General features: G+C 31.1%; 6 protein-coding genes, 1 long non-coding RNA gene and 2 other non-coding genes across 18 annotated transcripts; 6 read left to right on the forward strand and 3 right to left on the reverse strand.

Annotated features, from left to right (window-relative positions):
• Window positions 1-17,091: 17,091 nt before the first annotated feature.
• Window positions 17,092-18,085, forward strand: LOC107398751 (uncharacterized). 2 transcript variants are annotated; one of them, XR_010334929.1, is made up of 3 exons: window positions 17,163-17,440; window positions 17,500-17,614; window positions 17,674-18,085. It is a non-coding gene; the product is annotated as an uncharacterized LOC107398751 (transcript). The 2 variants fall into 2 exon arrangements; XR_010334928.1 differs by having other exon boundaries at window positions 17,092-17,614.
• A 641-nt stretch (window positions 18,086-18,726) lies between these two features.
• Hem (HEM-protein) lies at window positions 18,727-22,495 on the forward strand. The gene is made up of 2 exons (XM_966026.4): window positions 18,727-18,892; window positions 18,942-22,495. Exon 2 carries the CDS (start codon window positions 18,956-18,958, stop codon window positions 22,322-22,324), a length of 3,369 nt encoding a protein of 1,122 aa, XP_971119.1. The 5' UTR covers window positions 18,727-18,892; window positions 18,942-18,955; the 3' UTR covers window positions 22,325-22,495.
• Mir11645 (microRNA mir-11645) lies at window positions 21,128-21,192 on the forward strand. Its single transcript, NR_161903.1, has one exon. It is a non-coding gene; the product is annotated as a microRNA mir-11645 (primary transcript).
• A 2,138-nt stretch (window positions 22,496-24,633) lies between the features above and the next one.
• On the reverse strand, window positions 24,634-86,791 carry kuz (kuzbanian). 5 transcript variants are annotated; one of them, XR_010334927.1, is made up of 13 exons: window positions 84,266-84,350; window positions 71,401-71,448; window positions 50,816-51,073; window positions 50,276-50,470; window positions 45,173-45,495; window positions 41,391-41,555; window positions 37,717-38,097; window positions 34,779-35,131; window positions 34,326-34,731; window positions 28,975-29,256; window positions 28,776-28,923; window positions 24,749-24,837; window positions 24,634-24,702 (listed from the first exon to the last, which is right to left on the reverse strand). XR_010334927.1 is itself a non-coding variant. In XM_008199908.3 (12 exons), exons 1-12 carry the CDS (start codon window positions 86,508-86,510, stop codon window positions 25,996-25,998), a joined length of 2,727 nt encoding a protein of 908 aa, XP_008198130.1. In that variant the 5' UTR covers window positions 86,511-86,789; the 3' UTR covers window positions 24,943-25,995. The 5 variants fall into 5 exon arrangements, 4 of the variants coding, with proteins under 4 accessions (XP_008198130.1, XP_064214113.1, XP_064214112.1 ...); XM_008199908.3 differs by lacking the exons at window positions 24,634-24,702; window positions 24,749-24,837; window positions 84,266-84,350 and adding exons at window positions 24,943-26,102; window positions 86,450-86,789; XM_064358043.1 differs by lacking the exons at window positions 24,634-24,702; window positions 24,749-24,837 and adding an exon at window positions 24,943-26,087.
• Window positions 85,968-86,629, forward strand: LOC135266780 (uncharacterized). Its single transcript, XR_010334930.1, has 2 exons — window positions 85,968-86,272; window positions 86,332-86,629. It is a non-coding gene; the product is annotated as an uncharacterized LOC135266780 (long non-coding RNA).
• Window positions 86,792-87,046: 255 nt separating the features above from the next.
• On the reverse strand, window positions 87,047-95,397 carry LOC659888 (rab-like protein 6). Of its 2 annotated transcripts, XM_064358044.1 has the most exons (6): window positions 95,080-95,397; window positions 94,559-95,027; window positions 93,782-94,429; window positions 89,518-89,832; window positions 89,319-89,463; window positions 87,047-87,603 (listed from the first exon to the last, which is right to left on the reverse strand). In XM_064358044.1, the coding sequence occupies exons 1-6, from the start codon at window positions 95,216-95,218 to the stop codon at window positions 87,427-87,429; spliced, it is 1,893 nt and encodes a 630-aa protein (XP_064214114.1). In that variant the 5' UTR covers window positions 95,219-95,397; the 3' UTR covers window positions 87,047-87,426. The 2 variants fall into 2 exon arrangements, with proteins under 2 accessions (XP_064214114.1, XP_015839447.1); XM_015983961.2 differs by having other exon boundaries at window positions 89,319-89,832; window positions 95,080-95,396.
• A 143-nt stretch (window positions 95,398-95,540) lies between these two features.
• On the forward strand, window positions 95,541-99,436 carry LOC659950 (adenomatous polyposis coli homolog). Its single transcript, XM_008199912.3, has 7 exons — window positions 95,541-96,524; window positions 96,711-97,055; window positions 97,104-97,322; window positions 97,373-97,425; window positions 97,897-98,158; window positions 98,210-98,449; window positions 98,496-99,436. Exons 1-7 carry the CDS (start codon window positions 95,677-95,679, stop codon window positions 99,088-99,090), a joined length of 2,562 nt encoding a protein of 853 aa, XP_008198134.1. The 5' UTR covers window positions 95,541-95,676; the 3' UTR covers window positions 99,091-99,436.
• Window positions 99,303-99,974, forward strand: LSm1 (Like Sm 1). Its single transcript, XM_966277.4, has 3 exons — window positions 99,303-99,436; window positions 99,482-99,666; window positions 99,709-99,974. The coding sequence occupies exons 1-3, from the start codon at window positions 99,385-99,387 to the stop codon at window positions 99,880-99,882; spliced, it is 411 nt and encodes a 136-aa protein (XP_971370.1). The 5' UTR covers window positions 99,303-99,384; the 3' UTR covers window positions 99,883-99,974.
• On the reverse strand, window positions 99,907-104,199 carry LOC660076 (rho GTPase-activating protein 19). Of its 4 annotated transcripts, none has more exons than XM_008199913.3 (6): window positions 103,841-104,199; window positions 103,639-103,793; window positions 103,381-103,590; window positions 102,657-103,330; window positions 100,479-100,751; window positions 99,907-100,376 (listed from the first exon to the last, which is right to left on the reverse strand). In XM_008199913.3, exons 1-6 carry the CDS (start codon window positions 103,960-103,962, stop codon window positions 99,999-100,001), a joined length of 1,812 nt encoding a protein of 603 aa, XP_008198135.1. In that variant the 5' UTR covers window positions 103,963-104,199; the 3' UTR covers window positions 99,907-99,998. The 4 variants fall into 4 exon arrangements, with proteins under 4 accessions (XP_008198135.1, XP_971431.2, XP_015839448.1 ...); XM_966338.5 differs by having other exon boundaries at window positions 102,633-103,330; window positions 103,841-104,198; XM_015983962.2 differs by lacking the exon at window positions 100,479-100,751 and having other exon boundaries at window positions 103,841-104,198.
• Between the last annotated feature and the right edge of the window lie 31,740 nt (window positions 104,200-135,939).

Genomic DNA, 135,939 nt, shown 5'->3' on the forward strand with positions numbered 1-135,939 from the left:
CCTCTAAATCATTCGGTTCCGTTCAAAAATTTCTCTGACAAATTCGGCAATAAATTTCTATTTACTTTGATCCTCCCCTAATTTGATAATGCTTGAAATTTCTCGCACAATCACGTAATTTCAGTAGTGATTTCAGCACGGACCTGCGGTGACACACTGGAATAGTAGCAGAATACATGCGGCGTGGGGCGCGTAACTCTATCGGGGATATGAAAGCCATTTGTATTACTTAGCCCAACGATAAAGCTGCGGCTCGGGATAGCTTCACAATTTTCACCAGTATTAAACATGATTTGTGACAGCGCTCTGCAGTTACAGCGGCCTTTACTACTCATCTTATACGACCAAAGAAATGCGCGTTATGGTGATGACCCCCTGACTGCTAAACCAAACAAAATATACAGGGTGTGCCTTTGAAACCCTAGATTAGAAATATTGGTACTTCTAATAACCATAGTCACCTGAAATATTTTAAAATGGTGACACTTCCGGTTATACCGGAAGTCGCTATTAACTTTCTTATTTTAACAGAAAACTATATTTTTAATGCGTTTTTGGATTACTGGAGTTATTTTAAGGTAGTTTCCATAAACTTTCCCCACACCTACATTTAGCAGTTTACGAACTATTTAAGATTTTTAATTTATTTTTTTTGAATTTGCACCTTTTATTTCAAAAATCGATAACTCTGCCATTTTTAAAAATTTGGAAATATTTGTTAGCTCACTTGAAAAGTGTCTAGATCTTTCCCTTGGTGTTTTAAAATTTAATTTTTAATTTATTACGCTAAAACTATTAAAAGAACGAAAAAAAATCAGAAAAAATTTGACCCAAAAAACAGTAATTTTAGGATTTTAAGCCTTAGATTATCTTGTTGACTAGTATTTAACAGAGACCTGAGTGCAGATGTACACTCACGATCAAAATGAATGAAACGGGTTGGTAACAAAAATCTTTTAGGTCATAAATTTTAACAAATAGGTTAGTTTAGAAACTGATCTTCCAGTTAATTTGTAAACTAGTTAAACGTCCACATTAACTGCATCACATCGAAAAAATTTGTGGCGCCTGTTTTAGGAGTGTCATTCTTTTTGAACGTAACTGTATTATCGTTGGGTATCAAAGTTGCTACGTTTTTCTTTTGGACTTGTGCAGTCTTCAGTTTAAATTAAAGTAACTTTTAAACAAAACTTTTTAGCAGCCAAGGTTTAATTTTTAATTGATTACGCTATCAATTTGAGCAAAAAAACAGTAGTGTTAAAACTATTAAAAGAACGAAAAAAAAACAGAAAAAATTTGACCCAAAAAACATTAATTTTAAGATTTTGAGCCTTAAATTATCCTGTTAACTTGTATTTAACAGAAACCTGAGTGCAGATGTACAGTCACGATCAAAATGAATGAAACGGGTTGGTAGCAAAAGTTCGACTAAAATTTTTTAGGTCATAAATTTTAACAAATGGGTTAGTTTAGAAACTGTTCTGCTAGTTAATTTATAAACTAGTCAAACGTCCACATTAACTGTATCACATCGAAAAAATTTGTCGCTACTGTTTTAGGAGTGTCATTCTTTTTGAACGTGACTGAATTTTTGTTGGATATCAAAGTTGCGACGTTTTTCTTTTGGACTTGTGCAGTCGCCAGTTTGAATTAAAGTAACTTTTAAACAAAACTTTTCAGCAGCCAAGGTTTAATTTTTAATTGATTACGCTATCAATTTGAGCAAAAAAACAGTAGTGTTAAAACTATTAAAAGAACGAAAAAAAAACAGAAAAAATTTGACCCAAAAAACATTAATTTTAAGATTTTGAGCCTTAAATTATCCTGTTAACTTGTATTTAACAGAGACCTGAGTGCAGATGTACAGTCACGATCAAAACGAATGAAACGGGTTGGTAGCAAAAGTTCGACTAAAATTTTTTTGGTCATAAATTTTAACAAATAGGTTAGTTTAGAAACTGTTTTGCTAGTTTATTTATAAATTAGTCAAACGTCCACATTAACTGTATCACATCGAAAAAATTTGTGGCTGCTGTTTTAGGAGTGTCATTCTTTTTGAACGTGACTGTATTTATGTTGGGTATCAAAGTTGCAATGTTTTTCTTTTGGACTTGTGCAGTCGCCAGTTTGAATTAAAGTAACTTTTAAACAAAACTTTTCAGCAGCCAAGGTTTAATTTTTAATTGATTACGCTATCAATTTGAGCAAAAAAACAGTAGTGTTAAAACTACTAAAAAAAGGAAAAAAAATCAGAAAAAATTTGACCCAAAAAACATTAATTTTAAGATTTAGTGCCTTAAATTATCTTGTTGACTAGTATTTAACAGAGACCTGAGTGACGATCTACAGTCACGATCAAAATGAATGAATCGGGTTGGTAGCAAAAGTTCGACTAAAATTTTTTCGGTCATAAATTTCAACAAATAGGTTAGTTTAGAAACTGTTTTGCTAGTTTATTTATAAATTAGTCAAACGTCCATTAACTGTATCACATCGAAAAAATTTGTGGCTGCTGTTTTAGGAGTGTCATTCTTTTTGAACGTGACTGTATTTTTGTTGGGTAGCAAAGTTGCGACGTTTTTCTTTTGGACTTGTGCAGTCGCCAGTTTAAATTAAAATAACTTTTAGACAAAACTTTTCAGCAGCCAATTGGAGCAAAAAAACAGTAGTGTTAAAACTACTAAAAGAACGAAAAAAAAATTGACCCAAAAAACATTAATTTTAATATATGTGCCTAAAAATAGAACATGAGTTATTGAAATAACATAATTTTTAGCCATGTACGTGTAAGAAAACATATTATAAATTAAAAATTGGGGCTTCAAAACGCGAATACAGTTGAAGAAAAATGTAGGAAAAAGCAATAAACTTTTTTTATTAGGCAATTTTTATTTACCGTGCTGATTTTTCCACACTTGTGTGTTGTTTTATCTCCCGTGACACATATTAATAGCCCACCTCTCACCCCCGTAAATATAATTTAGGTAATCAACCCTCGGCTTCGTCGCAATTAACTTAGAGTTAGCGTATAATTTTCGGGTCGTTTTGGAATTAGGGATTATGCTAATTGCGTTTCGCATTGCCTGTTGTAATACTTATTTATAATTATTGCTTTAAATGGCTCTCTTTATGAACCCGCACTAGTTTGCGTTCCATCAATCGATGTTTTGCAAACACACAACATTGAATCATTTTTGTGGTTTGAAACTTTTTTTGTTTGGAATAAATCAGGACAATGTGGATCCATCCTCCCGAGGCCGTGTATCTAATACAGCGGTACACAAATGAACAATAAAGCACAATCCGGTCGAACAATGTTGATAGAAGCCGGTTCAGTAGTGGAGAGCTTCTGCATCGTTGCTTTACAATAAATGATTTAGTCGAGTCCTGAAAATATGGAAAGTGGGTTGCCGTGTATCGGCTGGGGACCCAAAAAAATATACGACGGAGCCAAATGCTGGCGACACACTTGATGTGGGCCAACAATGTATTCCACGAAGACGGAACTTTTATTATTGATTTTGCCTGCGTCTCATTATACCCTCTTCTCTGGCACTAGACAGGGAAAATCTGCTTAAAGGTGAAATCCGACATTGACAGGACAAACAGGAGGCACACAACTTCCAGCGCACGATAATTTTCGTTTGGTTGTTTCACTTTTCTGCGGCCGATAAATCAGGCGACACTTTTTATTCAAATCATACGAATGTTTCCATTGTGTTCGAAATAACAGCCGATAGAAGCTGAATATCGGGCTAGTATCTGTAAGGGCTGGTTGAGCGCTCGATAGGTGGATATGGTGAATGCCTCTCGATTTGTGATTCGCTGAACACAGAATAAAATTGATGTGAGAGGTGAATTACATTAAGAGGAGAACGCATAAATATTTAACAGGTTTTTTGTGCCTCATGAACGAGATAGATTCAAGCTTTGGATTTTTTTTTCGACGATGTAAATTTCGAAGGACCCTTCATAAATTCCAAAATTTGACTACCGAAATAAACCAAATGAAATTTTGCGATTCCATCGCACAAAAAATTCACGTTTAAATAATTCGCAACCTTCCTTCAATAATTTTTTCATTCTCAAGCTGTATCTGTAGAACTGTTATACTGATTCTTTTAAAGCCTACGTACAACCATATCTAAGAAAAGCGATCCTAAATTCAACTAAATTATTTTTTATTTAATTTTTTTAATTTTTAATTATGTTATTATTAATTATGTTATTTAAATAACTCATGTTCTATTTGTAGGTACATATCTTAAAATTAATGTTTTTTGAGTTAAATTTTTTCTGTTTTTTTTTCGTTCTTTTAATAGTTTTAACACTACTGTTTTTTTGCTCAAATTGATAGCGTAATCAATTAAAAATTAAACCTTGGCTGCTGAAAAGTATTGTTTAAAAGTTACTTTAATTTAAACTGGAGACTGCACAAGTCCAAAAGAAAAACGTAGCAACTTTGATATCCAACAAAAATACAGTCACGTTCAAAAAGAATGACACTCCTAAAACAGCAGCCACAAATTTTTTCGATGTGTTACAGTTAATGTGAACGTTTGACTAGTTTGTAAATTAACTAGCAGAACAGTTTTTAAACTAACCTATTTGTTGAAACTTATGACCTAGAAGATTTTAGTCGAACCTTTGCTACCAACCCGTTTTATTCATTTTTATCGTCACTTCATCTACACACAGATTTCTGCCAGATACTAGTCAACAAGATAATTGATGGCTCAAAATTGGAAATAATTAATAAGAGAGTTTACTTCAGTCTTGGAACATAATCGAAAAAAATACATACAATAAAACTTACTTACTTTATTTTTAATTTTTGAGTATTATTTTGACTCAATCGAAAATCAAATTGCTTTTTTTTAAATATGGGTCAGACGATAATGTCAGAAGGATTTTTCAATAATTGTTGCACATTTTTGCACTTTTATAACAAAATTATAGTTTGCGGAATATCTTGTGACTATTACAAAACAAAACTGTAAGTAAGTACAATATTTTCATTAGATACGGAATTGTTTTAAACAATATTCCAACAAAGTACAAAATTGGTGGATGCGCCGGATATATTTGGTATTGTTACATGTTATTTTAGCTGTTGCTTACCCTTAATGGTATTAAAGATTGAGCTGATAACTATGGCAAAAATTACACGTACTAGCAAAGTAAAAAATTGCTGAATACGCTTATCATTTTGTTTAGAAATCATTGTTAGCGATTCTTTTAAAGCAATTTTATTTCATCAGATGTTATTTTTACTGTTTTCTTTATGGCACTTTGCAATATTTAATAAAAAATCCAGGTGATAAAAATAATAATAAAACCTATTTTCAAAATTAAAAATTGGTGGATGCGCCGGGAATTTTTTTAAGAATTATTGTTAGCGATTTTTTTAAAGTAATATAATATTGTCAGATGTTGTTTTTACTGTTAATAAAACACACTAGCAAATTTAAAAATGGTGGATGCGCCAAAAACAATTTTTTAGATAATCATTGTTAGCAATTCTCAAAGCAATTTGACTTTATCAGATGTTTTTTTACTATTATTTACTCCTTATGGCACTTTGTATTATTTAATAAAAAATACACTTGATAAAAAATGTAAAAATTAAATTTATTAAAAAGTAATAAACTGGTGGATTTTTTTTTAATTTAAATTTTGTTGGCGATTTTCTTTAAGCAATTTAATATCGTCAGATAATATTTTTACGGTTGTTTTTTCTTTATAGTACTTTGTATTACTTTATACAAAAACTAGTTCATAAAAATTACAAAAATAAAACACACTAGCAAAGTTAAAAATAATGGTGGATGCGAAGGACATTTTTTTTCCATAATCATTGTTAACAATTCTCTTAAAGCAACTCGATTTTGTAAGATGTTTTTTTACTGTTATTTACTCTTTATGACCCTTCGTATTATTTTATAAAATTATTGGCGATTTTCTTAAGACAATTTAATATCCTCAGTTGTTATTTTTGTTGTTGTTTACCCTTTATGGTACTTTGTATAACTTGACACAAAAACTAGTTGATCAAAATGACAAAAACAAAATACCACCAAATTTAAAAATGGTGGATGCGCCGAAAACAATTTTTTTAGTTAATCATTGTTAGCGATTCACTTAAAGAAATTTGATTTCATCAGATGTTTTGTTACTATTATATACTCTTTATGGTAGTTTGTATTATTTAATAAAAAAATCCACCTGATAAAAATTGCAAAATATAAACCTATTACCAAATTTATAAATTGGTGGATGTGCGAAGCATTTTTTTTAATTTAAATTTTGTTGGAGATTTTCTTCAAGCAATTTAATATCGTCATATGTTATTTTTACTGTTGTTTGCCCTTTATCTTAATTTGTATTACTTTACACAGAAACTAATTGATAAAAATGACAAAAATAAAATACACTAGCAAAGTTAAAAACAATGGTGGATGCGTCGGGCATTTTTTTCCATAATCATTGTTAGCAATTCTCATAAAGCAATTTAATTTTGTAAGATGTTTTTTTACTGTTATTTGCTCTATATAACCCTTCGTATTATTTTATAAAATTATTGGCGATTTTCTTAAGACAATTTAATATCGTCAGATGTTATTTTTACTGTTGTTTACCCTTTATAGTACTCTGTATAATAACTTCATACAAAAACAAGTTGATAAAAATGACAAAAATAAAACAATATCAAATTTAAAAATGGTGGATGCGACGAAAACAATTTTTTTAGTTAATCATTGTTAGCGATTCTCTTAAAGAAATTTGATTTCATCAGATGTTTTGTTACTATTATATACTCTTTATGGTACTTTGTATTATTTAGTAAAAAAATCCACCTGATAAAAATTGCAAAATATAAACCTATAGCAAAGTTATAAATTGGTGGATGCGCCGGGCAATTTTTTTCCAAAATCATTGTTAACGATTCTCTTAAAAAAATTTGATTTTGTAAAACGTTTTTTTACTTTTATTTGCTCTTTATGACCCTTTGTATTATTTTATAAAATTATTAACGATTTTCTTAAGACAATTTAATATCGTCATATGTTATTTTTACTGTTGTTTACCCTTTATGATACTTTGTATTATTTAATAAACAAATCCACTTGATAAAAATTGCAAAATATACACCTATTAGCACAGTTATAAATTGGTGGATGCACGGAGCATTTTTTTTTAATTTAAATTTTGTTGGCGATTTTCTTTAAACAATTTAATATCGTCAAATGTTATTTTTACTGTTGTTTGCCCTTTATCGTACTTTGCATTACTTTACACAAAAACTAATTGATAAAAATGACAAAAATAAAACACACTAGCAAAGTTAAAAATAATGGTGGATGCGCCGGGCATTTTTTTTCCATAATCATTGTTAGCAATTTTCATAAAGCAATTTAATTTTGTAAGATGTTTTTTTACTGTTATTTACTTTTTATGACCCTTTGTATTATTTTATAAAATTATTGGCGACTTTCTTAAGACAATTTAATATCCTCAGTTGTTATTTTTGTTATTGTTTACCCTCTATGGTACTTTGTATAACTTCACATAAAAACTAGTCGATAAAATTGACAAAAATAAAACACCACAAAATTTAAAAATGGTGAATGCGCCAAGAACATTTTTTTTAGTTAATCATTGTTAGCGATTCTCTTAAAAAAATTTGATTTCATCAGATGTTTTGTTACTATTATATACTATTTATGGTACTTTGTATTATTTAATAAAAAAATCTACCTGATAAAAATTGCAAAATATAAACCTATTACCAAATTTATAAATTGGTGGATGCGCGGAGCTTTTGCTTTTGATTTAAATTTTTTTGGCGATTTTCTTTAACCAATTTAATATCGTCAAATGTTATTTTTACTGTTGTTTGCCCTTTATAGTATTTTGTATTAATTTATACAAAAACTAATTGATAAAAATGACAAAAATAAAACACACTAGCAAAGTTAACAACAATGGTGAATGCGCCGGGCATTTTATTCCATAATCATTGTTAGCGATTCTCTTAAAGCAATTTGATTTTGTGAGATGTTTTTTTACTGTTATTTACACTTTATGACTTTTTGTATTATTTTATAAGTAATCCAGCTCTTAAAAATGTCAAAAATTATACCAACTGGCTAGTAAATTATAATTGGTGATTGTACCAAACATTATTTAAAATAATTATTATTCGCGGTTCTCTACAGTTTACTCTTTGTAGTACTTATTTTATACGAGATCAAGCTCATAAAACAAACCAAAGTTAAATTTACTACAAAAATTAAAAAATTGGTGGATGCGTCACGAATATTTTTCTAATAATAATTAGATATTATTATTATGATTATGGTAATTTGTGTTACTTTATGCAAGATCTAGTAATAAATAAGGCAAAAATTAAAGTAACTAATAAAGTCAAAATTTGGTGGATGCGCCGGGATAAAATATACTTATTCTAATTATTATTATCGATAATTTCCTAGCAATTTATTTGTTTTTAAATTATTGTACAAGTACTTTTTAACAATTAACTTAATCTAAACTTGGTCTCGACTTAAAAAATAAACGTAAATTTAAATAAAACAAAAAACTGATCTTGTTTCGATGTACTTAGTTACAAAATCACTTTTTCGAAAACTAATTCATAGATATCTCAATGTTGGTAAGTAGTTTTGAATGCAACTAATACATGTGTATGTTGAAGAGGGAGCATAAAGCCGGCGACAAATTGAATCGACTTAACGACTCGGTGGCATTGTTCTTCTTTAACCCTTAATCCTGTAGTAAATTCAGCGGCGTTTCTTCAGCGGACGGAAGTCCTCATACAATTTGAAATCCAATTAACTGTTGGTGGGACTTGGATGCATTGCGCAGCTCAATTGAGCCTGAGATTCTAGGATAACAATTGCGGACACGATCGGAAAGTTTCATTAATGAAATGTACTCCCTTCTAGACCATTACCGGAATATAAAGTTTGCAATTTATTACAGACATCGGATTATGATACTGTAAGAGAAGAATTCCAATTTCCGAATTAATTGCTGATTTATATTTTGCCAAAATCGATTCTAATGCTCCGTTTGGAAATACAGACGAAAGAAAACGCTATTTGATTATTAAGTACCGTCTGGGTGCGTTGTTAACACAGTTGTTTGTGACAGTACACACAGTCTAGTTAATTTCCATTACAAAACAATGTTACACAACTTAACAATGACTTTAATGTACTGAAAATACGCCGCTGGTTTATTTCAAGGCCCTGCTGTCGAACGCATGCCACAATTTATGCATTCAAAAATTTTTATATTTGAAGTTTGTTTGGCTTTATTGTTCAAAATCGCAATAAAAGCGCGATGCTTTCGCAGAATAATATTTCGGGTTATTTAATGCAACTGGGGCGTTGTTTATTGCTGTTCTTAAGACGACAGCATCAACTAAACTTAATGTTTTAAACTCGAATATACGCGCTCTCAAAAACTTGGGCTGTATTTATGTCGCTGCACATTCATTGTAATTACCAAGAGTAAAGCTCTTCTGGCGACTGTCCACACGTTCTTGTGAAACTGCTGTCTCCATTACAGAACACATGCAATAAATTAGATATACTGCCACCGGAATATTTTACAACTTTATTTTTCTTCAAGGTATTAACTTGTCAAAGCCAGATTTATTGCGACGAAATATTAAAACGATAATTTAATACAAGCGATTCAAAAATGGTGGATGCGCCGGGCTGGCAACTGATAAAAGCCACTATTATGCAACCTGTAACAATAGTACCTCATTGTTTGAAGTATTTTTTACTGTAAATCGCTAAAATTGTTTGCGCTCGTAAACCTTGTAATTAGATAAACTATTGTTGTAAATGCTGTAGAGAAAAGTGTAATTCTTTTTACGGTCGATGAAATTATACAATGTTTCAGCAACCGAATATTTAATAAAATTTATCATAAAACTGGTAGAACAAAATCAACAACAGTGAACGTCACTTCTGCTCCACGTTCAAATATCAGCATTCAGCACAAACGATAAAACTCATTACTGTTATCGCCATAACGCAACATAAATAATTTTGATGGTTTTATTCGAAAATGGATGCAGGATGCAGCAATCCACTGTCGCTGATTATATCTGCATAAATTATTATTTTAGGGCAAATTTCTGGAGCACCTGGATTGAAATTACCTTTCTTGATAATCTCAAGTCCATCCAGGTTTTAATTTTTAAATAACTTTTATTTTTACAGCTGATAATATATTATACTCGTATAAACAAAAAGACGTTTTTAGTGTGAGAAAGTGTTAAAAATAACCAATTCAATATTATTGACTTTCCATTTTTTTCAAAAATTTAATTTTAGAATAGGTATATTGATGATATATTATTAATCGAGGAAGGAGAATGAGCGAACTAAAAGATTACTTTAGAAATAGAAAAAAATAACAATATTAACTTTCTAAATTTAACATAAAAAAAAGAAAATAAAACAGAATTCAAAATCATTCACACTTCTCACATCATACCGATAGATTCTAGTCATTATAATAGACATAAACTTGCAAGTATTTACAGTTATATAATTAAATATCATTAAAAAATAGCCAGAGAGAATGAATTTTCAAACAGTTGATAAAAACTACTATTAAAAAAATGTGAACAAAAAATGTTACATATAATAGAAAACACAACAGAAATTAGTAATAAAATAACAAATAAATCTATCATTTTTACAGGTAAAAAAACATATGCAATAAAAAATATATTAACTAATCATGTTAAAAACTAATTTCAAACCATATAATAAAAAACTTAGAAAATCAGTTAATAAACACCAAAGTTAAAAAAAAATTATTTGATTAATCAGGAAATTATAAAATATGGTGTAGTGATTATAATGTAGTAAATGTGTGACAAAGTGACAGAAAACACAAATCACAAGTTTAATAAAGATACTTATTCAAAATTGATACACCAATGTTCATCAGGACCAAAATTAACAGCATTAGAAAACCTGGAAATTTACATTCTGAAACATTTTCAATGAGCGAACATAAAAAACAACTCCATTTTATACGATTTTTTGTCATTATATTATATCATATTTTTATATAGTTTTAGTATCAACAATTTATTATATTTTTTATTATAAGTATATCATAACTATAATAATGCTTCAATTAGTTTCAATAAATTTGTTATAATTCGATCATAATTTAATTTTTCAAAAAAGAAAAATCACAATTTGTAATTAATATAATAAATCCATATTGTACGTTTTATGATATAATTGTTAATTAATTAATAATAACTATATATTTTATTTATTATATATTTTCTAATATGTAAAATTTAGGTATATATAGGGTGATTCTTTTAGGGCCAACATTAGAAACTTTTCAACTTCTAATACAGCTAGAGCTTTAAAATTTTGTATACGATCCAAGTCGACCATTTTAAATTCAACTAACTTATTTTCAAAATGGCTGACCTTCCGAAACTAGAAAAAATTTGGCGCCAAGTTTGAAATTTTAAATAGTAACCACACATTTTTATTGCACATTTGAATCTATCTTCTTAAGCTGAGTAAAATTTACCAAAGTTGTTGATATTGCCTGTTATAGTTTTTGACATATGTCAATTTTTTTGTAAAAACTTTCATTAGCAAGAGTTCATCTAAGATATCACAGCCCTTGAACCCTTTGTGATAAATGAATATTTTTTATGCGTTCGGTAACCGAAAGTTTGAAAAGTCTTCTAAAATTTTCAAAATTGTGATCTGTCAAAATTCATGGCTACTATGATTTTTTGAAAATGGTAATCAAAGAACTCCTATAACTCACTTTTTTCGAACTTAATTCGTTGTTAAAAGATAACAATGCAAATGGACCAATCAAATTTGTTCAATTTGATCATGTGATCACTTAGTTCGCATTTAATTGCAGATTAAACTAACGACGCCTCAATAAACTGGTCCTAAGTTAATTAAGTTAATATTTATATTTAATTATCCATTTTTTTACTATTTAGCAAAGAAGTTGTAAACCAGTGGTAGAGGTGGTTCCATATCTGGTGGCGAACTGACAGTGATATAAAAGTCTCTTGAAGTGCACTCATAATGAAATACATGGGCGTGCATTTTTTTTGTTAAAATTTATTTTGTTGTCATTTTAACATTCATAAATTTTGCGAACGAAGATACATAGAAAAAATTACAATTATTGTTAATAATTTCTTCATTATTCTTCATCTTACGTATCTCATTATAATTTTTTAAAGGCTATCAGTGGATTCAAAAATCATTTTATTACGACAGCTATAAGCAATTTTTTTTTTCAATAGTAAACATGTGTTTAATGCCAAATTCAGTCATTCTTGACAATGTCAGTTCGCCACCAGATTTGGAATTCGGAAGCAACATTACCGTTGGGGGCGCCACTGTGATAGGTTGAAAACAGTAACCATAAATGGCGGGAAAATGTTTATTCGGATATTTTGAGCGTTGTACGAATTTTGGGGCTTCACAATTATTGCATTGCCTATGAGGAATGATTATTGTATCTTTGATGCAAGAAACTTATGTTGACAAATGAGAGATGACGAGGAAAACACGAATAACGAATGACTGTTTGGTTCACTTTCTTTATTGGAAAATTATTACAAAGACACTGAAAAGCCTACCTTTTGGCATAATTTACGTTTAAATGTATCAGCAGTTGTTAATTTTTATTGTAGTTTTGTAGATTTACCGCAGCATTTCATGATTTTTTCAGTGGAAAATTCTAACCTAAAATTCATAACACTTCACTAATTTATTGGTTTCTTGAGCCCAACCTTATGTTCGCTGTGATCCATTACTTATAGTCTTTAATCAGACAACTGTTTGATAACACTTTGTAATGAAAATAAATCTTTTTCACTTTTTATCCACTTTCAAGTTCCAACAACAAACACTTTATACCACGAAAAACTACAGAACCAAAGTCAACGCTAGTATTTACCACCATGTACTTTTAAAGTAATTCTTTCTATTGTAAGTAATTAACACTATACACGCAAAATTGTTGAACAATTCATTAAATGTCAGTTAAATGTGGCATTACGAAAATTTCTTTACTGTTTTCGACATAGTTCAAAAGTCATCACCAGAGGGCGTCTAGTTAATTTTATTTCCGAATAAGCTCTATCTCCTTGACATTTCGTAGTAATCCAAATATTTTTTTAATGTTCAAATGTAATTATAAAAATACTGGGTGATAAAAAAAAACCTGACTTGGTTTGATTTGTGGTGTTATAGGTCACGTAATTAAGACATGGGTTTAAAGTTTTGTGTGACTCAGCCTGTATGGCGTTATTTGGTCGTTATTCTGTGTGTTTTTGCACCGTAATCGCTTAAAACCGCCATAAAGAAACCTAAAACTTGCGAAATTCGAGTCGTAGCTTTTCCCCTCGAACAATTTTGATTGAAATTGTCCCTCCGGACTCATATTCCGTTGATGTAAGTTTAAAGTATCCACTAACACTCCGCTGGATGCAAAAGTATTTGAAAAAACTGAATAAACATCTTGGTAGGAAACTAATCAAGACTGGAGTCCGGGCAAATTACTTTCGTTAATGGGCGCGTTGTAAAATATATGTCAGAAAATGCGCCGTGTTTCCGTAATGACTGAAGCGTTGGTATTAAAAACGTGCTTAGGCTCGCTTCGCCTACTCCAAAGACCGTATTAGCCAAATCTGCACGTCGTCGTGTATCCTGGCCAATAGCCTTGTATGCTCCTTAAATCTGAGGATTTACCCGACGAAAACGTGAGTCGAGAACAAGGTAACACAAATGAAAGCGCTTCTGCAGGTGTTTTAAACTTTAAACATCACTGCACACATATTCGGTTTCCTTGTCAGAGACGGGTTTCAGGCGTGATTCTCAACCCAACGAAAAAAGTAAATAGAGAGGGTTTATGGCTTTCGAAATTGCGATGAATGACGGGCTGACTCGGGAAACACAGCCAGAGCTCACGACCAGGAAGAAAAATAATCAGATTTGACTAAACTACCACTAAAACATTTGTACTAAGCATTATCATTAATTGGTTGATATCATTTACTAGAGCTGCAAAAAATGAATTGTTTTTAAAGTAGTGCAAATGTAATCAAATCAAAGTGTTTTATATTTTTGTTTCAATAAAACTTTCTCGATCGATATTTTAAAATACAATCAAATATACCAAGTATCTATGGAGCAATCACGTTATCTATTAATTGTAATGTTGGTTGCTTAAAAAATTATTTCAGGCTTATTATTACTCGTGGACCATCCTCTATAGTTTGAAATGTCGATTTATTTAAAAAGTTTGTGTTAAAATATCTGCAAAAGACGGTCAGTACCTGGGGCCTGGTAGCTCAGTGGTATAAGCGCCACTTACGACGGGGGAGGTCGGGTGTTCGAACCCGGATCAGGGTACACAATTTTTCTATGAAAAAAAGTGTAGAAAAGGTAAGGAAACAACACGTAAGCAAAAATAAGGAAATGAAAGAACACATAGACGTATAGAAATAGAATTAGAAATAAGAAAATAATACGGCAAAAAGTAAAAGTACATAAAGGCGCCAAATTGTAAACGTAAGAGCACATCCTAATAAAGGGAAAATACCTTTTGTTTTGAGAGAAAAAGAGATGAACGTAAAGGTGAAACATAACTTCAAACTTTAGTTGAATCCTTAGATGACTTACTTCTTAAATTATAAAAAAATTAAACGAATATATTTAATTTATCTCTAGAAACTTTTAGTTAACTGAGTTTGTTTAGTTATGTCCCAAAAAACATTGTTAATAAAAATCATGGCCACTACGAATCCAGTAGGATTTGTGCACGTCCACTATTTTTGACTAGAAAATACACAAATTTGGTGATTTTAAGAGAAATTATGTCCATTTTCGGTCAATAACGTGCTGAAAGTCACAAAAAAAATAAAAACAATTTTAAAATTATAGAATCAACTTATACACCCGGTATCTTTTGATGAAATCTGGTGAAAAATTAGAGAATTAAATTGAAACAAAGTGGAAGAAAATGTTTTCTCGAGCTAATTCGCCGACTTTTGAACTGAATGTATTTGCGTTTTAGGTGAATTATTGCAATTATATAGTATGTAAAGTTGATTTATTTAAAAAGTTTGTGTTAAAATATCTGTAAAAGACGGTCAGCACCTGGGCCCTGGTGGCTCAGTGGTATAAGCGCCACTTACGACGGGGGAGGTCAGGTGTTCGAACCCGGATCAGGGTAACAATTTTTCTATGAAAAAAAGTGTAGAAAAGGTAAGGAAACAACACGTAAACAAAAATAAGAGATTGAGAGAACACATAGACGTATAAATGTATAGTGAAGCATAAAACTGACAGAAATAAGAAAATAATGCGGCAAAAGGTAAAAGTAAGTAAAGGCGCCAAATTGTAAACGTAAGAGCACATCCTAATATAGGAAAAATACCTTTTGTTTTGAGAGAAAAAGAGATGAACGTAAAGGTGAAGCATGACTTCAAATTTTAGTTGAATCCTTAGATGACTTACTTCTTAAATTATAAAAAAAATAAACGAAAACATTTAATTTATCTCAAAAAATTTTTAGTTAACTGAGTTTGTTTACTAAAGTCCCGAAAAACATTGTTAATAAAAATCATGACCACTGCGAATACAGTAGGATTTGTGTACGTCCACTATTTTTGACTAGAAATACACAAATTTGGTGATTTTTTGGGAAATTATGTCCACTTTCGGTCAAAAACGTGCTGAAAGCCACTAAAGAGGTAATAATAATTTTAAAATTGTAGAATCAACTTGAACGCCTGTATTTTTTGATGCAATTTGGTGAAAAATTAGAGAATTAGATTTAAAAAAGTGGAACAAAATGTTTTCTCGATCCAATTCGCCGACTTTACTACACTTTTCTTTCAAAGTTTTGTATTTTTGTTTTATATTTTTTTGTTTTTTAAAATCACAGCAAATCACAGTGACTAAAAAAATTGCTGCCTGCCTTAATACGGCATTAATAACGTTTTGTGTTTCAAACATGGACGTGGCTAAACGTTTACAGAGTGATTGAACATTTCAGATTATAATTAATCCATTTGCTGTTGTTTTTAATTTCGTCTAACTCAGTCCGAGTTAGTGAATTTATTGACGTATTCAAATTGCGTCGAAATTCAAATTTCCAATTCAGCGAAATTTATAGTAATTAAATGTGATCGCGACATGACAGATTGAGGTAAATGTGAGCTAGCAATATACACATAAATGTACATACATTGTCCAATCAATATTGTTATCTCTTCGTGTGTACACTGGGCCCTGCCATTAATAAATTATGCAACATTTACTAGCACTGCTTGTCGGAAAATGTCATTTTCCCCTCCGAGAAAGACTCCCTGTCAACATGTTTTAATTTTAAATGCGGCGCCGCCAACTCACGATAATGACCGTTCCGGTGGAAAAGTGATTACTAAGCTTCCGGATGCAACAGTCGCTGTTTAAAAATTAAGCTCTTGGCAAGATGCACAAACATAACGAATTCTAAAATCTTGCCAAGGGATCTGTTTCATAGCTCCAGCGGTAAGTGAATGTAACGGCGGAGTTTAATGATTGAATTCGCAAAGTTGAATGAAAAATTCGCAGAGCTTTTAAGTAGACAATAATTACACAAAGTTGGATAAAACTCTCTTCGAAATTATAATTATTTCTCCGGCTTTATCCCGCTGCAATTAGAATATTAGGTGAAAAGGAGTGATGAATGGCTTTAATTCTATAAGAGTTGCAGAAATACTTTAAGGTGGCGCCACCGCTCGAAATTCAACCAACTCTATGCGATATATAAAACAATGTTATATTTGTGAACCCGCAATAAAATTTTCAACGGTTCGCGTCTTGCCAACGTTGTAAAATTTTTATTTCTGCGTCATTATAATTCTCGAGATTTTTTCTTGTAGATTTATAACACAATATACCAGCGAAATCTTTTAATCGTGGCCTACTTTACCCGCAACTGATAAGAAAAATAATGCATACGTTACTTATTATTCACTTATTGCAACAAAGCCGGAGCTTAAACATTATTTATCTTGTTGTGTAGTTATTAAAGTGTCAAGAGACAACTTATTTTTCCTTTCCGTCGGTGTTTTATGATTTCTATAAAATGATTTATAAGGCTACTAGATTTGCATAATACATTGCAACGCCAACGTTTAAATTCTTTTTTTATTTCGCCGAATCAATCTTTATTTGTTTTCGGAGCAAGAAAACAGCACTCACACCTCCATTATAAAAGTTTACGGCGCCACTTGGGTTACTCCATTGGCCATCATTTATACGTTCCTTAGCAACACCTTTGAAAACAAACACGACTGTCAATTATTGCACAAAGTTTCCTCACACGGTGGGCTGTAGGTAAACAAAACGTTAAACTTTCAAAGTTATTTATTTTCCAAGGTAAATATTTAAGAATTAAGCTTTTCCATGAAGGACAACGAAGCCGCTATTATTATACAGAAATGTGTCAGGAGATATTTATCGAAGAACAAGGCGGCTACGAAAACAAAAACAGATAAGAACCAAAAGTAAGTCAACAATTCCAAGTGACGCATCTTTTTTTATATATTTTTTTTAATTAAAACAGTGTTACCCATGACGAAATAAAACAAGTCCTAGAGGAAATTCATTTATTTCAGAAGAAATTACAATCAAATATGAAGAAAAAAGACGAAATCAAGAAACTGTGTTTAAGCATTGATGAGATTTCCACGGAACTAAAATCGATAACTAAATTAGAACACTGTAAGCAATTAGAGACGTCGTTTTCCAATGAAACGTACGAAAAAATTCAGCAAAAACACCGGGAACAAATCGGGCAAATAAATTCAAAATGGTGGGAAAAATTAGATATTTTCGAGGATCAATAATTTTTATGACCGATTGAGTTACCAAATTTTTTTTAACAAGTGTGTGATAATTATGTATACAATGTTACCCAGTTGAGTTTCAGATGTTTTGAAATTATAAACTTTATTTAATAAATGTTTAACAATGTTTTACCGAATTTCATTTTTTGTCTGTTGCCATAAATTTAACTGTTTGTTCATTTATATTCTAACTGTCTTGTACGTTTCTGTGAATGTACTTTTCTAGCCTTGGAAAGCTCCCCAAAAAACTCGCAGTATGCTCTGATATTTTCACGGATGTTATAGAACAATTTTTATCATTGTATTCAAAGGCGATGTGTTATGTGTGTTGAACAACAAGGAAGACATTTCCAACAGTTTTTAAATGATAATAAATAAATATTTTAATAAAAATTTGTTCTTTTTAATTGTCAAAAAGTATGAGAGTTATGAGAGAACGAATTTATCACAAACATAAAAAATAATTGTTTTTTAACTTCGCAGCACACTATTTTTTTTAAGTAATTATTTGTTATTTCTGGAGTGTAAATTTTAAATTTAACGTCCATCAAAGGTCAATATCTCTAATAAGTAATAATAAACCAGTTATGAAGCGTTTTCGGATCGTTGACAGCCTGTACATTTCAAAAACTAGAGCCCTTAAAATCTGTTTGCAGTTTTGAAATCAGCGTCCAACAATTTCTTAACAACAACAAAAAATATTCAGTAAACTTTCGCCATTTATTTTGGTGAACTCGATGAGCTCGCGCAATCTACATTTTACACTTCAATGGCTCCAAACTGCCATCACAACCGGGCTGAAATCCCTAGCGTCACCGCCTTGTTTCTGACGTTTATCTGACATTTCGTTAACCAACAAATCAAAATATCTCATTTTACCAAAAAAACGATGAAATAACACAATTCATCACTTAAAAACTCACGTCCGGGTCGAAGGTACGCCCAACACTTTTTTTACAGTTTCATAACATTAAATAATTAACAGGAAACTAAATCAAAATGGCCCGTCCTCTCGCCCCCAGCGAGCGGAAAATCGCCGAAAAACTCATCATCCTCAACGACAGGGGCATCGGCATGCTCACACGCATCTACAACATTAAAAAAGCCTGCGGAGACGCCAAATCCAAGCCGGGGTTTCTCTCCGACAAGAACTTGGAGTCTTCGATCAAGAGCATTGTGCGGCGGTTTCCGAACGTCGACAGCAAGAACTTGACTGCGATTCAAGGGCTCAGGAACGAGATAATCAAATCTTTGTCGCTGTATTACTACACGTTCGTCGATTTGCTTGATTTCAAAGACCACGTTTGCGAGTTGTTGACTAGCATGGGGGCGTTTCAAATCGAGCTTGATATTTCGCTCAATTTCGAACTCACTAAGCATTATCTTGACTTGGTGACGACCTACGTGTCTCTGATGGTGTTGCTGTCGCGGGTTGAGGACCGCAAGGCCGTTCTGGGGCTTTTTAACGCCGCTTATGAAATCGTGCATTCCTCGCCCGATTCAAGCTTCCCGCGGTTGGGCAACATGATCATGGAGTATGAGATTCCGTTTAAAAAGTTATGCGAGGAGTTTGTGCCCCACACTAAGCTGCTTCTAAGCGCCTTGAACTCGCTTCTACCCATTTATATCGCCCGGAATGTCTCGGCTGATAAATGGCGCTCTGAATTGAAGTTGAGTCTAGTAGGCAACCCAGCTTCGCTCCTCAAGCCGGTGATAGCCGACCGGATGTCGTGCGAGTACGTCTCGCTTGATACCATGGAACGCTGGATTGTCTTCGGTTTGTTGCTAATTCACCCGCACTTGCAGCAAGATCATTTGAATAAATTATGGATCAATGCGCTTGAGTCGTCTTGGGTCTTGCCCCTGTTCCGGGACGAGGTTATCTACACCCATCAGTACATCTGTGGGTACTTTGATACCATCAAGGGCTATAGTAAAAGGGCGTCCGAGGTTAAGGATTGCCACAGTCAAGCGATACAAAAGGCTGGGTACAAACACCGCGAACGCCGAAAATTCCTAAGGACGGCCCTCAAAGAATTAGGCTTGATTTTGATGGACCAGCCGGGGCTTTTGGGGCCGAAGGCCCTCATGGTCTTCATGGGTTTGTGCTACGCACGGGACGAGGTCTTATGGTTGTTGCGTCACAACGACAACCCACCCCAACAAAAAAACAAGGGTAAATCGACCGAGGATTTAGTCGATAGACACCTGCCAGAACTCCTCTTCCACATGGAAGACTTACGGGTGTTGGTCCGAAAGTACAGTCAAGTCATGCAAAGGTACTACGTCCAGTACCTCTCACACTTCGACGCCTTGGTCCTCAAAGACATGATCCAGAAAAACTTGGGTTCGGTGGGCGAAGACGAGTGCATAATTCTCTCCTCTTTGTGCAACACCATCTCGGGCCTTTCGGTCAAACAAGTCGAAGACAACGAAACGTTCAACTTCTTCGCCTTCCGCTTGGACTGGTTCCGCTTGCAGGCGTACATGTCCACAGGCAACGCCCTCTTGCGCATCATGGACAACAAAGACCTGGCCCAGTTTTTGGACACCGTGCAATTCCACACGAAAATGGTCGACAATCTGGACGAAATGCTAGTCGAGACTTCGGATTTATCAATCTTCTGCTTCTACAACCGCATTTTCGAGGACCAGTTCCACATGTGTCTGGAGTTCCCGGCCCAGAACCGCTTCATCGTGGCCTTCCCGTCGATCTGCTCCCACTTCCAGCACTGCACGCACGAGCTGTGCCCCGAGGAGCGCCACCACATCCGCGAACGCAGCCTGTCGGTGGTCAACGTCTTCCTGGACGAGATGGCCAAGGAAGCCAAGAACATTATCACGGCGATTTGCGACGCCCAGTGCAAGATGAGCGACAAGCTCCTGCCCAAAAACTGCGCCCACTTGATCTCGCAGCAAATGAACCGCAAGAAGAAGGAGAAGAATAAGAAGAACACCCTCGAGATCGAGAAACCGGGCAAGGAGAGTTACAGGAAAACGAGGGAGAATTTGACGACTATGGATAAGTTGCACATGGCTTTGACCGAGCTCTGCTATGCTATTAACTACTTCTCGAATATAAACGTCTGGGAGTATACGTTCGCTCCTAGGGAATACTTGCACCAGCACTTGGAGAATCGCTTTGCGCGGGCTTTGGTCGGCATGGTCATGTATAGCCCGGACACTAACGAAATCGCCAAACCGTCCGAGCTTTTGGTTAGCGTCCGCGCCTACATGAACGTGCTCCAAACGGTGGAGAACTACGTCCATATTGACATAACCCGGGTTTTTAACAACTGTCTCCTGCAACAAACCCAGCCTGTGGACAGCCATGGGGAGAAAACCATAGCTGCGATTTACACCCAGTGGTATTCCGAAGTGTTACTGCGACGTGTTAGCGCCGGCAATATAATCTTCTCGATGAACCAACGCTCGTTTGTTTGCCTCACCGCCGAGGCGGCGATTCCGTTCAACCCCGAGGAGTATTCAGACGTGAACGAGCTGCGCGCCCTGGCGGAGCTGATCGGTCCCTACGGTATGAAGCAGTTGAGCGAGACGCTGATGTGGCACATCGCCAGTCAAGTCATCGAGTTGAAGAAACTAGCCGAGGCCAACAAGGACGTCCTTTTGCTGCTCCGCACCAACTTCGACAAGCCCGAAGTGATGAAAGAACAGTTCAAGAAGCTGACCAGCGTCGAGAACGTGCTCCAGCGCATGACGATCGTCGGCGTGATTCTGAGCTTCCGCCAGTTGGCGCAGTCGTGCCTCACTGATGTCCTGGAGCAGAGGATCCCGTTCCTCCTGAGCTCGATCCTGGATTTCCGCCACCATTTGCCGAGCGGTGACCCGCTGAAGGTCGTGAGTGAGATGTGCTCAGCGGCGGGGATTCCCTGCAAGGTGGATCCGACGCTGGTCAATGCGCTCAAGTTGCAGAAGCCGGAGGTGGACAGTGACGAGCACTTGATCACCTGTTTGCTGATGGTGTTTGTGGCGGTGTCGATTCCCAAGCTGGCCAAGCAAGAGCAGTCGTTTTATAGGGCGTCGCTTGAGGGGCATACGAATAATATTCATTGTATGGCCTTGGCGGTTAATCATATCTTCGGGGCGTTGTTCACGATTTGTAATCAGGGGGATATGGAGGACCGGATGAAGGAGTTTCTGGCGTTGGCGTCCTCGAGTTTGCTCAGGTTGGGACAGGAGGCTGATAAGGAGGCCACGAAAAATAGGGAGAGTGTGTATTTGTTGTTGGATCAGATCGTGCAAGAGTCGCCATTTTTGACGATGGATTTGTTGGAGTCGTGCTTTCCATATGCGCTGATCAGGAATGCCTATCACGCGGTGTATAAGCAGGAGCAGTTGTTGGCGTAAATTAAGTATTTATTTCCCGTACAAATTTTATTCATCATTTAGTACTATCAAGTACAACACAATTGTATCACAATTCCTATTTAATTAGTTTAAATACATTATGTTAAGTAACGAGCATTTATATCATGATATTGTAGTGTTACAACATGTATTGTAAATTTTTTTATATTCTGTACGTCTTTTATTTTTACTAAACCATTAACACGCTTATTTCATCTTTCGTTGTTTCCAATTATGAAACTAGGAAGAATAGTGTAACAAAAAAATGAATACGAAGATGAAACAAATCTTAGGAACTAAAACTTTCTTTCTGGCGTTTTCCATGTACAGGGTGCTCAAAAACTGGCGCACCAACTCAGTGGTGCGTTATTGAGAAGCAAGTGCAGATTACGGTAAAAGTGTTGAAAAAATTCCTAGTCATATTTAAACAATCTAGAGCTACAAACTTATTGTGTTAACTTCTTTAGTTTTCATTATTTTTTTATATTTTTATGTTTCATGCCAGGTAATCGTTCCGTAACAAAACGATGAATAATCAGATTTTAGCAGTTTTTTTAATAAAAAAAAATAAAATTCATGCAAAAAATCACAATGTGTAGATGTGCCAACACTTGGAATTAATTCCTAGGAAACCGTTTCAAAAACAATTTATTTTTATTGTTGCTTAACTATTGCGATCATGACTATTAGACAACGTTGCCACATATCATTTATCTAATATGTTCGAATTTTTGATGTTTGATTTTTTCAATTTTTGTCGCGAATTTTGTCGATTTCTGGTACCCTGATAATTTATCAAGGAATAATTCCGGAACTATTAGAGATAACCCCCTGATGTGTCCTATCTTTGGAAAGCTCTTTTAATGATCTATCATTTGCAAAAAAGATTATTGTTGTCCGACTTATAGTTTTCGAGAAAATGCAAATAAAAGCAAAAATTAGATCATATACTCAAAAGTTCATAACTAAAAAACTATTGGGAATTTAGCGCTTTTCTTGATTCCAATCGATTCCCCGGATCATTTTGCATAGGTATGAATCAAAATAGTTCCACTTTTTAGAATAGTTTAGCCGTAAATGAGAAAATAAAAAAAATTGAAAAAAAGTTAACACCCCCCCCTTAGAAATCGGTCAATTTTTAAAGTGTCTCAAAATCAAATAAAACCGATTCTATCTTATAGATTTTGATGTGCTCTTTCCGATCTAAAAAAGCGTTTTCTCCTAGCTCTTTTAGTTTGGCCGTAATCGGCGTTTGAAAATTGAAAATTTTTGGGAGATATCGCCTTGAGTCCTATGCCATTTTGTAGAGTTTTTTATTCCGGTTATTCTCCATTTTTCCGTTTCTCGATAACTCTAATAGTTTCGTCGTAATTGGCGATTGAAAATTGAAAAAAAGTGAAAATGGAAACCTTTTTTTGCGTTTTTCTCGGAAACTGTAAGACTTAGAGCAACGAACAAAAAACCATCTGATAGCGTTTAATTTTAGCTATTTTTTCGTCTAAACCCGGAGCCGCTCCGGGCAACGGTTCCGGCTACAGAGGCGATCAAAGTTTTTCACTAAAAAAATTCATAAAAAAAACTAAAAGTCGTAGAGCAATGCGGTTTGTTCGATTAAATTTTACGGCTCATTTTACATAATATATCAATAATAAAAAATTTAAAATTTTTTGCCTAAATTTAGCGTAGCGGTATTTATGGTGAACAGTTTTATTCAACAAAAAAATTCATAACTCGAAAACTAAAAGTCGTAGAGCAATGCGGTTTGTTCCATTGAATTCAGCGGCTCATTTTCTGTACCAACTTTTCACGAGATTTAAAATTTTCAATTTTTTTGCTAAAATTTCCTGAGTAAAACACTTACCTTCAAAGAGGTGAAAAAAAATATTTTTTTTAAACTCACTCTAGTAAATTTTTATGGACTTCTACACGTCTTAACAACCCACAAAAGTTGTTAAAAGTCCACAAAAAGTCCATATGTTCGATTTTTTGATGTTTGATTTTTTCAATTTTCGTCGCAGTTTTTGTCGATTTAAACTAGTAATTTATCAATAACTTTACTACAAAGAATTTTTTACTATTTTTACCTTAACCAGTTCTCTTCTACACACCATTGAATTGGTGCGCCAGTTTTTAAGCACGCTGTATAAAATATATGCATTTTTTCTTTTTTTTTTTTGGTTAAATGGCAATGTACTACGTGTACATTTAGACAAACTTTCCCTTCTATATCTATCTTTATCTTCTATATCTTTAATAGTTGTGTTGTGGAAATTTGGATCGAAGAGATAGAAACTTTTAAACAACAAAAATCGGAAAAAACGTAACTGTAATTACAAACACTAGTTTTACATATTTTAAAGTGAAAAAAATTGCTTGGGCTAAAAAATTGTTAGTAGATTTTGGATTAATTAGTATGGTACTTACCCATTTTTTCACTTATGCCCTCTGGTGGTCAATGAGAATGTTTCTTTACATATTTTCAAAGAAAGTTTGCATTCAAAAATAATGTTAACCTAAAAAACGACAAATTTAGTTGAATCGCTCGATAGCACACAGGCCAACGTATTTTTTCAGGAGTGATCAGGATTGGAGAGTTCATGGTAAATAAGTATCGTGCGTGTGAAAAATGTATGACTTTGTTTTTATTTTACATTTGACAATAACACATTTATTATTCACAGTATTATAAAAAGTCATCCAATGACTTTGGTACATGTATTAAGCGACATGCACAACAATTATTGGTCATCGAGGTTGGATTGTACCTACTAGCATAATAAAAAAATTTGATACAATTACTTTTACGTCGTCAAAAAATCAAACAAATGCTAGACATAGGTAAAATCCACTACTCTAAAACAAAAGTGAAGAATATGATACATACTTCATATAAAAACAACTATGTTTTTCCAATATTTACATAATATATCAATATTTTACAATTCATTAATACAGATTTTCAGCATCAAATATAGATTTCTCCATTGAGACATTACAAAACAGCAAATTAGATTTGTATCACAATTTCCTGAAATTCAACAATGTACCAAATGTAAAATTGCGTCCCTCAATTATATAAAAATAGCAACTTTCAGGACAAATCATTCAAAATGAGATCTCTGCACGAAATTTCCACAATTTTACTAAAAAACGCAGCTGTGATGTAACCACTTGGAATTATGGACAAACCGAATCCACAATCAAAATCCAATTCAATTCCCCCATAATCAAAAACTTTGATCGACAAATTTGTTCGGATATGTACGTGAACCTAAAACCTAATCATTTGGTGCAGAAATGGCAAATAAATAAATTAAAAAATCGAGTTGGCAGATAAAACCGCAAATCCGTTCAGCCTTTCGTCGGAAGCCAACTAATATCATAAAAACTCATCCCTAAAACCTAGGTGACTATACATAAATGCACCCGTTTTCAATCAATCATTTCGAGTTTCGTAATATCACACGCACTTTTTATTGGTTCGTGGTTCGAATCGATCACAGAGCACAACAATCGTTTCGAGTTTGTTAAGTTGAGCCACTCTGTACACTAGTGTTCTTTTGCTGGTTTGACGATTGTGCCATGGGACCCTCGAAATGTATGTTGGCCATTGGTGTGCCGGGGTAATCGGGCGGCGGAGACACCCGAATTGCCCCGACTTGACCGTTCTGTCAAACTTTGTGACGCATCTCGTAGGCGTTACGGTCGTACGCCCCTGCGTATGGGTGGTTTTGGCGGTTGAAACCGGAAGGCGGCGCTGTCGCTAGTGGGGAATACTCTATTAATCCAAGGGGGGGAAATATCATGCAGTTAGTCGAGGGGTTGCAAAAATTAGTATTCTACTACTAGTAGTGGATGGCTCGTCAGAAAACATAAATTTTTCGTTTCAACCTTATTTTTAATAAAGCCCCAAAGCCATTTTTTTGCCATTTTTTACGGAAATTTTATAAAATACGTGTTTCTCGCTCAAAAAAAAAAAACTAAATCACTCCTAATAGGCGAGAAAAACATCAATTGTGATCTGTTTTGGTCATTTTTGAATAAAATTTTGCAAACAAATAAGTTTTGTTGGAAAAATAAAATAAATCTAACAAAAGACCAAAGTAATGGAATTTTCATTTCCATTAGAGATTATTAATTAGGCCTTTTTCAGCACAATTATGAAATAAATGAGTTTTTGGTTAAAAAACGTGCTAAAACGCCCAAAAAGAAAACTTTGAGAAAACTTTTCAAAAAAAATTGAATTTTTAACTCATTAAAAGGGTCAAGTTAAGCACGTATTAATGTTTGACAAACCGGCAGTAACAAAATAGATTAAATCATTGGAAATTTCTAGCTTTATTAGAGGAAAAATCCCTGAAGGAAAAAAAATTTACAACGTAATTATTAGGAAATTTCGATCTTATTTAGTGAAAAGGGACAAAGTAAAGTAATGTCAAACAAGTTTCCACTTTCTCAGATAATTTATCTATTTTTGAGCAAGATGGTTTTTTTAGAAAAGTGAGTTATTAGTAAAAAACATGCTTAGGTATTTAAAAAAGGTAAAAATAATAATTTTGAGCACATTACTTCCGTGATTTTTCGTCCTTTCTAGAAAACTGGGTAAACAAATAATTTCTCACTTTGAAAATAAGCTAAATGTAGCAAAATAGATCAATATAACATAATTTTCGACCTCAGAATAAGAAATTTGTCATTTTATTAGGAAAAAAATAAAGAAATACGTGTCCATAGCTCACAATAACGTAATAGATAATTTATCAACGTATTTCTTATTAAAAAAGGCGAACAGAACTTCACTTTCGATATACTTTGGTACTTTGATAATGTTATGTATTTTTTACCGCAGATGGGATTTTATTTTGGTGTTTGGATTGACATTTTTTGTATTATAAAATTTTATTGACAGGCAATCATACAATTAATATAATGTTTCTTTTTCCGACATTTCATGTTTAATTATTGATAATAATTTAATTGATAATATAAGCTGGCCATTTTAAATCTAAAAACAAATTATTTTTTATTATATTATTTCAATATAACATCATTTTCGACCTCAAAATTAAAAATTTGTTATTTTATTATAAAAAAAATCTGAAAATATGTCCATAGCTCACAATAACGTAATTAGATAATTTACCAAAGTATTTCTTATTAAAAAAAGGCGAACAGAACTTTATTTTCGATATACTTTGGTCCTTTTTGGAGAAAATTTTACGAAAAAATGAGTTTGTAAACCAAAATAATGTCATGTTCGAACCTTCATTTGTGATTTTTGGATTTTTGCCCCATTCTGGCAAAATTATGTGAAATAAATGAGTTTTTGGCTGAAAAAGTGCTAAAATTATTCTTGGTATTCAACCTTCAAACCTGCTAAAATGTTCGAAAAAAATAAATGAAACATGTCGGCTTCATTGGCAATCTAAGGTCAATTTGACTAAAATTTCTCAACAGAAGATAGTTTTTAACTAATAAAACAGATTAAAATAATAAGATTTTGTTTCATTGGAAACTTCTCGCCTTCTAAAAAAAAATTTTAACTCAGAATCACATAATTTACCACATAATTAGGTGTATTTTTTATGTATTCGAAGGCAATCTATTTAAAGTGTCCGAGAAACTTTTTTTGACAAAATTGTGCTAAGTAGTCAGCAAGCTTCTCAGTCAAAAAACATTTACTTGTGATTTTTTTGGTTTGTTTGGGCAAGATTATGCGAGAAAAATGAGTTTTTAGCGTAAAATTGTATTTAGTTATTTGAAACAGGCAATAAATAACAATTTCGAACCACTAATTTACGCGGTTTTTCAACTTCCTTACAGAAATTTCGAAAAAAATATTAGTTTTTCACTTAGAAAACAAGCTAAATGTACAAGTACAGCCAACATTTTCGAACTCAGTTAAAAAAATTTGCAACATTGAAAGAAAATTTTACAAAATGGGTGAACTTTCATTTCAAAATAATGTAATTAGATGATTTGTGAATATATTTCATGTTCAAAAAAATCCTAAACTCTCTAAACAGACAAAAGAAATTTAGTGATTAATTTTCACACAGTTAAGCAAAATCAGTGATCTTTTATCCGAAGAACAGATAAAATGTTAGAAAAGGGTTAACATAATGTCATTTTGTTTTAGCGAATAAGTGAGTGAAATTTGGGATGAAAGACTAAAGAGCGCAAAAATCACAAAAACGCACAAATAACAAGTTTGAATCAATTGTGTTTCGTAATTTTTAAAGAAATTCTGCAAAAAGTTACATAATTTTTGACGTAATTGTGTGTGTTTTGGAACATTTTAAGGAAATTTCTTTCTTATACTCTTTGCTAACGAGCCGCCACTGGTTATCCTAGCGCAAAAATCAATAGCCTTACTTCAAAACCAACCAAAAACGGCAAAATCCCTTTAAAAGCCATCCCTTGCCCTTGACCCAAAACTTTTAGCCCTTACCTTTCGGCGCATGATAGTGTCCCCTTCCCTCCCCGTAGCCCGGCCTGGGCCCTTGACTAGCGCTCGGTCTCGTGGACCTTTCACTGCGATTTCGACTATTTACAGCCCCATGGGGCGCCGCATGTTGCGCCCCGTTTTGGTGGTGTCGCTGTAAAAACCACAATTCACACACCCATGACCCATCATGGTACATTCTTACCATTCGCCGGAGCGTGTTCATGGGTCTGCGGAGCGTATCGCTGATACGTCTCGCCGGCCGTTTCTTCGGATTGGAAGACGGCGTATGTACGGCGCAACATTTGATAAACAAACCCATGAAAATGATAAACGCGATGCCCATCAACAGCACCGCCCACCAGTAATTCGTTATCCATTGGGCGACGCTGAGCAGCGTCTCTTTGTTCAATAGAAGATTCATCAATCTGACTAGGGGGCCGTCAGCGTCGACGGCTCGGCATTTGAGGAATACGTCACAGTAACCCTGGAATTAACAAAAATTAACCGTAAAAAGTGTTAAAAATTGAATAATCACAACTTTTATGCAACATTTTTATGGAAAAACGTACCTAACCAGCAAAACACAAACGTTGCTGCAAAAACAACAAATAAACAAAATTGGTTGCTATGGTGACCAGGTGTGTTACCAACTTTGTCACCGGAATTTTTATGGACAAAAAACATTTAAATTATTAGTCCAGTTCAAATATTGTTAACAAATCGACAAATAATAAATTATTACCATTTATTTAAAAAAATAAAAAATATGTACAGGGTGCATTATGGATGTCCTAATAGGAGATTTCCGAAACTAAGAGGTTTAGAAAAAAAACGATACATTCTGGGGTCCGTTTTTTGAGAAATTAATTTTGATCAAAGACGCATCCCGCTATCGTCTTTTGTTTTCCCGTTATAAACAAAAATTGACATTTCAGCGAAATCTTCAAAAATCCATATCTTTTCTATTATAAAAGATAACATTTGAAACAAAAACATTCTAGAGGCACTTTTTTACAGAGAATTTAAGAATGTTATCAGCGTTTTTTTTTAATCATACCTTTAGCTGTTATAATATAAAGTTGTATTTTTTTTAAATAGGAATAATAGTTGGCTATGACATTTTCGAAAAGCTTATTTTTTTCTGAACTGAAAACAATATAAATACAGTTTGATGTTTTTATATACTTTTGATAAAAAATATATTTAAAATATTTGAAAGTAGTTGGCCATGGAAAAATTTTTTCACATAAAAGGTGTGAACAATTTAGAAATTTTTTGAACGGTTATTAAAGTAAAAAATGTGAAATTATCAAAATAAGCTATATTAAAGTTATTTTCAATTGAACAAATATACGATGGTCGCAGATTTTAATTACATAAACAATGTGCAGAAAATTAAAAACAATGTGTCACTACCATTTGATGACTTAGTGAAGAGTAATGGAGGTGACGTTGATAATGTTATGTATTTTTTACCGCAGATGGGATTTTATTTTGGTGTTTATATTAACATTTTTTTGTAATATGAAATTTTATTGACAGGCAATCATACAATTAATATAATTTTTCTTTTTCCGACATTTCATCGTAAAAAAACGTAAAAATTTGATCTAATAATAATTTATTATGCTGCTTTTGGATTAATTAGTGTTTAAAAATCATTAAATTATAAATATTTGTTAGGTAATATATTTTTCATAGTTTTAATTGAAAATCCAAAATTTTTCCATGGCCTACTATAAAGAAAAAACGAAATGTAATGTTTTTGGTTAATATTTAAAAATAAAGTATTACACAAATAAATATCAGAAAAAATAATGTTTTTAAAAATATCACAGCCGCCTATGATTCCTATTTAAAAAAATAAAACTTTGTTATTACAGCTAAACGAAAGGTTAAAAAAAACGCGATAACATTATTAAATTCTCTGTAAAAAAGTGCCTGGATAATGTTTTTGTTTCAAATGTGTATCTTTTATAATAAGAAAGATATGATTTTTTTAAAATTCCGCTAAAATGTCAACTTTTGTTTATAAGTCGAAAACAATAGACGATAGCGGGATGCGGTTTTGACCAAAATTATTTTCTCAAAAAACGGACCTGAGAATGTTTCAATCGTTTTTCTCGAATCCTCTTAGTTTCGAACATATAAAATGCAGCACCCTGTACATGTAAATGGAAAAAAATGTCTTGGTTCTTCTAAACAAGACGTGCGATTTCAATTAAAAAAATGAACTTTGATAAATATTTTTTTAGCAGTAAATATGTATAATAATGTATAATAAAATACAATAAACTCGTGCCTTTTTTATAAAATGTGTTAATGGTCGGTTGTGTCATTTAATCAAACGAAAACAAAGCGCTCATATTTCGATTGAAATATTGGGAAATTTATGAAAAGTTTATCAAACAAAATGGTTTTTCAATATGAGGCTTTTGTTCTAAACTCAAATATAAAATTAATAATTGTAAAATGGTATTTATAATATTGTATCCATTAATTATTTCACAAGAACAATTTGTGTTCAAAAAACTTAAATTCAAGCATCCTGAACTGAATTAATTGAATGTATAGCGACTTATGTACAATTTTTGCGTGTTTTAGCCAATTTAAATAGCACACACACATGTGGGGTAATGAAATTAAAGTCACTTAAAAGTATCCATTGTCAAATCTCGTCGCCAAATCGTATTAATCGGCCTTCGAATTAACTCCAACTACAATTACATTACCGCCAATACAAAATCGTTTATTCATTTAAAGAGAATTTAGCACGAATGAAATTAATTAAATTCCAGCGAGTAGTTTAAAATTAAATTACAACAGTAATATCTCACTACAGAAAAAATCCAATTAAAACACCCCAACTGTATGCATTTGTAAATCTCGGCGATAAGAACAAATCCTAATCGAATCTCGCCACAAAGCTTCACAAAGTAGTTTATGGAAATTATCATTAATGAAGTGATCCAATCCACCCCGAGTTAAATCGTATTTGGAAAGTTGTACGAAATTGGGTAATTTCAGCCCTCGATATACATCCGAATATAAGCCATTAAACTGTGTGAAACGTCTATAGCACTAGTTTAGTTTTTTTTTTTTAGTTGCGACAAGCATCCGAGGTTTGTTTACAGCACGACGTTACGTTACGTGATTAAAGTTACAAACTAGATTAGAATTTTGTTGAAAACAAACGGATATCAACTGCAAAAACACAAGTCAGGCACGGAACAAAGTTTATTTGCTCTCTGATGTGATAGTTGAGTCTGTGTTTGCGGACTATCAACGCAAATGCAACCGCATTTTACCATAAAAAGCGACCAATTTTTATTCAAACTGGTCGTCACAGTATTTTTTAATCTATTTTGCAACTTAGTCAAAATCCAGAATGCGTTGAAAATGTATCACAAAAAATCTTACAATTACACACGATTTTAACACCGACTGTTTTTGTATTAATTTTTGAAAATAAAATACTGTAATTTATTTAAAAACATGTTGCAAAAAAATCATTCATTCAAGCCATAGTTTAATGTCATTTTTTGTAATTTTCTGCCCATTTAATGCTTTAATATGCATATTAAAGCACGCGACGTCATGAAGTGCGATGTCTTAATAGTCATTATTTGACTATTAACAATTCTTTACGATTGTCAACTGTCAAATTGCAAGGCTACTATGATATTTTGAAAATGATAATTAAAAAATGATTATAACAGTTTTTTCAAATGGAATGACCCTGTTTTTACAATGGCAATCAAAAAAACATGAATTTTTATGCAGACTTTTATTAACATCTTCATCTATCTCTTACAGTTTTTGTAACAATCACAAAAAAACAAAATTTTAGCTCATTATTTTCATTTTTAATCGCGTAAACTTACGAAAAATACGATAAAATTGTGCCACTGATTAAAAGAAATGTTGGATTTGTCCACCATTTTCACTAAAGAAGTTCCAAATTCGATGGCAGGCTGAGTTACTTAACATAATTCATTAAGTTAGCATAAACCATAATTAAATATTATTGTTTTACTGCTTATTCGATAATGAACCAGCTAAAAACTAAATAAAATGTTGAAGTTTGACAATTGTTGACCATTTTGCAAAGCCTACTTGATTGACTATAATAATTACTAAAAAAAGTAAAAACCGTTTTTTGTGATTTTTTTCAAAAACTGGAGATAGGTATAAAACATGTTGATAAAAATCACCATAAATATTATTGTTCTTTCGATTGCCATTAAGAAAATAGAGTCAATCCATTTGAAAAAACTGAGTTATAGCCGATTTTTGAATACCATTTTGAAAAAATCATACTAGCCTTGAATTTTGACAGTTGACAATTTTTCACCATTTTTCAATTTAATATATTAAAAAAAAAATAAGTTCTCGGATAAGTTACTGTTTTTGAGTTACGGCGCCTTTTATAGAATGACCAGGCGCATCCACCATTTTTGAAGTTAATAATACATCTTTAAAAAAATAAGTTCTCGGGTAAGGCAGAGTTGTAAAAAAGATGTTGTAAGACGTAAAATGAGCTGTAGAATTCAATGGAATAAACCGATTTGCTCTACGACGTTTAGTTTTTGAGTTACAAATTTTTTTAGAGAATGACCCGGCGCATCCACCATTTTTCAATTGACAATTCTGAAAATTCTGGAAGGCTCATCAAAACTTATCGTTATCGAATGCAAAAAAAACATTTACTTATCGCAAACGGTTCAAGGGCTGTAACATGTCAAAACTATGACAAATAAGTACCAACAACTTAGGTAAATTTTTCTCAGTTCTAGAAGGTGAATTCAAAAATGCAATAAAAATGATTGGTTACTATTTAAAATGTCATAGTTGGCGCTGATTTCTCGTAGTTCCGGAAGATCAGTCATTTTGAAAATAAATTAATTGAACTCGGAATGGTCGATTAAAATTGTATACAAAAATTTTAAAGCTCTAGTTTTATTAGAAATTAAAAAGTTTCTAATATAGGTCCTAAGAGAATCCCTGTATACTATTTTTTTTATGACATCAGACACTTTTATTTACTGTTATATGAAAACACACAAATTAATAAATCTCTTTATGTGCGTAACTTTTGGTAATTTTCCTAATATGAAAAAAAAAACAAGATAATTGTTTATTTTCAACTAAGGCTTTCAACAGATTTTAATTTAAGTTACACAGCTGTTTAGGTAATTTTAATGAGCTTACATAAAGTTTCGTTTATTGTTTCAAACAGAACTTTGCTCATTTCGCGTTCACATTTAAATTCCGGTGACATCTTTTTTCTGTTTTATTCATCTATGTTTAATTAAAGTCATAGTTATTATTTTACTTAACGGGGAGATATTATTTTCGTACTCAAACATAATATGGTCCTTCGTGCCGGATTTGGACCAACAAACTATTAGGAAAAAAAAAATGTTCAAAAATGCTTAAACACTTGAACATCATTTAATTCCAACTGCACCCTCGCCCTCAATTAACTCATCTTTGTGGAAATCCCCTAAACCAGCCAACCAAGAGCACCTAATCCCCCAGTTACCAACTCACCTGAAAATTATCGCACGGCGCTCCCGGCCTTAGGCTGATCCCACCTGGTGGAAGCCCGACTTTCTCAGCGAATTCGCTCGTACTTCGACACATGTCCGTTCCGTTCTGACAAGCCAACTCGCACAGTTTTCTCTTATCGATGTTTGGATTACCTTGCGAGGTAATCGAACAAGCTTGTAGGTTCCATTCCAGACAAATGGACCCCGTGCACTCCCCCTTAATACACAACTGTGTCCCATTATTGCACCTAGTCTTATCCGGCCGTGGTTGGGGCTGTGGGCACTCAGCCGATTTCCCGTCGCATTTCGACGACATCGAACAATCCGACTCGGTTTTGCAAACCTCGCCGTAGTAGGCTGGGACGAAGCGGCAGGTGTCGCCACTGCAGCACGGGCCTTGACTAGGACTGAGCGCAAATTGAGAAAAATTACAGAAACCTGTAATTGGACTTACCTGCATTGGGTGCCTCTTCGCCTCTGACAGCCTTTCGCTGAAGCGTTTTCTTGCTTGTCTTGAGTGCTGACAAGACGAGGGTAGCAACACTTATCTTGACACTCGTTGTCGTCGTAACCACAATCACACTCTTCGCCGGCTTCGACGATTTTATTGCCACAGAAAGCACCAGCCGATGCGGTGAAACAATTGCGCTTTTTATTGTCTTCGATGGCGTCGAGCACATTGGAGATGTTGCCGACGCTACAACTTGAAAATTTGCTGTTGTTGGGGCGGTCGCCGCTTGTTGCCGACGCGAACATTATGAAGTTGCCGTTAAGGCCACCCGGACGGCATTCGGGCGGATAGTCGTGCTAATAAATGCAAAAATTTATAATTACTTAACTAGATTGGAAAAAATATAGTGTTAAATTTGAGAGAATTGTCCTTTTCTACTTGGAAGAATTGATACACTCGCCTTCGGCTCGTGTCGCGAAAGCCCGTTACCACTTGTTGAACAATACGGGATGATTATTTTAGAGCCAGAAATTCGAAATTTTGTATGCCATCCAAATCAACCACTCAAAATTGTGTTCAAGTAGATTATTTTCAAAATATGTGAACATCTGGAACTACGAGAAATTGACGCCAATTTGAAATTTTTTTTTTGAAATTGTAATTTTAAATGGTAACCACCTATTTTTATTGTAATTTTTAAAATCGCCTTTTCAAAGTAAGTAAAATGTTCTCTAGTTGTTGGTGTATACAGATAAGTATTTATCTGTAATAGTTTTTGACACATGTCAATTTTTTTGGCGAAATTTTCACTTGCAAAAGTTCAATCAAAACAGCACATCTCTTGAACCTTTTGTGATAAGTATTTTTTTGCAAAACCTTCCAAAATCCCCAGGATTTTCAATTGCAAAGGTAGTATGATTTTTGAAAAAAATGGTTATAACAGTTTTTTTTCATTGAATAATGACCCTGTTTTTTCAATGGCAATCAAAAGAACATCGATTTTTATGGAGATTTTTATCAACATTTTATCTTACGGTTTTTGAAATAATTTCAAAAGACGGATTTTAGCTCATTATTTTTAATCAAGTTTGAACTAGCCGGTGGTCAATATTTTGAAAAATTTATACAATTTGACAATTGATAATTTTGAAAATTCTAAAAGACTCTTTGAACCTTTGGTTACCAAATGCAAAAAAATTTGCAACCCTTGCAAATAAAATTCTGTCAAGAAATTTTCAAAATAATTTTTGGTATGTAAAGTTTCTTTCAAAATAAACGATTCGGTTTATAGTTAAGATATTTTGTGATTTTTTGCTGTGGATTTAAAATGGGGGAGGATAATCATTTAAATTGTAGTAATTTATTGGGTTCTAAAATTTACAAACACTGTCTTATAGGTGATAACAAAATTCTGATGACAAACTGTTGAACAATTTTTTTAGAATGTTTTTCTAGTTTCTGTTAAATTAGAAAATGGAAATCGGTAAGTAAATTAATTATTAATTGCATACAAGGTGCTCGAAAACCAGCACAACAACTCAGCGGTACGTTTTTAACAAGAATATGTAGAATATGAGAAAAAAATTTGAAAATCCCTACAGCCATATTTTAAACAATTAAAATTTTCAGTTTTAACAATTTTTTAGGTTAATGTAAGTAATCGCTAACACAATTATGAATAATTATTATTTTTAAATTTACTATCAGGCTTTAGTAGTTTTTGAAAATTAAAAAAAATAAAATTCATCAAAAAATCAAAATTTGTAAATGTGCCAACACTGGGAATTATTCCTAGGAAACCGTCTCAAAAATAATTTATTTTTATTTTTTTTATTACTATTTTTATCTTTATACAGGGTGTTCCATCGATGTAAAAAAGTCCATTATTGACCTTTAAATGTTATAAAATTTGTATTTTTTTACGAAAGCCATTCATACTAACCCCCTGACTCACTTAAAATTATTTTCAAGTACACAGAATGTTTATAAAAGTGAGTACAACACAAACATGTTTTTTTAAGGAAAATCCTATAATTATTTTCATTTTTTGATGTAGGTTTTAACACAGATGTTATCGGTTGATTTTGTTTTGTTTTTGGAATAACTTGATTTTTTCACAAAAACATACATTTTTAAAAAAAAATTATTACATAAAAACTAAGAATCTCAGAAAAGTAGAACTTTCACCACTTTAAAGAAGAAATTTCAAACTCCAGGGATGTATTATTTTTATTAGCTTACTATAATCAAGAAGATAAAAATAAAGAGGTTTGTTGCAAGTTGAATAACTTAAAATTTTTAAATAAAACACCCAATTTTTTATTTTTGCATCTAAAAGACCTTTAAATTGTCTCTCCAAAAACATTAACAAAAGTGTCTTTTGCTGACTACTAACATTAAAAAAAAACTATTGTTTTATTAGTCAAAAAAAAAAAATAAATTCTGCTAATAATTACTTTTGTGTTACTTTTAGGCCATTATTTGTCATTTATTACAGTAAAATAACTAAAATGTTAATTAATGGCGAATTTTTAAATTCCCGTATAAACTCCAACAAATGGTCTATGGTGGAGTTGCTATGGTTATGATATGGTTTACTATGATAACAACAATGTTCATGAATAGTGTGCATTGTTGTTGAAATTAAGTTTTAAAGTGAAATATCTTTTTAGTTATTAACTTAAAGCATTTGAAACTTTATGTTTTTCGATAGACAATTTAATAATCTTTGAGAAGCAAGAACAAAAAATAGGGTGTTCAATTTAAGTTTTTCAAGTTAATCAACTTTTAACAAACTTCTTAATTTTTCTATGTTTCTAATTATAATACGCTAAACAATTGGAACAGATTTAAGTTTGAACTTTTCCCTTTAAAGTAGTAGATGAATTATTTTTCGCAATTCACAATCAAAAATTAAAAAAAAAATAGAAGTTTTGCTTACGGGAGAGCCGAAATTGTGTCCGATTTCGTGCGCTAGTGTGAGCTGGGAGACCTTAGGAGGCACCCTGCTGTTGTAGTTGACGAAAGTGATGATCCCTGTGTTTAAGGAGCGCTTCGTCGACTGATACATGCCTCCTATTGTTTCCGTGTAAGTCTTGTATCTCTCGCAGATACCGCCGGAAGCCCCGGACGCACTAGCGACCCAAGCTAGCCCCAGAGTACCACCCGTAAAATCCCGATACGTGAAAACATAAGCCAGACAAAAGTCCTCGTGATTGCCCAACGAATGGATATTCAAGAAATTACTAACGTCGATATTTTCTAAACAAAACTGGTTCATTTCGGGGCATCGCTTGCAGCTGCAGGAGGAATAGTCGTCGATCTGAAAACGTTAATTGAAACTTGTAGGTTTTAAGACACCGTCTTGGATCCCTTGCAAAAAAACTACTCCCTCCAATTAGTTTCAAGAGGGAAAATACAATACAATATCGTGATATACGAGTCACAATTCCGTGTTTAACCTTCAGCTTGTAGTGGAAATTTATTTGATAAGTTTTTTTGCTATAAAATCTTGAGTGGCGCGCTACAGTAAAAATTTCCTTTCAACCGACTTCGATTCGAGCGAGATTGTGTACACAACAAATACGCTAAGCGAGAAACTCCAATCCGATGCTTGTGAAGATTAATACAGTGACAATATTGCGTCTAAAATGGTCGAATTCGAGATATGTTTTATAAAAAATATACTTCTAGTACTAATTTTATTAGTTTTAAATGCACTTCCATTTGAAGCTTTACTTTTGTTCGAAATAAGTTGGAAAAATATTTTCAAGTAATTCCACTTGCTCTTACAAGAAAAATTTCCTTCTAAAGAACTGGGAAATTAAAGTAGTAAAAACACTGCGAGGGTTTAAAAAACTGAAACCGTCATATACACTTCATAGGTACTATATTATTGTCATTCAATCCCTTGTTGCAAGTTTTTGTGAATATTACGAATTTTTAAATATTTCACTAAAATGTGAACATTTTGAATCGCAGGATGCGGTTTCGACCAAAATTATTTCCTCACAAAATAAAATAAAAAATAATTTAGGCAAACCACATTTGCAGTAATTAATTACCTATTTAGACACTTAATTTTTTTGTTAATGACGATTTATTGATATTTTTACGCAATTGTGGATGTTTAGACATTCAATTTTTTTGCTAGTGACGATTTATCGATATTTTTACGCAATTATAGATGTGCCGTTTAATTTTATTCAGTTTGTTATTTGCTGCAGTTGCGAACGGACGCCGGATGCCTCAAAATTATTAAATAAAATAAAATTCGGCATTTTATTAAACTTTTTAAAACGCGAGTCTAATTCAGTCTACTGAATTTTTGAGTGCCTAATAATAATAATAATAGGTTCCGACTTTTTAAATTTTAAGTGGTTAGTGTTTGCCAATGGAATAGATTAAAGGGTAAGTAATTAACACCATTTTTAGAAAAATTATACTGGTATTAATTTTAAAATATTTTCAACTAATTTATTGTCACATTGTCCTTTTTCGGTTTCTATTTTTAATTTTCAAATTCGTTTTATCAAGATGAGAGAACTCGCTTAGTCTATTTTAATTTTTTCCCTCTTATTGCCAAGTTATGAAATTTTTGAATAGGATCAGACAATTTCAAAGACAAATGAAGCTGACTTTCGTTGATACCTAAATAATTTAAATAATTAAATTATTAATTATTTATATAATCATTTATATAAATAAATATATATCATATTTATATTTATATATTACATTATATTATATATATATTTATATAAATATATATTATATTATAATATATATTTATATAAATAAATATATATTATTTTATAAATAAAATTAGTTGAAGCTGCTGATATCTAAAGCTAAAAACTAAGGATTAATTCAAATTTCGGAGTAAGCATTTTTATCATAAGTAATGGAATAATTTTAAAACTTATTTAACAAAGTTGATTTTTCTAAACTCTGGAGAACTATTTTTATTTTAACAGCTATTTATAACTACTTCAAAATTATAGCTCTTTTTTAGTTTAATATTTTTATTTCAGTTTAAAATATTTCTTACGAAAATACAGACTTTTAGGGCCTACAATAGAAACTTTTTAACTTTTAATACAGCTAGAGGTTTAAGATTTTGTATCTAAATTGACCATTCTAAGTTCAACCAAATTATTTTCAAGATGGCTGAAATTTCGGAATTACAAGTCTACTATGATTTTTTGAAAATGATGATAATAAAATAATCATAAAATAGTTTTTTCAATAACAATCAAATAAACATCAATTTTTGTGCACACTTTTATTAACCTCTTCTATCTCTATCTCTTACTGTTTTCAAAATAAACGCAAAAAAAAAGAATTTTAGTTCATTATTTTCATTTTTAATCAAGTAAACCTTCAAAAAAATACGATAAAATTGTGCTATTAATTAAAAGAAATGTTCGATTTGTTCAACATTTTCATTCAAAAAGTTCAAAATTCGATGGCAAACTGACTGAGTTACTTTACATAATTCACTAAGTTATAATAAACCATAATTAGATATTATTATTTTACAGCTTATTCAATAATAAAACAGCTAAAAACTAAATAAAATGTTGAAGTTTGACAATTGTTGACCATTTTTCTAGGTCTACTTGATTAACTATCAAAATTACGAAGTAAAATCCGTTTTTTGTGATTTTTTTCAAAAACCGTAAGCGATAGATATAGGACGTATTGATAAAAGTTACCATAAACATTGATGTTCTTTCGATTGCCATAAGAAAATAGGGTCGTTCCATTTAAAAAAACTGAGTTATAGCGGTTTTTTGATAACCATTTTGAAAAAATCATATTAGCCGTGAATTTTGACAGTTGATAATTTTAAAAAATTTAGAAGACTCCTCAAACCTTCGGTTATCGATACAAAAAAAAATTAATCACTTATGGCAAAGGGTTCAAGGGCTGTGATATCTTAGATTAACCCTTGCAAATAAAAATTTCAACAAAAAATTGACATACGTCAAAAACTATGACAGATAAGTACCAACAACTTGGGTAAATTTTACTCAGCTTGAGAAAGTGAATTCAAATATGCAATAAAAATGTGTGGTTACTATTTAAAATTTCAAACTTGGCGCCAATTTGTTGTAGTTCCGGAAGCTTAGCCATTTGGAAAATAATTTAAATGAACTCAGAATGGTCGACTTGAATCGTATATAAAATTTTAAAGCTCTAGCTATATTAGCAATTGAAAAGTTTTTAATATAGGCCGTAAAAGAATCACCCTGTATAAAACAAAAGCACAAATTAATGTTTTTTTAACGTAAAATTTGAAGCTTTAAGTAATGTGTTTACTTATACAACACAGGACGACTCAGCGAAACCTTGTGAGTAAAATTCCCGATTATTTTACTGCAAAAAATAATTCTGTATCTCAGAAAACTAAAAATTGCCACTATAATCATCCGAACTAATCTCAGCTTCAAATTTAGCTCTCGAGTGTCTCCGAAGCGTCATCAAGCGACATTTACTGTGCGTCTGAAACACTCAAAACTCGAAAGCCTATTTAGTGACAAAAGCTTCTTCCTCCTCCATCCCGGAACCCCTAGCAAATTCGTTCCAAAAATAACAATACCAACTCCTTACCTTAATCCTTTGAACTTCAAATTTGATATTGCGATGTTCGCTTCTCCCATCAAATTTCGTATCACGATAAATATAATTAACGGCAGTGACGTGATGTGCGATTAATGACAGGATTTCTTCGCGTGTCTTTTCGTTGACTTCGTTTTCCTTCCTCGGGTCAGAGTGCTGCAAATAATGTTTTTTGATACAGTGGGCAATAAATACTGCGGTTAATTAATTTCAAGCGCAACGTCGTTGAAATGTGATAAGCTGACAGATCCAAAACGGAAATTTATTGCTTTAATAAATTCAATTCGGGGTGTACCAACATGGATGGATAATGTGTGTTGGGGGTACACCTACGAAATTAATTCCAATGGTAATCCACTAATTAGTTTACAACCTAACCCAATTGAATGTAATCATCTTATTACTTACACATTACATGTATGCCGCGCGATGAGGATTTTCGGGTTCAAAAAATTTCTTATGAATATTCAAAGAGGGTGTAGTGGCTATTGTTTGTACATAGGATTAGACAGGTTGGATTATTCATCGGTGCATAGCGGTGATAATAATTTATGCAGTCAAATGCGATTCCAGATACGTTCGACAAGGATTTCCTGACGCCTCTTGTTAATAAAATTGTTATTGTAATAATCTAATAATACAGGGTGGTCCAGCCCAGCTCCCGTCTTCTGTAACTCAGTTATTATTAAAGTTGGAGCCTTGAAATTTTGTAGATGTTAATTATACTCTAGGACACACTTCAGGAAAATATTTTTTATTATACATAGTGTCTCAAAAAAGTATGACGTCATAATAATCAATTTTTTGAATGTTATGCTATTATTTTTTGTGCTCATTATGATACCTTTTTAGCTTCTTACATGTCCCTAGTTTTTTTTCAAATCGGTTCAGGGATTACAGTTAAAAAAATTGTTTTAAAAATTATTAAAAAATAAAAACAGTGCTTTTTTGACGACATTATTACTAAGTAAGTAAATGTTAAACAAGGTTTAACAGACTTATTACGTAAGTATGATTGATTTGGATTACCACAGGGTGTTTACAATTTATTTCCAAACTTTTTGAACTTAAGAACTTTTTATTTCGCTTATTTGAAACAGAAACCCCTGTGTATTTTATATCAATCAATGCAGAATTAAATAAGGAACATTTTCTCTTATTACAACCCTAACGTAAATTCTATCACATTCGGAGTTATTTACAAAAAACTTTGTTTTTGTCTGTTATTTTATTAACACATTTAATGAGTAAAAGTCGAAGATGGCTCCAATCCTTCTTATTTTTATATCATTCGATGAGGAAATAAAAAAGCAACATTTTTTGTTATCACAACCATATTGCAAATCCTAACACTTTCAGAGAGAAACGGTATTGAAACAAGTTTTTATCAAATAACTCCGAATCATTTAGGATTTACGTTAGGGTTGCAATATAAAAAGATGTTCGTATTTTAATTCTGCATCGAATGATATAAAATAAATAGGAGTTGCCATTTAAAGTAAGGAAAATAAAAAGCTCTAAAATATTAAAAGTTTGGAAATAAATTGTAAACACCCTGTAGTAATTCAAATCAATCAAACTTAATAAATAAGTGTTGTTCAACACGTACCAGACAATAATCTCATGAAAAAACCTCTGTTTCTATTTTTTAGTAATATCTAAAACTAAAGGTGTAAAATATTTTTTTTTGGTTTTTATTTTTTTTTTTAACAATAATCACTGAACCAATTTGAAAAAACTTCAGAATCACGTAAAAAGCTAAAATGATATCATAAAAAGCACAAAAAATAATAGCATGCCATTAAAAAAATTTATTATGATGTCATACTTTTTTTGGTACACTCTGAATAGTCAAAAATATTTTCTTGAAATGTGTTATAATAAAAAAATGTTCGTTTTTTAATTCTACATCGAATGATATAAAAATAAACAAGGATTGCCATTGTACCTGGTAATCATCTCATCAAAAAAACACTGTTTCTATTTTTTAGTAATCTCTAAGACTAAAGGTGTAAAATGATTTTTTTGGTTTATATTTTTTTTAACAGTAATCACTGAACCAATTTGAAAAAAACTTCAGGAACACGTAAAAAGCTAAAATGATATCATAAGGAGCACAAAAAATAATAGCATGCCATTAAAAAAATTTATTATGTTATACTTTTTTTGGTACACTCTGAATAGTCAAAAATATTTTCTTGAAATGTGTTCTAATAAAAAGATATTCGTTTTTTAATTCCGCATCGAATTATATAAAAATAAACAAGGATTGCCATTGTACCTGGAAATAATCTCATCAAAAAAACACTGTTTCTATTTTTTAGTAATCTCTAAAATTAAAGGTGTAAAATAATTTTTTTGTTTTTATTTTTTTTAACAGTAATCACTGAACCAATTTGTAAAAACTTCAGGAACACGTAAAAAGCTAAAATGATATCATAAGGAGCACAAAAAATAATAGCATGCCATTAAAAAAAAATTGTTATGATGTCATACTTTTTTTGGTACACTCTGAATAGTCAAAAATATTTTCTTGAAATGAGTTATAATAAAAAAAATGTTCGTTTATTAATTCCACATCGAAAGATATAAAAATAAACAAGAATTGCCATTGTACCTGGTAATAATCTCATGAAAAAAAAAACACTTTCTATTTTTTTTTAATTTCTAAAATTAAAGGTGTAAAATATTTCTTTTGATTTCTATTTTTTTTAACAGTAATCACTGAACCAATTTGAAAAAACTTCAGGAACACGTAAAAAGCTAAAATAATATCATAAGGAGCACAAAAAATAATAGCATGCCATTAAAAAAAATATTATGTCATACTTTTTTTGGTAAGCTCTGAATAGACGAAAATATTTTCTTTAAATGTGTTGTAATAAAAAAATGTTTGTTTTTTAATTCTACATCGAATGATATAAAAATAAACAAGGATTGCCACTTAAAATAAGCAAAATAAAAAGCTCTAAAGTTTAAAAAGTTTGGAAATAAATTGTAAACACCCTGTAGTAATTCAAATCAATCAAACTTACTTAATAAGTTGGTTAAACCTTGTTTAACACTCACGTAATAATAATGTCAAAAAAACACTATTTATATTTTTGAATTTTTTAAACTGAAAGCGTAAACCGATTTTTTTTGTTTTTATTTTTTTAACACGAAAAAAACTTTACAAACATGTAAGAAGCTAAAAAGGTATGATAATGAGCACAAAAAATAATTGCATGCCGTTCAAAAAATTGATTATTATGACGTCACACCTTTTTTGAGACACTGTTAATCAAAAAATTTTCCTGAAATGTGTGCTACAGTATAAATAACATCTGAAAAATATCAAAACGCCAACTTTAATAATAACTGAGCTACAGAAGACGGGAGTTGGGTTGGACCACCTGTATTTAATGAATAATGAGGGAACAGCCAGTAATTGTGTATGTATTAATAATTATAAACAATGCTAAATAATTTGTGAAATGATTGTTTTATTTTACATTTTAATTAGGCAGTGTAGCACTAAATGCAAAAACAGATAATGAAACCCCAGCAAATCGATAGTTTTAAACACGTAATTGACACAAACATAGCAAACCCTTCAACCCATTTATTCCAAACCTCGAAAAACTATTAAAAAATTAGAAACTGATGATTTAGTTAAAACGAACGTGAATTTCCCCGAATTCACAAGCACTATGAAACAATTTGTCTCCTCACATTACCTCAAACATCATTAAAACTTCCTCAATCTCTGCACGCGATTGATTTTTACCTACCTCTGGAAAGCCCTCCCTGATGTGTCTCCAGATGAGTGGATCCGTCTGGATATACAACGAACAAGTGTTCTTGTTTTCGTCCCTTCGTGTTGCCCTTTTATGTCTTGCGTGATCTTCATTCGCCTCTTTCGAATACTTGCTGATCTGGTCTTCGTGATTTTCGACGGACTTGAATTGAACTTTATCACCATTGGTGGCTTTTTTACGTTTTCGGAATGTTTCTTTGGGCGGCGGCGGCGGCGGCTCGTCGTCCACCCCCGAATTCTGGACGCGGTCCATCCACTGGATCACCTCGTCGGTGATTCCGCATCCAGCTGAATGACCTGTGGAACAATTTTTGACCCAATTCCATTTATGAATATGCATAAACTAGACAAAGAACTTTTTCTGGGTCGCCGAATGACTCATTCGAGATGTGTCTAAAACACGTAAAATATTTCATGTCGTGTCTCTTAATTAATTACGGTGGGATTAATTTACATACAAAAAGTATGTATGGAAATATGTCGCAGATTGTGGATGAAAATGGGTTCAATAGCTTGGAAATGACACGGAAACAATTTTATCAGCGCGAAATTATCACAGGAACGCCTTCCGACAAGTAGCGGGGAATATTTCGATTTCATTAAATTTTCAACAAGTGAAAATGATTTTGTTAAGTTTCAGTCTTGAGACGACTGTATTATGTTGTTCCATGTATGGACAGAAATGTCACAAATTACACAAAAATGTACTTTCCGGTCTTTATTTATTCAAACAACTATAATAAAACTTCAATTTCCAAGTTCGAAAGAAAATAACTTGGGTTTTCAACAAAGTAAAGTGTACACTATTTACTAAATTATGATAGTAAGCACTAAAAAGCGATTTTTTCGCTTTCAACATTACTAATACTAGTGGAATATTTCTCTACAAACTTTTATTGTATTAATCATTTTTTCAAGAACTTGATTCCAATAATGGTGTCCCAACTAAAATTTGCACCCCCTAAAGTATGCGATTTCGTCCAAGATTGGAAAAAATGCTAAAACACGTCAATTTTAGTTTAAATTTAGTTTAAAGTTTTAAATTTTGTTTTTTTTTGTTTGACATATTGAAAATAATCTACTTTTATTAATATACAGGATGTCCCAGCGATGTGAAAAAGTCCACTATTGACCTTCAAATATTAGAAAATTAATCTTTTTTTTACGAAAACCGTACACACTAACCCCCTAACTCACTTAAAATTATTTTCAAGTATACAGCATGTTTCTAAAATTTGGTACAACACACTTTTTTTTTAATAAAAACCTATATTTTTTGCATATTTTTAACACAGATGTTATTGGTCGATTTTGTTTAGTTTTTGAAATAACTTGATTCTTTTGACAAAAACACACTTTTTTAAAAAATTATTACATAAAAACTAAGAATCTCAGAAAAGTAAAACTTTCACCACCTTAAAGAAGAAAGTTTAAGCTTCAAGGATGTATTATTTTATTAGCTTGACAAGAAGATAAAAAATGAAGAAGTTTGTTAGAAGTTTGTTAGTTTGTTAGAACTCAAAAATTTTAAATAAAACACGCAATTTTTTATTTTTGCATTTAAAAACCTTTAAATTGTCTCTCTAAAAACATTAACAGTTAAGTGTCTTTTACTTATTATTCGAAAGGTATTTAACATTAAACATTAAAAAAAATGACTAACTATTGTTTCAGTAGTCAAAAAGTGAAATTTTCTGCTAATAATAACTTTAATGTTACCTTTACGCGATTATTTGTCATTTATTACAGTAAAATAACTAAAATTTTAATTATTTTCGAATTTTTAAATTCCCGTATAAAGTCCATCAAATGGTCTGGGGTGGAGTTGCTATGGTTACTGCGTGGTTTACTATGATAACAACAATGCTCATGAATAGTGAGCACTGTTGTGTTGAAACTAACTTTTAAAGTGAAATATCTTTTTAGTTATTACCTTTAGGCATTTAAAATATTATATTTTCAGGAAGACAATTTAATAATCTTTGAAAAGCATGAACAAAAAATAAGGTGTTCCATTTAAGTTTTTCAAGTTATTCAACTTTTAACAAACTTCTTAATTTTTCTATGTTTCTAATTCTAATATGCTACACAATTGGAACAGATTTAAGTTTAAACTTTTTTCCCATTTTTCCACGATTCTCCGTTTTTGTGTAATAAATTTTTAAATGAAACGTGTTTATGTCAAAAAAAAAACAAATTATTTCAAAAACTAAGCAGAATCGACCAATACAAGTTGAGATTAAAATCATCAGTATTAAAAGCTACGCCCAAAAATGAAACAAAATCTAGGGTGTTCTATTTGATAAAACATAACTTTAGTGTTTTTTATTTAATATTGCAACACCCTGTAGATATTATAGCAGAAACGCAGCTATGATCTAAAAAAAAGAAAAAGTCAATATTCTTAATAATAAGCAAGTTATGGAGCTTTTTCGGATCGTTGGGACAGCCTGTATATTCTTTTCATTTGAATGTTCTATTTTCATAAAAAATTAAACTACTGAATTTTTCAAAGTTATGAAGAGCTTACAAAAATAGAAAAATAGTCGATATGAAATGTTCATTTATTCTGTTTATCGTTTTTTTAATTCCGGCACCGTACACAGAATTGAAAAAATTCATTTCGCACGTCAGGTATGTAAACAACAAAATTAATTAATACCAACAGGTGAATAGAAAAGTTTTGATATTCAATTAATCCATTTCGGAACCTAGGCGTAAACATGTGTTAGTGTTTGTTAATTTAATTGAATCTTTATTTAAAAGTTTCTGGATAAGTTGGAGTTCTAGAGCTTGAATGCATCTGATGCCAACTTTTCCCGAGTATAATAATGACTAAAAAGGCTCACAGTTTGTTGCAAATTAATTTTCAATTCGCTCAATTATCTGAATAAGAACCTCAAAGTATTTTCCTGTAATACGTTGTATGAAGTGCCTCGTACCTACTCCTCAACAAAATTCAACCGGCGTACGTATAGCTGTTGCATTATTAATGTCTACTTACTGCAATTCCCTAAGCTTTGAAGTTAAATTCGTTATTTACTCAAAAGCTGCAGACACATGTAAAACAATCCCTTGCATGCTATTAATAAATCAAAAGCTCGCCTAAGGAAAACGAAAAACTCGCCTCCAACAATACCAAGAGAAAATTTCATTAATTATAACGAAACAATTAATAATTTTCTGAAACGAGGAAAATTTACATTAAAATAAGATTTTCACTCGCTACACTTCCGAGCCGACTTAATTGGCTATTTGCCGGGTCCGGATCTCAATTAAGAATTTTTGCGACGGATTCGGATAATCTTAAGCTCGTGCTGGGGAATTGACGGAGACAAAGGCTTCCGGAGGCTGACCATACCCCCATAATTAATAAAATCGGCACAACTTTAGCAATATACCCTGCTCTCAAGAGCGGAACACTCGTCTAATGGAGGGACCACTTTATGCCGTAAAGCTAAATTGGAGAGCTATTATGTGATTGATATTGGTACAGTCGAACAATGTGAAAATGACGCCTAAATAAATCAGTCCCTGTTCTAAATTGTCGGAGTGCAAAGTAGACGTAATTTCAAGATGAATTTTTTTAAGAATGTAACTTTATATAAACTGTTATGGGTCTACCTTTTTCAGAAAAATCATCAGAATTATCAAATGGAACACACTGTATTTTTTGTCATTTTTTGCATAACAAATTTAGAAAAATTAACAGATTTTTCAAAAAAATTATTTTATTACAAGAAAATTTGTTATCCTAGTATCTGATAAGTCAAATGGTAATTTATTTTTTGATATGTACTAATGTGACTAATTAAATTAGTAACTTAACTATTACTTGATACATAAATGAATTTTACTTATCAACAAGTAATAATAAAACAAATAAAAAAGAAAAAAAAACTTAAATACTTAAGAAATATTTCAAATTTGCTATAAAAACCGCATATCATAAAAAAGCTTCTAAAAATGCAATCGATACGTGTAAAAAAATACAGGTGTTCCATTTGAAAAAAAAATTAGTTATTCAACTTTTTGAGTTTTGGCTCACCCTGTACATTATCTGCGTGTTTCGAGTAACAGTCGACTAGTGCTAAAACTACAGGGTATTCAGAGTTTTTCTCCTTTTCTTTGCAGTTTTCTTTGCAACTTTGCAGTGACTTTTTAAAAATTGGTCATTTTTATAACGAAAAGTTGAATAATTTCGAAATGAAAAGAAATAGACACATAATAGTTTATATAAAGTTACATTATTTTTTTTGCGTAGATTCCACTTATGCAAAAATATATAAGGTGTTCCATTTAAAAAAATTTAACTTTGGTTCACCACCCAGTATACAACACCCTGTGTACAATAAAAATATTTTTAGTTTGTGGTACCCCTGGGGTACCCTTTATAAATAGTAGTTTATTATACTTTTCTTTACGTGTATAATACAACGTTTTCTCTTATAGGTACATTGAGAAATTTTTGTTTTTCACAGATAGAATAAAAAAATCACCAAATAGAATAAAAAACATCAAATGGCCACTTTATTCTATTAGTAAGAAAAAAAATTACGAAATCAAATAATGTACCATAGAAACTACTATCTACTACTATCTCTATAAGTAAAAATTATTTTTTTTAATTCTTTAATTAATTAATTTAAAAAAAAATTAAAAAATGTTAATGCATAATTTTCTTTAAGAAAAGGTTTGATAAATTTTTCGTAAAAAGAAACTCTATTTGACGTCTATTAATGGTAAATGAGTGGTAACGTCATTCGAATTAGTTTTATTTCTGAATTAAATTTTCAATTAGCTTTGTTAAAACTACGACAATTTTACAATCCGATAATTTACACAGAGGCTGGTTTATTGAAGCGTCATTTTCACTTTGTTCGCCTGTACTTCAGACGCAACACAAAACAAAAATTCCCGTCAAAAAATTCCAACATTTATCAGTGATAAAAACTTTTCCCCGAGTATAAATTAGATCCGTAGTCTCCGAACCTGTCGTTTTCAGTCTCGCCCGATCGATCCCGCGTCCCAAATCATATTATTTGTGACAAACAAAATCCGAGTAAGCAAAACTTACCCTCTCTAACATGTTCGTATGGATCCTCTACGTGATCCTCGTGGTAAATGACCGAATGGAATGTTCTGTTTGGATGTGTGGTATGGGGAAAATAATGACGAGCCTTCTCAACGTAAAAAGAGCCTTTAGGTGATACGATCTTCCCTTCAAAGACTCCATCAATTAACGAGCCAAAGACCGAACTCTCGGGCTCACCTGCACAAGCAAAACTTAAATTATTGTTTCCATCTCGAAAATAAATAATGAGTTTTATTCCCAAACCGAATTAATAAATTGTCCAATTCGGGAAACACATTAATCAATTGTAGATAAAGGAAAAACCGGACCAGAAGCTGCTATCAATCATCCGACAAACTCTGTGTCTGTTGCAAAAAAGTTTCAAGTGGCACCAAATCCGGCCATTAACGAGTCTGATTAATTAAAACGCGACACATCAAAGGCCGTATTGCACAATTTACATTAGCCAACAATAATTGCGGTAATTTCCTATCGACCTGGATACCCGCATACAAACGAGATAACCTGGGGATGAGCACCCACCTAAAAGGTGGCCTTTGTAGACGTGCGACGTATCGACGTCTATCCGGCCTTCGGGACCGTGAACCTCCATCGAATCGCTGAACACATCAAGGTCTCTTTTCAGTCTTAGATGGAAATCACGGTTGTGAGCTCGGAACGACACGTGGACGAGATTATCGCGACTGACAGAACGACGAGCACGGTTGTGGGCTCGATGCACTTCGGAGGTGTCGTACGATAGAGGCTCGTAGTGGCGGATGAACTCGTTGAGGCGGTTTTCTGAAACAGAATAGTTATTTAATAAACTAGTTTGCTAGTTTGAAGTTTAAAGCACGAACAAGCGATAGCGAGTGACAAAATTAGAACTTAATGAGGAGACCTTATAAAATATATATTTAAATTTTTCAACACTTTCCATTCACTTTTCCACAAAAACATAGTTACCATTGAAATGTATGATGTTAGTCGTTATTGTTTTTTTATTTGTATGAGTATAACTGGTTGTTTATATCAAAATATCATCAAAACGTCAAAATCCCAAAAACATTTACTTAATAAAAAAGAGTATTACCAACGTCTATTATAATACATTATTTTTTAAATAAAATAATTCATTAATATCGAAATTAATAAACGGTCAACAAAAACATGTATTAAGGCAAAAGGGGACGACAGAGTTAAACTAAGTGTTCGACAAAGACAAGTATAATGAATATTATTTTTCTATTTTTTTGTTTTTGATCAAATCTTGTAAAATAAGTAAGTACTTGATTCAAAAATGCGCGGTACGCCTGTTTTTCATATTGTGTGACTGTACATCTGCTGGTATTCATGTACAGAATTATCGTATTAATTCTTTGAACTGAATTAGTGATGCATCAAGCATCAGTGATGTTTTTTTCTTTTTGAAGTAATGGGTAATTATTACTTTTGTTAGTAATTTTTATGTATTCCTTTTTCACTTCTCAAAAACGGAAAATGGATAAATTATCAAAAGGATACGTAAATATCTACTTTTTACTTTGGAAGACAATAGGTTAGAATTTAATTTGATTATTTTCGGTAAAAAAGCAATTTGTAATGAAGATTTCTAATAATGGAGATTGAGAAAGCTGAGCAGAGAGCAAGTAATGTTACATAAAGTGTTAAATAAAGTTGAATTCGTATTTTAGTGCAATTAAATTCTCTGAATACATAAAATTCTCTCGGAAGATGTTGGAACTATAAGCGAAGCCCAAGTACAGTCACCCAAAATGAAAATGACGCGTCCATAACGTGTAACCTATAGTTTTGAGTGAAGTTCGATATTTCGTTAATCATCCTTTGAAATAATTGAGGATTTTTTTGAAAATGGTTGGTTGGAACAAATGCCAAAAAAATAAATATGTTGTTTGAAAATTTAATTAATTATCAGTTTGTCGTCTAACTAACAGGTAGGCGTGTTTTTTATGGACGCGTCATTTTCATATTGTGTGACTGTACCCCTGCTTCCCATTCCAAGAAAAAACTACTCGTATAATAATCCAGAATACAGAGTTTGCTATTAAATGCTTTTTTTTTCTGTATGCAGGTACTCGTACGTGAATTTTTTTGCACAAAATATCATTTAAGCATCGTTTGTTTTGGAACGACAGTTTGGTTAATTAAAGTATTTATATTTTTACTTTTATTAATATACTTTCAATTTTTCAATTCATTATGTAAAAAGACATACAAAACAAATATTTTACTAAATAACTTCTAGGCATTAGAGTTAATTTTTTATCTAATAATACAAAATCTAAAGTAGGTACTAAGGACTTTTTTTTTGTAATATTTATTAATACGTAAAACACAGGCAAATGCTTCTCTGTCCAAATAACGAGACCACAATTTTTTTGTTGATTACTTGAAAGTGAATTTCTATATCACTGAAAATATCTTGCCGATGGCTAATAAGTACACAACTGCATCCAAGCCCAACCCCAAGATGATTGAGACAGAACAAAAAAATTTACAAAATTCGCTTTTTGATAACTTTCCCGTAATAGAATTTTGAAAACCAAAAATATATTTATGATCAGCAAGAATTGGAGATTCGTCGCACTATCTTGCTTTTTCAAAATATTTTTTATTTTAAAAAATTTCAAATTTTTTTTCAAAAATAAGTCAAAAAACAAAAAAGTGTTACCTTGGCGCAAATTTAATTACGCTTCTATGACCAAAACTTTTTTCGTTTTCGGAAAAAAGTAAATGGATGAAAAGATAATAGAAAAATAAAATCCGCCCCATCTGACGGCTTACGAACACACTGAAACCTTTTGAAGCGCCAAATAGCCATAAAAGCTCAATTATTCGCCCATATGTTCTCAGTTTTGAGTTTCTCGTAGAATAAACACGTGAACGTTTAATTTAATTTCAACATCTCTATTCAAAGCAAACAATCTCTCATTACGCAATGAAAATTAGTCCAACCTGTATCATATCCCAGCTTTGATCGGGGAATTTCAGTGTTATTGGACCCTCATTTCGTTTAAAATTCCGACATTGACAAGCGGTCAGGGCGAAAAACCTTTCAGAGTCCATTGTCGAGTAAAATTTTAATTAATATTTATTTTAAGAGGAACGCGCCACTGAGGCAACACAATTACTAAAAACCTTCAAGAAAAGTGTTTACGGTAATGGACGTCCTTATTTCTTTTTAATGTAATCTACAAAATGAAAACCGACGACTTACCTACATTTGTAAACTCTTTACACTCGCTTTCACGAACAATTATCGTTCTCACTTAATTTGTTTTTATTTTCATGGCAGATGTGAACAGGCAATTTCCTTCAGCGAACGACAATAATTGCCATGCTTCCAATTAAGCAGGCTTAGTAATCGATTTTAAGTAGGCCTCGGAGATACATTCACGTTTCTTCCGGAAGAAAATTGACGAAAATGTTGAGGGCGTAATTGCTGTTTTTCCAGAACAGCGTAAACAGAAACGATGTGAACATTTCGAATTTTTCTCAAACTGCTTTGCTAGAGTTTTTTATAAAGCGTGTAAAGTGGGTGGATGTAGTAACGGATCATTATTTGTGATAGACTGAACTTAAATTCGGTCAAATTAATTAACTAACCAAACCCAAAACACGAAATTATTACTTTTTTTAAATAATCAAACGTGAATTTGAAAAAAAAATTCATGGAACACCCTGTATAGCAAACAAGAAAAATACAGGCATTATTAAATTCTCAATAGCCAGACATAAACATAATTAAGAGATAAACTATAGCGCAAATTACTGCTAGTTTTTTTCTCATCTTCATTATAAAAATTTTAGTCTGGTAAGAGTGCAAAGCTCAACATTTCTGTATTTTTTTCCAAGTAATTAGTAAATTGGTCAGACGATATGTCACTCAAATGCTGAACTGTTTTTTTGGGTTTTTTCGTCTCCTAACTTATAGTGCTCCGTAGTCTTGTAGTTTCAGTAATATTAAGTCGAAATCGACAAAATGACATCGTCTTACTTCAGACATTCAAATAGATTCATGATAGATTGATAGAATTGAAATGGGCACTATTCTGTCTGGTATAGATACCAGATGATTCCGTTGATGTCGAAATAAAATGCAACTTCATCTAAATCCAACGTCTGAATTTTGTAAATCAAATGGTAGGTATTTTAGTTTTAAGCAGTCTAATCTAAAAGGAATTTTATTTCTCTTAATTCGCTGCAAATCCCTAAACATCACAAAGGACTAAACAATGAAGGATCCCCTTATCCTTGAACAAAACCGAGATGCGTTGATTACTACCATTATTAAAATTCTTTGTTTTCTTTAATTTTAATAGGAAATTTTTAATTAAACTTCCCGTTTTATTCATCCGAGTCCAGCGAAAAAGCTCAGTTCTTTACGGATAAACTCAATCAGGGCATTCGGCTCAATTAGCTCGAAATTCAGTTTATGGCGGTAATAAAATTAGTGTTGAATGTTGTCGATTCTTCCTTTGAAGATAGCACCCGTGAACACATGAATGAACGTACACAAAGAACGGTCATCGTTCAAACCGTCCTGAAAAGATCGCCCTTTGACCCTTTATGCTTGCATTGATTTCGTGAAAAATATGCTGATTTTGTACTTTTTACCACATCTTTCGCTGGTTATTTCCAACGCATCCACTTGTACTTTCCACCCGATACGATTTCTCTCATATTCTATTAATTCAGCGACACGAAACATCTGTCATATCGTCCATTTACATTCATTAGCATCACTGCAGACGGTTTGTCTCGCTTGTCTGTTTCCAACGTCCTAATTTGTCGAGATATATTTCATAAAACGGCTACAAAGTGGCCATTTTCAAATCGACACCCAGATGTAATTACTCATCACAGTGAAATTAGTCCACCATTTATCACTGTTTTTATTCATACAGGGTGTCCCAGCGATGTGAAAAAGTCCCTTATTGACCTCTAAATGTTAGAAAATTAATCTTCTTCTAACCCCCTGACTCACTTAAAATTATGTTATTTGGAACAACCTATAATTTTTTGCATTTTTTGATGTAGCTTTTAACACAGATATTTTTAAGATAAATTGTTATTGGTCGATTTTGCTTTGTTTTCGAAATAACTTGATTTGTTTGATCAAAACACGACTGTTTAAATCATTACCTAAGAACAAAGAATATCAGAAAAGTAGAACTTTCACAACTCTAAGGAAAAAAATTCAAACTTCAAAAATGTTTTATTTTTATTAGCTTAGTGCAATCAGAAAGTAAAAAAATAAAGAGGTTTGTTGCAACTTAAATAACTTCAAAATTTTAAACGAAACACCCAATTTTTTATTTTTGCATCTACAAAACCCTTAAATTGTCTCTCTAAAAACATTAACAGTTAAATGTATTTTGCTAATTACTCAAAAGACATTTAACATTAAACATTAAAGTATTAACTATTGTTTCAGTAGTCGAAAAGTGAAATTTTCAGCAATAATAACTTTAATGTTACCTTTACACCATTATTTGTCATTTATTAGCAGTAAAATAACTAAAATTTTAATTATTTTCGAATTTCTAAATTCCCGTATAAACTCCATCAAATGGTCTGTGGTGGAGTTGCTATGGTTATATGGTTTACTATGGTAAGAATAATGGTCATGAATGGTGTGCATTGTTGTTAAAATAAAGTTAAAGTAAAATATCTTTCTAGTTATTAACTTTAGGCATTTAAAACTTTATGTTTTTAGATAGGCAATTTAATAATCTTTGAGAAACAAAAACAAAAAATAGGGTGTTCCATTTAACTTTTTCAAGTTATTCAACTTTTAACAAACTTCTCAATTTTTCAATTTTTCAATGTTTCTAATTATAATACTCTAAACAATTGAAACAGATTTAAGTTTGAACTTTTCCCTTTAAAGTGGTGAAAGTCCTACTTTTCTACGATTCTCCGTTTTTGTGTAATTTTTTAAATGAAACGTGTTCATGTCAAAAAAAAATATTTCAAAAACTAAGCAGAATCGACCAATACAAGTTGAGATTAAAATCATCAGTATTAAAAGCTACACCCAAAAATAAAATAAAATTTAGGGGTTCTATTTGAAAAAACATAACTTTAGTGTTTTTTTAATATTGCAACACCCTGTATACATATCGCAGCAGAAACGCAGCTATAATCTAAAAATAAGAAAAAGTCAATATTTTTAGTAATAAACAAGTTATGGAGCTTTTTCGGATCGTTGGGACAGTCTGTATATTCTTTTCATTTGAATGTTGTTTTTTCATAAAAAATTAAACTACTGAATTTTTCAAAATTATGAAGATCTTACAAAAATAGAAAAATAGTCGATATGAAATATTCATTTATTCTGTTTAATCGTTTTTTTAATTTCGGCACCGTACACAGAATTGAAAAAATCATTTCGCACGTCAGGTATGTAAACAACAAAATTAATTAATACCAACAAGTGAATAGAAAAGTTTTGATATTCAATTAATCCATTTCGGAACCTAGGCGTAAACATGTGTTCGTGTTTGTTAATTTAATTGAATCTTTATTTAAAAGTTTCTGAATAAGTTGGAGTTCTAGAGCTTGAATGCATCTGATGCCCACTTTTCCCGAGTATAATAATGACTAAAAAGGCTCACAGTTTGTTGCAAATTAATTTTCAATTCGCTCAATTATCTGAATAAGAACCTCAAAGTATTTTCCTGTAATACGTTGTATGAAGTGCCTCGTGCCTACTCTTGAACAAAGTTCAAGTTTTTTTTATAATTTTTTATAATTGGAACACCTGTATATACACCGCAATATTTTTGAAACATGCAACAGAAACGCAGCTATAATAAAAAAAGAAAAAGTCTATATCTTTAATAATAAACAAGTTATGGAGCTTTTTCAGATAGTTGGGACTAGGAAAGACTAGGAACGTAGTTAAAGTCTGTCCCGAAATGCGCGCTTTTTCAAGGACGTTCGCGTCACAAGCGCCCTCTAGATTTAGGGTGCCGCAACCGAACCCTAATCCAACTTATCTGCAATCGAGTCGATTTCCCGCAATGAAAATGCATTAGATTTCCGTTTTAGATTTATCGTCCACAATACGGCTTGCAAGCATAACTCCGCCAAAACGTAATTTATTTAGAGTTGAAACGTGTAAACCCTCCCCGGTTTATGATTGATGAGAGCGTTCCTCCGGATCCGCCTTTTTACCAAGTAAAAATTTCAATTAACCATCGAAACCTGTTGCTACAGCTGACCACATTATTAAAAGTTTTAAATCCTCGTCCGCGAGTGATAAATTTTTCAATGGCTGCTTTATCCGGACTAATTTGTCAGTGGAAGCTTCCGGGAAATTAATCACTAAGTCATCCGAGTGTAGAGTTCGGTTGCTTGACCAATACATCAGGATACGGTTTCCCGAAGGAGCGCTTGAAATATTTACGAGCCGGACGAGGTGCTCCCTTATTTATCCCGGTTTTGCATCGCTTCCTGCAACGTTGCAACAATCATCCGGCGAAAGCCAACTCATTAATTATAAAACTGGACCAGCAAGGGCGGCAGAATTGGGGGCGGCGTGTTTTTCTTGACTCCATCTTTTACTGTGTCAGTAGTTCACAGTTTACATTTGTAACCCATGTCACAATATATCACACGAAGACTTTGTTTGATTTTGTATAACGCAAACATCGATAAGGAACCGTTCTGCATGCAAGTTATACAGAAATAATGTGTTTACATTGTAGAAAAATGACTTCTGATGTATAGTCACGATTATTCAAAATTCTAGTGAAAGAAGTGTTTTTGATGTTTGGAAAATTGGAAGTAATTTGCGAATTTATGTAAATAAAATTTTCCTTTACGCTTTAGGGAGTACGCAATAAAGTTAAATCGGATGTAAAGGTTTAACAAGTCCATGTCGATCGAGTAAATGGAAATATTTCTTGTTTATAAATAATTTCGTGCAGCTTGTTTTACTTGCCAGAGAGGAAATAATTGAATCTTTACTCAATTTGACGAATCTGGCAGAAATTTGTTGCCAACTCTCGAATATTATTTCCTCGTTTATGTCAAAAGGACTAAATGACTAAAAAAACTTGCTAAAAAACTGAACATTTCATTTTAACGTCTGGCACAATTTAATTATTTAATAAACAATAAAATACACTTTAACTTATAAGCACAAACTTAGGAAATTTTCCAAACAATAACGAATGATAAAAACATCTAACAAAAATTATGTAGATGTCGCGTCATAAAGACAATATTACACTATCACTATTACTTTAACATTCGATAGTTAAATGCGGAATAAGACTTAAAAAAACAATTTTTCAAAAAAAAAGAAGTAAACGAACTGAAATTTGTGAAAACAACTTTGAGCAGTTCCTTTAAAAATTTTGACGTAGAGAAAAAAGTTTCATTACACTATTTTTTATTTTTTTATTGTCAGTTATATCGAAGTGCAGTGATTGATAAAAGTTTACGATAAATTTTTTGCGATAGTTTATGTTTTACTATTGAGAATTTAATGCCCTATCTGTCTGTTTATTGTGTTTGCTATGTGTTAATTGTTATACAAACACAATAATTGTTTCAAATTCATTTCTCTGAAAACTTAGACGGTAAAGGAACAACTGCGCTCTCTGGCGACATTAACGAAACTATCAAGAACGGAACGTTTTATTTGTATGTTGTTTCCTAACCTTTAGATATCCGTAGTTAAGACACTATAAAACTATTTTTTTGAGACTGGCTACATTATTTAACTTATTAAGCATCGCTTGTTTTCGAATGATAAGAAATAATACGAGTATTTTTTGCAACAATTTAATATCAATTAATTATTGAATTAACATTTTATAAAAATTCTGGGTAAACTTGACAGAGAAAAAAATTTAAATTAAGAATGTAATGCAAGCAACTATTATAATTTTGCTTAAAAGAAACAATTTTCACAGCGAGGGGCCAGAGAGGCAGCCCCCCCTCCAAACTACAATTTTAGTTTTTATTTATAAAAGTCTAATGAACAAAAGTTTTTTAAAATAATAACCCAAGAAGTCTTTTTAATGCACATTTATAAATAAATTAATAAATAAAGTGTAATTGTGTACTTAAAAATAAAATATTGAAGAAAGATTATCTAAAAGTAATACAAGAAAGATGTTTTTTATGCAGCAGTTTTTTTTTAATTTTAAAAAGAATATGTTGTTTTTGCCAATGAGATTCAATTATTTCAAAAACTTAACAAAATCGGCTAGAAAAAACATTATGATTAAAAAGTATGTATAGAGTGTGTTAAAGTAACGCATAAAATTTATAATTTAGTTGTGGGTCATTTTTCAAAAAAATTCTTGAAGACGTCAATTTTATTTTTGAACAATGCTATATTCTGACAGTATAGAAAAATTTGGGCCGTCACTGGCCGTGTAAATAATAACGCCCTTCTATATTTTTTAAATAGCAACCCACAATTTTGGTTACTGTTTTTGATATATTCTTTTATCTTTCTGGTAAGTACAAAAAATATCTAATAATATATTAAAAAATTCGTAAAAAAAAAGTTAAAGTTAGAAATGCAAAAAATTTATTGATAATTACAAATAAAAAGGTTTATCTTTTTGTTTTTGTTATTGCTTATTTTGAAAAATTACACTTAAAAAATATATAAGTTAGCAGAATAAGTAAATATGCAAAATTTCAACTCATTAGCATAACGGGAACCCTTTCAAATTTGGTTCCAAAAATATGAAACAGACAGACAGACAACAAAGCAAGTTAAATAAAAAAAAATAAAAACATTTAATTAAGGTGTGTTTATAATGGTTTGGAGACAACTTTTAACATTGTGAGTTCATGCAGTTTATTTTTCAAATGTTACATCTTGGTTACATACTTGCATAAACATAAATATTACAGAATATAAATATAGCATCGAATGTAAGTAACGATTTATTACATCAGCAGCTGTTGCATCGCTTTTTAACCATAGTAATCAACTCGTCTAAGTGTCATTCAAACTTAAAACCATACTATTAAAAAGATTAATGAGCCGCAACTGCCCCACCTTCCCCTAACTTCCACCAAAAAAAAAAAAACAAGTTAATTATTTTTTAAGACAAATAATACAATCAATAGAAAGCTTTGCATTAATTTCACCGTGGATTAGCTAAACCGAATCGTCTCATTTCAAGCGTGAGCATCGCGAATTGCACCTCCTGTAGAAAAAACCCAGACAATTTTAGTACCCTAGACACTATTAACAAGTTCCATTTGCCTCAGTTTGGTGGCGCTGTCGGGTTAGCGACCTTGTGTGAGTGACCGCCATATCATTTCCGCACCAGCTGTTGCTGTCTCTTCAGCGACATCTGCCATCGAATTTTCGGATTGATCCGCCGAACCGGATAATTACGGAAAGGTCAAAAAATGACGCTTCCGGTTTCCGGATCCGGACTGATTTCAATAGACGTAACCCGACTCACGTCCACTGCGTTGACACGGAATTTCAAGGATCGATCAACGTCTACTATTATATCGGACGTAATAGAATAGAGGGTTTCAGTTTTCAACAAACTGTCAAATCGATACGAATTGATGAAAATGTCCTCAACTAGAGGCCCAGGCCAGACCTGACCTGTCAGGGCCGAAACGGTCTAGCGGTTCAGCGTGACGGATTCACTTTTTTACGCTGGAAATAATGTTGTAAGACACTCTTTTTCCTCATTTTACAACACTCCAACCTTGATCGATGGGATTAAAATCGGTGGGGCTTGAACACAAAATAAAATTTAAAAGAATTTCAAGACGCGTTGGAAACGTTTGCGTGTTTTACCCTCTCTATCAAAGTGTAATAAAAAATACACATAGATTTCCTGTCACGCTTCCTAATTTACATAACCAATATGGCGAAATTTCGTACCTTGCAAGACATCATCATAAAAATCAACTCGCTTCCAATTACTCTAATTGTTTACAATCATATCGCAATTATTGTGAGTCACTCTCAAGTCAAGGATAACAACAAGAAAAAACATAATTGTCCAAAATGATTCATAAATGGGAAAATAAACCAAGAAACAAGTCAACAATATCAAATAAGCGTTCATTCATTAGTCATTACACGTCTAATAAACACATTTTACACCAAAATAATTAACTGGATGTTACATTTCATTGAACAATTCCGATAGCAAAATTACTCGGAGGTACTCACATAAAATTTTATTATTGCAATAACGGAGCAACATAAAAGTGAAATTTCTAGTGATTTTATTTTACTAAGGAAATAAAAGACATTGACGACTGTGATTTCCCTAATTTGTTACTCCAAGTTTTCACTTTGTAAGTTTTTCAATCAAAGCCCTAGGAATCTTCAAAAAATTATTAGAAGACGAACAAACTCGTGTTGCAACTGTAATGCCATTTGATCATTTATTTCAGAACATTATTTTTTATCGAGTGTCAGTGACCGGTTATCAGAACCACGTGTGTTAATTAACAGGTAACAGAGCTCACCAAACAAGACATTGTTTCTCATTGTTTGTACTTTTTCAATAAAAATTTCGCGAAATTATTTAACATTTGGAAAAGAAAACGTCAAACAATCAAACAGTCAAACTTTAACCATATCATATCGGCTGTGGGTATAAGGGTGTCATTCTTTTTGATAGTGACTGTACCCGCCTATGGGTACAAAAATAAAAGTACGTATTTTTGATACAACCTGTACGCTATTCCATTTTAACGGATGGGACAGTTTGCACACATTTTTAGATTTTGGTTTCAATTTTTATTTTTATTTATTTATTTTTTTTTAATTTTTAATTTTATGAACAGTATCAACTGAAGTGAGTCTTTCTGTATAGGAACTTAGTATCAACCAAACTGTTTGCAACCTGCGATTAGAGCTACATTTGTAAATTTTGAAATAGGAGCAAGAAAAAGGAATATAAAATGATGACGGACGGGACACAAAAAAGAACTCAGGTTTTTATCGTTGAATAATCGTTATAAAGTTCTGTTAATTTAAAAGGCACTAATTTTATCAATTATTTTTGAAAAAAAAGTAGAGCATGACGGACGGGACAAAAAAATCGAGTGTATGAAAATAACTCACATTTAATTATTTAATTTTTGGAAACCCATGATAAATAGTCAAGAATTGCTATTTTTCAGCAACAGATATCAGGTGTTCTATCAATAGGCGGAATAAATATAATTCTAAACTACCTATTTTACTCAATAATTATTGTAAATTTTGTAATTTTTTGAAGGGGTAAACAAACTAGAGACGACAATGCAATTTTTCAAAATTTGCAATCGAGTTCGTATCGGAATATGTATTCTTGTTGGCATTTTACAGGCACAGACATCGTAAAATTATGTGAAACACCCTGTATTTTATGTTATCGCCTTCTCTGTAATATAAATTTTAGACCTCAATGAATTACTTTAATTTAAATGTTATCCTACATTTTAAATCCACAATAAAAAAACTTTTGTTGCAAAATTTTAGTTGTTTCAAAACTATAAAAACGCCAACGTCGCATTTTACGAAATATTTCTTAAATAAAATTGATAAAATTGTAAAACAGTTATTACTGATTAGATCTCTCATTGAAACTATAAATTAAATAAGCTATCATTTTTTTGAAATGCTTGAATAAAGTATAACAGCTAATTTTTTAGAAAAAATGCGACGTTGGCGTTTTTGTAGTTTTGAAACAGCTTATACATTACCATAAACCGAATCGTGTATTTTGAAAGAAACTTTACATAATATATACTAAAATTATTTTGAAAATTTCGGTGTCATGTTACATAATTACTGGAAAAAGTAATGAAATAAAAATTAATTTTCAAACCAAATTGTCGACAATGAAATACCTTTAATAATGTCATTGCGACAAAGATTTGCAAATCGCAATAACAATAAAAAGTTGGCAAATCCGCGCAATCCTGTGCAGATTCCAATGGTCCTGATAACATTGTATTGTTTATCTTCCATTCCGTTCCCTGACCCAGAATTCCCGAAATACCGTATTTTCTTGCATTGCAATCAATTTTTGCTTTCGCTAAATCCCGAATCAATACTTGCAACGAGCATTTAAAAGTGAAGAGAAAAAAAATAGGCCGACCGTTCGGTTCTTATCGATTTGCTTGTTGCTCGACTTAAATTAAGAACGTTCAAAAGGTCATTAGTTCACACATTTTCATAAACGATCCAGACGCGAATTAAGTTCAACACTCCAGAGAGGGGTTAGTGTACCCCTAAACTAACCCCAAACGGCGGAAGCCACTCACTATAATTGCGCAAGTTGGCTCGTTTTGGTTTCGCTTTCCAAGATTACGCCTTCGTTTAATTTATATTGTACTTTAAGTTGTTTTCGTGCGACGATGATGTCTGATTAGATTTCAACGCTGCGAAAAGTGGGAAAAATTCCGGTTTTAGGAAGAATTTCCCAATGAAACTGGCCGAGGTTTCAACAATTTATATTTATTGATGTAATACGCGATTGCAACAATTATTTAAACAGCTCGGTTACGATAAATCAAACTCAGAAAGCGTTTCAAATATTCAGCGCCACAAATCACTGACACTATTAAATTGAATTATATAAAATGTGCTCCAAATTGCCACGGATGATCAAATCTAAAACTTCGGCCCCCATTTCTCACCGCGACTATCTGCCAAAATATTTTATGTTTACAACCTTTATTATCACCGATATCATTAGACCCAATATAATTTGTTTATGGATTATGCACATTACTGCATATGAACCACAATGAAATAATATTCAATCAAACTGTAATCGGGTCTCGTCACTCAAATTGCATTCAGATTAATACAACAATACTGCAGAGATTGAATTGGAATCTAATGAGTATCTGTGGCAAAATGTACTAACGACTGTAATAACAACCTAATTTGGCATTATAGGGTTTTATTGCAGCATTTTCAAAAATTCACAATTTGTAACAATGCAATTATTTATTCAACAATTTAATATTATCTCAATAATCAAGTTTTGTTGTTGATAAACAATAATTGTGATAATTAAAATTTAATTGCAAATATACAGGGTGATTCTTTTGTGGCCTACATTAGAAACTTTTTGACTTCTAATAAAACTAGAGCTTTCAAATTTTGCATACGATCCAAATCAACTATTCCGAGTTCAACAAAGTTATTTTCAAAACGGCGGAGCTTCTGGTACTACGAGAAATTGGCACTAATTTTGAAATTTTTTAATGCATTTTTGAATTTACCTTCTCAAACTGAGTACAATTTACGCAACTTGTTACTACTTATCTGTCAAAGTTTTTTGCATTCGATAACCGAAGCCTTCTAGAATTTGTCAACTGTCAAAATTCATGGCTAGTGTGATTTTTTCAAAATGGTTATCAAAAAACGGCTATAACTCAATTTTTTCAAATGGATCGACCCTATTTTTTTAACGGCAATCGAAAAAACAATAATATTTATGGTGATTTTTATCAACACGTCCTATACCTATCTCTTACAGTTTTTGAAAAAAATCACAAAAAACGGATTTTACATCGTAATTTTCATAGTTAATCAAGTAGACTTTGCAAAATGGTCGTCAATTGTAAACTTCAATATTTTATTTAGTTTTTAGCTGGTTCATTATCGAATAAGCAATAAAACAATAATATTTAATTAAAGTTTATTATAAATTAGTGAATTATGTAAAGTAACTCAGTGAGTCTGCCATCGAATTTTCACTTGTTGAATGAAAATGTTGAACAAATAGGACATTTCTTTTAATTAATAGCACAATTTGATCGTATTTTTCAAATGTTTACTTGATTAAAAATGAAAACAATGAGCTAGAATTCTGTTTCTTGCGATTATTTCAAGAACTGTAAGAGATAGATATAGAAGATGTTAATAAAAGTCTGCATACAAATTGATGTTCTTTTGATTGCCATTGAAAAATCAGGGTCATTCTACTTGAAAAACTGTTTTATAATTATATTTTAATCATCATTTTAAAAAAATCATAGTAGCCTTGCAACTTGACAGTTGACAATCCTAAAGATTTCAGAAGACCCTTCGAGCTTTTGGTTATCAAATGCAAAAAAAATTAGTCACTTATTTTAAAGAGTTCAAGGGCTGTGATATTTTAAATGAACTCCTACAAATAAAGATTTTAACAAAAAAATTTGACATACTTCAAAACCCATGACAGATAAGTGCTAACAATTAGGATACATTTTACTTAGTTCCAAACGACAAATTCAAAAATGCAATAAAAATAGGTGGTTATTATTTAAAATTTCAAAGTTGGTGCCAATTTCTCGTAGTTCCGAAACTTCAATTATTTTGAAAATAATTTAGTTGAACTCAGAATGGTCGATTGGATCGTATACAAGATTTTAAAGCTCTGCCTATATTAGAAGTTTAATTGTTCTGCGTTTTTTAACAATGTTTTTACTTTTTCAAAATTTGAAAAGAAATAAAACAAAAAAAAGGTAAGTCAAACTTGAAATTAATTATTTCTGTTAACGGAGAGGTAAGTGCACTGTTTCGCCCCCAGAGAATCAAACTTGAGATTTGATGATGTATCTACGAAGTCTTAACTTAATAAAAACTAAATCAATACAAATTAAATCTCAGAGCAAACATTTGCCGGTCTAGACGGTTAAGGCATATGTTAATTCCACCTTCAAACATTCAAACGATATAAATTTTAATATCTCGCATAAATTTTCCCCTTTTCAACTTTGTTTACCCTATTATAAAAACCCGGACTTTTTCTCTCGTTTCCAAAGCGAAACACAAACTTTTAATTACAAGAACCGTCGTAAAATTCAAAGCGAAATTTGACACATTTGTTTGTGCGTCGTCATCACAGACATTTATGAAATCTCCAGTGTGTTAAAAAGACACCTGAGAGGTTCGGCGACATTTATTCTCCCAAATGGCAAAATAAATTTATATTATTTGACGTTATAATTTTCGGACTTTCTTCGTACCTACTTTTTTCAACTTTGGTAATAAATTTCGACACGCCTTGTTTATTCCGACATTAATCGATCCGAGTAGACAAAAGGCGAACCTGCTGATAGTGGAAAAGCGATGATTGGTGCTTTAATTACATTAGTTAGGCCTTGATCGAGTGAATAGTCTAATTAAGTTAATTACTGTAATAACTAAATACTCAGACACGGAAAATAAAATCGTGGGTTTTGATTTATTATTAGAAATTTCTGATCAATCGCTGAGGACGCCCCTGGTCATAATTTTCCATCCAGAGTCTTCGAGTATAAAAAGGTTTCCGTAAAAAAATTACAACAGACAAAAAAGCCCACTTTATTAACCACCACGAGCCATTTTGTTCTAAATCTCCGACATAATTCCCTCGAAGCCGTTGAAAAATTCCATCCAATGAAAATTAACGCTGAAGCTTAGTCCTCTTCAGGTCGAATAATTTACCAAATTACTTGCGAACAGTCACAGCACATTAGCTTTAAATACGTCTCAATTACTTTAACAAGCGCATCGATGTTAACATGCTTTAGTTGTAATTAGGCACAAAATATAATTTTTGTTGCCAACGATGTACAGGGTGATCCACGGATGCGTAATCGGACTGTAACTTTTTTGTAACTTGAAATATTGCTACGCTGTTTTAATTATGCGATAGAACGACTTAAAGTCCACAAACTACAAATATTTTTATTATACACAGGGTGTTGTATACAGGCTGGCGGACTATTGTTATATTTTTTTAAATGAAACACCCTATATATTTTTGCATAAGTAGATTCTCCGCAAAAAAATAATGTAACTTTATATAAACTATTATGAGTCTATCTCGTTTCGTTTCGGAATTATTCAACTTTTCGTTATAAAAAGACCAATTTTTGAAAAATCACTGCAATGTCGCGTATTAATATTTTCCAATAAATTTGCAACAAAAAACTTATAATACCCTGTAGTTTTAGCAATAATCGACTTTTACTTGAAACACGCAAATAATGTACAGGGTGTCCCAAACACCATGTATTTTTTACAGGTATCGATGGCATTTTTTATAAGCTTTCTAACAATATGTGATTTGTATAGCAAATTAAAAATATTTCATAAAGTGAACAAAAATTCTTAAAAAAACAAAAAAAACAAGAGATAGACCTATAATAAGGTTACATTATTTTTTGTGTGCAATACAACACCCTGTGCATAATAAAAATATTTTTAGTTTGTGTATTTTTTTTTTCTGTCGTATAATCAAAACGGTATGGCAATATTTTAAGTAGCAAAAAGTTATAGACCTTGCACACCCGTGGGTCACCCTGTATATTCCCCGGTGTGCTTTTGTTTGTCGTTTTGTATCCAAGCCGGAGACGTCTCCAAGGGGGTGTTTGTTCGCATAACTACATCTTCTCCGTATATTTCACGTCAATTCCTTTTTATCTCGCCCATTTCATTTCATATGTTCCGCTTCATTTGCCACCTCTGTCGCTGAATCTCCGTATGCGTGATGCTGGAAATTCTTTTATTTCGTGTAAATAAATATTTTATTCATGATGAAGCACGTGCTGGTGCGATGAAGATGACTCGAAAGGCCTTGACCCTATTCGTGCGATTACCTCCGAAGCTCTATTTACAAGGAGAAGGAAAAAGCAATATAATCCACCCTCATTGGTTTATGTTTTTCGAGGGTTGAGTATTAAACGAGTTCGATTTACACAAGAAAGAATCTCGCATATTTTATTCTTAAAGGGAAACGATGAATGTTTACGTTCGAGTAACTCGAGAAACCTAAGTAAATTTACTTTGTCTTCCAATTTTACAGATTAAATCCGCATTTTTTCGAATATTAAACTCAAATTCCGGCAGTGCGTTGCTCAAACATCGGAGAAGGGCGCTACGTTGAGCTTTTATTGAGATTCGAAAAAAAATACGCACATCATTTAGTTAATATTTAGTAACCAAATCCCCTTTTATTATCATTCAGTTCTGGTGGAAAAATGCGTCCACGTCAAAAACTAGATATTATCTCTGGATGAATATGCACGAGACAGACCCTCCATTGTTACCACAGTCGGTAACTAAATTGCGGTTATTTGACATGCGGGAAGTCAGTTTCGATATTCCGTTCCCCTCAAATAACATTTCAATCAATATCGGATCATCCACAGCTAGAAAAAGCAATTAATTCCTCCAAACACAATCGGCCCGCTTGTACCCCACTATAAAACAATTCATTGAGCACAAGAATATTTCTTTCGTTGCCTCGTAAACTTGTGTACAATTCACGTTATCATCGGACGCTGTTTTTCACCCTCGAGGGACCGGAAGTTTGGACGTTTTCATATCAGTTTTACTTTTTCGTTTCCGGTTGTTTCTTGCATCGAGATTTTGCATTTGGACGAAATAACGCCACTATTATCCGCATTGAAAAGTGGCGTAATTGCGATCCGTTTTTTTGCTATAAACAATCAAGTCTAGTTGAGCTGCGATTGAAAAGGGTAACAATCGGGTCTTGATGAGTTTTTCAATCGCTTGATTGTAAATATTGCTTTTTGAAACACAAATCCAGGATGCTATCGTCTTTTTACAGTTCAACAATTTCAAAAACACGTAAAACTCGCCACAATTTGTTTAATTAAAGTGCATGAAAAACCGAGAGAATTGAATTCGCATTCGACACGAAAAACGAACGGTTCACGCAAATAATACCTCTCAAAATTACATACAATGTATACATCGTTAAATAAAGACCTCATGCATCACGACGTCGCGGCTTTCGCTTTCAAAACGTCGCATGTTTCTCCAATTTAGTTAAAATATTACCACTGCTGACGGCCACATTTTAAAGCACTGCAGATAAGGGAGAAAACCAAAATAAATCTGGGGGAGGGCCGATTCTGACACACATAAGACGTCAAATAACTTTGAGATTCCTGAAGATTTTTTTACGCATACGAAATCTTCTCGAAATTGATTACATACAGCGTGGTCCATAACTCATCCCCCAGCGAAAACAGCAATAGAAATGACAAAAAAATAAGAGATACAGAGGTTTCAAAATGGTATTAAGTTTTTAAAAACTAATAAAAATATCTTACTTATTAGGCCTGATAAAGGTAATGGTAATGTATTATAAATAAATATGATTATGTTAATAAAAAAACTGATCTAATCTCTGACACAAACAGTTATATAACGGTTAATCTCCTCTTACCAATTTGCACAACAAAAATAGATCAATAATCAGGTTTATAAAAATTTAATTTGCTACAATGGCCTTATTCCCAAAATTTTATAAACTTGTTAAATAAAATTCACAAAGTTAATTATCCTCTCAAATTATGAATTATCAAAGTTTTTGACTAACATTAAGTGTTATAATAATAAAAACTTCCGAATTAATTACGAAAATTAAAGCTAGTGATCTTAAAAATTATAATCACAATAATTATACTTTCGTATCATTTGATGTTATTTCGCTATTTACTAATATCCCGATCGATTTGGCTGTTGACATTGTTAACAGAAGATTCAATGATTTAAATACTAATATTGTTACAGATTTCTTTTTATACACTTTAATAGTATATTATTATACGAGTTTTATTTATAAGACGTCATATTCTGGCACAAATGGTTTTGGAGCACGACCAAGGAGTGTGATATACAAGTGTAATATACTATTTTTCTACTTTCTATTTTTGTTGTTTGTTTTATGTGTAGTTCAACCTATCAAAATCTGGTCAAACTATTTCCTCTTAATTTTCTTAGTTATTCGCACTTTATCAATAAACACCTGACGCTGTTTTCAGATCTTACACTAGATTACAATGATTACTGATATATTTATAATTTATATATATTTATATTTATTTATAATTTATTTTATTTATTCTTGTTAGATTTTATATTTCATTCGACGATTTTTCGATATTTATATTTTTAAACTCTTTTATTGTTATATTTTTCGCTGCATATTATTGTTTGTAGACTTATTTAATCTGAAAACAATGGAAATTAGACCCTTGAAACGTCATTAAAAAATATCTCAAAATTGACTCTTTTTATTTAAAACCTTTTTCATATATAACTATGGACTAAGAAATCAACAAGTTTTTCGTAAAGTAACTTTAACTACAGAATTGCCTAAACTATAAGCACCTTTCCAGTGAGAAGCGAGTTCTGGACCACTCTGTATAGCAAAAATAAAAAATCACAAATGTTGGACAGTAAAAAACACAAGTATGTATAATAAAGCTCACTTTCTGGAGTATAGTAGCAACGTTTTCTTTGAACACCAGTAAATTTTTATTACCCCCGAACCGAGGCTAATCATTCAAGCTAACTTATTGTGTGATTTACTGCACTCAGGTTGAAATCTTTCAGACGAAACGGTCAGTATCGTAAATATTTTCGGCTCAGCCTTGTCAGAACATCGTATTGTGAAAGTATTGCCTATCTTAAACTTTATTTTCTGTTGTAAAACATTATGGTGTACAAAGAAAACGTTGCTAAAATAATACATCTCAGAAACTAGAGAGTGAATTGAACACCCGAATTTAAATTAAAAAAAATTGTATCGAGCGATAATAATTGTTTACTCCACAATCAGTAACTTGTTGGAGGTAATGAAGTCCCATGTAGTCATTTACTCTGACACGCCGCCATCAACGTTCGATATCAGAGCCACCGCAATGCCCGTTATGAAGATATATAGGATTTTCATCGAGCGCACCGGAAGCCATTTAGAACCGCCGCTTTCAGAAAAGTGTGCCTCTTGTTTTCAACATCCAAATCGTATTTCGATATAGAAAATTCCCTTTTTGCGTTCGGATCAGACGAACAACCGACTCGAGTAACTCCTTATCGAACGAAAAGAACACCGAAAGAGACTCAACAGAATACAAAAAGCGATTTGTCGTGCTTTAGTCGAGCGATAATTAGAAAAGATCGGGTGTGCTAACCCGGCGCATCCACCATTTTTCAAACGACAACAATATCGCGCTTCATTAAAACATTCGCTTTTATCAACACCAATATCACATTGACGAAGCAATAAAATTTGATACACATCTGTAGGGTTAAATTTATGCCAAAAATAAAATAACGAAGCTAAATAAATTAGGAAATTTACCTTTTGGAAATGTCAGCGGTTTACTGATGGGTCTGAAGGGCAAATTATCTGAAACAAAACAAACAAAATAAATCCCTGCAGACAAAATAAAGCCTTATAATAGTGTTTCTCTATTTTTAGTAGCAGACGGTATTAAAATTCGCCGACGAACCGAAAATACTAAAAAACGAGAAACGGGAAGCGAGGTGCATCGTTGCCCGCGTAATCTGAGCTCGCATGAGAGATATTTCAGTCAGCGAACAAAAATAAGCAATTTTTCGAAATATTCGAGTGGGGCATTACACTCCTGTCTGATCATTTTAAGCGAATTAGTTCTTTCATTCAAATGCGATTTTGTTCATTTTTTGATGCGAAAGCTCTCGCAAACGTCACGTTTCCGGAATCTAGATCATCCTCTTTCGTGTCGTTTCAACTTTACCTTCCTAGTCGATATTTAACGTGACAAATAACAAAAGCTCCGTACTTCCTTGAAGTAGTCTACTCAAGACATAAAACATTACGTACAGCTATAATAAACTCCCTCCGGGATCTTGAAAGTTACGTCCGTTCTCGTTGAGGTTTGTAGTGAATTTCGCAGATTGTAAATACGAAAAATTGCGCGAAATGGTGGATGCGCCGGGTTGAAAACTGTGTTTGTTTTCCCCATTGTTCATATTACGAATGGGGCTCAAAGCTTGTGTTTTCCCTTGATATTTAATCTCACATTGTTCAAATTTTTCTTACAATTTAACCAAATGTAAATTAAATTCGCATCGTTGGCAGCATTCCGACTTATCTTCCCTTTCAAGGAAGTCATTTTCAATTTGAAGCCACGCTCGACCGTATCACGTTACGTTCTGTCATGTTCCGTTTCATTATTGGATGCAAATCTGCGTACGTGGCTTTGTGATAATCAAACGCCAAAGTGCAGGAATCACAGCTGTGGAAAGCTTGCTCGAGTTTTCGAGTAATCGATCTTTTGCATCAGACTTGAGATATTTCCGGGCAGAAAACTCCACTAATTAATACCCGCCTTTTGCGGGTTCGGTTTTTATCTCTCGCCACAGCAGATAACAGAAGTTTGCTTATTTGTAATCATTAAGAAAAAAACTCTTTTGATCGTACAATAATAATTATTTATTTAACGACTTTTAGTGTAAATCAAACCACTGATTTACACGAAAACGAGTTGAATATTACATTTTTTCCTCGAATTAAACTCAATAAGGGTTAAAATTGTGTTAAATCTGTTAAAAAAATCTGACGTTTCGTGATTTCTTTCACCGAAAACAATGCTATAACGTACCTAAAAAACTGCACCTTTAAAAAAAATAACGCCTGCCTTATTAGCACCAACAGCTCGACTTATTAGAATGTGCTTTATAACCGTTTTCTTTAAAAAACAAAAAAATTAGTTTTCCCAGCTTTTTACGAGTGCCCTTTTTTTTAACAAATTTTTCCAGCTTTATAATTAAGTATTCATCGTAATTCCTTTCAGTAAAAGCCAAACCAGCCACTAAAAGCCGGCTTTTTTTTCTTGCCTGATGCAACATTTGCTGCATTTACCCTTTTATATCCTCCCCCACTCGAAACGCTCCTATTCAAAACGTGCTTTACTCATTAAACACTGTGGAACTGGCAATAATAATTAATAGACTCAAATTTCAGCCGTGTGCAAGAACACAGGATGCACTCAATTTATTACCCTTTGATGCGTTTAAATTGAGTGTCTCGCATGTTATTTTAAACCGCCAATTATTTTTTTTTAATTGTTTTGAAGCTTGAGCCACCCCTGGAGGTAATTGAGTGTTGCTAGTGCGGCTTTGGAATAATCTAGCAAACTTTACTAGTCTTCTAACGCCGGCTAAAGAAGTTCATAACATGCCTGTTGGAGGTAAACGACGTGCTAGAAAACTTAAGCCGTTTTATTCGAACGTTTCTTGAATATCATCATGTCGAGTAAATTCCTCCCACAGGTTGGAAACTTTGAGTCGCTTTGAATCAATAAAACGATTCCGGATAACACTTAAAACAATTACAACGCAAAACCAGACAAAAATCGAGAATTCTTCATCAGAAATGGGATTCCTCCGACATGATATTAAAACACGATTAAAATTCCTCGAAAACTTCGGAAATACCAACCGGATTATCGATTTTTAACTCAGCTGTGTTGAGGTGAACCGTAATAAAGTGAGATAATGGCGGATTCGGGATTTAAACAAAGTCTTACTTCAATGTAATTTGTGTAAAATAAGAGATAATAACGGAGAAATGTGAGAACTCTGATTGTTTTACGTTGTAATATTATGTCTAGAGGAGATAGAGTTACGCATCAGCTTTGCGGGATTACAAGAAAACGAAATTAAAATGATGTAATATTAAGAGGAAGAGTTCTTATTGTGCTTTGTAATTTGCTAATTAAAATTAATATCGGCGTTTAGCCTAATTTACATTGAATTAATAAATTAATTTAATCTAGACTGATGAAAGCACCGGCAGGAAAGGTTCGGCACGCCCATAGGTCTTCCTAATTAATTTAAAAATTGCAGTAATTAGCATATTAATTAAACTCGCTACTACAGTCACTGCTGGACGTTCACACATACCAGGTGGGACAACCTTATCGCGCACCCAAGAAAATCTAGTGAAATGAAAATCCTGAAATTTTACATACCAGTCTGTACAGTCACGATCAAAAAGAATGACACCTCTAATGTGTACGTTTGACTAGCTGGACAATTTCTAAACTAACCTGTTTGTTGAAATTTATGACCCATAAAATTTTAGTCGCACTTTTGCTATCCAGCCCGGTTGGTGGAAGTATCATTCTTTTTGATCGTGACTGTACATTGATAAGAACCATTCTCGATTTTTATTAATTTTTTTGTTAATAAATAAAATCGTAGCAGTTTTGTGAGTTTTTATTTAACTACAAAGTTTTTAAGTAAATCCAAAATTACAAAAAAATTAGTGAAGATACCTTTCGAACGTACTAGGCCTGTATAATTTTTTTTTGTTAAATTAGAAATCGCGATTTTCTTATGTGCGCGATAAGGTTGCCACCTGGTACTTAAGCCCCATTTAAATAATTAAAGACACGATTTTAAACCGTCCGTCTTGAATTAAAAATTACGCGATTAAAAATTAAATTAAATTCGGATAACTCGTTGCTGATTTAGCAACTTGATCAGTTCTCGCAAATATTTACACTTGAAATCGGTTCGTGTCGACGCGACTTTTTCGCACCTGTAAAAAATTTAATTGGATACTTTGCACTAATTAAGCAATTCTAGTTTTTTAATTAAAAAGAGGAACACAACAGAAACAAGCAACGTCGTGATATTTGTTCAGAATTCGTGGTAACGCTATCGATCATTTTCTCCTCGAATTTTGATTCACATTTTCTGGTGAATGCATTATTTTGCAACCATGACCCGTTCCAGTGAACTCCCTAATGGGAAAATAAATTTTTAAAAACTGTGAATTTCCCAGCATCGATTTTAGTTTTTGCCCTCGAACATATCTCGTGTAATTACCAAAACGCTTCATGTTTTCGTTTTTGCACGAAACTTTGTTAATTAGAGAATTGCCAGTGAAACATTGTCGATATAAAATAATTACAGGACGTTACCGTGACGCGTGCTTTAAATCTGAAGCGCTCGTTTAAACTAAATTGCGACAAATTCGCCCACAAAATTACGCACCATTACCACCGACAATAAAAAATTGTATTTATGCAAACTCCCTTGAGACTCATCACCACGTAAAACTTAACATAACATTTTCCCAAAATTAAATTGTCAAGCTGGCAACCCTTATCACTCTCAACAGGTTGTAAAATTTCATGAATGCATTAAACCGATCCAATAACTACGATATTTCCACGCCTTTCTAAATATTTCACTCGGAAAGAAACGGAACGAGAAAACCATTACCACGAGCGGTTGCAGACAACTTCTCGAGTCTTTAAAACGTTAAATACAGGCCGAACCGGTGGAAAACAAAGTCTTTTTACTTGCGAGAACTATTAAATGAACCGTTACGTTTTATAGCCTTCTGCTAGTAGTATAACTAAAAGTTGGTAAAGCTGAATTAAAATCGGGTTGTTGGGGCGAAAAATGGCCAAATTCGCGACGCTTTGGAAAAGTGCCACGTGAGTGAAATTAAAACTCGATTAAGAAGCAGCTGCGAGTGATTATTGAAATCAATAATGCAAGAAAAATTGTGCTTTGTGTTTGTCAACATTCTGCAAAATAACGGGCATGTCAGTGAACGAGCACGGCATGTGGTTAATTAAACCGACGATTTATTTCACTATTGATTCCCTTTTTGGAATTTAACACGTTTTTCGTGTTAATTGCGTGCGACCTTAAGGTCGAGCCGCGCTTGCAAATTAACCGAATTTTTAGCCGGAAAAAGTGATTAATATTTTCTTGGATCAGACAACGGCCGATATTTCACCGGCTTTCGGTACAATAGGACTGTTTCAATGGTTGATGACTACATGCTGAAATGTCCGAAACATGTGTTGCCTTTATCTTGATAATTTTACTCTAATTAATTTCGAGATAATTTAATGAAAATTCTAGACCGGCAATTTACATTGGACGTAATTAGACTAATGTACGAGAGGAACAGATATTCAAGGAAGAAAATAAATTAACAATTAACATAATTGAGAAATTATTTTTCAGTTTAATATTAATTAAAATAACAAAGCACGAGTTTCTGTAAAAGGAAAATTATTCTATTCGGTAATTTAGTAATAGGGAATTTTCTAGAACTAGCTGACCACAAATGACACTCAATAACCTCGGTAAAACATTGTTACGTCTCTAGCCAACGAAACAGAACCAATTGCATAACAATAAATTCATTTCGAAAGAAATTACACCAATCATAAGTAATCCAAAACAATTCCATTCAAACAGAAATTTGTTGCTTTTTTCTAATTTGTCACATCAAGTGCATTTGATTGGCAATTTCAAACTTCAAATTTTTCATAAACAAAATCAGTCGTTTATAAATCTTTTTATGATTACAGTCACCTTAAAATATTACAATCTCAATAGTAGATCAACAAATTTGTATCAATTAAAAAAATACAAAATTTTAAAGCTCTAGCTTTATAAGAAATTAAGTTTCTAATTTAGGCCCTAAAAGAATCAGCCTTTTTAGGGTAACTAAAATGAATGGATACAGTTAAATATTATAAAAACAATTCATCAAAACTGATTGAAATTTGGTGTATGCTTAAGAGTATATAAATTCCATCGTTTCAGATGTTTATCAAATTCCTATCTCCATTTGTTCTTCGGATACAAGGCTAGCTTGTTTTTTTTTAAACATTTTTTTTCAACAAGGGTCAAATTTAATATTTTTGAGAAGAGCATTTTTTTCTGAGTTCGATGGTATAACACATGTATACCTTAATTTAATCGAAAAATTTCGAATATTTTGAAAAATCTAAAATTTTGTTAGCCTTGGAAATGTTGTCTTTATCTATCGTTAGCTCTTTGCTATTTCAAAATTGACCAAAAATAAGTAAATAATTGTTAAAATAACACTTTTAACTGAAAAAGAACACGTTTTAATTAAAAGAAAAATAAAAACAAAATACATGGAAATTTTTTTCGTTCAGTTTTACTTAAATGTACCTTTATTAAACTATAATTATTGCACCTAAGTTTAATTTTTATCTAATATACAAGTCACTAACAACAGTATTTTCAAAGCTAACTTAGTTTTACTATTCCAGAAAATTTATGAATTTTGATTTTTTAACTTTTTATTAAAAGTAAAAGTGGGTATTATGTCACATCACTGAATTCAGAAAAAAATTCTCTTTTAAAAATGATTAAATTTGACCCTTCGGGTCATTTAAAAAAAATCAAGTTAGCCGATGACGATAAAAATTTGAAAAAGCTCTCAGATAGTAGAATTGAAACACTTTTAACTGTTCCCCAAATTTCAAGGTTCTCTGTTAAACCGTTCTGAAAATATTTAAATGTATCCATACTTTTCAGCGACCCTGTATTTAAAGTACAGAGTTTCTGAAAAACTTAATTTTATGTACCGACAGTACTTTAGAATTGATTTTGGTGCAGTGTTTAATTTATTTCTCTTAGAAAAATGATTAATGCTTTTTACAATTATTATTTTAAAAATTACGTCACCTCATACAACTTAACTTTGGCCTCAGCAGAAAAATACCAAAAAAATTGTTTACCTACTGTAGAGATTTAAATCGCGACTTAATTCTTCTAAAGAAAACTTTCTGAAATATTGACAAACGTATAAACTTTGCAGACAGGCTACTTAATACATCGAACAACGTTTAGTCAACGATAAATAACTCAAAGATTTTTACCTATTTAGAAATCCTAAAGCTCTGATAAGTGGCTATTTACAAAAACCTAGTTAAAAATAACGATCAAAGTGTGAATAAAAATTAATCCTGATGGTCTTTACACTCTATGCACTAATAATTACACCGTCCTAGTTTCGAACAAAACTTGTCATTGTCTTCCATTCAATGCGATAGAAAATGCAATAATTAACTCGAAACGATTCAACTAACAGAAAGCATAAATCCAATCCTTCAGTTAATAAACAGATATTGTTATCAAAACGTTGGGATAAGCCTGATACCAATCGACTAAACTGAAACAATACCTCTAAAATACTTCTAATTTATGTGGAAACAAGCAACAAAACAGTCAAGCCAAACACTGACGAATCTCTATTTCAACATTCTGTATTTTGTAAACAAACTGTAACAAATCAACCAATGAAAATAGGTCATGATGAGTGAAAATATTCTTACGAAATTAATTATAAAGCAAACTTTTAATTCTCTCCCGGGGGACGACTTTAGGAAAATCAATAAGTGATCGACTTTCACCGAAGACAGAAAATTTGCATTTCAAAGTATTCCTTGTGTTTCATAAATTTATATTCTGGCGCATTATATCGATTACTTCTGACACCTGGGCTCCTTAAAGCGATTGGTTTTCCGTCGTTCACGTCACTGGTCACAGAAACCGCAAAAATATTGAAAAATCCCAAGCTTGGGTTAAGACTCTTTAACTCGCAAACCGCAACAGTGAGAAAAAATAGTACTTTTCCAGATGTTTTACGAATTAGCATTATATCTTTGGTTGAAGGCTTATACAGGCTGTTCCGTCTAAACCCCAGATTATAAAGATATTCATCTGAAAGTTAGTACTCACCCCTAATCCCTTAAGTTATAGTCAATGAAAATATTTTTTAGATGGCGGCACTTCCGGTTGTACCGAAAGTCACTATTAACTTTCTTATCTTAAATGTAAAGTTGTTTTTCACTGCATTTTTGGTTTAGTTGAGTTATTTTAAGGGAGTTTTTATCAACTCTCCCTATACCTAAGTTTAACCGTTTTCGAAAAATTTAAGATTTTTTGAAAATTTTTGGATTTGCATCTGTTACTTAAAAAATCGGTAACTCTCTTAATTTTAAAGATTTCAAAATCATATTTTGAGAATTAAAAAAGAAATCCTATATCTGTTCTCCAGTGTTCAAAATTGGAAAAAAGTTAATACACTCAAAAATTTTAAGGTTTATTTTGGACAACTTCAAGTACCCATAACTTTTCAAATGGGATGTCCCAATTTTTATTTTACTAGATGAAAGAGAATTTTTTTCTGCATCGATCTGTATTAGCATTCCCAATACCTACCTGTGATATTTTTCAAGTTATGTTGTTTTTTTGACATTGTAGAAACTTTCTTAATAACCACAGCTAGTTTTGCATAGTTTGTCATAAAAACATTTCTGATTAAACAAATTAAAAAAAAAATTCATTGAATGCTGGTTTAAAAAACTTTATTTTCTCATATTTTTTCTCTTGTTTCCATGGCCACCTATGAGAAAAGGCCTATGGCTAATGAATTTCTCAATCCCAACAAAAAATTATTGTAGTGATAGCGACTTCCGGTATAACCGGAAATGTTACCATCTTGAAAATATTTTCATTAAGCAGGGCCTAAGATATTATGGTTGTGTGTAAATTTTCAGATGACTATCGTTATTAGAACTAGCAATACTTCAAATGTGGGGTTTAGACGGAACACCCTGTATGTATGTGTAGCATGCAACAATCAGCATGATAACACTTAAGGGTGCCCACACGTGATATTATTTATTTGCGTCACTCTAGACGGGTTATTTATTGGACCACTGCACGTTTTGAGGCTCAAAATTTAATCAATTGCTCAAAAACTACAGGGTGGAAAAAATATTTTGCAGTTAATTTATTTGGACAAATGATAAAACGTCTTCACTGATAACGCCGAAAGTGATGTAGGCGTTCCACCACATCCTTCTTTTTGACAAGCGAAACGACTCAACTTCCGTCGACGCGATTTCAACATGCTTGCCGACACATTCGCTAAAAGCCAACATCAAAGCACTTTAATTAAATATGTAGTAATAAGAAAAAATAAAAATCACTCAGTTTCTACTTTGTGTATGAATTTTTTTCGTTGCTTTTCATCAAATATTCGACGAGAAAAACCTTCACCGGCTTTAAAGTTAAAATATGATGTCTAGACAATTCTTGTCTCGCAAAGTCTTGCATGTTCAACTCCCACGAGACAAAACTGCTAAAATGTTACATTTTCGGTTAATCGGACTTTACTCGAAACGAACGACAAAATTCGTTCGATTTATGAAGCTCTTAAAGTTCGCTGAATGAGAGCTAAACGGAGTCGAAGTTACGTCTTTTCAACAAATGAAAGGATAAAGAATAGGCGGCTATAAATCCGACATTATTTCCTTGTTAACTCGAGTTGCATACATTTTTTCATCAAGCTATTGTGAATCATCTCGCGTACAAACGTAAAGTCAGCTTCATTTAATGCATTATGCATTAAAATTCATAAACAATATCCATCATATCTACCCTTACTTACATATATTACCACAAATGTGTTTTTTAACAGAAACATGCACGCGAGAGGCCATTATTTAACATGAATTGAATTGGATTTCACATAAAAGTGATAATCCAAGAAAAACCTCGGGAACATTATTATGAAAATGTTTTTTTCCGTCAAAATAAACATTTGTTGTTTATTTACGTATTTGCCTCCAGAAAATAATTATTGGGAAAAAATGCCATAACATAAATAATAATGTGGTCAAGTTCTGAGAAAGAGATTTGTTTTGATATTGAGATACGTACTTTTGTTTTAAAATGTCAACCTACTATGTAAGAAAATTTTTTTAGACAAAAATTAGATTTAATTTTAATAAATGTAATCCTTAAATTAGGAAATAAGTACTACAATAAATACTTCTAAAATACTTCTAATAAAGCTAGAACTTTAAAATTTTATGTACGATCCAAATCGACCATTCTAAGTTCAACTAAATTATTTTCAAAATAACAGAGCTTCCGGAGCTATAAAAAATTGGCGCCAAGTTTACAATCTTAAATAGTAACCACACATTTTTATTGCATATTTGAATTCACCTTCCCAAGCTGAGTAAAATTTACCCAAGTTGTCGGTATTTATCTGTCGTAGTTTTCGACATAAGTCGATTTTTTTGTTAAAAGTTTCATTTGCAAAAGTTTATTTAAAATATCACAGCCCTTGAAGCGTTTGCGATAAGTGAATATTTTTTGTTGCACTCAATAACCAAAGTTCCGAAAAACCTTCTAGAATTTTCAAAATTGTCAACTGTCAAAATTCAAGGATAGTATGATTTTTTTCAAAATGGTTATCAAAAATCGGTTATAACTCAGTTTTTTCAAATGTAGTGACCCTATTTTCATAACGGCAATCGAAAGAACAATAATATTTATAGTGATTTTTATCAACACGTCTTATAAACTATCTCTTACAGTTTTTGAAAAAAATCACAAAAAACGGATTTTACTTCGTAATTTTTATAGTTAATGGACCTTGCAAAATGGTCAACAACTGTCAAACTTAAATATTTTATTCAGATTTTAGCTGGTTTATCAAATAAGCAGCAAAACAATAATATTTAATTATGGTTTATGCTAACTTAGTAAATTATGTAAAGTAACTCAGTCAGTTTGCAATCGAATTTTGAACTTTTTGAGTCAAAATGGTAGACAAATCTAACATTTCTTTTAATTATTGGAACAATTTTACCGTATTTTTCGAAAGTTTACTCGATTAAAAATGAAAACAATGAGCTAGAATTCTGTTCTTTGCGATTATTTCAAAAACTGTAAGAAATAGATATAGAAGATGTTAATAAAAGTCGGCATAAAAATTTATTTTCTTTTGATTGCCATTAAAAAAACAAGTCATTCCATTTGAAAAAATTGAGTTATAATAATTTTTTAATCATCGTTTTCAAAATATCATAGTAGCCTTGCAATTTGACAGTTGACAATCGTAAAGATTTCAGAAGACCCTTCGAGCGTTTGGTTAACAAATGCAATAAAAATTATTCACTTATTGTAAAATGTTTAATAGCTGTGACATTTTGCACAAATGAAAATTTTAACAAAAAAAATTGACATACTTCAAAAACTATGACAAATAAGTACTAACAATTAGAGTACTTTTTACTCAGATCCAAAAGACGAATTCAAGAATGCAACAAAAATAGATGGTTACCATTTAAAATTTCAAAGTTGGCTCAAATTTTTCGTAGTTCCGGAAATTCAGTGATCTTGAAAATAATTTAGTTGAACTCATAATGGTCAATTTAGATCGTATACAAAATTTTAAAATTGATAAAAATAAATATTTAAGCAGTTAATCGGTTCAACTCGAGTTGCATACGTAATTTTTTGAATACAAAAGTTACAAAAAATAACGCATTATCTCATTCGTCAAAATTTGAAAAATTCGGAGATTTACTAAAAATCAATAATGAGGCGCTAACTTGTGCACTCTGTGACCGGAAATCGAAAAAATTAGCTGAAATCTTGTTGATGTTGTGGTGTTCCGAGGTTTTTGAACTCCGTTTGAATTTAATTGGCGAACGTCGGAGTAATAAATAAATTTAATTAAAAAAACGAACACGACACGACCACTATTTCCCGCAATTGATTTGTTGTTTAAATAGCGAATTGAGATTTTATTGGGGTGCTTTGATCGGGTCTTCGTCGAATGTTGTAAACATGAACGTCGGGGTTGGGGGTGGAGCACTTGGTTGTATGTTTTGACTTTAATCGAATAAATTTTCATTGCGCTTTTTTCATTAATTCTCTTCTGGGATTAATATCTCCGTGTTAATTACACTAATTGGAGAATAGTTTAGGAGCGACTTCTCCGTGTTTCGAGATTTATTTCGCAGCCGGAATCCCGATTTTCCAACATTTATTATTTAACTCCGAGTGCACGGTTTGATTTCTTTTTGTTCTATCTCAGACACTTATCTCATCTCCTTGAAGAACAAACGAAAAAAGCCGCCATTTATTTTTAAACCTCTCTTAATCCAGAAGCACGACGATAGACATTTCTTTCTTTCCCAACGAAACTAACACAAATACGAAACCGAAATAACATTTGGGTTTGACATACGATTAGGTTTATTTCTAATCGTTCGAATTCGTTGACTGCATACTGATTAGACACGACTTCGAATTCGAAACGCTGGAAATGTGCCAAAATGTAAATTCTATGGTCACAGTTTTTAAGACGGATAACTACATCGGTCGAATTCAAAAGACGAACTTTAAAAACTTGAAAGACGATATCTGAACGTGGTAAAGTCGATTATTTAAAAGAACCCATTCAAGCGCGACATTTTTCCTATAGAAAATCTGATTAAATAAGTCGCTCATAGTAAATTCTTTGGGAAAAAGATAAATGAGCCGAATTTATGACCAATTCTGATCGTTACGTCTGTATTAACTTGCACACGCAAACTGGAACTGGGTCAAGTGTAAGTCCATTACAAGTTGGTTCAACTAGACAAATGTTTTTTCAAAAAACTTTAAATTCTAAAAGGTCGTTGCATGATAATCTCGTGCCCGAGCCGTCATCTTCATTTTCTGTTTACAAGAAGCAACTCTCGTAATTACATCTGACGTCGTCTCAATTTAATGTAATTATTTTATGCTGATGTAAACAAATTACCGAACAAAATATTCAGTAAAGTTCATTAAAACACTTTGTCCGGGCACGATCTCCATATTAATTTAAATTCCAATATGTTTTTACATACTTTTGTTATTATCAAATATGACAGTGAAGTGTGAATTAACCCTGATCATAACATTGTTTAAACTAAAATGGAAAACACCGACTGTTAATTAACTCATTAAGCTATAATTGTACTCAATTAAAAATCCTTTCAGTGCCACGACCATTCAATAAATCCGTTTTAGTCAAATTTAATTAATAATAAATCATTTGAATCGAAGCTTTTCCGGGATTTATTTTTACTTGAATAATTCGCACCGGAAAAATTACATATATCGTTATTAGTTACGCCAGGCCCGTCTTTAACGATTTTGTCGTGGCCGCCGGCATTTACATGTTCATGTAGTAGTCATTATTACTGCTTGTAGAGGTCAATGTTTACTTAATTAAATATGCTTCGGTTTTGTCTGCAGTTTTTACCGAAAATTTGGCTTTAAATATGTAACAGCTTCCAATCAGACGGTTTTTAGCCGAAAGTGAAACCCTGCACTTGTCGCTATTGTGTAATTAATCAGCTAACGATTTCATTGAATTTATAAAATGTTTAAATGGTTAAAGTGTGTTTCGATCAAACAATGGCTATGTATTTTGGAACTTTACTAATATAGTAACTTGTCTTGATGTAAATTAGTTTGGTTACAACAAATATGTACAAACAACACCAGCTATAGACTTGTGTTTGTAATTTATACGTTTATGTAAATATACAAACCAAGGAATAGTTGCATATCCTTGGAGAAATGCAGAGCGGAAGTGGGACCGTTTACTCTTGTTTTGCTCATTTTAGAAAACAATCAAGATGTTGCATATTATAATTATCCTTGGAGAAACGGTAAAATCTAGCACATTTATGAAAATGTCACTTTGTTAAGACCAACAAAAAACTCGACATCCAACATTATTATCACAGTGATTCACCAACTGATTATTTTTCATCCTACAATCAATAATTTATACTATTATAAGTTTAATCCCACACAAATCCTTATTACACAGTTAATAACCAACTGATTATTTTTTATCCTACAATAAATAAGTTCTATATCCCATGTCAGTACATAGTAGAATTTTGCAACAGCACAGTTGAATTTTTTGAAGTGAAATAATGAAGCACAAATTGAGAGTTTCCGGAAGGTTTCGTAGCTCAAAACGTGTCTTTTCTTTTACAGAAACTCTCAATTTGTGCTTTATTTTTCACTCCGAAAAATTCAAATGCACTGTTGCAATTTTGCTATGAACTGAAATGAGATATACAGGGTGTAACAAAAAGATGGGGACAAAAAAAACAGGAAATCTCCAAGTCAAAATAAAACGATTTAACCCAACTTACCTCTATATTAAATTGCACCGTTTAAAAATTAGAGGCCACCACCAAAGTTTAAAAATTATTTTTGTTTTTTATTAGTAACTTTTAAATGAAATAATCGATTTTGATGAAATTTGGTAAGTAATTTGTCAACAAAACCACATGTTTTGGTGCTATTTCTTTTGATTTTATGTTGTTGTAAAGTTCTTAACTTTCAACTATTGAACACATTTTAGAACATATTTTTTTATTACTTTATCTGAATGGTGTAATTCTTTTTTTATTCGAAAGAACTTTTATTTCTAAACACTTTTTGTATCTTGTAAAATTTTTGTATTGGCCCAGGTTTTGGAATAAAAAAGTAATTTATGTAAAAGTGTCAACATTTCGAACGTTAACGTATTTAATTATTACATTACTTGTTATAATTGTTAAGTGATAATTTTTCCATAACGACAGTATACATTTTAATTAGTTGTGTTGGGTAGAAAACGAAAGATTTTTAGAAATTCACAATTCTGTAAAAAATGCCTTCTTTGATTTAAATTAATAACTAACTACATTATTGTTATCTGGTAAACACGTACATAAAAAACTAAAGCCAAAATTTAAAAAAAAATAATGGGCGAAGGTCTAAAATTTTGACCCATCGACTTAAATTATTTTTTTACTCCAAAACCGAGGCCGATACAAAAAATTTATAAGTTATAAAAATTGTTCAAAAAGAACGGATCTTTCAAATTAAAAAAGAATTACACTACTCAGCTAACGTATAACAAAAATATGTCTTAAAATGTGTTAAATTGTCAATTAGTGAGTACACAAACAAAATAAAACAAAAGCAACAGTATGAAAACATATGGTTTTGATGGCAAATTACTTTCACAAAATTTTATTGAAATCGATTATTCCATTAAAAAGTTATTAAAGAAAATCGAAAATAATTTTTGAAATTTGGCACCCTCTAACTTTTAGGCTGCAACTTAGTTTAGGGGTAAGTTGGGCTAAATGCCCTGTGTTTGTAGCCTCTTTTAAGTAAAATCGGTTTAACCTAACCGAGTCAAAAGTTGTCAAACTTGACTTATCGATGTCACCCAGCACACTTGATACCGATTATTTATTGTTGATTAGGTTCCGGAAAATCGCAAATTTATCACTTTCAAGAATTACTAAAACATAAAAACAGGGAAATGAGTAATCGCAGTCAATAAACCAGTTCCAACACGTTGCTAGCATCACAATAGACGTAATTGTAGACACCTGTCTTCAAATCGTAATAAATGTTTTGTTTCTCACTGGTAACTCGATGTATCGATTTTGATGTGAGAAAAGTGGCTCTTTATGAGTTTTTCAGTAGGAAAAACCCAAAACCGTTATAAATGACGAATTCAAGTCATGGGCCACCAAGTGCAAGTAATAACCCACTATTAAGTAGGTGTAGATCAGTTCCTGATTGGGTGAATTAATTCAAGTGTCTTTAAACGGTTCGTGTATTCGAGGGGCCACCCTCCGAAAAAATGCAGCGTTGTTAATACCGCCACAACAAAGGGGTGAAATTATCGATGGGGTGTCCGAAAATCAACAACTTACCACTTTTGGTTCGAGGAAGCAAGAAAAGCAAAGGGAACAAGTAAACAAATTCACTCAACATTTTCCTGCACAAAATAATCCCACAAACACCACAAAAACACACCCCAACTAAGCCATTCCTGAATTTACAGCTGACTGATGCACTGGTTTGTACACAACACCTTTGTCTTTAGACGCCACTGCGCATGCGTTGCTGTTTTATTTTACAAATTTTGACCAAATTAACGAGAATTATTGATGGGTGACTGAGACATGTCAACAAGGGGGCCACCAAGTCGAAACTGAAACGACAAGTCTTTGGCCACTTGGAATTTAATAAAAACCAGTTTACTGTAAAACCGATTCATTTGTCAAAAGCTGTCTCCCATCTGGCGGTAGCTATGCTAAGCTTGCACAGGTTTCTGTAATCTGTGATTTAAAGATTAAAATTTGTGCTAAATTTTAATCAACAGATTGTAAATAATGTCAGAGTGTAATAGTAATTCGCTTTGTCGCTTGTACTTGCTGCAATAATAGAATAATTGGCTTATTTTATGTGAATAAATTTGGTGGCCAAATTGGCGATGAAAAATGGACAGGTCACGTGACAAAAAACCGTGCGGTTATACTTATTTATTGAGGTTCGGGTCTTAAATATCAACAATCGTTAGAGAGAAACAATAATAAAATAAATAAGCGATTAATGATTGTGGTACACATAACAAAAACAACATGTAACAATAAGTTAACGGGTCTACGAATGGAGTGTAGAAAAATATTGATTCGTAAAAACACTTTAGGCACACATGCACTTACGCCTAATCGATTATTGTACTTTTTGGAAAAGATTTGACTGTGTGCACACCCAAACATATGCAGGATTAAATTGATGTAATTATGCAAAGCATGTTAGCATACATATCACGTTAAATAAATTCACTTAAAAAATATATTTAAGCATATTATAAAATTGGAAGGCGTTAGGCGATAAATTGTACTCAGATGGCTTCGTACGCTGCATCGATTGGTGGACTTGCACTGCCATTTAAGAACTCTTCCAATTCGTCGCGACGGGATGAAGTCTCATCACGTGACCGACGTTTGTGCCGACGTTCGCTTTTTTCTTTCGGTTTTTCCTTGTCTTTTGATTTTTTGGCCTTATGCTTCTTTTCCGACTAGAAAATAAAACATCAAATATGAAATAAAAACCTACATATTCTAAACTTTTAGCCCAAAAAAGTGCTTAACATAATTTCCGAACTAGTAGTTTTTAAGGGAATTTGCGGAATGGTTACGTTTCTGCCTAAAAAATAAGCTAAAACCCTCGAAAAAGATCAAATAATGAGATTATCACCTTACTCTGGTCAATTTGTCGGTCATTTAGATTTTTGCCTATTTTTGAGGAAATTTTGCTTAAAAAGGGGCTAAATCACGTGAAACAATCTGAAAAACACCAATTTGTGACCAAATTCCGGGAGATGATCACATTTCTGGCTAGAAAAAAATGGTGAAAAGGCAAAAAAGTTAACTGAATTTGTCAGTCCATTTTATTTAAAAACGCACTTAAAGTTTTCAAAAAATGAAAAGTAACAAAATTCTTCAACCATTTTAGGTTGTTTTTTTACCTGTTTTTTAAAGACAAACTTTGCAAAATAAATGTCTCCAGTGCAAAAACGAAGAAACAAGCGAATATATGATCAACTGCTACCCAACTTAAGCCAATTTTAGTAAAATGTTTTGAAAAAATAACTTTGTCTGACTTCAAAAACGTGGTTAAACAATCAAGAAAGGCAAATTTAACAATGTTTTTGCCTTTATTTGATTAATTTTCGCCTCGTTTTTAACAAAACATTACAAAATGATTGCGTTTCTAATGAAAAACATGCTAAAACACTCGAAAAAAGCAAAAAAATCACGATATTTTCAACTCAATTGCATGTTTTTTTCAGAGCGGTTCACTAAATTTAAAAAAATTAACTATTTTTTTTTAATTTCCGGTTTATTTTTTACCAAATTTCGCGAGATAATTGGGTTTCTTATCAAAAATATTGTTGAAATGCTCGAAAAAAGCAAAAATAATGTCACTTTTAATCCAGTTTTTGATAGAATTTCGTAATAACATTGAAAATAAGCTCAAAAACTCTTATTGTCTGGTGATTTTTACTTGTTTTTGGCGAAATGTTCAAAATTATTACGTTTACGACTAAAAAAAACGAGCAAAAACCTCCAAAACGGCACAAATAATGTAATTATTTTACGAAATCATGCAAAAAAATCCCTAAGTTATTGTTAAAAAAACATTGCTTAGAAGCTTGAAAAAGTTAAAAATAACACCATACAGACAATTTGTGCAAAAATAACTTAATTTTACTTGAAAAGCTTGAAAAAGTTAAAAATAACACCATACAGACAATTTGTGCAAAAATAACTTAATTTTACTTCAAAAACACTCAAACATGAATCCAAATTTTTTACTTAGTTTGATGAATTTTCGGTTTAAACCTGCAAAATAATTGCGTCTCGATATTGAAAAAAGTGCTAAAACACAGCTAATTTGTTGATATTACGGCTTATTTTTTGACCAAAATTCGGGAGACAATCGCATTTCTGGCTAAAAAAAAAACGCTCGGAAAAGACCAAAAAAATTCAAAAACGCTCGAATAAGACAGGAAAAGACAAAAAAATTCAAAAACTCTCGCATAAGACAAAAATGTTATTTTTGACAATTTGCTGCTTTACGAAAGATTGCAAAAAAACAAATTTTAGAGTTCAAAAAAGGCAAAAATAATACAAATTTTGCTATAATTTGATGATTTTTCAGGCAGGTTTAGCAAAGAAAACTGAATCTTTAGCACAAAAACGTTCGAAATTAGCCAAAATAATACAATACCTTCTCTTTTTTCTTTTTCTCTTTCTTGACTGAACTCGAAGTGTGAGTTTCTTCACTATCACTATTCACACTTCCGTTCGCCGAAACTGGACTATGTTTCGAACTCAACAGCTCCATATGTACATTCGATGACGTCACACTCGTACTATCATCATAAGCCGTACTATTACTGTAATCTAGGGTTTGACTCACAACTGACACATCTTCACCACCTTCAGGTGATCGCCTCCATTTCGTATCACTGCCCATCCAGCCGTCATAAGCGTCCGAAGTCAGTTCGGAAATTTCCGAATTTATAGTCGAATCAAATTCGTCGTTTGTTTGTTTCATATCATAGTCTTCAGGTGCAGTCTTGTCAACTTCAATTTCGCTACTTTCGTCCGAACGGACGATTCGTAACGGAGCTGGTGCTTTTAATTCGGATTTTCCGATTTTTTTCGACGAGGAATTGAGATCGTCCGGGTCGAAGTCTTCTTGTAATTCGGAGACGAGAGGATTGCCAGTGTCTGTGTCCCTAAGAAAAAAATCACTCCCTTGTAGACTGTAGAAAAATATCTTTCGGGCGTAATGAAAACAAAAGTCATTTATTTCCTCGCTTGAACAAACTCACACTTGACCCAGTTCCAGGTCCAGAGTTTGGGAAGAGAATTAATCACGAATTTGATCGATTCATTTTTTCCAGTGGATTGAATTGAATTATTTAGTCAGAATGTGTAATAATTATCATAGAAATTTACATTTTGGCTGACTTCCAGCGTTTCTAATCAGAATGCATTCGGAGAATCGAACGATTAGAAATAACCCTAATCGGATGTCAAACCCAGTTTCGTATTTGTATTATTTTCGTTGAGAAAAAAGAAAATTCTATCGTCGTGCTTCTGGATTAAGAGAGGTTTAAAAATAAATGGCGGCTTTTTCGTTTGTTCTTCACGGAGATGAGATAAGTGTCTGAGATAGAACAAAAAGAAATCAAACCGTGCACTCGGAGTTAAATAATAAATGTTGGAAAATCGGGATTCCGGCTGCGAAATAAATCACGAAACACGGAGAAGTCGCTCCTAAACTATTCTCCAATTAGTGTAATTAACACGGAGATATTAATCCCAGAAGAGAATTAATGAAAAAAGCGCAATGAAAATTTATTCGATTAAAGTCAAAACTTATAACCAAGTGCTCCACCCCCGACCTCGACATTCATGTTTACAGCATTCGACGAAGACCCGATCAAAGCAACCCAATAAAATCTCAATTCGCTGTTTAAACAACAAATCAATCGCGGGAAATAGTAGTCGTGTCGTGTTCGTTTTTTTAATTAATTTTATTTATTACTCATTTGAATTACAACGGAGTTCAAAAACCTCAACGCACCATAAAATGCAAATCGATTTATTGAAAATAAACATCAACAAGATTTAAGCAACCTAATAACAGTAATGCGCTAATAACAACAACAATGTACGCAAATTAAACGCAATCAAAACGTTTTGTATGTAATTTAAAAATATCCTTTTTTATTATTTTTTTATTTCCTATTTTTAGTTATTTTTAATTTTTATTTTGTTCTGTAGTTAACTGTTAATTACCTATTAGAATGATTTTTAAAAATATCCTTTTTTATTATTTTTTTATTTCCTATTTTTAGTTATTTTTAATTTTTATTTTGTTCTGTAGTTAACTGTTAATTACCTATTAGAATGATTTTTATACATTATTTTACCATCTCATAGATATTGTTTGGCTTTTTTTAATGTGACCAATCTTGGTTTCTTTTAATTTTTTTTTGTAGAAAATTCTTGACATGTGATGATGTCTTTCAAACATTCTTGGAAACGAATTTATATTATATTTTGTAAATTTTTTATTAAAACACTAGTAAATATAACTCGAAAACAGTTCGTATCTGATTAGTCATTACTCATTAGTGATTACATGTTCAATAAAAATGCTACCAATTCCAGATTACTACTGTTATTACGTATTCGCAAATTTTTAAAACGTCGTTACCATTATCATCCTTCCGGACAATGTCGTAGTACGTTATTTTGTTTTACTTATTTTTAGTCATTGTTGCTAATTCTTGCAGCAATTAGCTAGTTACATATTTTCTAAATTATATATATATATATAAATTATATATATATATATATATATATATATATAAAGTATTTACTTGTGTCACTTATTATCATTGTCCATGATGTAAGATGTAAGTAAAATACCTAATAATGAAGGCGTTAAGCAATTTAAATAGAAAAAATTGTATTTGTTGCAAAGTGCAGTAGATAGGTGAGATTAATATGCCAGTTAACAGCGAATAATTTACAAAATTATACATATTTTTAATGTTAAATACGTGACCGTTTTCTTATTCTTAAATTCAAATAAAAGAATGAAAATTAAGTTTGATTAAGGTCAATTATTTGAACTGAAAAATAAAACTAAACATCGAAAAAATGCATTCAATCGAATTTAGTTTTCGTTTAAGTGTTTATTATATAATTAAAAACAAAAACAAAAACCGTAAACAATGAGCTAATTCGTAACAGGTTTTAGGTTATTTAACGGCTTGTTAGGTACGGTTTTTTAACTTTGTCATCTTCCTCGTCAAAAAAAACAAAAAGATAGTCAAGAAAGCAAAAAATTGGAAAAATAACACTTGCTGGTAAAAGGAATGAAATGTTAAAAAACTCCCTTACCGCTTGATTAAAATCGTTGAAAGTTTAATTATTTATTTTATTACCTGCTAATAATTTCATATCTGTGCCAAGATTTTTCAAAAATAACATTTTAATTTGTTTCCTGCTAAAGCGAGAATAACCACAAAATAATCTTTTCAATTATTTCTTTAGAATCCTTGGTTTTTGTGAACACAATAGGTCACAAAAGTAAATATGTTTTGTGATTCTCATTGCATTTTGTGGAAAATATGGTTTTAATTTATTTCTACACTCGTGTGTTGTGCGACGGACAAGTTTTTGACCTTTTTTTAATATTTTGTTAAATTTGTCGTACTTAGTATACCCATTTTATTAGAACCTGGCAGTTTTTTCCACAGTTCATTTGATTATTAAAAAAACAGGTTTAGTTATTACTGATTACTAATAAACAGCTAGGTAAATAATAGTCATTTTCGAAGTAAAATAATCTAAACGCTAAGTGATAATGTATTTTTAATAAGATTTGCTAAGAAATAATAATAATATTGCTTATAAAACGCTATACCTCCCTAATATTTGACACTGACTTTCTAAGCTAGATATCTGTTATGCTAAACATGAAATTAAAACTATTTTTGACGTGAAGATCTGATTAAAAACCATTTCTAAAAAAACTAAAGTTTTTTTTATAAAGATGAAATGAATAAATGGCATATTATTAGAGGGAATAAAAAAAGTAGTAGTCCCTCTTGTAGTCTTTTTTTTTCCTTAAATACGATAAATTATCTTCAATTGTACTTATTGTTTTCACATATCGTTCATAATTTTTATCTAGGATTTATTATTGTTTAGCTAACAATTATTATTTTCACCTAGTATTTAATTTTTTCCCAAAAATTACTGGCAGATGTTAAGTAAATCAAATGAAAGTGAAAGATTTTTTAGTTGTTACTCGTATATTCCTCAAAAAGTAATCATTTGGAAGTGTAATTAAAATAATATAAATAAAGATTATATTGTATTTCACAATGTGAACCCCTATACAGGCAAAACGTACACACGTGCAGTTACCCAAATGAAAATGACGTCCATAACGCGTAATCTAGTTTTGAAAAAAATTCGACAAATTGAGGATTTTTCACTTTTAGTTTTAACAAAAAGGTTAAAATATTTTTTTAAATTTATTTGCCAATTTAATTAAGTAATAATAGTATCTATTATATAATAATAATAATAACAATAACAATAATAATAATAATAAGAGCAAATGTTTTTATTAGAGAAAAAATGTAAAGAGGCGAAGTCTGCCTTATATTTATTTCATTTTCGTGTTTTTCGACTCGGTTCATTTTAGTAATAAATTAAAAAACATTGTTTAAAAACTTGAAAAAAATAACTAATTTTTTTGACCGTATTTCGTCATTTTTCAGCCTATTCTTGACGAAATTTCACCCAAAAACCAACGACTTGGAGTAAAAGTAACATCGGTCTCATTTTATTTTTATAATTTTGAGACCAGTTTTGTGAAAACATCATCAATTTCGATATATTTTGTGGATTTTAGACGTTTTTTGATCAAATCTTGTAAAACAAATGAGTACGTAATTCAAAACGCGTTTTTTATGGACGCGTCATTTTCATTTTGGGTGACTGTACATACATGTGATATTTTATCGGTTATTTATTCCCAATAATAATGTTCGGAGAAATAGCGAATCACCTTAAATTAATGGGAGATTAATAACTTTAACAAAATTAATTTTGTTTTCTTATCGCCCTTGGTAAATAAAGCGTTATTTTACTTACGAATCAGAGTCATTTTCCTCCATTTTGCCACTATTCTGGACATTATATTGCACATCATCCAAAAAACTCCTATCAATCTGCCCCCCATCTGGACAAAACTCCTCCACTGACGTAATCGGACTAATCTCCAACCTCCTCAAATCAGGGATTCCCCCTTCGACCACCTGATCGACCCCAATCTTACTGATAAACCCAGAACTCTGACTTGAACTTTTCGATACTTGAGGCACTCTCTTCGTGCTGGGATTCCCATAAGGGATCGGTTTTCCGGCCCCGATGACAATGGGGCCGCTCTGTGACCGTTTAACATCACATTGAACCCCATTTGCGGGGGCCACTTGTTGACTAGACGCCGACGGCTTCATTTGTTGCGTCGGTGGCGGAATGTTAGCGTTGGAATCGGCGATTTCGCGACGTTTTCGCACCAAAGTATCGAGAAATTTGCCGTAATTTGCTTCGTCCGAATCCGCAAACATGTCGAGTTCTTGGATGGTGGCGGCGATCTCCATCTCGTTGCGTTCGAGTTGGCGGAGGAGGGTCTCCTTCTGGAGTTGGAGGAAGGGGAGGTTGAAGAATTTGTGGAGGAGCTTCAGGCCGAAGCCGTTGCGCATGGACGACTCCGAGTAGCGAATTTGCGCCGAACGGGTGCTAAAAATTACTTTCTGTATTCATAAATTATAGAAAAGTAACTTTTAAGTAAGATATTTTTCGTACCTACTGCACGTAAAATGTAAATAACTATTTCCAAACATGTTCGGTAACGAAACACTTACTAACCTTGCAATTGACTCAATATAAAAAGTGACATGGTCAGAAGTGACAGTCCTGTGGTGCCCCATATCACAATGATTTGCCAAAATAATGACCGGAATGTGTGCAGGGACTTTCGGTAGTTCCCTCTGGACGTAGTCAAACGTCCAAGTTTTAGTCAAATCCAGCATCATAATAACCCCGTTAGTCCCTTTGTAAACGTCCAAAAACTCAGCATCCAGGGCCGGCTCTTCCGGCATTTCAATTTGCGAATTCTCCAGTTTCAAGCCTTCAAACCGCTTCTTCTTCTTCCCTCGGTCCACAACATCCCACACTTCCACCTTGACAATATCATCAGTCGCTTTGTAATTCCACTGAATCGAAGTGACTTGAATCTCCTCAGTGGGTATGTACTCCTCTATGAACTTTTTCCCTTGAAGCCGATGGAACAGACACGTCTTGCCCACATTCCTGTCCCCCTTGATCACAATTTTCACTAGAAATCGCCACAATCAACCGGGGAAACCCCCAAAACATGGCCCACTTACTGTTATATTGCACACCCCTCGCAAATTTTCTCTGAAGCGAAGTGGACATCGCCTGGTGACTCGGGGGCCGCCCCACGACCGTCGAGTTACTAGGGGAGCCATCTCCCTTACTCGCAAAACGTTTTATAGCCGAAAACATTTCTGTTTGGCACTTGACCAGATTTCCATATGGTTAATGGAGATCGATTTTATTGGACGAACACATGCATGGAACCAACACAAGTACCGCGGCACACACGACGGCCACAAAAACAACTATTGTTTCATTTTATTTATCGCCAAATTCAATTTAAGATAAAACTATTTACATGACCTTCGACACAACTGACAGATGACAACCAAAAAAGTAAAACCTACTATATTGACGAAAACTAGCCACAAAAACTATAAATTGTGTTTATTAATCAGACTTAATTATTTTGATTTATTGTTTTGTGGGTTTTGCATTAATTTGGCGGCTATTTTCCGCGAATGCGTTGCAGTTTCCTACATGACCCGCCTGTCACTGTCAGTGTCATTGTCATTTAAGTGTCAAAAGTTTGTTTATTGTTGATGTGTTTTTCGTGTTGTTTTTCTTAATTGTTGTAACAAGTCGATATGATGGGCATAACGGGCGCCTTCTCTAGCCTTGGAATTAATGAGCGGGCGCGTACGCCCCCAAAAAATCACAGTACATTGAGCCTCCCTAATTTGGTGGCTTCAGACCGCCCCATTTCGGTCAATTTTCTCCCAAATTGTGGCTGTGACGACGAAACGGAACCAAGCGAACAACCGGTCGATTTTAGCAAGAAATACTGTGAGACTAAACAAGTCAAAAACTGCACCTTTACTAAAGTTGTCAAAAGTTACCACAATAGTTTTACCATGTACGCAGAGACTGATTTGGACCAACCGACTGACTATTCGTTACGTTACGCTGAGGATGATTCTGATTCCGACCAGTGCAATAAAATCACAAAGACTGAAACTGGGGAGTTCGTGCAAGACACTATTAAGACTTATTGCACGGAAGACACGCCATACGAGACCCCTTTTAATTTCTCCACGTCCACGTCAATGTCTGACTTACGAATCGACGATAAAGCCCCCTTGAAAGCCAAAGACGTGACGGTGATTAACAAAGACTTGGCCCCTCCTAAAATCAAGTCCGAGTTCAGTTCCGGGCTGATGTCTCCGGAAAAACCGGTCAATTACTGCGAGGAAGGCACTCCGGGGTACTTCTCACGCGTTCCCAGCTGTGGCTCCCTAAATTCGATCCCGAAACCGGAACTAAAGGAAGAAAAAAAGGAATCAAGGGAACCCAAAGCTGTAAAATTCGAAGAAGTCGTAAATTACGCCCAAGAAACCCCCTTAATGTTCTCAAGGACGAGCTCTTTGGCGTCCTTGGACAGCATCGAACAACACTCGATTCACGACGATCGCAGTTCTGTTGTTTCGGATTTCAGGTGATTTGGTTCCCCAGTTGGTCACGTAAAAATTTATCTACGCCTACTATGCGTTTCATAATGTGGCTCAAATGCATAATTTTCACTCTTTTCTGTATCTGTTCTCGATCAAATTTAGCTTTTGCACACAAAAATATTTGAATTGTAGATAAAATTTAGTATTCAATTCTCAATATACTGTTTTAGTCGCTTAACGAGCGGTTTGATTTCGCCGAGCGAATTGCCCGATTCGCCCTCGCAGACGGTGCCCCCGAGCCCCAAACCGCACAAAAACCCCAAACGAAAGATTGTGCCAAAATCGAGCGTTTTCGAAGACGCTGTTAAGAAATTTGAAACGGAACGAACGCCTTCTCATTTTTCGACTGCCACTAGTTTGAGTAGTTTAATTGACGAGGAAATTGATGCCAAAACTGGAGAGGTTGATGGTGGTGTTAAGGAACCAGAGCCAGAGGTTTTGGATAATTTGAGTGAAAGTTCGGAAGATGAGGGAATTTTGGCGGCTTGTATCAACATAGGGATGCAAAATAATAGGTTTTTGTTTTTCGATAGTTTGGCTCGATTTAATCAAGTGTGTGTTAGGTATAGTCAAGCTAAAGCGACACCAGCGCCCCCAAGTGACATACAAGCGAGTTATACATTTAGTAAAAAGAGTGATATTGAAAAATTGGATATTACGGGTGATTCGGTTAAGACGTACTGTACTGAAGATACTCCGGCTATTTTGAGTCATGCTGGGTCGAATTCTGATCTTAGCAACTTATCTTTGCTCGGAAAATCGGAAGGAAATAAAATTTTAGAGTAAGGTCATTTTTGTGCTAAAATTTTGTCTTTATTATTGTTTAATGCAGAGTTGATCCAGGACCCAGTCATGATAATGTAGTGACAGGGCTGAAAACAACCGGTAAGTTCGTGTCTTTGAATTTAAGTTGGCAATATTGAACATTGTAGAGGCAAGAGTTACCGTTTTTTAATGCCTAAAAATCACAAAAACACGGAATTTTTACTCGATTTTTTTAGCTTTTAAAAATATTTATTAGGCACATGGAAATAGGTACCAATATTTAAATTACATATCATTCAAAAAATTTTGCAAAAATTGGCTGAAACATTATATTTAGATCGAAATTGATGTTATTTAGCTTTTTTAGATCAATTTTGTTTGAGTTGGTAGAGTTACACAACTTCTTCGGCTCAGATCTGTTGCCTTATTTTTGTTTATTGATTTTTATTATTTTTTATTTTTTCTGGTGACCACCACCAAACTAAGGCTTGACAATATTTCTTTTAACAGAATCTCCAAGATTTTTATTCAATGTTGCTAACTCAACCGAATAGTTTGTGTCATAAAAAATATTGTATGTAACTCTGGTAGAAATTCCAACTACGGGAAGTCCGCCGTCTCGCCGTTCGTCTTTTTCTCTGAGTGACGATTCGGACGAAGCAGGGGAGGCTCTGCTCCAGGAATGTATTTTAGCAGGAATGCCCTCGAAAGCGTCAATTTCGGGGGCCCCTGACGTGCCAAAAAACTTACCTAATCCGGACCTGTCACGTAACCAAATCATTGAAAGCGAATCGTCGGACGAAGACGATAAAATTTTATCAGAGTGCATAAACATCGGAATTACAAAAAATCGGTAAAGAAATCAGTAAACCATTCGATTTTTTTTAACTAATTTTCATAACAGTTATACACAACCAAAAATTGTAAACGATACAATTAAGAGTTACTGCACTGAAGACACTCCTGCCATTTTAAGTCACGCCGGTTCTTGCTCTGATCTCAGCGTCCTCTCTATCCAAAACGGGGACGAAAAAGAATACTTTTCCGACCTGAGTAATTTTTCGTCAGAAGAAGACGAAAAGTTATTGGAGGAGTGCGTCAAGTTTGGAATGGCCGTAATTGCCAAAAATAAATCCAACTACGAGTAAGTCACTTTTGTGTTCTTCCATATTCTAGTAATAATTTTTTAGTAAAATGGGCGAAACTTCCGGGTCGAGACAAAAAAGCAAAATTGAAAATTTCTCCTCTAGTGAATCAGATTCGGACGAGTCGGAGCAAGCCCTCCTCCAGCAGTGCATCGAGGCCGGGATGCCCAAGCGCCCCCAGTCCCCCGACTTGACCCCCGCTGAGAAAGCCCTCCTCGAACAGTGTATCCTTGAAGGGATGAAAAAGTGCCGAAACGTCCCGAAAAAACCCTTCGAGGACGACTCCTCGGAACTGACGGAGGCCGAACAAGCCCTCCTACGGCAGTGTATCCTGTCCGGAATGCCCAAAAATAAGAACCTGACTCAAGGGGGCCCCTCGGCCGTGAGGGAATCCCACGAATTGAGCGAGGCCGAAAGGGCACTCTTACAACAGTGTATTTTGGCCGGAATGCCAAAAAACAGGCGGCGGAAAGAACGGGTGGAGAGACAGGAGCACACGTGTTGCGTGCACTGTCCCCGAAAGGGGGCCAGGCGGAAAAAATACAAAGTGAAGGAGAGTCGCGATGTTAACATTGTGTACGTCACGAGTCAAATTGTGGTGAAGAAGGAGGTGGATCGGGGGCACGAGGAGTGGGTTTGAGGGCCAAATGTTGTGTAATTGTGATAAATAAATCAATTTTTTTGCAATCTATGTTTTTTTAATTCAATGGAATGTATAAAATGACCGCTTAAACCGCCACGAAAAGTTGTGTTTTAAACTAAGGAACGTGGGAAAAGCCGTTTAAGTGGTAAATAAGTCGAATTAATTAATTTTCCGCCCATTTTAATGACTTAACACGCGGCGCTCTAGCGGTTGTTACGTCAATGAGTTGCCCCTAACCTCACTTTTTCCAAAACAACCCCCTTTATTTTACATGTTATAAAAGCGTGAAATATGAATAAAACCGAACTGGAAGGCACCGCGCACTTGTTGGACGAGCTCGACAGTAAGTCAAAGGGGCAATAACCCCAAAACTGATCGCTTCTTGTAGAAAAATTAATGGTCCTCTTGCGCGATGGTAGGACCCTAATTGGTTATTTACGAAGTGTTGACCAGTTTGCAAACTTGGTTTTGCACCACACGATCGAACGCATTCATGTGGGTAAAGAATATGGGGATATCCCCCGTGGTGTCTTTATAGTTCGAGGCGAAAACGTAGTCTTACTGGGCGAAATAGTAAGTCAGGTTTGAAGTTGTGATTGTTTAAACTTTGCCAAGGATGCAGAGAAAGAAGCCGAACTGCCGCTGACTGAAGTCTCAGTGGATGAAATACTTGACGCTCAGAGACAAGAACAGGAGTCCAAGCAAGAACAACAGAAATTAGTGTCAAAGGCGCTGAAGGAGCGGGGGCTGCACTTAATGGCCGACTTGACGCACGATGATATGTTTTAACTTTTTAGGTAGAAACACAACGCGAATTATGTCACTATTTATTAAATTTTTCTCATTTGTTATCTTTCTTTAATAAATATATTTACAAAATGGTCCTGCTTTTGTACTACAATTAACTAAAATGAGGTTTCAAATACTATGGGTTGTCCATTTTCATCGAATTGTTTCGGTTTGAGAACAAGTTCCTTCTCACTTCCGGGGTCATTTCCGTCCAAACAACTCAGTAACGAATCAGTCATTTTGCTCGGACTCAAGTCGGAGTTGAAATCATCAGTCCGACTGGAAAAACTCGAATCTGCGGCGGGCGACGAAGTCGTCAACATGCTCCGATTTTCCAAATACTCTCGAAACGTCTGACTCAACGAATTATCCTTCTCCACCTCCTCGGGGACTTCATCCATGGCCTCAACTGTTTCAATCTTCGCCAAGGTGTTGATATTCGTCCCGGAAACAAGCAAGACCGGCTTCCTGCTTCTGGGAGTCATCATAGTTTCCTAAACGAGACACAAAACAAGTCAGAATAGATGGCAGCACTTGTGGTGAGTTCGGGCAAAAGCGACACAAAAGCAAGACAAGCGATTCGACTGCCCCCATACCTGCATGGCTCTGGTCATACGCTGTGTGGATCTGGTTATGGGTGACATGGACTTACGCTCCTGGTCGTCGGGCGTGAAATGCAGAGCAACGCATGCTGGCGTGCTCGTTATTCCGATACCTGTTTCGGCATCAGGCGTTTCACCTTCAGTTTCGCTAGTCGATCGACGGATTTTTTTCGATTGGGGTTCGTCACTGGCGACTTGATCGGGGCTTGAGTCGCAGTTTGTACAGAAAAGGCGGGCGCGAGCTAGGGCTGTCTGAAGGGGGGGAGTCTGGAAAAGCATGCGACATGACGCACAGGGTGTCCAGCAAAAACATATTGAAATAAGACGAAATAATAATAGATTATTCAACGAATTTGAATGTAAATCGGACGCTCTATTGCTGAGTGGATTTAAAACGTCATATAAACTTTGGAAAAAAGTACTCAAAAAACGCAAACTAGTTGATGTTGCGTTTTTTTACGAATTTTTAGACGCTGAAGGCTAAGTCTCTATCGCAAAAACATGTGAAAGTAGTAAAAGTTCGTATAAAGCAAGTTGATTTATTTTGATTTCCTTTGAGCTCTACTATTGAAAAATATTTAAAGACACACTTTTATTGTTTAACAAGTTTTTAGTTAGTAATTCAATAAGCTGTTTATCAGTTAACACTTCTCTTGATGCTTTGTCATTATCTAGTTTAGTGATTTTATAACATCTTGTTTAGGGATTCCTCAAAATAGTAGAGTCTGTAGCTGTAAAAATTGTTAAAACTGTCTAAAAAAAACAAATATTGAACATCTTCAAATAAATTTAATGTTTTGTTTTATTTTTTAGCAAAATCTCGCAGACTGAATTATTACTTAAAAAACGGGTTAAAACACTCTAAAGAACAAAAAATTGTCTAATTTTCGCCTGGCGAAAAAATTCAGTGTTTTAGAGCAACAACCTGCTTACACCATTGAAAAATGCAAAAAATAAAACTGTTTTCAATAACTCGGGGAGAAACTGAAATAATTGCGTTTCTAGTTTTCGACTTATTTTTGACAAAATTCCTCAAAATAATTCAAATTGCGGTTGTGTTCCAAAAAGGCAAAAATTCCACTATTTTTAAACCGACTTGTGAAAAGTCGGCTGATTTTTGCCGAAGCACTGTTTTCTTTTTCAAAAAATGCAAATAAGGACAAATCCGATACTAAAAAACTCTCGACGATAATAAAAAATGCAAAAAATTATACAATTTTCGACTTAAACTGAAAACTTCCCGGTCTATTTTTAAGAAAATTTCCCAAAATAATTGCGCGTTTACCTTAAAAACTTGGTAAAATCCAAAAATTGTTACATTTTCGACCTAATTTAATGATAAAATAAACAAAGTTTAAAAAAACCCGACACACCAAACCTTTATTTAAAAACACTACGCGTTTCAACCACAAAGTGGTCATCCTCAGGTGAGAATATAAACTCATTTATATTCTCATTTATATTCTCACCTGAAGATGACCACTTTGTGGTTGAAACGCGTAGTGTTTTTAAATAAAGGTTTGGTGTGTCGGTTTTTTTTAAACTTTGTTTATTTTAGTTTCCACGCCAAGGAAATCCAACAAGAAGTACTAATTTAATGATTTCTAGCAAAGTAATAGAAACAGCGAAAGTCGCAGAAAAAAACAAAAAAAAAAACTACTTTCAACCCAGCTACTGATTAATCGACTAATTTTAACCATAAATTCGTGAAATTATTGTTTTTTTTTTTTCTCAAAAAAAGCAAAAGTGGAAAATACGTCACATTTTCGATTCAACTTTGTGATTTTCAGCTGATTTTAGCAAAAATTTAGATAATTCTTTTGCCGCACCTTTGCAGTAATTAGTCGCCTAATTATTTGTCTTTTTTTTCGACCTGTTTGAGTAATTTTTCGTGTAAAAAAATTACAGAAAATAAGATTATTTGATCATTGGCATGAAATGAAATTTTGTTGAATAAAAACAGCCAACCCTTATCCAAACACGTCATTACATTACACCTTTATTTACAATAGTTGGGCCACTAAGTTGGCCATGACTCTCTCCACCAATCACACACCGCCACCTCTCCAAACTGCTAGACACCCCAGATTAGACAAACAAAGCGTGAAAGTTAGTAGAAAACAAGCAAAAACACACAACTCGACTTACATGCAAATTTTCCTCGCTGCTTACCCTCTTCTTCAAACTCTTGACGACACTTTTGTGAAAAATATGCTTCTTAATCGAATCCCCCAAACTCTTATTTTTCTGAACGCCACTCCTTAGCACTTGCAGTGGCGTCCCGTGTCCATTCTCCTTATTAAACTGTTTAACCAATTTGCGTTTTTTCGACGACTCTGGAAGACTCTGAATATGAGCATAAAGCTGGGCTAAAGCCGTCTCAGTTGTATTGGTTTCATTTTCTTTGGCAGTCCGTTCCTGGTCGACAAACGTAAAAACTGTGCTCGCAGCACACTGATCTGTCGCCGATTCGTTGAGACAATTCGCAGACAACGCCCGACGTTTCTCATAACGCGCCCGAAATTCCAGTATCAAATTTTGCGGAATTTTAAACAACTCTGAATTTTTCACAATCATGAACGACACAATTCCGGCGAGAGTTTGCGAAGTGACGTGCAGTTGTTCCGGGGTGAGTTTCCGGGGGCACAAAAGATGGGGCGTGAAAAGTTTGGCTAAATTATCAGCAGACATTCTGTTGAAAGATTCGAAAGAAGCGGTGAAATTCAACAAATCGAGGATGTCTTTCAATAGAACTTTATTTTCGTTGGGGAGCAGGAGGAGGAGGAGTTGTAAAGCAGCCAAAAGCTTTTCTTCTTGCACCGTTTTTTCCTTATTGACACACAATTCTAAAAATTTGTGTCAACCAAATAATTAAAAAATTGTTAAAAAAAATTACCGGCGATTTGGCAATAAGCCGGATAGTGGGCTTCGGTGAGTAAAGGGTCGGGCAATTCCGCCAAAAAACCCTTCAAAACCGAGGCACAATCGTGGATACTGTAGGTGCCCCCTTCAAGCTCTAAAGTGACCCCCCGGCTTAGTAAATTACGTAATTCTTGTTGGCGCGCCAAAGACCCCGTTCGCCGGAAAACGCCCTCAACTTTAATATCTACAAATCAGGGGATTAACCCAAATAAAATAAAACAAAACCAACTACTTTGCTCCTTTTTCAAAAACTCGATCAATTGGTACACCTGACAAATGCCCTCCTGGGTCAAGGGTGCCCCGTCCAGGGCCCCCTTACTCTTCTTTTTATTAAACGGGACTAGAGACCACTTTTTCAAGCGATTTTTCTCAGATAAAGTCTCATGTCTGTGACAAACTCTGGTCAAAAGTGCTTTTAAAACGGGATAACTTACTCATTAGTGGCCTGGTCCAGCAAAAACGATAAGTGCATCCGAACTAAAATATGGAACTGCTCGTTAAACTCCCTTTTGAACTTTTCAGTCAAACTCTCGTCACTCAAATTTGGTTCACACATTTTGAACACTTTGAATTGATTGAGGTTAGGTTTGAAAATCACCACACGTTGCTCAAACTCGCACTAAATTTACACATATTGTGTACAATTGTAAACTATCGTGTAATATTTAATCATAAAATAGCACCATTTGGGATAAAATTGCTAAATAAATAATACTTTTTGAATTGTTTGACAGAAATTACGTTATAAACCTAGAATAACACTTTTATAGAAGCGGAACATAATGGTTGGCAATGAATTCCTAGCTGAAGCCATCTAGCCGCATCATAACGTACTAAAAATGGCGCGAATTTAAAATAATTCCGATTACTTTATATTTTTTTAATTTTTGCTCACGTCAAAATGATGCCAATACCTTATCAAATACAATTATTATGAAAATTTCTTAATTGTATTTGAAAAGGTGGATGCACAGACAGCACAGATGGAAGAATTTTACCCAACATGACACGATCACATTTAATGTTAAAGATATTTATTAAATCCATTAAGTTTACGAAACTAATAGTCGTCACCGAATCGATGATAAAAACATACTTGCAATCAGCCAAACTGGCACCGGTCTGGCACCTTATGTGTGCAACTTCTGTCTATGGGAGTCTCCTCGCAGTGTGACTCACTTGCGGTTCGATCTCAAAAAACTCACTTTTGGGAAAAACGCACCTATCTACGTAAACCTTCTGGAGCTCATTACTACGTTATATTTTTGGAGATCATGTTGTTCCTAACCGATAGTAGGCAATAGTCTAACCTAAAGACGACACTTTGATCCACTATAATAATAAAAATTAACGTGATATTATAAAAAATAAACTCAAATTAAAATCAACAAAAATGGCGATTCAAGTAAAAAGTGAGTGAAAATAAAAATAATTTTTCTAATGTTATTTTCAATTTGCACAAGAAAATTCATAGTGTACGGTCATCAGGGCACTCAGAGGAATCGTTTGGTGTAAGTTTCAGCTTGAAAATCCAGAAGTAGTTAAAGTAAAAAATTACCAAGTTATACTTTATGTTTTATTACGTGGTAAACTTAACAACACACGTTAACATACCCTTTATAAACGTTTAAACACCCTTTTTCATGAAAAGGTTGACACGAGAAGTGCATTTTTCAATAAATCTCACTGAAATTTATGTCGTTGACTCAAGGTAGAATTGTCTGTCCTTAAACATGTTCAATATAAATTAATAGCGCTCTAGAAGAGCAGGAAAGCACACAAAAAACATTAAAGTTAAAATTTAACACTTCAGAAGAGAGCATAATACACCCTAACCCTACTTTCTGAACTTTTGTCCTTATCTGGCAATAGCACATAATAAAGGAAGAGATTTCGACCCTAAATATCCTATCATAACGCTCTGAAAGGGCAGAGATGGAGACAAAATTCATAAAAGTGTAAATTTTGTCATTTTCGGGTGACAACATAACCCTACTTTTGGAACCTACCGAATTTTCAACAAAACGAAACAAACAAACAATGTGGCTATACGCATTGCGATACCACTAATTTTCGCACCAAAATTTCACATTGCCAGTTTCTGTTTAAATAAAAACATGCATTTTCATTTTTCCATTGACTGCATGCGAAACTTTTATAATTTTAGACGTTTATAGGCAAATACATTTGTCATAATTATTTTTTTTAGATCAATGCTGTTCTATTTTAAATAATTCTGTGTATGAATGTTTCTAAATTTGACGAATTTTTCCAATGAATATTTCTGGTAATGGCCTGTTTTAGACTTAGTGACGTCACATCCGTGACGTGTCCCGAGGTTAGGTGTGCGGCGCAGGCGGAGAGAGCGCTTCAGTCGACAGCGAGCAATGGCACGGGTCAGATCGTGAGCGGGAAGCAGGAGGCGAGGTGAGTCGGGTCGGTTTATTTAAATTATTGTGTATTGTGCGGTTTCCTTCAATTTATTCAGTTTGTTACTTGCCGTTGTCGCGAACGGACGTGTGCTCAAGCAAATCTAAATTTTCCGGTTTAAATTTTCAATTCGGTGACTAGTGATCGCGTTTGAGTGACACATTTTAAATACAGTAAATAAAATTATAATCAAACACTCAAATAATTAATTGCCACGTAATAATTTTGTCTTTAATTTCAATGAATGAAAGTGGCTTGCTCAAAATTTAATGCAAATAAACATTTTTTTGGTTTCATTTTTATTATTATTTTTTTTAAATGCTACAAACGGTAGCCAACGTGGAAGCGATATGAAGGTAGGTGTATTTTATTGCTGTGTCGTATTTATTTATTTCACAAACCAATAATTTCATAAAACTTAATTGCAATTAAAATCTTTAAATGCGGTATTGAAAAGTAATATTTTGAGTGACTCATTTTAAATTCAATAACTAAATAAAATAAAACACTCAAATAATTTATTGCCACGAAATTTTGCCTTTAATTTCAATGAATGAAAGTGGCTTGCTCAAAATTTAATGCAAATAAACATTTTTTTTGGTTTCATTTTTATTATTATTTTTTTTTAATGCTACAAACGGTAGCCAACGTGGGAGCGATATGAAGGTAGGTGTATTTTATTGCTGTGTCGTATTTATTTATTTCACAAACCAATAATTTCATAATACTTAATTGCAATTAAAATCTTTAAATGCGGTATTGAAAAGTGATATTTTGAGTGACACATTTTAAATACAGTAACTATAATAGTTATTTATTTAATGAGTTTGAGTGTAAATCGGACGCTTTATTTCACGAGTGGATTTTTAAACCACGAGTGAAAACGAGTGGTTTATCATCCACGAGGCGAAATAAATGAACCGATTTACACAAAAACGAGTTGAATACAACATTTTATTCTTCGAAATAGACTCAGCAAGGCTTAAAATTGCTTTAAATTTGTTAAAAATAATCTGACGTTTCGTACTGAGAAATGCCAAACAGTTGTCAAAACTTCCTTACACAGGAGAAAAACCGTAAATTTTGACAGTGTTGAAGAATAATTAAAATAAAACACTCAAATAATTTATTGCCACGTAATTTTGCCTTTAATTTCAATGAATGAAAGTGGCTTGCTCAAAATTTAATGCAAATAAACATTTTTTTTGGTTTCATTTTTATTATTATTTTTTTTTCAATGCTACAAACGGTAGCCAACGTGGAAGCGATATGAAGGTAAGTGCATTTATTTACTGAGGTATTGAATTTAATTTGAATTTTAATTGCCACAAATTGAAACGTATTGTGTATTTTTTATTTTGTTTAATATTGACAAACGTTGCTTGTTGTAACTTTCATGCAAATAAAGATTTTTATTGGTGTTGTTTTAATTTTTTAAATGTCTTGCTACAAACAGTAGCCAACGCAGAAGCCATAAGAAGGTAGGTGCATTTTTTTGCGTTTTATCTTGTGATGTGTTGATTTAATAGCTTGTGTGCCATATATTATACCGTATTGTGTATTCTTTATTCTGTATAATATTTATTAAAGTCGCTTGTTGTAACTTTCCTACAAATTAATTTTTTTGTTGGTTGTGTTTTTAATTTATTTTTTAGGTTTTGCTACAAATGGTAGCAGATGCAGTATAAAGGTAAGAGCATTTATTTAACGCCAAGTGAAAAAGCTTTGATTTTTGTGTACTATTTTTTCATTTCACAAACCAATAATTCCTTTATTCCCTTCATTTGAAATAATCATTGTTTACCTCATCCTTATATCCATTTTTCCTGGCAAGAATGCTCTAAACCTCCACGTGGTTCTTGCCGGACAAATTAGTTATTGACTAATTTGACCAATTAGAGCAATCCTTAAATATAACATTGTTGACTGTTTTTTACAGCCGTAAAATTATGTCGCTTGTTGTAATTTTCATGCAAATAAAGATTTTTTATTGGTGTTGTTTTTAATTTTTTTTAATGCTACAAACGATAGCCAACGTGGAAGCGATATGAAGGTAGGTGTATTTTATTGCTGTGTCGTATTTATTTATTTCAAAAAACCAATAATTTCATAAAACTTAATTGCAATTAAAATCTTTAAATGCGGTATTGAAAAGTGATATTTTGAGTGACACATTTTAAATACAGTAACTATAAATAAAATAAACCACTCAAATAATTTATTGCCACGAAATTTTGCCTTTAATTTCAATGAATGAAAGTGGCTTGCTGAAAATTTAATGCAAATAAACATTTTTTTTGGTTTCATTTTTATTATTATTTTTTTTTGGTTTCATTTTTATTATTATTTTTTTTAATGCTACAAACGGTAGCCAACGTGGAAGCGATATGAAGGTAGGTGTATTTTATTGCTGTGTCGTATTTATTTATTTCAAAAAACCAATAATTTCATAAAACTTAATTGCAATTAAAATCTTTAAATGCGGTATTGAAAAGTGATATTTTGAGTGACACATTTTAAATACAGTAACTATAAATAAAATAAACCACTCAAATAATTTATTGCCACGAAATTTTGCCTTTAATTTCAATGAATGAAAGTGGCTTGCTGAAAATTTAATGCAAATAAACATTTTTTTTGGTTTCATTTTTATTATTATTTTTTTTTGGTTTCATTTTTATTATTATTTTTTTTAATGCTACAAACGGTAGCCAACGTGGAAGCGATATGAAGGTAGGTGTATTTTATTGCTGTGTCGTATTTATTTATTTCAAAAAACCAATAATTTCATAAAACTTAATTGCAATTAAAATCTTTAAATGCGGTATTGAAAAGTGATATTTTGAGTGACACATTTTAAATACAGTAACTATAAATAAAATAAACCACTCAAATAATTTATTGCCACGAAATTTTGCCTTTAATTTCAATGAATGAAAGTGGCTTGCTGAAAATTTAATGCAAATAAACATTTTTTTTTATTTCATTTTTATTATTATTATTATTTTTAATGCTACAAACGGTAGCCAACGTGGAAGCGATATGAAGGTAGGTGTATTTTATTGCTGTGTCGTATTTATTTATTTCACAAACCAATAATTTCATAAAACTTAATTGCAATTAAAATCTTTAAATGCGGTATTGAAAAGTGATATTTTGAGTGACACATTTTAAATACAGTAACTATAAATAAAATAAACCACTCAAATAATTTATTGCCACGAAATTTTGCCTTTAATTTCAATGAATGAAAGTGGCTTGCTCAAAATTTAATGCAAATAAACATTTTTTTTGGTTTCATTTTTATTATTATTTTTTTTTGGTTTCATTTTTATTATTATTTTTTTTAATGCTACAAACGGTAGCCAACGTGGAAGCGATATGAAGGTAGGTGTATTTTATTGCTGTGTCGTATTTATTTATTTCAAAAAACCAATAATTTCATAAAACTTAATTGCAATTAAAATCTTTAAATGCGGTATTGAAAAGTGATATTTTGAGTGACACATTTTAAATACAGTAACTATAAATAAAATAAACCACTCAAATAATTTATTGCCACGAAATTTTGCCTTTAATTTCAATGAATGAAAGTGGCTTGCTCAAAATTTAATGCAAATAAACATTTTTTTTGGTTTCATTTTTATTATTATTTTTTTTAATGCTACAAACGGTAGCCAACGTGGAAGCGATATGAAGGTAGGTGTATTTTATTGCTGTGTCGTATTTATTTATTTCAAAAAACCAATAATTTCATAAAACTTAATTGCAATTAAAATCTTTAAATGCGGTATTGAAAAGTGATATTTTGAGTGACACATTTTAAATACAGTAACTATAAATAAAATAAACCACTCAAATAATTTATTGCCACGAAATTTTGCCTTTAATTTCAATGAATGAAAGTGGCTTGCTCAAAATTTAATGCAAATAAACATTTTTTTTGGTTTCATTTTTATTATTATTTTTTTTAATGCTACAAACGGTAGCCAACGTGGAAGCGATATGAAGGTAGGTGTATTTTATTGCTGTGTCGTATTTATTTATTTCAAAAAACCAATAATTTCATAAAACTTAATTGCAATTAAAATCTTTAAATGCGGTGTTAAATAGTGATATTTTGAGTGACACATTTTAAATACAGTAACTATAAATAAAATAAACCACTCAAATAATTTATTGCCACGAAATTTTGCCTTTAATTTCAATGAATGAAAGTGGCTTGCTGAAAATTTAATGCAAATAAACATTTTTTTTGGTTTCATTTTTATTATTATTTTTTTTGGTTTCATTTTTATTATTATTTTTTTTAATGCTACAAACGGTAGCCAACGTGGAAGCGATATGAAGGTAGGTGTATTTTATTGCTGTGTCGTATTTATTTATTTCAAAAAACCAATAATTTCATAAAACTTAATTGCAATTAAAATCTTTAAATGCGGTATTGAAAAGTGATATTTTGAGTGACACATTTTAAATACAGTAACTATAAATAAAATAAACCACTCAAATAATTTATTGCCACGAAATTTTGCCTTTAATTTCAATGAATGAAAGTGGCTTGCTGAAAATTTAATGCAAATAAACATTTTTTTTGGTTTCATTTTTATTATTATTTTTTTTTCAATGCTACAAACGGTAGCCAACGTGGAAGCGATATGAAGGTAGGTGTATTTTATTGCTGTGTCGTATTTATTTATTTCACAAACCAATAATTTCATAAAACTTAATTGCAATTAAAATCTTTAAATGCGGTATTGAAAAGTGATATTTTGAGTGACACATTTTAAATGCAGTAACTATAAATAAAATAAACCACTTAAATAATTTATTGCCACGAAATTTTGCCTTTAATTTCAATGAATGAAAGTGGCTTGCTCAAAATTTAATGCAAATAAACATTTTTTTTGGTTTCATTTTTATTATTATTTTTTTTTCAATGCTACAAACGGTAGCCAACGTGGAAGCGATATGAAGGTAGGTGTATTTTATTGCTGTGTCGTATTTATTTATTTCACAAACCAATAATTTCATAAAACTTAATTGCAATTAAAATCTTTAAATGCGGTATTGAAAAGTGATATTTTGAGTGACACATTTTAAATACAGTAACTATAAATAAAATAAACCACTCAAATAATTTATTGCCACGAAATTTTGCCTTTAATTTCAATGAATGAAAGTGGCTTGCTCAAAATTTAATGCAAATAAACATTTTTTTTTATTTCATTTATATTATTATTATTTTTTTTAATGCTACAAACGGTAGCCAACGTGGAAGCGATATGAAGGTAGGTGTATTTTATTGCTGTGTCGTATTTATTTATTTCACAAACCAATAATTTCATAAAACTTAATTGCAATTAAAGTCTTTAAATGCGGTATTGAAAAGTGATATTTTGAGTGACACATTTTAAATACAGTAACTATAAATAAAATAAACCACTCAAATAATTTATTGCCACGAAATTTTGCCTTTAATTTCAATGAATGAAAGTGGCTTGCTCAAAATTTAATGCAAATAAACATTTTTTTTGGTTTCATTTTTATTATTATTTTTTTTTTCAATGCTACAAACGGTAGCCAACGTGGAAGCGATATGAAGGTAGGTGTATTTTATTGCTGTGTCGTATTTATTTATTTCAAAAAACCAATAATTTCATAAAACTTAATTGCAATTAAAATCTTTAAATGCGGTATTGAAAAGTGATATTTTGAGTGACACATTTTAAATGCAGTAACTATAAATAAAATAAACCACTCAAATAATTTATTGCCACGAAATTTTGCCTTTAATTTCAATGAATGAAAGTGGCTTGCTCAAAATTTAATGCAAATAAACATTTTTTTTGGTTTCATTTTTATTATTATTTTTTTTTGGTTTCATTTTTATTATTTTTTTTAATGCTACAAACGGTAGCCAACGTGGAAGCGATATGAAGGTAGGTGTATTTTATTGCTGTGTCGTATTTATTTATTTCACAAACCAATAATTTCATAAAACTTAATTGCAATTAAAATCTTTAAATGCGGTATTGAAAAGTGATATTTTGAGTGACACATTTTAAATACAGTAACTATAAATAAAATAAACCACTCAAATAATTTATTGCCACGAAATTTTGCCTTTAATTTCAATGAATGAAAGTGGCTTGCTGAAAATTTAATGCAAATAAACATTTTTTTTGGTTTCATTTTTATTATTATTTTTTTTTCAATGCTACAAACGGTAGCCAACGTGGAAGCGATATGAAGGTAGGTGTATTTTATTGCTGTGTCGTATTTATTTATTTCAAAAAACCAATAATTTCATAAAACTTAATTGCAATTAAAATCTTTAAATGCGGTATTGAAAAGTGATATTTTGAGTGACACATTTTAAATACAGTAACTATAAATAAAATAAACCACTCAAATAATTTATTGCCACGAAATTTTGCCTTTAATTTCAATGAATGAAAGTGGCTTGCTGAAAATTTAATGCAAATAAACATTTTTTTTGGTTTCATTTTTATTATTATTTTTTTTTGGTTTCATTTTTATTATTATTTTTTTTAATGCTACAAACGGTAGCCAACGTGGAAGCGATATGAAGGTAGGTGTATTTTATTGCTGTGTCGTATTTATTTATTTCAAAAAACCAATAATTTCATAAAACTTAATTGCAATTAAAATCTTTAAATGCGGTATTGAAAAGTGATATTTTGAGTGACACATTTTAAATACAGTAACTATAAATAAAATAAACCACTCAAATAATTTATTGCCACGAAATTTTGCCTTTAATTTCAATGAATGAAAGTGGCTTGCTCAAAATTTAATGCAAATAAACATTTTTTTTGGTTTCATTTTTATTATTATTTTTTTTTGGTTTCATTTTTATTATTATTTTTTTTAATGCTACAAACGGTAGCCAACGTGGAAGCGATATGAAGGTAGGTGTATTTTATTGCTGTGTCGTATTTATTTATTTCACAAACCAATAATTTCATAAAACTTAATTGCAATTAAAATCTTTAAATGCGGTATTGAAAAGTGATATTTTGAGTGACACATTTTAAATACAGTAACTATAAATAAAATAAACCACTCAAATAATTTATTGCCACGAAATTTTGCCTTTAATTTCAATGAATGAAAGTGGCTTGCTGAAAATTTAATGCAAATAAACATTTTTTTTTATTTCATTTTTATTATTATTATTATTTTTAATGCTACAAACGGTAGCCAACGTGGAAGCGATATGAAGGTAGGTGTATTTTATTGCTGTGTCGTATTTATTTATTTCACAAACCAATAATTTCATAAAACTTAATTGCAATTAAAGTCTTTAAATGCGGTATTGAAAAGTGATATTTTGAGTGACACATTTTAAATACAGTAACTATAAATAAAATAAACCACTCAAATAATTTATTGCCACGAAATTTTGCCTTTAATTTCAATGAATGAAAGTGGCTTGCTCAAAATTTAATGCAAATAAACATTTTTTTTGGTTTCATTTTTATTATTATTTTTTTTTTCAATGCTACAAACGGTAGCCAACGTGGAAGCGATATGAAGGTAGGTGTATTTTATTGCTGTGTCGTATTTATTTATTTCAAAAAACCAATAATTTCATAAAACTTAATTGCAATTAAAATCTTTAAATGCGGTATTGAAAAGTGATATTTTGAGTGACACATTTTAAATGCAGTAACTATAAATAAAATAAACCACTCAAATAATTTATTGCCACGAAATTTTGCCTTTAATTTCAATGAATGAAAGTGGCTTGCTCAAAATTTAATGCAAATAAACATTTTTTTTGGTTTCATTTTTATTATTATTTTTTTTTGGTTTCATTTTTATTATTTTTTTTAATGCTACAAACGGTAGCCAACGTGGAAGCGATATGAAGGTAGGTGTATTTTATTGCTGTGTCGTATTTATTTATTTCACAAACCAATAATTTCATAAAACTTAATTGCAATTAAAATCTTTAAATGCGGTATTGAAAAGTGATATTTTGAGTGACACATTTTAAATACAGTAACTATAAATAAAATAAACCACTCAAATAATTTATTGCCACGAAATTTTGCCTTTAATTTCAATGAATGAAAGTGGCTTGCTGAAAATTTAATGCAAATAAACATTTTTTTTGGTTTCATTTTTATTATTATTTTTTTTTCAATGCTACAAACGGTAGCCAACGTGGAAGCGATATGAAGGTAGGTGTATTTTATTGCTGTGTCGTATTTATTTATTTCAAAAAACCAATAATTTCATAAAACTTAATTGCAATTAAAATCTTTAAATGCGGTATTGAAAAGTGATATTTTGAGTGACACATTTTAAATACAGTAACTATAAATAAAATAAACCACTCAAATAATTTATTGCCACGAAATTTTGCCTTTAATTTCAATGAATGAAAATGGCTTGCTCAAAATTTAATGCAAATAAACATTTTTTTTGGTTTCATTTTTATTATTATTTTTTTTTGGTTTCATTTTTATTATTATTTTTTTTAATGCTACAAACGGTAGCCAACGTGGAAGCGATATGAAGGTAGGTGTATTTTATTGCTGTGTCGTATTTATTTATTTCAAAAAACCAATAATTTCATAAAACTTAATTGCAATTAAAATCTTTAAATGCGGTATTGAAAAGTGATATTTTGAGTGACACATTTTAAATACAGTAACTATAAATAAAATAAACCACTCAAATAATTTATTGCCACGAAATTTTGCCTTTAATTTCAATGAATGAAAGTGGCTTGCTCAAAATTTAATGCAAATAAACATTTTTTTTGGTTTCATTTTTATTATTATTTTTTTTTGGTTTCATTTTTATTATTATTTTTTTTAATGCTACAAACGGTAGCCAACGTGGAAGCGATATGAAGGTAGGTGTATTTTATTGCTGTGTCGTATTTATTTATTTCACAAACCAATAATTTCATAAAACTTAATTGCAATTAAAATCTTTAAATGCGGTATTGAAAAGTGATATTTTGAGTGACACATTTTAAATACAGTAACTATAAATAAAATAAACCACTCAAATAATTTATTGCCACGAAATTTTGCCTTTAATTTCAATGAATGAAAGTGGCTTGCTGAAAATTTAATGCAAATAAACATTTTTTTTTATTTCATTTTTATTATTATTATTATTTTTAATGCTACAAACGGTAGCCAACGTGGAAGCGATATGAAGGTAGGTGTATTTTATTGCTGTGTCGTATTTATTTATTTCACAAACCAATAATTTCATAAAACTTAATTGCAATTAAAATCTTTAAATGCGGTATTGAAAAGTGATATTTTGAGTGACACATTTTAAATACAGTAACTATAAATAAAATAAACCACTCAAATAATTTATTGCCACGAAATTTTGCCTTTAATTTCAATGAATGAAAGTGGCTTGCTGAAAATTTAATGCAAATAAACATTTTTTTTTATTTCATTTTTATTATTATTATTATTTTTAATGCTACAAACGGTAGCCAACGTGGAAGCGATATGAAGGTAGGTGTATTTTATTGCTGTGTCGTATTTATTTATTTCAAAAAACCAATAATTTCATAAAACTTAATTGCAATTAAAATCTTTAAATGCGGTATTGAAAAGTGATATTTTGAGTGACACATTTTAAATACAGTAACTATAAATAAAATAAACCACTCAAATAATTTATTGCCACGAAATTTTGCCTTTAATTTCAATGAATGAAAGTGGCTTGCTGAAAATTTAATGCAAATAAACATTTTTTTTTGTTTCATTTTTATTATTATTTTTTTTTGGTTTCATTTTTATTATTATTTTTTTTAATGCTACAAACGGTAGCCAACGTGGAAGCGATATGAAGGTAGGTGTATTTTATTGCTGTGTCGTATTTATTTATTTCACAAACCAATAATTTCATAAAACTTAATTGCAATTAAAATCTTTAAATGCGGTATTGAAAAGTGATATTTTGAGTGACACATTTTAAATACAGTAACTATAAATAAAATAAACCACTCAAATAATTTATTGCCACGAAATTTTGCCTTTAATTTCAATGAATGAAAGTGGCTTGCTGAAAATTTAATGCAAATAAACATTTTTTTTGGTTTCATTTTTATTATTATTTTTTTTTGGTTTCATTTTTATTATTATTTTTTTTAATGCTACAAACGGTAGCCAACGTGGAAGCGATATGAAGGTAGGTGTATTTTATTGCTGTGTCGTATTTATTTATTTCAAAAAACCAATAATTTCATAAAACTTAATTGCAATTAAAATCTTTAAATGCGGTATTGAAAAGTGATATTTTGAGTGACACATTTTAAATACAGTAACTATAAATAAAATAAACCACTCAAATAATTTATTGCCACGAAATTTTGCCTTTAATTTCAATGAATGAAAGTGGCTTGCTGAAAATTTAATGCAAATAAACATTTTTTTTTATTTCATTTTTATTATTATTATTATTTTTAATGCTACAAACGGTAGCCAACGTGGAAGCGATATGAAGGTAGGTGTATTTTATTGCTGTGTCGTATTTATTTATTTCACAAACCAATAATTTCATAAAACTTAATTGCAATTAAAATCTTTAAATGCGGTATTGAAAAGTGATATTTTGAGTGACACATTTTAAATACAGTAACTATAAATAAAATAAACCACTCAAATAATTTATTGCCACGAAATTTTGCCTTTAATTTCAATGAATGAAAGTGGCTTGCTCAAAATTTAATGCAAATAAACATTTTTTTTGGTTTCATTTTTATTATTATTTTTTTTTGGTTTCATTTTTATTATTATTTTTTTTAATGCTACAAACGGTAGCCAACGTGGAAGCGATATGAAGGTAGGTGTATTTTATTGCTGTGTCGTATTTATTTATTTCAAAAAACCAATAATTTCATAAAACTTAATTGCAATTAAAATCTTTAAATGCGGTATTGAAAAGTGATATTTTGAGTGACACATTTTAAATACAGTAACTATAAATAAAATAAACCACTCAAATAATTTATTGCCACGAAATTTTGCCTTTAATTTCAATGAATGAAAGTGGCTTGCTCAAAATTTAATGCAAATAAACATTTTTTTTGGTTTCATTTTTATTATTATTTTTTTTAATGCTACAAACGGTAGCCAACGTGGAAGCGATATGAAGGTAGGTGTATTTTATTGCTGTGTCGTATTTATTTATTTCAAAAAACCAATAATTTCATAAAACTTAATTGCAATTAAAATCTTTAAATGCGGTATTGAAAAGTGATATTTTGAGTGACACATTTTAAATACAGTAACTATAAATAAAATAAACCACTCAAATAATTTATTGCCACGAAATTTTGCCTTTAATTTCAATGAATGAAAGTGGCTTGCTCAAAATTTAATGCAAATAAACATTTTTTTTGGTTTCATTTTTATTATTATTTTTTTTAATGCTACAAACGGTAGCCAACGTGGAAGCGATATGAAGGTAGGTGTATTTTATTGCTGTGTCGTATTTATTTATTTCAAAAAACCAATAATTTCATAAAACTTAATTGCAATTAAAATCTTTAAATGCGGTGTTAAATAGTGATATTTTGAGTGACACATTTTAAATACAGTAACTATAAATAAAATAAACCACTCAAATAATTTATTGCCACGAAATTTTGCCTTTAATTTCAATGAATGAAAGTGGCTTGCTGAAAATTTAATGCAAATAAACATTTTTTTTGGTTTCATTTTTATTATTATTTTTTTTGGTTTCATTTTTATTATTATTTTTTTTAATGCTACAAACGGTAGCCAACGTGGAAGCGATATGAAGGTAGGTGTATTTTATTGCTGTGTCGTATTTATTTATTTCAAAAAACCAATAATTTCATAAAACTTAATTGCAATTAAAATCTTTAAATGCGGTATTGAAAAGTGATATTTTGAGTGACACATTTTAAATACAGTAACTATAAATAAAATAAACCACTCAAATAATTTATTGCCACGAAATTTTGCCTTTAATTTCAATGAATGAAAGTGGCTTGCTGAAAATTTAATGCAAATAAACATTTTTTTTGGTTTCATTTTTATTATTATTTTTTTTTCAATGCTACAAACGGTAGCCAACGTGGAAGCGATATGAAGGTAGGTGTATTTTATTGCTGTGTCGTATTTATTTATTTCACAAACCAATAATTTCATAAAACTTAATTGCAATTAAAATCTTTAAATGCGGTATTGAAAAGTGATATTTTGAGTGACACATTTTAAATGCAGTAACTATAAATAAAATAAACCACTTAAATAATTTATTGCCACGAAATTTTGCCTTTAATTTCAATGAATGAAAGTGGCTTGCTCAAAATTTAATGCAAATAAACATTTTTTTTGGTTTCATTTTTATTATTATTTTTTTTTCAATGCTACAAACGGTAGCCAACGTGGAAGCGATATGAAGGTAGGTGTATTTTATTGCTGTGTCGTATTTATTTATTTCACAAACCAATAATTTCATAAAACTTAATTGCAATTAAAATCTTTAAATGCGGTATTGAAAAGTGATATTTTGAGTGACACATTTTAAATACAGTAACTATAAATAAAATAAACCACTCAAATAATTTATTGCCACGAAATTTTGCCTTTAATTTCAATGAATGAAAGTGGCTTGCTCAAAATTTAATGCAAATAAACATTTTTTTTTATTTCATTTATATTATTATTATTTTTTTTAATGCTACAAACGGTAGCCAACGTGGAAGCGATATGAAGGTAGGTGTATTTTATTGCTGTGTCGTATTTATTTATTTCACAAACCAATAATTTCATAAAACTTAATTGCAATTAAAGTCTTTAAATGCGGTATTGAAAAGTGATATTTTGAGTGACACATTTTAAATACAGTAACTATAAATAAAATAAACCACTCAAATAATTTATTGCCACGAAATTTTGCCTTTAATTTCAATGAATGAAAGTGGCTTGCTCAAAATTTAATGCAAATAAACATTTTTTTTGGTTTCATTTTTATTATTATTTTTTTTTTCAATGCTACAAACGGTAGCCAACGTGGAAGCGATATGAAGGTAGGTGTATTTTATTGCTGTGTCGTATTTATTTATTTCAAAAAACCAATAATTTCATAAAACTTAATTGCAATTAAAATCTTTAAATGCGGTATTGAAAAGTGATATTTTGAGTGACACATTTTAAATGCAGTAACTATAAATAAAATAAACCACTCAAATAATTTATTGCCACGAAATTTTGCCTTTAATTTCAATGAATGAAAGTGGCTTGCTCAAAATTTAATGCAAATAAACATTTTTTTTGGTTTCATTTTTATTATTATTTTTTTTTGGTTTCATTTTTATTATTTTTTTTAATGCTACAAACGGTAGCCAACGTGGAAGCGATATGAAGGTAGGTGTATTTTATTGCTGTGTCGTATTTATTTATTTCACAAACCAATAATTTCATAAAACTTAATTGCAATTAAAATCTTTAAATGCGGTATTGAAAAGTGATATTTTGAGTGACACATTTTAAATACAGTAACTATAAATAAAATAAACCACTCAAATAATTTATTGCCACGAAATTTTGCCTTTAATTTCAATGAATGAAAGTGGCTTGCTGAAAATTTAATGCAAATAAACATTTTTTTTGGTTTCATTTTTATTATTATTTTTTTTTCAATGCTACAAACGGTAGCCAACGTGGAAGCGATATGAAGGTAGGTGTATTTTATTGCTGTGTCGTATTTATTTATTTCAAAAAACCAATAATTTCATAAAACTTAATTGCAATTAAAATCTTTAAATGCGGTATTGAAAAGTGATATTTTGAGTGACACATTTTAAATACAGTAACTATAAATAAAATAAACCACTCAAATAATTTATTGCCACGAAATTTTGCCTTTAATTTCAATGAATGAAAGTGGCTTGCTGAAAATTTAATGCAAATAAACATTTTTTTTGGTTTCATTTTTATTATTATTTTTTTTTGGTTTCATTTTTATTATTATTTTTTTTAATGCTACAAACGGTAGCCAACGTGGAAGCGATATGAAGGTAGGTGTATTTTATTGCTGTGTCGTATTTATTTATTTCAAAAAACCAATAATTTCATAAAACTTAATTGCAATTAAAATCTTTAAATGCGGTATTGAAAAGTGATATTTTGAGTGACACATTTTAAATACAGTAACTATAAATAAAATAAACCACTCAAATAATTTATTGCCACGAAATTTTGCCTTTAATTTCAATGAATGAAAGTGGCTTGCTCAAAATTTAATGCAAATAAACATTTTTTTTGGTTTCATTTTTATTATTATTTTTTTTTGGTTTCATTTTTATTATTATTTTTTTTAATGCTACAAACGGTAGCCAACGTGGAAGCGATATGAAGGTAGGTGTATTTTATTGCTGTGTCGTATTTATTTATTTCACAAACCAATAATTTCATAAAACTTAATTGCAATTAAAATCTTTAAATGCGGTATTGAAAAGTGATATTTTGAGTGACACATTTTAAATACAGTAACTATAAATAAAATAAACCACTCAAATAATTTATTGCCACGAAATTTTGCCTTTAATTTCAATGAATGAAAGTGGCTTGCTGAAAATTTAATGCAAATAAACATTTTTTTTTATTTCATTTTTATTATTATTATTATTTTTAATGCTACAAACGGTAGCCAACGTGGAAGCGATATGAAGGTAGGTGTATTTTATTGCTGTGTCGTATTTATTTATTTCACAAACCAATAATTTCATAAAACTTAATTGCAATTAAAATCTTTAAATGCGGTATTGAAAAGTGATATTTTGAGTGACACATTTTAAATACAGTAACTATAAATAAAATAAACCACTCAAATAATTTATTGCCACGAAATTTTGCCTTTAATTTCAATGAATGAAAGTGGCTTGCTGAAAATTTAATGCAAATAAACATTTTTTTTGGTTTCATTTTTATTATTATTTTTTTTTGGTTTCATTTTTATTATTATTTTTTTTAATGCTACAAACGGTAGCCAACGTGGAAGCGATATGAAGGTAGGTGTATTTTATTGCTGTGTCGTATTTATTTATTTCACAAACCAATAATTTCATAAAACTTAATTGCAATTAAAATCTTTAAATGCGGTATTGAAAAGTGATATTTTGAGTGACACATTTTAAATACAGTAACTATAAATAAAATAAACCACTCAAATAATTTATTGCCACGAAATTTTGCCTTTAATTTCAATGAATGAAAGTGGCTTGCTGAAAATTTAATGCAAATAAACATTTTTTTTGGTTTCATTTTTATTATTATTTTTTTTTGGTTTCATTTTTATTATTATTTTTTTTAATGCTACAAACGGTAGCCAACGTGGAAGCGATATGAAGGTAGGTGTATTTTATTGCTGTGTCGTATTTATTTATTTCACAAACCAATAATTTCATAAAACTTAATTGCAATTAAAATCTTTAAATGCGGTATTGAAAAGTGATATTTTGAGTGACACATTTTAAATACAGTAACTATAAATAAAATAAACCACTCAAATAATTTATTGCCACGAAATTTTGCCTTTAATTTCAATGAATGAAAGTGGCTTGCTGAAAATTTAATGCAAATAAACATTTTTTTTTATTTCATTTTTATTATTATTATTATTTTTAATGCTACAAACGGTAGCCAACGTGGAAGCGATATGAAGGTAGGTGTATTTTATTGCTGTGTCGTATTTATTTATTTCAAAAAACCAATAATTTCATAAAACTTAATTGCAATTAAAATCTTTAAATGCGGTATTGAAAAGTGATATTTTGAGTGACACATTTTAAATGCAGTAACTATAAATAAAATAAACCACTCAAATAATTTATTGCCACGAAATTTTGCCTTTAATTTCAATGAATGAAAGTGGCTTGCTGAAAATTTAATGCAAATAAACATTTTTTTTGGTTTCATTTTTATTATTATTTTTTTTTGGTTTCATTTTTATTATTATTTTTTTTAATGCTACAAACGGTAGCCAACGTGGAAGCGATATGAAGGTAGGTGTATTTTATTGCTGTGTCGTATTTATTTATTTCACAAACCAATAATTTCATAAACTTAATTGCAATTCAAATCTTTAAATGCGGTATTGAAAAGTGATATTTTGAGTGACACATTTTAAATACAGTAACTATAAATAAAATAAACCACTCAAATAATTTATTGCCACGAAATTTTGCCTTTAATTTCAATGAATGAAAGTGGCTTGCTCAAAATTTAATGCAAATAAACATTTTTTTTGGTTTCATTTTTATTATTATTTTTTTTAATGCTACAAACGGTAGCCAACGTGGAAGCGATATGAAGGTAGGTGTATTTTATTGCTGTGTCGTATTTATTTATTTCAAAAAACCAATAATTTCATAAAACTTAATTGCAATTAAAATCTTTAAATGCGGTATTGAAAAGTGATATTTTGAGTGACACATTTTAAATGCAGTAACTATAAATAAAATAAACCACTCAAATAATTTATTGCCACGAAATTTTGCATTTAATTTCAATGAATGAAAGTGGCTTGCTCAAAATTTAATGCAAATAAACATTTTTTTTTATTTCATTTTTATTATTATTATTATTTTTAATGCTACAAACGGTAGCCAACGTGGAAGCGATATGAAGGTAGGTGTATTTTATTGCTGTGTCGTATTTATTTATTTCAAAAAACCAATAATTTCATAAAACTTAATTGCAATTAAAATCTTTAAATGCGGTATTGAAAAGTGATATTTTGAGTGACACATTTTAAATGCAGTAACTATAAATAAAATAAACCACTCAAATAATTTATTGCCACGAAATTTTGCCTTTAATTTCAATGAATGAAAGTGGCTTGCTCAAAATTTAATGCAAATAAACATTTTTTTTGGTTTCATTTTTATTATTATTTTTTTTAATGCTACAAACGGTAGCCAACGTGGAAGCGATATGAAGGTAGGTGTATTTTATTGCTGTCTCGTATTTATTTATTTCAAAAAACCAATAATTTCATAAAACTTATTTGCAATTAAAATCTTTAAATGCGGTGTTAAATAGTGATATTTTGAGTGACACATTTTAAATACAGTAACTATAAATAAAATAAACCACTCAAATAATTTATTGCCACGAAATTTTGCCTTTAATTTCAATGAATGAAAGTGGCTTGCTCAAAATTTAATGCAAATAAACATTTTTTTTGGTTTCATTTTTATTATTATTTTTTTTAATGCTACAAACGGTAGCCAACGTGGAAGCGATATGAAGGTAGGTGTATTTTATTGCTGTGTCGTATTTATTTATTTCACAAACCAATAATTTCATAAAACTTAATTGCAATTAAAATCTTTAAATGCGGTATTGAAAAGTGATATTTTGAGTGACACATTTTAAATACAGTAACTATAAATAAAATAAACCACTCAAATAATTTATTGCCACGAAATTTTGCCTTTAATTTCAATGAATGAAAGTGGCTTGCTCAAAATTTAATGCAAATAAACATTTTTTTTGGTTTCATTTTTATTATTATTTTTTTTAATGCTACAAACGGTAGCCAACGTGGAAGCGATATGAAGGTAGGTGTATTTTATTGCTGTGTCGTATTTATTTATTTCAAAAAACCAATAATTTCATAAACCTTAATTGCAATTAAAATCTTTAAATGCGGTGTTAAATAGTGATATTTTGAGTGACACATTTTAAATACAGTAACTATAAATAAAATAAACCACTCAAATAATTTATTGCCACGAAATTTTGCCTTTAATTTCAATGAATGAAAGTGGCTTGCTCAAAATTTAATGCAAATAAACATTTTTTTTTATTTCATTTTTATTATTATTATTATTTTTAATGCTACAAACGGTAGCCAACGTGGAAGCGATATGAAGGTAGGTGTATTTTATTGCTGTGTCGTATTTATTTATTTCACAAACCAATAATTTCATAAAACTTAATTGCAATTAAAATCTTTAAATGCGGTATTGAAAAGTGATATTTTGAGTGACACATTTTAAATACAGTAACTATAAATAAAATAAACCACTCAAATAATTTATTGCCACGAAATTTTGCCTTTAATTTCAATGAATGAAAGTGGCTTGCTGAAAATTTAGTGCAAATAAACATTTTTTTTGGTTTCATTTTTATTATTATTTTTTTTGGTTTCATTTTTATTATTATTTTTTTTAATGCTACAAACGGTAGCCAACGTGGAAGCGATATGAAGGTAGGTGTATTTTATTGCTGTGTCGTATTTATTTATTTCACAAACCAATAATTTCATAAAACTTAATTGCAATTAAAATCTTTAAATGCGGTATTGAAAAGTGATATTTTGAGTGACACATTTTAAATACAGTAACTATAAATAAAATAAACCACTCAAATAATTTATTGCCACGAAATTTTGCCTTTAATTTCAATGAATGAAAGTGGCTTGCTGAAAATTTAATGCAAATAAACATTTTTTTTGGTTTCATTTTTATTATTATTTTTTTTTGGTTTCATTTTTATTATTATTTTTTTTAATGCTACAAACGGTAGCCAACGTGGAAGCGATATGAAGGTAGGTGTATTTTATTGCTGTGTCGTATTTATTTATTTCACAAACCAATAATTTCATAAAACTTAATTGCAATTAAAATCTTTAAATGCGGTATTGAAAAGTGATATTTTGAGTGACACATTTTAAATACAGTAACTATAAATAAAATAAACCACTCAAATAATTTATTGCCACGAAATTTTGCCTTTAATTTCAATGAATGAAAGTGGCTTGCTGAAAATTTAATGCAAATAAACATTTTTTTTTATTTCATTTTTATTATTATTATTATTTTTAATGCTACAAACGGTAGCCAACGTGGAAGCGATATGAAGGTAGGTGTATTTTATTGCTGTGTCGTATTTATTTATTTCAAAAAACCAATAATTTCATAAAACTTAATTGCAATTAAAATCTTTAAATGCGGTATTGAAAAGTGATATTTTGAGTGACACATTTTAAATGCAGTAACTATAAATAAAATAAACCACTCAAATAATTTATTGCCACGAAATTTTGCCTTTAATTTCAATGAATGAAAGTGGCTTGCTGAAAATTTAATGCAAATAAACATTTTTTTTGGTTTCATTTTTATTATTATTTTTTTTTGGTTTCATTTTTATTATTATTTTTTTTAATGCTACAAACGGTAGCCAACGTGGAAGCGATATGAAGGTAGGTGTATTTTATTGCTGTGTCGTATTTATTTATTTCACAAACCAATAATTTCATAAAACTTAATTGCAATTCAAATCTTTAAATGCGGTATTGAAAAGTGATATTTTGAGTGACACATTTTAAATACAGTAACTATAAATAAAATAAACCACTCAAATAATTTATTGCCACGAAATTTTGCCTTTAATTTCAATGAATGAAAGTGGCTTGCTCAAAATTTAATGCAAATAAACATTTTTTTTGGTTTCATTTTTATTATTATTTTTTTTAATGCTACAAACGGTAGCCAACGTGGAAGCGATATGAAGGTAGGTGTATTTTATTGCTGTGTCGTATTTATTTATTTCAAAAAACCAATAATTTCATAAAACTTAATTGCAATTAAAATCTTTAAATGCGGTATTGAAAAGTGATATTTTGAGTGACACATTTTAAATGCAGTAACTATAAATAAAATAAACCACTCAAATAATTTATTGCCACGAAATTTTGCATTTAATTTCAATGAATGAAAGTGGCTTGCTCAAAATTTAATGCAAATAAACATTTTTTTTTATTTCATTTTTATTATTATTATTATTTTTAATGCTACAAACGGTAGCCAACGTGGAAGCGATATGAAGGTAGGTGTATTTTATTGCTGTGTCGTATTTATTTATTTCAAAAAACCAATAATTTCATAAAACTTAATTGCAATTAAAATCTTTAAATGCGGTATTGAAAAGTGATATTTTGAGTGACACATTTTAAATGCAGTAACTATAAATAAAATAAACCACTCAAATAATTTATTGCCACGAAATTTTGCCTTTAATTTCAATGAATGAAAGTGGCTTGCTCAAAATTTAATGCAAATAAACATTTTTTTTGGTTTCATTTTTATTATTATTTTTTTTAATGCTACAAACGGTAGCCAACGTGGAAGCGATATGAAGGTAGGTGTATTTTATTGCTGTGTCGTATTTATTTATTTCAAAAAACCAATAATTTCATAAAACTTAATTGCAATTAAAATCTTTAAATGCGGTATTGAAAAGTGATATTTTGAGTGACACATTTTAAATGCAGTAACTATAAATAAAATAAACCACTCAAATAATTTATTGCCACGAAATTTTGCCTTTAATTTCAATGAATGAAAGTGGCTTGCTCAAAATTTAATGCAAATAAACATTTTTTTTTATTTCATTTTTATTATTATTATTATTTTTAATGCTACAAACGGTAGCCAACGTGGAAGCGATATGAAGGTAGGTGTATTTTATTGCTGTGTCGTATTTATTTATTTCAAAAAACCAATAATTTCATAAAACTTAATTGCAATTAAAATCTTTAAATGCGGTATTGAAAAGTGATATTTTGAGTGACACATTTTAAATGCAGTAACTATAAATAAAATAAACCACTCAAATAATTTATTGCCACGAAATTTTGCCTTTAATTTCAATGAATGAAAGTGGCTTGCTCAAAATTTAATGCAAATAAACATTTTTTTTGGTTTCATTTTTATTATTATTTTTTTTAATGCTACAAACGGTAGCCAACGTGGAAGCGATATGAAGGTAGGTGTATTTTATTGCTGTGTCGTATTTATTTATTTCAAAAAACCAATAATTTCATAAAACTTATTTGCAATTAAAATCTTTAAATGCGGTGTTAAATAGTGATATTTTGAGTGACACATTTTAAATACAGTAACTATAAATAAAATAAACCACTCAAATAATTTATTGCCACGAAATTTTGCCTTTAATTTCAATGAATGAAAGTGGCTTGCTCAAAATTTAATGCAAATAAACATTTTTTTTGGTTTCATTTTTATTATTATTTTTTTTAATGCTACAAACGGTAGCCAACGTGGAAGCGATATGAAGGTAGGTGTATTTTATTGCTGTGTCGTATTTATTTATTTCACAAACCAATAATTTCATAAAACTTAATTGCAATTAAAATCTTTAAATGCGGTATTGAAAAGTGATATTTTGAGTGACACATTTTAAATACAGTAACTATAAATAAAATAAACCACTCAAATAATTTATTGCCACGAAATTTTGCCTTTAATTTCAATGAATGAAAGTGGCTTGCTCAAAATTTAATGCAAATAAACATTTTTTTTGGTTTCATTTTTATTATTATTTTTTTTAATGCTACAAACGGTAGCCAACGTGGAAGCGATATGAAGGTAGGTGTATTTTATTGCTGTGTCGTATTTATTTATTTCAAAAAACCAATAATTTCATAAACCTTAATTGCAATTAAAATCTTTAAATGCGGTGTTAAATAGTGATATTTTGAGTGACACATTTTAAATACAGTAACTATAAATAAAATAAACCACTCAAATAATTTATTGCCACGAAATTTTGCCTTTAATTTCAATGAATGAAAGTGGCTTGCTCAAAATTTAATGCAAATAAACATTTTTTTTTATTTCATTTTTATTATTATTATTATTTTTAATGCTACAAACGGTAGCCAACGTGGAAGCGATATGAAGGTAGGTGTATTTTATTGCTGTGTCGTATTTATTTATTTCACAAACCAATAATTTCATAAAACTTAATTGCAATTAAAATCTTTAAATGCGGTATTGAAAAGTGATATTTTGAGTGACACATTTTAAATACAGTAACTATAAATAAAATAAACCACTCAAATAATTTATTGCCACGAAATTTTGCCTTTAATTTCAATGAATGAAAGTGGCTTGCTCAAAATTTAATGCAAATAAACATTTTTTTTTATTTCATTTTTATTATTATTATTATTTTTAATGCTACAAACGGTAGCCAACGTGGAAGCGATATGAAGGTAGGTGTATTTTATTGCTGTGTCGTATTTATTTATTTCAAAAAACCAATAATTTCATAAAACTTAATTGCAATTAAAATCTTTAAATGCGGTGTTAAATAGTGATATTTTGAGTGACACATTTTAAATACAGTAACTATAAATAAAATAAAACACTCAAATAATTTATTGCCACGAAATTTTGCCTTTAATTTCAATGAATGAAAATGGCTTGCTCAAAATTTAATGCAAATAAACATTTTTTTTGGTTTCATTTTTATTATTTTTTTTTTTTTCAATGCTACAAACGGTAGCCAACGTGGAAGCGATATGAAGGTAGGTGTATTTTATTGCTGTGTCGTATTTATTTATTTCAAAAAACCAATAATTTCATAAAACTTAATTGCAATTAAAATCTTTAAATGCGGTATTGAAAAGTGATATTTTGAGTGACACATTTTAAATACAGTAACTATAAATAAAATAAACCACTCAAATAATTTATTGCCACGAAATTTTGCCTTTAATTTCAATGAATGAAAATGGCTTGCTCAAAATTTAATGCAAATAAACATTTTTTTTGGTTTCATTTTTATTATTATTTTTTTTGGTTTCATTTTTATTATTATTTTTTTTAATGCTACAAACGGTAGCCAACGTGGAAGCGATATGAAGGTAGGTGTATTTTATTGCTGTGTCGTATTTATTTATTTCAAAAAACCAATAATTTCATAAAACTTAATTGCAATTAAAATCTTTAAATGCGGTGTTAAATAGTGATATTTTGAGTGACACATTTTAAATACAGTAACTATAAATAAAATAAAACACTCAAATAATCTATTGCCACGAAATTTTGCCTTTAATTTCAATGAATGAAAATGGCTTGCTCAAAATTTAATGCAAATAAACATTTTTTTTGGTTTCATTTTTATTATTATTTTTTTTGGTTTCATTTTTATTATTATTTTTTTTAATGCTACAAACGGTAGCCAACGTGGAAGCGATATGAAGGTAGGTGTATTTTATTGCTGTGTCGTATTTATTTATTTCAAAAAACCAATAATTTCATAAACCTTAATTGCAATTAAAATCTTTAAATGCGGTATTGAAAAGTGATATTTTGAGTGACACATTTTAAATGCAGTAACTATAAATAAAATAAACCACTCAAATAATTTATTGCCACGAAATTTTGCCTTTAATTTCAATGAATGAAAATGGCTTGCTCAAAATTTAATGCAAATAAACATTTTTTTTGGTTTCATTTTTATTATTATTTTTTTTTAATGCTACAAACGGTAGCCAACGTGGAAGCGATATGAAGGTAGGTGTATTTTATTGCTGTGTCGTATTTATTTATTTCACAAACCAATAATTTCATAAAACTTAATTGCAATTAAAATCTTTAAATGCGGTATTGAAAAGTGATATTTTGAGTGACACATTTTAAATACAGTAACTATAAATAAAATAAAACACTCAAATAATTTATTGCCACGAAATTTTGCCTTTAATTTCAATGAATGAAAATGGCTTGCTCAAAATTTAATGCAAATAAACATTTTTTTTGGTTTCATTTTTATTATTTTTTTTTTTCAATGCTACAAACGGTAGCCAACGTGGAAGCGATATGAAGGTAGGTGTATTTTATTGCTGTGTCGTATTTATTTATTTCAAAAAACCAATAATTTCATAAACCTTAATTGCAATTAAAATCTTTAAATGCGGTATTGAAAAGTGATATTTTGAGTGACACATTTTAAATGCAGTAACTATAAATAAAATAAACCACTCAAATAATTTATTGCCACGAAATTTTGCCTTTAATTTCAATGAATGAAAATGGCTTGCTCAAAATTTAATGCAAATAAACATTTTTTTTGGTTTCATTTTTATTATTATTTTTTTTTAATGCTACAAACGGTAGCCAACGTGGAAGCGATATGAAGGTAGGTGTATTTTATTGCTGTGTCGTATTTATTTATTTCACAAACCAATAATTTCATAAAACTTAATTGCAATTAAAATCTTTAAATGCGGTATTGAAAAGTGATATTTTGAGTGACACATTTTAAATACAGTAACTATAAATAAAATAAACCACTCAAATAATTTATTGCCACGAAATTTTGCCTTTAATTTCAATGAATGAAAATGGCTTGCTGAAAATTTAATGCAAATAAACATTTTTTTTTATTTCATTTTTATTATTATTATTATTTTTAATGCTACAAACGGTAGCCAACGTGGAAGCGATATGAAGGTAGGTGTATTTTATTGCTGTGTCGTATTTATTTATTTCAAAAAACCAATAATTTCATAAAACTTAATTGCAATTAAAATCTTTAAATGCGGTATTGAAAAGTGATATTTTGAGTGACACATTTTAAATGCAGTAACTATAAATAAAATAAACCACTCAAATAATTTATTGCCACGAAATTTTGCCTTTAATTTCAATGAATGAAAGTGGCTTGCTCAAAATTTAATGCAAATAAACATTTTTTTTGGTTTCATTTTTATTATTATTTTTTTTAATGCTACAAACGGTAGCCAACGTGGAAGCGATATGAAGGTAGGTGTATTTTATTGCTGTGTCGTATTTATTTATTTCACAAACCAATAATTTCATAAACCTTAATTGCAATTAAAATCTTTAAATGCGGTATTGAAAAGTGATATTTTGAGTGACACATTTTAAATGCAGTAACTATAAATAAAATAAACCACTCAAATAATTTATTGCCACGAAATTTTGCCTTTAATTTCAATGAATGAAAATGGCTTGCTCAAAATTTAATGCAAATAAACATTTTTTTTGGTTTCATTTTTATTATTATTTTTTTTTAATGCTACAAACGGTAGCCAACGTGGAAGCGATATGAAGGTAGGTGTATTTTATTGCTGTGTCGTATTTATTTATTTCACAAACCAATAATTTCATAAAACTTAATTGCAATTAAAATCTTTAAATGCGGTATTGAAAAGTGATATTTTGAGTGACACATTTTAAATACAGTAACTATAAATAAAATAAACCACTCAAATAATTTATTGCCACGAAATTTTGCCTTTAATTTCAATGAATGAAAGTGGCTTGCTCAAAATTTAATGCAAATAAACATTTTTTTTGGTTTCATTTTTATTATTTTTTTTTTTTCAATGCTACAAACGGTAGCCAACGTGGAAGCGATATGAAGGTAGGTGTATTTTATTGCTGTGTCGTATTTATTTATTTCAAAAAACCAATAATTTCATAAACCTTAATTGCAATTAAAATCTTTAAATGCGGTATTGAAAAGTGATATTTTGAGTGACACATTTTAAATACAGTAACTATAAATAAAATAAACCACTCAAATAATTTATTGCCACGAAATTTTGCCTTTAATTTCAATGAATGAAAGTGGCTTGCTCAAAATTTAATGCAAATAAACATTTTTTTTGGTTTCATTTTTATTATTATTTTTTTTAATGCTACAAACGGTAGCCAACGTGGAAGCGATATGAAGGTAGGTGTATTTTATTGCTGTGTCGTATTTATTTATTTCACAAACCAATAATTTCATAAAACTTAATTGCAATTAAAATCTTTAAATGCGGTATTGAAAAGTGATATTTTGAGTGACACATTTTAAATACAGTAACTATAAATAAAATAAACCACTCAAATAATTTATTGCCACGAAATTTTGCCTTTAATTTCAATGAATGAAAGTGGCTTGCTCAAAATTTAATGCAAATAAACATTTTTTTTTATTTCATTTATATTATTATTATTTTTTTTAATGCTACAAACGGTAGCCAACGTGGAAGCGATATGAAGGTAGGTGTATTTTATTGCTGTGTCGTATTTATTTATTTCACAAACCAATAATTTCATAAAACTTAATTGCAATTAAAATCTTTAAATGCGGTATTGAAAAGTGATATTTTGAGTGACACATTTTAAATACAGTAACTATAAATAAAGTAAACCACTCAAATAATTTATTGCCACGAAATTTTGCCTTTAATTTCAATGAATGAAAGTGGCTTGCTCAAAATTTAATGCAAATAAACATTTTTTTTTATTTCATTTATATTATTATTATTTTTTTTAATGCTACAAACGGTAGCCAACGTGGAAGCGATATGAAGGTAAGTGCATTTATTTACTGAGGTATTGAATTTAATTTGAATTTTAATTGCCACAAATTGAAACGTATTGTGTATTTTTTATTTTGTTTAATATTGACAAACGTTGCTTGTTGTAACTTTCATGCAAATAAAGATTTTTATTGGTGTTGTTTTAATTTTTTAAATGTCTTGCTACAAACAGTAGCCAACGCAGAAGCCATAAGAAGGTAGGTGCATTTTTTTGCGTTTTATCTTGTGATGTGTTGATTTAATAGCTTGTGTGCCATATATTATACCGTATTGTGTATTCTTTATTCTGTATAATATTTATTAAAGTCGCTTGTTGTAACTTTCCTACAAATTAATTTTTTTGTTGGTTGTGTTTTTAATTTATTTTTTAGGTTTTGCTACAAATGGTAGCAGATGCAGTATAAAGGTAAGAGCATTTATTTAACGCCAAGTGAAAAAGCTTTGATTTTTGTGTACTATTTTTTCATTTCACAAACCAATAATTCCTTTATTCCCTTCATTTGAAATAATCATTGTTTACCTCATCCTTATATCCATTTTTCCTGGCAAGAATGCTCTAAACCTCCACGTGGTTCTTGCCGGACAAATTAGTTATTGACTAATTTGACCAATTAGAGCAATCCTTAAATATAACATTGTTGACTGTTTTTTACAGCCGTAAAATTATGTCGCTTGTTGTAATTTTCATGCAAATAAAGATTTTTTATTGGTGTTGTTTTTAATTTTTTTTAATGCTACAAACGATAGCCAACGTGGAAGCGATATGAAGGTAGGTGTATTTTATTGCTGTGTCGTATTTATTTATTTCAAAAAACCAATAATTTCATAAAACTTAATTGCAATTAAAATCTTTAAATGCGGTATTGAAAAGTGATATTTTGAGTGACACATTTTAAATACAGTAACTATAAATAAAATAAACCACTCAAATAATTTATTGCCACGAAATTTTGCCTTTAATTTCAATGAATGAAAGTGGCTTGCTCAAAATTTAATGCAAATAAACATTTTTTTTGGTTTCATTTTTATTATTATTTTTTTTAATGCTACAAACGGTAGCCAACGTGGAAGCGATATGAAGGTAGGTGTATTTTATTGCTGTGTCGTATTTATTTATTTCACAAACCAATAATTTCATAAAACTTAATTGCAATTAAAATCTTTAAATGCGGTATTGAAAAGTGATATTTTGAGTGACACATTTTAAATACAGTAACTATAAATAAAATAAACCACTCAAATAATTTATTGCCACGAAATTTTGCCTTTAATTTCAATGAATGAAGGTGACTTGCTGAAAATTTAATGCAAATAACATTTTTTTTTGGTTTCATTTTTATTATTATTTTTTTTAATGCTACAAACGGTAGCCAACGTGGAAGCGATATGAAGGTAGGTGTATTTTATTGCTGTGTCGTATTTATTTATTTCACAAACCAATAATTTCATAAAACTTAATTGCAATTAAAATCTTTAAATGCGGTATTGAAAAGTGATATTTTGAGTGACACATTTTAAATACAGTAACTATAAATAAAATAAAACACTCAAATAATTTATTGCCACGAAATTTTGCCTTTAATTTCAATGAATGAAAGTGGCTTGCTGAAAATTTAATGCAAATAACATTTTTTTTTGGTTTCATTTTTATTATTATTTTTTTTAATGCTACAAACGGTAGCCAACGTGGAAGCGATATGAAGGTAGGTGTATTTTATTGCTGTGTCGTATTTATTTATTTCAAAAAACCAATAATTTCATAAAACTTAATTGCAATTAAAATCTTTAAATGCGGTATTGAAAAGTGATATTTTGAGTGACACATTTTAAATACAGTAACTATAAATAAAATAAAACACTAAAATAATTTATTGCCACGTAATTTTGCCTTTAATTTCAATGAATGAAAGTGGCTTGCTCAAAATTTAATGCAAATAAACATTTTTTTTGGTTTCATTTTTATTATTATTTTTTTTAATGCTACAAACGGTAGCCAACGTGGAAGCGATATGAAGGTAGGTGTATTTTATTGCTGTGTCGTATTTATTTATTTCACAAACCAATAATTTCATAAAACTTAATTGCAATTAAAATCTTTAAATGCGGTATTGAAAAGTGATATTTTGAGTGACACATTTTAAATACAGTAACTATAAATAAAATAAAACACTCAAATAATTTATTGCCACGAAATTTTGCCTTTAATTTCAATGAATGAAAGTGGCTTGCTGAAAATTTAATGCAAATAACATTTTTTTTTGGTTTCATTTTTATTATTATTTTTTTTAATGCTACAAACTGTAGCCAACGTGGAAGCGATATGAAGGTAGGTGTATTTTATTGCTGTGTCGTATTTATTTATTTCACAAACCAATAATTTCATAAAACTTAATTGCAATTAAAATCTTTAAATGCGGTATTGAAAAGTGATATTTTGAGTGACACATTTTAAATACAGTAACTATAAATAAAATAAACCACTCAAATAATTTATTGCCACGAAATTTTGCCTTTAATTTCAATGAATGAAAGTGGCTTGCTCAAAATTTAATGCAAATAAACATTTTTTTTGGTTTCATTTTTATATTTTTTTTTGGTTTCATTTTTATTATTTTTTTTAATGCTACAAACGGTAGCCAACGTGGAAGCGATATGAAGTTAGGTGTATTTTATTGCTGTGTCGTATTTATTTATTTCACAAACCAATAATTTCATAAAACTTAATTACAATTAAAATCTTTAAATGCGGTATTGAAAAGTGATATTTTGAGTGACACATTTTAAATACAGTAACTATAAATAAAATAAACCACTCAAATAATTTATTGCCACGAAATTTTGCCTTTAATTTCAATGAATGAAAGTGGCTTGCTCAAAATTTAATGCAAATAAACATTTTATTTTGGTTTCATTTTTATTATTATTTTTTTTAATGCTACAAACAGTAGCCAACGCAGAAGCCATATGAAGGTAGGTGCATTTTTTTGCGTTTTATCTTGTGATGTGTTGATTTAATAGCTTGTGTGCCATATATTATACCGTATTGTGTATTCTTTATTCTGTATAATATTTATTAAAGTCGCTTGTTGTAACTTTCCTACAAATTAATTTTTTTGTTGGTTGTGTTTTTAATTTATTTTTTAGGTTTTGCTACAAATGGTAGCAGATGCAGTATAAAGGTAAGAGCATTTATTTAACACCAAGTGAAAAAGCTTTGATTTTTGTGTACTATTTTTTCATTTCACAAACCAATAATTCCTTTATTCCCTTCATTTGAAATAATCATTGTTTACCACATCCTTATATCCATTTTTCTTGGCAAGAATGCTCTAAACTTCCACGTGGTTCTTGCCGGACAAATTAGTTATTGACTAATTTGACCAATTAGGACAATCCTTAAATATAACATTGTTGATTGTTTTTTACAGCCGTAAAATTATGTCGCTTGTTGTAATTTTCATGCAAATAAAGATTTTTTATTTGTGTTGTTTTTAATTTTTTTTAATGCTACAAACGGTAGCCAACGTGGAAGCGATATGAAGATGGGTGTATTTTATTGCTGTGTCGTATTTATTTATTTCACAAACCAATAATTTCATAAAACTTAATTGCAATTAAAATCTTTAAATGCGGTGTTGAAAAGTGATATTTTGAGTGACACATTTTAAATACAGTAACTATAAATAAAATAAAACACTTAAATAATTTATTGACACGCAATTTTACCTTTAATTTCAATGAATGAAAGTGGCTTGCTCAAAATTTAATGCAAATAAACATTTTTTTTGGTTTCATTTTTATTATTATTTTTTTTAATGCTACAAACGGTAGCCAACGTGGAAGCGATATGAAGGTAGGTGTATTTTATTGCTGTGTCGTATTTATTTATTTCACAAAACTA

The sequence above is a fragment of the Tribolium castaneum genome, chromosome 7 (genome assembly GCF_031307605.1).
Source record: "Tribolium castaneum strain GA2 chromosome 7, icTriCast1.1, whole genome shotgun sequence".
Lineage (NCBI taxonomy): Eukaryota > Metazoa > Arthropoda > Insecta > Coleoptera > Tenebrionidae > Tribolium > Tribolium castaneum.

Bases quoted from the DNA above. Each gene is read 5' to 3' on its own strand.
- Hem (XM_966026.4), top strand. From the start codon at position 18,956: ATGGCCCGTCCTCTCGCCCCCAGCGAGCGGAAAATCGCCGAAAAACTC.
- kuz (XM_064358042.1), bottom strand. From the start codon at position 84,335: ATGAGCAAAACAAGAGTAAACGGTCCCACTTCCGCTCTGCATTTCTCC. The intron at 34,732-34,778 runs GTAAGTCCAATT...ATTTGCGCTCAG, and splicing joins CGAAGAGGCACCCAATGCAG to TCCTAGTCAAGGCCCGTGCT. The intron at 28,924-28,974 runs GTAAGAATGTAC...TGGTTTTTACAG, and splicing joins TGAACACGCTCCGGCGAATG to CGACACCACCAAAACGGGGC.
- LOC659888 (XM_015983961.2), bottom strand. From the start codon at position 95,218: ATGTTTTCGGCTATAAAACGTTTTGCGAGTAAGGGAGATGGCTCCCCT. The intron at 94,430-94,558 runs GTTAGTAAGTGT...AGTAATTTTTAG, and splicing joins TATATTGAGTCAATTGCAAG to CACCCGTTCGGCGCAAATTC. The intron at 89,833-93,781 runs GTAAGTAAAATA...TTTTTTTCTTAG, and splicing joins GAGGAAAATGACTCTGATTC to GGACACAGACACTGGCAATC.
- LOC659950 (XM_008199912.3), top strand. From the start codon at position 95,677: ATGATGGGCATAACGGGCGCCTTCTCTAGCCTTGGAATTAATGAGCGG. The intron at 96,525-96,710 runs GTGATTTGGTTC...ATACTGTTTTAG, and splicing joins TCTGTTGTTTCGGATTTCAG to TCGCTTAACGAGCGGTTTGA. The intron at 98,450-98,495 runs GTAAGTCACTTT...ATAATTTTTTAG, and splicing joins AAAAATAAATCCAACTACGA to TAAAATGGGCGAAACTTCCG.
- LSm1 (XM_966277.4), top strand. From the start codon at position 99,385: ATGAATAAAACCGAACTGGAAGGCACCGCGCACTTGTTGGACGAGCTC. The intron at 99,437-99,481 runs GTAAGTCAAAGG...CGCTTCTTGTAG, and splicing joins CTTGTTGGACGAGCTCGACA to AAAAATTAATGGTCCTCTTG. The intron at 99,667-99,708 runs GTAAGTCAGGTT...AACTTTGCCAAG, and splicing joins TAGTCTTACTGGGCGAAATA to GATGCAGAGAAAGAAGCCGA.
- LOC660076 (XM_966338.5), bottom strand. From the start codon at position 103,962: ATGTGTGAACCAAATTTGAGTGACGAGAGTTTGACTGAAAAGTTCAAA. The intron at 103,794-103,840 runs GTAAGTTATCCC...AGTTTGTCACAG, and splicing joins CTGGACCAGGCCACTAATGA to ACATGAGACTTTATCTGAGA. The intron at 100,752-102,632 runs GTAAGTCGAGTT...ATGCTTTTCCAG, and splicing joins GCAGCGAGGAAAATTTGCAT to ACTCCCCCCCTTCAGACAGC.